Raw genomic sequence first — 144,179 nt, 5'->3', positions numbered from 1 at the left:
TATGTCAACTCCTGTTCCGTGTGTGCTCAAACCAAGTCTTCCCTGGAATGCTCCAGCAAGGAAGCTCCTGCTGCTTCCCATGCCTCAGCGATCTTGGTCCCATCTATCCATTGACTTTGTTACTGATATTCCCCCTTCTGATTGTTTCACCACCATTCTGGTGGTAGTGGATAGATTCTCCAAGTCATGTTGATTAATCTAGCTTCCCACTCGTCTCCAGGTCGCTGAGGCACTCTTCCTGCAGGTCTTCCAGAATTATGGCCTTCCGGAGGACATCGTCTCGTACCGTGGCCCCCAATTCACATCCCGAGTATGGAGGGCCTTCTTGGAGAAGCTCGGTCACCGGTCCTGGGACTCATCATTACACACACCTGTGAATCATTATGATTTCTGAAACCTTTTCTGAAACCTGAATTGGAATGTTTAACTATACCATGAGGTATAGTTAAACATTATGTTCACCAAGGGTGACAAACTCTTGACCTGTTATGATTCACACCTGGACTCCATTACCTTAATTTCCTCCCCTTTATATGTCACTCTCCCATGTTCACTCACCAGTTGGTATTGTTCTTGTGTATCAGCGTACTGCCTTATGTTAGTGTCATGTTCTTGGTTTTGTTTAATTAAAACGTTGCACCTACTTCCGACTCACCGCCCCATCATTACAATTTTAAATGTGTCCACAGTTTCAGCCCCTCAGGTTCTATGGCAGACTATTCCAGAGGCTGAGGGCATAACAACTAAAAGCTGTCTCTCCATACCTCTTGATCCAATGCTTTGGGGTAGTTAAAAGGCCAGTGCCAGAGGACCTGAGGGACCTACTGGGTACATACTGTAAATTAAAAGCATGTCTGACATGTATTGGGGTGCACACTCGTGGATTGATTAAAAACTGGAAGAACCTTAAAATGAATTCTAAAACTAAGGCAGCCAATACAGAGACCTTAAAACCGGTGTAATGTGTGCTCTCCGTCTCGTCTTGGTCAGTACCCATGCTGCAGCATTCTGTATGTTTTGAAGTTGACCAATGACTTTCTTGGGTAGACCAGACAGAGAATTACAGTAGTCAAACTGTAATCTAGAACACCTAGATTGTTTTTTAACTGTCATTGGCCGTGAATTAAAATGTGCAGCCAGATTCTCTCTCTGTGCTTTGGCTCCAAGTACCTTGGTCTTGATTTAGCTAGAAGAAGTTGTGAGCCATTCAAGTATTTACATCACTAATAGTCTTATCTGTGGAGCTAAAATCCTGACAGACATGTAAAGTTGTGTATCGTCTGCGTAGCAGTGAAAATCAATGCTGTGCTTTCTGATAATGCCTCCAAGGGGTAACAAACTGAACAATACCAAAATCAACCCTTGAACACCACATTTTCTCTGAATTATGTTCACCAAGGGTGACAAACTCTTGACCTGTTAAATAGGTCATAATCCCACCTCTCCAGTATCCAGAAGGACCTCATGGTATAGTTAAACATTCCAATTCAGGTTTCAGAATCTGCGTTGTTGAAAAGCTACAGGAGTATGTTGCAAAGAAATATAACATCACCAGTTACTATTACTTCAAATCAAACATTGTGACGAGCCGAATACAACAGGTGTAGACCTCAACGTGAAATGCAACCTTACAAGCCCTTAACCAACAGTGCAGTTCAAGAAAGAGTTAAAATATTTACCAAATAAACAAAATTAAATAAAGTAACACAATAAAATTACAATAACGAGGCTATATACGGGGGTACCGGTACCGAGTCAATGTGCAGGGGTACAGGTTAGTCGAGGTAATTTGTACATGTAGCTGGGGGTGAAGTGGCAATGCATAGATAATAAACAGCGAGTAGCGGCACTGTAAAAACAAATGGAGGGGTGGGGGTGTCAATGTAAATAGTCCAGGTGGCCATCTGATGAATTGTTCAGCAGTCTTATGGCTTGGGGGTAGAAGCTGTTAAGGAGCCTTTTGGTCCTAGACTTGGTGCTCCGGTACCGCTTGCTGTGCGGTAGCAGAGAGAACAGTATGACTTGGGTGACTGGAGTCTTTGACAATTTTTTGGGCTTTTTTCTGACACCGCCTAGTATATAGGACCTGGATGGTAGGAAGCTTGGCCCAGTGATGTACTGGGCCGTACGCACTACCCTCTGTAGCACCTTATGGTCAGATGCTAAGCACTTGCCATACCAGGTGGTGATGCAAGACGCTCTCGATGGTGCAGCCGTAGAACATTTTGAGAATCTGGGGACCTATGCCAAATCATTTCAGTCTCCTGAGGGGAAAAAGGTGTCGTCACGACTGTCTTGATGTGTTTGGACCATGACAGTCCAATTTGTAAGTCGCTCTGGATAAGAGCTAAATGACTTAAATGTAATGTAAATGTAGTTCGTTGGTGATGTGGACACCAAGGAACTTGAAACTCTCGACCCGCTCCACTACAGCCCCATTGATGTTAATGGGAGCCTGATCAGCCCACATTTTCCTGTAGTCCACGATCAGCTCCTTTGTCTTGCTCACATTGAGAGAGAGAGGTTGTTGTCCTGGCACCACACTGCCAGGTCTATGACCTCCTCCCTATAGGCTGTCTCATCGTTGTCGGTGATCAGGCCTACCACTGTTCTGTTGTCAGAAAACTTAATGATGGTGTTGGAGTTGTGTTTGGCCACGCAGTCGTGGGTTAGCAGGGAGTACAGGAGGGGAATAAACACGCACCCCTGAGGGGCCCCAGTGTTGAGGATCAGCATGGCAGACATGTTGTTGCCTACCCTTACCATCTGGGGGCGGCACGTCAGGAAGTCCAGGATCCAGTTGCAGAGGGAGGTGTTTAGTCCCAGGGTCCTTAGCTTAGGGATGAGCTTTGTGGGCACTACGGTGTTGAACGCTGAGCTGTAGTCAATGAACAGCATTCTCACGTGCTTAGCTCCTTTTTAGCTCCTTGTTGAGCCCAGCAAGACCCTAGTCTAATATTTTATTCAATGTGTGTGACATACTGTGAAAGCATAGCTTTATGACACTGAATATTTACAGCCATATACATATTTTCATTGACGTTGTACTTTCAATTGGTTGGGGTGTCTTTCCAATTTGTTTCTTGGTAATCATAGTTTTTTCTCCAGAATAACCGCTGTTGATGTAAATTAAAATTGCAATTGGAGACAATCTATTTGTGAAATCACCAGTGCTCATAATAACAGTGTTTTCTCAGTATAGTTCACAATGTTCGTCTCCAATGAGAAAACACTATTGTCACTCCGGAAATGTACTCTGAAAGGAATAAAAGATAAAAGGTGGAATGAATGGTTTCTTTCACAGGAGAAAAACGGAGACAGTAATATAATGTCACCATGATAAAAAGGCACCCAAAACCTTCAGACCTTCAAAACATCACATCCTCTAAGGCCATTGTGTGAATAAGTCAGACTGACATGACAATGCATGGCATGTTTATGTATTTACATGGACCTTATTTGCATAATACAAATGCTCAACCAAGAGCTGAATGCCAATGTCTTGTCCTATGTATAGTTGAGAGAGTAGGTGATACGATATCTTGTCCAATAAACTACGGTATTGCGTGTATTTGTCTTTTATCTCTTTAATTGGATGGAACATAGTTAGAGATTTATTATCATTCCAGTCTGGTTAGGACTCATATGCCTGATGTTTTGTTACTCATATGCTCAGCTTTCTTTCACTTTATTACAGTATATAGACTTGTTTGTATATAAGGCAAAACAGTGAAACATTTATTTGATAAGATCAAATTCGACATGTTCTGATGAAATCAGTTTAAGTGTGCCAGAGCCAGACTGAGTAATTAGTCCTTGTGAGTGCCTTTGTTGCAACTGAAGAAGAAAAAATTGTTTATTATTAATGGCATAGTATAAAATTAGTAACATTGTCCACCATCTCAGAAAAAGAGCCACCATTTTTTATTAGATAAGGATAAAGATGAAATATCCAGTTGTCATATCAAGGGTAATGGCAATGATAAGCAAAAACCATATAATTTTTCTTCTCATTAAAAAGATCTCCTCGTTTTGCAGAGGAATGTTGCTGCGAGATGGCTGACAGCCCTGGGACTACATTTCTACAGCACAAGCTGATGTGAAATATTTAATTGAACACCCCTTCCTGCTTCACTGATCACAGCTACAGCTCAAATTTAACTTGTCCTTATCAGGCCGCTCCCACCACCCACCCCACTCTGACGCTTTGTGAAGGCTTCTATTTGAAAGCTGTCCGAATCTCCTCTTTACTCTCTCGTTTGTATGTGTGGCTGGCAAGATTGAAATAAATATAGTTACTCTCTGAATGCTGGGCATTCAAATTGGAAGTCCTGTCCTGGCACGGGCCAAACGGATTCATGTTGGAAAGTGTGCTTACATGGTTTGGTTGTGCCATCGTGTTACTATTCTATGCCAATGGTAAATGTGAGGCCAAACAATTATTGGAGAATAATGGGCAAGTTAGAAAAATCTGACCACTATCATGGTGAGGGAAAACTTAGTTAAGTGTGAACAATTAATTGTGGTTCCCCGTACATTAATCAAGGGTTAATAATCAAAGCCATTTCAGTTTTATCACCATGTAGACAATACTTAGAGAGGCAGCAGGTAGCCTAGTGGTTAAAGAGTGTCGGGATGGCAAATGGGCTGGTAAACGAAAGGTCGCTGATTTGATTCCCTGAGGCAGCTAGGTGAGTAATCTGTTGATGTGTCCTTGAGCAAGGCACTTAACCCTAATTGCTCTGGATAAGAGTGTCTACTAAACCACTAAAATATAAAAAGGTACATTTTCATATAAAGAGTAGAATGGATGAGTTTCCATTGAGTGCCCTATCTACATAAGCAAGGCAGACATAGGAAGCATGACACAAACTGAGAGTGAGGACGAGACATAGAGAGATTGTTTGAAATTTGGACTGGTTATGCTTTCAAACTAATAGATGGAGGGTACGCGTCTCCTCACAGAGATTTGTCCTACATCGACAACATAATGCTTTCAGACAGGTTCAGCACCATATATCTGGTGGACAGCTCCCCTACAACCATACTATAAACCTTGACAATCTTGGGGTTTGGGTGGCTTCTGAACACAAAACAATGTTGATTGCAGTTGAGTGTGTGATGTTATATCATCTCAAATCTTCATATGCAAAACCAGATATCCATATAAAGTGGTATGGCAAAGAGTTGTGATCTGATGAATTTTACATACTGTATTTTCTGGATTGTAAAGGTTCTCAAGTCATACCCAATTACATTTATTTGAAATGACCGAATCCAAGTTAAACAATGTACAGCCATGCATTATGTTATCCCTGAGAAGATTCATAGCATCCAAGTGTGAAGTCATCCTGTAATTCCTGCTGATGCATGTAGCTAAAGATAATAAATGTGCTATAAATGGGTGTCACTTAGCCAAATTATGCTATAAATATGTCATAGCTGTTGAAATACTGAGCAGAGCGGCAAGAGATATTAAAATGATATTTCATCTATTCAACTTTCGGAGTAAAAAACAAGACATCTTATAGACACTCAGTTGAAGATCGGGTAATTCACACCTCATAATGTATCTGCTGTATACATACAGGAAATCTTCATCCAGTCATTTCCATTCCCCTTTATTATGTGACATTTCTTTCAAATCGTACCATGAAATTATACCATGAATTTATGATGTTGTATTGGACTATATTCCCTCTTCACTGTACGGTATGGTTAGGCATATTCCACTGGGGATGAACACAACCCAAGGCAGGTGTCTCCTCAATGTGGGAGGCATACAGTTGAAAAACCATGCATGCAATCTGATAGAGCCGCAATCCTTTAGTTGTCTCAACTCATACTATAAAAGAGGAAGTTTCTTGACAAAAGGCCTTGAAATCTGACATTGTCTTGCATTGGAGTAGACAGCAGTCATTTGGCATGTCACTGACTGCCAACCAACGACCCAGAGTAGGGAAAAAGGAGTGAGGAGAGTGACGCAAATAAGGCTTCATTACCATGTGGGCAAAAGGAAGTGTGTCACTGAGTAACACAATGTTAGAGTTTCATTTAAATGTAAGTCTCTAGTAAGGACTGCTGACAGTTTTGACAGGATTATTACAACAATGGCATGCATTGGTTCCTCAAATATTATCGCTAATTCATTTAAATTGCAGTTATTACAATAACAATCTGAATCAGTCACCATTTGTGCTTCAAAGAGCTGTCATTCTACAAAAATATGATATTCATAACATGTACAAGGTACCTGAAGTATGCATATATGGATACACAGTCTTACTGCAGATATACATTATTCAAGGCATATCTTTATTTTACAGTACACCTTCTTTATACAAGGGAAGTAATTAATGAATCCAAAAACCTCAGTACCTTGGCAAGTCCTAACACAATGAAGGGATATTGAAAGAAAATGGAGCTTGTACCAACACTACTATTGCCACTCAACATTTTGTAGACCAAAGATTCTCAGGAATTTCAAGATTTACCCCGGATCATGACCTTGCATCTGAAAAGGCGTTTGACAGTGCAAAAGGCAGGACCTATCAAGGCTATAATGCTCACATATGGTTTCATTTTTCCCCTTCCTTCAAATCCCCTAGGCCTCTGCCAGGGAATCTGCTGCCCTGAGGCAATTAGAGTAGCTGTCAATGCAACAAACCGAGAGGCTGATGCCATTCATTGGGAAAGGGGGTAGTAGGAGAGGGGCAAGGAGCTGTAGCAGGGAGGAAAACAGAACCTCCTCTACACCAACACTTTTAAAACATCAGCAGCAAGACCTTGCTTGCAATATACAGTTTTCCTGTGTGCAGTGGGTCCACAAATTAAGCATATAAGTGAGAAGTCCCTTTCTTCATTTGTATAGATAAGGTTGAAAGAAAACATACTCTCCCTAAAGACAGCAACATTTTTGCTACTCATTACCTCTGCGTTGAATATTAACGAGCTGTTTGGATGTGATTATACTGTATGATGTGGAGATTAGAAAATTCGGAGCAATTTTATTCTCTCTCTTTCCTCCCTTTGAGTTGTCACTGAGTTTTTAACGTTTTCAGGAAATCATTTGCAGATGACCCACGAAGAGGGTTGTGCATTGTGTTGATAGATATGGTATGTCAACAATATTTTATCCTTGCTAACTCGGGAAAACCCCCAAAACAATTATTGCACAAGCACAGGTACAAACAGAGAACCAGGAATGTAAAACAGACAATCAGTAAACATCAAAGGTTACCCGGTGAGTGTTTATTCTACCAGGCTAATTATCCTCTTCTTGAGTCTTAATCAACAAACATGTTATTTCAAGCTGTTAGAGTAACACACTAGTGACTCGGGGAGGGCATATTTGTCTGACTCCTGCTCGCAATAGCAGGTTGGCTCGTACGAGGCTAGCTCAGACACAGCTTTCTTGAGCAATTCCCATTTGTCAGCTTCAATTATGCTATTGTGGATTAACATGAAATACTAGCTAAGATTGTCTAAAATTAAGCTTGATTCTAGATTAGTGTCAGAAACTGCATTCCAGCACGGTAGCATAGCAACACTATGGATGCTTACATGTTTCCTCTGTCTGTTCAATATGACACTCTTGGCTCTCTGACTTCACCTCTGCTCAGTAATTTCCAAGAACAGTGTTAGTACACTGTATGCTGTTGATTACAAATGTCAACCAACACTTCACATCCTGGCATGCAAACTATACATATTCACACCAGTAATCTCCACTGTATCTCACTGATCATAATTTTTTTCTTGCTCCTTGCTTAGTTTCCAACTTCAATGAATTGTAAAACATGTGTGATCAAGATATATTTAATTACTGTTAAAAGGGTAATTGCCTCCATCCCAACTGACTGTTCCTCAGTTCAAAATTCATTCATTTTTCAGCCTCAGTAATTGCCTCCTGATTCTGTATACAGCTATGGAGTCCCACAACCATCTACTGTAACCATAACCCACTATAATATTATGCGCTCTGATCTTTTATTTAGTACTGAACTTTTCCCCGAGGAATAGGAAAAGTAACAATGACAGCAGATAGCACCTTGCATCAAGGGGTGGAGGTAAACAGATAGAAGAAGGAAAACAAAGGTTGTGTCGGCTGAGCAATATCAGGAGAACCTTCTCCTCTCCTCCCATGTGAGGTGTCATAGTTTGGATGAGGCTCATTTGGTTCGACCACATATTAATACCCACAACTGGATGTAAACCGGGTGTAAACATGGTTGTTGTGTCATAATGGTGGGTGTAGCTGGTGTATGCAGTCAGGCGCAGGAGAGCAGAGAATTGGGAGCAACGTAACTTTACTCAGAATAATGAATGGTGCAAGGTAAAACACTACACTTGCCCAAACACAAACCCACGAACATCAACTTTTACACACGGGCAAAAAACAGCACCCGTCGAAATAACCAGTCACCAACATTACCGAACATGACATAAAACAATCCCGCACAACACCATGGGGGAAACAGAGGGTTAAATACATGAACAATAATTAGGGGAATGAAAAACAGGTGTGTAGAAACAAAGACAAAACAAATGGAAAATGAAAAGTGGATCGGCGATGGCTAGTAGACCAGCGACGCCGACCGCCGAGGGCCGCCCGAACAAGGAGAGGAACCGACTTCGGCTGAAGTCGTGACATGTTGCAATGTTTATTATTGTTCTTCATTTGGTAGATCAGTCTTTAGGGCTGCTTTAAATGTCCCAACAGTTTGAAAAGCCCTAAAATGTACAGGAAGGGTTTTCTAAAGGCCTGGAGTGGGAAAGGAAAAGGCCTTGTCCTCGTTCACGGTCAGAATACAACCTTGTCCACCTTGGGAGGTGGTTTCATCAGATTACAATTTGTCCCAAAGTGTTCACACCTGGCCATGGTGATTGGATCTTACTAGACGTGAACACAGATCATATCATTGGATGCGTTTTAATAACAGACGTAAACAGGGTCCAACACAGCAAAGGGTACTGATTACATACAGTATATGTTTACAGCAATTTGAAAAAGTCCCAGCATTAATCCATAACAATGCAAACTTAGATTGTGGGTTATGACAGGTTAGGACAATTGTACAGTACTTGTAAATTGTGAGTGTAGGTACAATGAGTATAACGAAAAATGACCATTGAACAACAGGATATACAGATTCTGCCTGTAAAATACAGATTGTATTCACAGTGTTGATGGAAGAGAACTATAATGGGTTTCATACCATGTGATAAATTCAAGAAAATATGCTGTATCAGCATTTCTTTATGTGTTCATAAAGTCTTGCATGTCTCATTGCTGGTGAAGAAATTATCTTTGGCTAGTCTTATTTCTAGTCTAAAGATACATAGACCAATTTATCTTTGAAATAGGTAACAAATAAACAAGTCTAACAACCATAATCAAACTACATGCTACACCCCCCTGTGCGCGCACACACACACACACACACACACACACACACACACACACACACACACAGTCTCGTACGTCACTGGCCCAAAGTACGTAAAGTCCCAGGAACCTACCTGAACTCAAACCACAGTGAGAGTGAGTCCATCCTTTTCAAGGAGGTCAATATGAAGAGAATTCATCCACCTGAACATTTCTCAGCTGTCATCACCATCCAGACTCAATAACGTTGAGGGATTGTCCTGACCAAGGTCAGACCTCTCAGTCACTGTGTCCCAGTCCCTGCCAGCTTGTCTCACGGCCATCACATGAAGCTTAAATGAACTAATAATGCTGAAATGATCCAACACCTGGTCCAGCCTCTTCCCATATACCAACCCAACATTATCTTACTGTAACAAACAAACCAGTTCTCTGTGCGGAGCTCACCGACAATCCTTTATACCTGTGGAAAGGGGGAACAAATAGCCCAATCGCTTGAGCGTTTGTCTAGACTAATTGAAACCTTAATGTTTTAATTAACTCAACATTGAGAAATAGCTGTAATATCTAATCACTAAAAGGCTGAGGGGAAGGTGAAGTCACATTTAATAGGCTACATCATTATAAGTTATTAGGCCTGGCTCCATTATTGTCTTATGATGATGATAGTGGCCGCCACTTTCTATCCTTTAATAACGCAGCACAAATTGGCATGGCGTGTTATTCTTTGTTTATAATGACCTCTGTATGACAGCTCTTCATTTTCACAGGTAAAGCATAGGTGACGTTTGTTAGACTTTAGTTGGCAAATTATATTGTTGAGGATCTACTGCATGTAATGTTCACAGTAGATGAGCTTTATACAAGACAAACTCATGAAGGACAAGCCCACTCCTTATAAAGGACAGAATTTTGTTTTAAGTAGAATGAAAAGTTGCCTCTCGTATGTTCAATAGCAGAATACGAAGAAAATGATTGAGGAGGTTAGCCTAATAGTGTCTTGGTAACCTGGAAAGTGTTACCAATATATAATGACTCAATTTAAATTGTTCTGTCAATTATTGTTTTCCGTAATCAAAATGATCAAATTACATTAAGGTTCTGGGCAAAAAATTATATTTAAATCTCTATTAGCTATCAGTCAAACAATTGTTAAGGAATGGTATACAGGTATGCATGGGCCCTAAGCTAGTTTTCATGCCTTCCTCCCTTCCTGATGACCCTCACAGCAAACATATCTGCATAGAAGTGGTGCTGATGCGGTCCAAGTTTAGAACAGGCTTAACTGTTTGTAACTAAAATCCCCTTACTCAAGATATTTTAATGAAGGATGGTAGAAACGTTTAGGCTTGTTATGGTATTCTTGTTTCACATATTTGTGTATCAGTTTCTAGGAAACTAAAAGGATAGGGAATGAAAGAAACGGTAAGTAAGATACATACAGTATTTGATCCTAGAAATCATTTCTGTAGTATTATGTTCATCTGGTAACAATGTTATTACAACGTTATTTTGAAAATGAACAGTACGCGTGGGAAAGGAAGGGAATACAAGGGTTAAAAAGTCATGTAAATAAGGTTATATTGTGCTACTTTCTACATAGTTTTTCTCTTCGCTCCTTACTTGAAGCCTCCCTCTCTGGATGACGCTGTCCATGGTGCTGAACCTACAGTTTGACTAAAGTGCTGTAGCCAGTAATGGTTTCCTTTTTCCTTCTTAAAAAATGGTGTCTAAGTGTTTTTAATTTTTAATCCCAATAATGCATTTAATCTTTAACCAATTCACCTAGGTTTGTAAGACCCTTGATTCACTAATAATTGGGCAAAGTCTCAGATTTAATAAAAAAGGTTCAAAGATCTTTATTCAAGAGAGCTCTCAAGTCAAAAATGAGGACTCAGTCCTTTTATAATACACACACACACATTCCTATCTTTAGACCACTCCCTGCTCAAACAACCAGTACTTTTCCACTAACCACAAAGAAACATAAATGTTGTCACATTCTTCAAGGCTTTCACCTCCCCTCCCCCGTTGGGACCCTCTTGGTTTGAAACCCTCTAATGATTTTCTATTATCTACTCTACAACTCTGTTTACATCCCTACTAAAGGATATAACATCAAAGTATTACAATCCCAACCGATCTACCCACATCCTGGTTTTATCTTCCCATGATTCTCAAACATTTCAACCTATCCTATAATGACAGAGTGGAACAATTTAGTCATTATTCTAACAGTGACACAAAATATGTTTTTGCCAGTGAAAGTATTTCCTGTATTTTCTGTATTTTGTCACACCTGTGGAAATCCAGAGAAGACATTGGAGGTGATGGGGGATGAATGATCCTAGTTGATGGCATCATTCATCCTGCCTCGATCAATGTGTGTCTTCTCCTATCTCTCTAGTCTACATTCCTCAATGCCACATTAACTCTTCTTGTGTTAAACCCATTGGCACCAAGGCCAGTGATACATGTATTGTCAAAATCATTAACAGGCAACATTTGCAGTCATCTGAACTACTGCGAGGATTACTAGTGCATGGCAAAGAGCATCTAAACAATATTTCAATATTCCAAAAATGTTGATTCTCTACCAATATTTGCATTAATATTGACTACCAATAAGCATGTGAAGACAATGATCAGTCCAGTACTTTACAACAAAATTCACTAGGTTTACTATAAACATAATCATCTAACATAATGTTTCACAATTATGCCAGTGGTAGTGTAACACATTGAAGTGGTGTGTTTTGACAGCTAACAGTCCAGATGAATCTATAAAGACACTCCAGGCCTCTCTCTCTCTCCATTGCTGCTCTATACCGTACTGGCTTCTGTCAATGTTTTTTCGCCAAAGAGTGAGTGCACTCTTGGGATGAGCAGCAGTGATTTTCAACATACTGCCAGTTTTTTTTTGCTGACATTGTGGGCAAAACGCAGGTGCATTCATTATCCTGTAATTACCCTGCTGTTAGTCCTCTGGTCTATTATTCATTACATGCATTCTCCACACAGCCCAGTGACAGGAAGTGGAGAATGGATGAGCACCACAGATAGGGATAACCATATCAGCCCCTGTACCACCATCATTAATACAGCACAAAAGGTGAGAGCTACATCATCACAGTTCAAGGCCACTCCGAAATGACCCTTGCGTACCTAAATTGACAGAGATGAGAATGTCTGGCTGTGCTATCATTGTTTTTTGTTGAGTTAAAATGGAGAGAAACGAAGTTTAAAGTACGGTCAGGAACCTTTTCTCTGTGACGCAAATTCTTTGCAAATCTCTTATTGGTATCAGGAGCCAAAATAAAATGGAATTCACAAATAAATACAAATATTTCAAATTGTTTATAGACAAATGATACATAAGACTTGCAACTTTTTCATTATCATTTAGGAAATGGAGAATTGCTGGGAAATATAATGTGCCACCATAAATGATGCTTTAATAAACCCTTTTACAGTGAACATAGTGCTCAGAGGCTGGTCATGTTTCAGGGGTTGCAAGCAGGCCAACTCAGCAGGCCTGGGAGGATGTAAGAAAGAGTGCACTGAATCACTCCAAGGGGATCATGGCACCAGAGGAGCGCTTACTCTCATAGCAGAAACGAAAACAAGGGAAGCTAGATCTGTGCGACTAAGGGGAGAATAAATTGAGCCTGTATCGATCCTGTAGCAAGCCCGGCAGAGAACAGAGCTGGCACAGGGAAGGGGCTCATCAGCCCTGGAGATGCGACACACATGTAAGAATAAGGGCTTGCTTGAAGGTAAGGATCAAATGCTATCCTAAACAGAGCAAGATGAAAGCGGCTCAACAGGGACACCAATTGACCTTTATAACATTAAAGTGGATCAAGGTGCTCTGTGATTTATTTGCCATTTGACCTTTGGTATCAAAAATCCTTAAAAGTGGTCTTGGTTTCTGTGTTAAAGGCCAATAAGTATTTCATGATAAATTGATGGGTATCTGTTCACTTTAGATAGAGAGTGCCAAAGCGGGCATACATGCTGCAATGTTGTTTGATATATGCTTGGCATGTCAGACTACTGTCATTAAAAAGAAAGCTGGCTGTCCAATCTAGGGCTGAAGTCACTTTATACAGATCTAGTAACCCCTTCAAAACAGGTTGATATGCAATTCATCCACGCATACTGGTGCAGCAGCTGTGGGCCCATACATTAGTAACACAACCATTTGCATGATGTAGTTAGCGAGCGTTCCACTGTATTCACAGCCTTTAGAGGGAATGACAACAAGCCATTTTGGAGTTAGATTCAAGGTTTCACAGAATAGATTGATGGGAAGGCCCTGGAGCCATTTTTACTGAAGCAGAGAATAAGCTACTTATTGGGATTCAGAAATCTTACTTGTCATGTGCATCAGAGTTGAGTTAAACTGCATTTACCAGTAGAGGAAAGTGGGGTAAGTTGAGTCAAAAGGTGTAACTTGAGCCACCCTTGTTTCTAGGAAACCATACACAAAATGAATAATTTGACCAAATCTTTAGGAAGAGGTCATCATTTCATGGAGTCTGTGAAGGGAGGAAACACTTGGAAAAAGTGGTAAGCAAGCTAAGTCCCAAAAAATTATTTTCATCAAGTCAGATGAATTTATTGTGTTAGAGGTTTGATGATGCTTGTATCTACCAAAGTAGATCATTTTAAGATATTTCTATACATCAGTTGGGGTCTCTATAAGCTTCAATATGAGGTCCTAAACCTAGCATGAAAGTACATCCTTGTAGCTGTGTGAGCTAATATAGTTAAAATGTTTGCCTTGGGGTAAGTTGAACCAATGGTTGAGCCAATTTCAAGGTCCCAAAAAATATATATTGTATTTGTCACATGCGCCAAATAAAACAGGTGTAGACTTTACCATGAAAAGGCCATTCGGGCCTTCCTCTGACACCACTTGATATAGAGGTCCTGGATGGCAGGGAGCTTGGCCCCAGTGATGCACTGGGCTGTCTGCACCACACTCTGAAGCGCTTCGCTGTCGGGCAGTGCATTTACCATATCAGGTGGTGATGCAGCCAGTCAAGATACTCTTGAGGGTGCAGCTGTATAACTTTTTGAGGATCCAAGAGCTCATGACAAATCTTTTCAGCCTCCTGAGGGGGAAGAGGCGCTGTCGTACCCTCTTCACAACTGTGCAGGTGTGTGTGGACCATGTTAAGTCCTTAGTGATGTGGACGCCAAGGAACTTGAAGCTGTTGACCCGCTCATCTACAGACCTGTCGATGTGGATGGGGGCACGCTTTCCCCTTTTTCTCCTGTAGTCCACAATCAGCTCCTTGGTTCTTACTGGCGTTTAGGGAGAGGTTGTTGTCCTGTTACCACACTGCTAAGTCTCTGATCTCCTTCCTGTAGGCTGTCTCATCACCGTCGGAGATCAAGACTACCACTCGCGTCAGCAAACTTGATGATGGTGTTGGAGTCGTGCATGGCCACGCAGTTGTGGGTGAACAGGGAGTACAGAAGGGGACTAAGCACACAACCCTGCGAGACCCCTGTATTGAGGGTCAGCTTGGCAGAGGTGTTGTGACCTACCCTCACCACCTGGGACCGGCCCATCAGGAAGTCCAGGATTCAGTTGCAGAGGGAGGTGTTCAATCTCAGGGTCCCCAGGTTGGTGATGAGCTTGGAGGGGACTATGGTGTTCAACACTGAGCTGTAGTCTATGAACACCATTCTCAGATAGTTATTTCCCCTCTTGTCCAGGTTGGAGAGGGCAGTGTGAAGTACAATTGAGATTGCGTCATCTGTGGATCTGTTGGGGCAGTATGCAAATTACGGTGGGTCTAGGGTGTCTGGGATGATGGTGCTGATGTGTGTCATGATCAGCCTTAAAGAACTTCCTAATTACAGATGTGAGTTCTACAGGGTGATAGTCACTTAGACAGGTTACCGTGGAGTTATTGGGAACAGGGACAATGGTGGTCAGCTTGAAACATGTTGGGATTACAGACTAGGACAAGGAGAGATTGAAAATGTTTGCGAAGACACTTTCCAGCTGGTCTGCGCAAGCTTAGAGAAAACTCCCTCGTATTCCACCCGATGGCCTTGTGAGTGTTAACCTGTTTAAACGTTTTACTCACATCATCCACAGAGAGCGAGACCACACAGTTTTCCAGAACAACAGGGGCTTTCACTCAAGACTCAGTGTTGTATTCCTCAAAGCGAGCATAAAAGACATTTAGCTCGTTTGGGAGTTCTGCATCACTGAGCATCTCATGGCTGGGTTTCCCTTTGTAATCTGTTATCATCTGCAAGCACTGCCACATGCAGCAAGTGCCTGAGCCGATGTAATAGGATTCCACCTTCCTCCTATATTGTCCTTTTGCATGTTTGAGGCTGGAGTTGAGCAAATTGAAGTGTTTTCTTCCCAGGCAAGACATTATCGCTGGGATATGAGATAACAACAGGGACTGGCTTATGTTAAAAGTGTACAAAGAAATTACAGAGTGTAATGTTAGGTGTTAAGCATGTGCTCAAAATGATTAAAAGACAAGTGATTGTGATGAATTGTGTTTGGGAAATAAAGATATACATGGCTTTAAAAAGGTAGTGGTAATATTTAATTCAGTACAGACATTTGTAGGTGGCTTAACTTACTCTGTTCCGCGGCTCAATTAACCCCATACCCAGGGTAAGTTGTGTCGAGACCACTTTTTTTGTTTTCAAAACTGTAATGTTTACATGAATTCTGATTATTTCCAGGGATGCACTACATCCTGAAACATATGTAGATATAATTGGTAGAAAGAATGCTATATTTCCATTGATGGAGTGATGCTGAATGTAAAAAATGGATTGTTCAACTTACCCCACTCTCCCCTATAGTAATTACAGAGGTGCACTAAAGACTGGATGGAAATGATGAAAGATTCCACCATTTCCTCTGTCTCTAAGAAGGATAGAGCCCACAACCACTAGAATACACTTTTCCATCGATGAAGAGATGTCGAGTGATTGAAATAAATTAACATTTGTTGCAACTGCCCTCAGGAAATAGATCAGTATGAAAACGCCACCCTCTAGTTAAGCCACAGCAACATTAAGCCCGTCAAAGATTAATATTACGTCTGTATTTGTTCGGTCTAAGCTGTGTTATCCATATTTACCCAACCCTAGGCCGCTATTCAATTTTAATCCAGGTTCAGGTTGGTGCGGTCACCAGAGTAATTGTCATATGTGGTCAAGTAAGCAGAGAGCCCTGAATATTACCATCTACCGTGTTTGGGATTCAAACGAAGTCTCCAGAGGGCTGGTTATAATGTGAAGTAGGTCTACTTACTGGCTTGTCCAGTCACACCATCATTACATTATTCAGTTCTCTGCCTCCTTTACTCAAGCCTTTGCTTATGTTAGTTCCTGAAAATTGCCTAGTGAAAATACAAACACAGCTCATGTGGGCTGTTTCGATTCCTTTAAATTGTGGACGGAAAACACAAACAGAGCACTGATGTGAGATATGGTTTGTCGTGTTCTGCATGCTTTGCGTGCAGCAATTAGAAGAGGAAAATGTTGGCCATAACGAGCAATTGGATTGACCATCGATCTTCTCCAAGTTCAGTTGGTATGTCAGGATAACATTCAAAATGGATTCACCTCGAGGCACTCTAGACCTGTCCAAAGGGCTCCTCACTCCTGCCTTTTTCCTTGAACCTCAACTCCCACTTGAGGTTCGGTTCTGCCCCTCATCTTGTGCCGCGGTCTTTCTCCACCACAGCAACATTTATATTTCAACGGGTTGAAAATGAATTATGCACAATAACCAGTGAAAATACATTTAATGATGCCTCCTTGGTACAGTCTGGCAGGGCGAATGAACGAAGACTGATCCTCTCCCCCATCTTAGCCTGGGGGAGGGAGGTGCTGATTTGAACAAATCTTGAGCTCATCCCTCTTGTTACTCGGTGTGAGTGAAGTTGATGCACAGGTTTGGAGCGGAAGATAGGGATAGGGTGGTACTTCACCCTGTCAGCATATTGACTTGCTCTGACACCTCATGTAATGGTTCTTATTCAGTAATGAAATGACGGGGGAGGCTGAGCTGAATCTGGGGTGCGTCATGACAGACTTTTAATTAAGAGCCCAGAAGAGAACCATATCCCTTTGACCTCATCATCCACACATAAGCCACAACCCATGAGTAGCCCATTATATCCACACAATTTGGAGGTTATTCTTGTCTCTTTCTGGCTAGGCAACCTGTTAAATATATGATAAATGTGAATTCGTAGATATTCAGACCCCAGGTTGAGAACCTCTGCCAACCAATAGCAGTGTGAGAAAACATTGTAACTTTTTGTGAAACATAACTTACTAGCAACTGCTGTCACATTCAGCAAAGTTTTTACTGAAACTGCATTTTTTTATTGCGGGAAAAAAGTGCAGCGGCTCATATTTCCATACTTTTTTTTTTAACCTCAACAAATTCCTTTCTGTTGTATGGGGTGTTTGCATATCATTTAACATCAAAGACTGTTTGTGCTCAAAACAGGATAATTTTTTCCTGCATGGTGGTTCTCCTCATCCTGAATCTGATCAATGACTTCACTTGAAGCTATGTATCTAAATTATAATTGGGAGTAGCACACACACAGTGTCTTCCTGAAAACAATCTGCCTATCCCTTGGTCAGCCTAGTGATTAATGGAGTTCCAGTAGAACACAGTGGAAGCTCCACACTCCCCTTCACGCTCTTCCATCCTACCACCCATCACCAAACTTTCCCTCATCCCCATGAAGTCTAGCAGATTGCACTGTCTTACAGTTTTGAATTATACTTTTGCCTTCTTTCGAATGCAGTTTTTAAATGGTTTATTTGGGGTCTTTGTCTCTGCATGCCTCGTCCTGACTGTCTCGTGTGATTTTGAGCGCTGTCTGTTTTCTGTGCAATTAAATGATAAGCATTTTCTTTCCACCATTCAAATGATTGTATGAATCAATCGGAATTCATGAACAGAACATGATTGGCTCTCACTGGCATTGCTGCCATAATTGACCTGGACCCACTTGACTCAAGAGCCACCTCTTATTCTCAGAACGCTTTGCCCAAAAGACAATCAAAGTCATTGACTTCACATTTAGTCCAGTGTTCACATTCACATTTAGTCCAGTGTTCACATTCACTAATCAGTTAAATGGTTGTAATTTGTGACCACTTTCAGTAACTACATTTTTAGTATTCATGTAGTGTGAGGATAATTATTTAATCCATATGAACACATCTAATATTAGCATTGAATGTTTGCGTAATGGCCAAATGAAAAATATTAGAAAAATAACAGACATGCTGTCACGGTCGTGTGGCGAGACGGACCAAGGCGCAGCGTGATTAAATTCCACATCTTTATTTTAGTGAAACTTTCAAACAAAACAAGAAACAAACCGTGACATCAGTGGTGCTACATGTACTCACTCAAAACAATATCCCACAAGCACAGGTGGGGGAAAAAAGCTACTTAAATATGATCCCCAATTAGAGGCAATGATTACCAGCTGCCTCTAATTGGGAACCTAACCAAAACACCAACCTAGACATTTTAAACTAGAACACCCCCTCGTCACGCCCTGACCTACTACACCATAGAGAAACAAGGGCTCTCTATGGTCAGGGCGTGACACATGCAGACATGTATGGCATATAACATTTCAAGGCCACCCAGCCACACACATTGAACTTGCTTTCATATATTACCAAAACATTTAATTGAAAAGCACAATTAATTCAAAATATGACATTCCTGAACATAATTGGTATTACTCCATTATGATAGGGATTAGTGTACTGTAAAATTAACAATATGTTGGTAGTGTCGACAGTGTTTCAAATAACTATTCAAGGACATTCATTCATTTATGCCAAAATGTCTTATTAAGATTATCGAGAAACCGTCAAATATTTTACTGTAGGTTTTCTGGAATTAGAGATATTGTAACTGAATTTACAAGGTTATGATGTTGCCATCAAAGAGAAAAATAATGTATCTACTTTAGAATTACTGGCAGTAATGGCTTTTCAGTTTTTATGAGTTTATGGCTCTTACAAAAAGACTGAAGTTGGTTGAATGGTTTGATTGTTATTGGAGGTGATATTTCACGTGTATGACATGTACACATGGCCATTTTAATGGAAAGGGTAAATAACGCATTGGATTTCCATAATACAAATATTTGTTAAAAGTCCAATGTAGCCGTGTTTATCTGAATATCAAATAATTGATCAGTTTATGGATAACAATTAAGTATCTTACTGTGATTGTTTTCAATTAAAATTGTCAAAAGAGACAAAAATATCCTTATTAAAAATACATTTCAATAGCAAAATGTTTACTAGGACTGTCTTGGAGTGGTCTGGCTGAGGGGCATAATTGGAGTACAGAAAGTATTTACACCCTTTGACTTTTTCCAAATGTTGTTGTCTTACAGCCTGAATTTAAAATGGAGTCTGTAATACCCCATAATGTCAAAGTGGAATGATGTTTTTTATTTTTTTTGCAAATTAATAAAAAATGAAAAGCTGAAATGACTTGCGTCAGTAGGTATTCTACCCCTTTGTTATGGCAAGCCTAAATAAGTTCAGGGGTAAATGTGCTTAACAAGTCACATAACAAGTCCATAAGTGGCATGGACTGACTCTGTGTGCAATAAAAGTGTTTAACATGATTTTTGAATTATTATTCCAAAACATGCATCATGTTTGCAACAAGACATTAAAATAATACTGCAAAAAATGTGGCAAAGCAATTAACTTATGTCTGGGGCAAATCCAATATAAAATATTTCTGATTACCCCTCTCCATAGTTTTAAGCATGGTGGTGGCTGCATCATGTTATGGGTATGCTTGTAATCGTTAAGGACTTGGAGTTTTTCAGGATAAAAAATAAACGGAATGAAGCTAAGCACAGGCAAAATCCTATAGGGAAACCTGGTTATGTCTACCTTCCACGGGACACTGGGAGATGAATTCACCTTTTAGCGGGATGTTAACGTAAAACGCAAGGCCAAATCTACACTGGAGTTACTTACCAAGAAGACAGCGAATGTTACTGAGTGGCCGAGTTACAGTTTTAACTTAAATCTGAACATCTATGACAAGGCCTGAAAGGGGTTGGCTAGCAATGATCAACAACCAATTTGACAAAGCTTGAAGAATTTTGAAAATAATAATGGGCAAATGTTGCACAATCCAGGTGTGGAAAGCTCTCAGAGACTTACCTAGAAAGACTCACAGCTGTAATCGCTGCCTAAGGTGATTCTAACATGTATTGACTCAGTGGGTTGAATACATATCTAATCAAGATATATTAGTGTTTTATTTTTCACAATTGTTTTACTAATGTTAGAATTGTTCTTCCACTTTGACATAACAGATATTCTGTGTAGATCGTTGACAAAAAATGACAATTAAATATGTTTTAATCCCACTTAGTAACACAACAAAATATGGAAAAGGTCAAGGGGGTGTGAATACTTTCTGAAGGCGCTGTATGTAAACTCAAAACTAGCTTTTATTGGCATAGAGGTTTGAAACTCTATTATTATTGGTCTATTAATGCTGCAATATGTAACTTTTGGGCAACCAGACCAAATTCACATAGAAATGTGAGTTATACAGTAGATTTGTCATTTTCATAGAAAGCAAGTCTAAGAAGCGGTAGATCTGTTCTATGTGCACTCTTAAGTTTTGTTTTTGCATCTTTTAGTTTCGGTTTTGTACACCAGTTTCAAACAGTTAAATACAGTTAAACACAATAGTTTTGGTTATGGAAAATATATTTCACAGCGGTTTAGATGGTGCAATGATTCTCTACACTATACGTGCTTGTTTTGTTACGTAAACTGAAATTAGGCAAACTATTAGAATTTTAGCAACTACAAAATGGCGGAGCATACTGGATCTTTAACTTATACCGCCTGTTGATGTCAACAGGGAGTGCAAAACTCTCACCAATGCAAAACAAGCTGAAATTTCAGGCAGTCTTTCCAAACAGCTCTTACACAAAAAGGGCATTATCATGATGTTCACAATTTCCCAGTATTATTCCAACCTCATAGTGTGGAAATATATATATATAAAAAACTGGGAAATCACGTTTTGACTGTGCTGCCCCTTTAAATTAATAAACCATTCATAGTATTCCCTATGGAGAGAGTCTCTTGAAGTATGAAACCAATGTTTCTCTCTGATCTGACCTTTGCTTGATGAGAAAGTCACTCTTTGTGTTCAGGCGTCTGTTGCATAATGCACAAAATTGCGCTATGGTAGAGCGTGGTAAGTCTTGTTTGTTGAACGCATTAACATATTGGGGCTGTTTGACAGCATGGACAGGAGTCTGTGAATACCTGCAAACAGCACTATAATCCCGGAAGGTTCATTACCCACAATCTACACAAGCCTTATTCCCCAGGGGAAGCACCAACACTGCTTGCTTATTTCAATAATGGTGTCTCCAGATTTTATGGGTTTGTCGGGAAGAGTGGAGTGTGCCAGACTACACAAGCGGCAATGAGTAAACACTCAACAAAAGAGTTCATGTTTCAAATGCTTTTAATTTAGCTTTTAGTCTTACAGCTTTTAATTGCTAAGCTTTTCAGTGTCTCTGGAGTTTTAGTCCACAAAGTTGCTCAGGCAAGAGGGAGGTTAAAGATGGCAGCCACCTTTAGTCTCTTGTGTCAGTGGTGTCGTGGCTTCACTGGCAGAGTTTGTAACTCTCCTTAGGAGGAGTCTGTAGCCGGTAAGTCTTAACTGCTCCAGTTGAGTGAGGTCCAGCCTGCACTCTTGTGCTGGTCAGTTGATTAGGGAATGCCTTGCAGGTGTGCTGATTAGTAATCCAACTGAACTAGGCATACATGTCTTTGAACAGAGGGAAGTTTGAAGGTCCTTGAACGCTTTCTCAGCTTCTGAACTCCATTTAACCTTTTCACGTGTGAGCTCCAAATATCTCTAATTGTCCCCCCATCGAGAGGTTTTTTTCATGCTTGTGATGTCAGAATTCACACACTGTTCCAGAATTTGACTGTTACGCAACAGGACAGTTAACCTGGGCTGCCCTCAAGCCATTGGCATGCTGCCTGCTAATTATCTGTTGGCTATGTTTCAACTTGTCAATACATGATTGTCTAACAACAGTTAGAAATTAGGTATGTTACACCTCCTCATTAATTCACATAGAATTATCCCATTTCACTGTGGCGAACAATTTACGTTTGAGGCAGATGAGCTGAACAAACTTCTCTCTTCGATGAGAGCCCATGTACTCCACCAATTGGTGGTTCTAGCTTGTATGGCTCCCTGGGCGAACCCCTAATTCAGCCCCGCCCAAAACAAATGCACCATTCTGCACTAACAGTCATTTTTATTCAGACATTTGGAACAAGACAAATAAATAATCCTAACATTTAAAACTGTATAAATATATAAAATATATATAAAAATAAGACTCATAAATATCAAAAAGAAGCAACAAAGACAAATAGAAACAAATTTTATTTTTTTTAAATATATATATATTTCACCTTTATTTAACCAGGTAGGCAAGTTGAGAACAAGTTCTCATTTATAACTGTGACCTGGCCAAGATAAAGCAAAGCAGTTCGACACATACAACAACACAGAGTTACACATGGAGTAAAACAAACATACAGTCAATAATACAGTAGAAATATAAGTCTATTTACAATGTGAGCTAATGAGGTGAGATAAGGGAGGTAAAGGCAAAAAAGGCCATGGTGGCAAAGTAAATACAATATAGCAAGTAAAACACTGGAATGGTAGATTTGTAGTGGAAGAAAGTGCAAAGTAGAAATAGAAATAATGGGGTGCAAAGGAGCAAAATAAATAAATACAGTAGGGGAAGCGGTAGTTGTTTGGGCTAAATTATAGATGGGCTATGTACAGGTACAGTGATCTGTGAGCTGCTCTGACAGCTGGTGCTTAAAGCTTGTGAGGGAGATAAGTTTCCAGTTTCAGAGATTTTTATAGTTCATTCCAGTCATTGGCAGCAGAGAACTGGAAGGAGAGACGGCCAAAGGAGGAATTGGCTTTGGGGGTGACCAGAGAGATATACCTGCTGGAGCGCGTGCTACAGGTGGGTGCTGCTATGGTGACCAGTGAGCTGAGATAAGGGGGGACTTTACCTAGCAGGGTCTTGTAGATGACCTGGAGCCAGTGGGTTTGGCGACGAGTATGAAGCGAGGGCCAGCCAACGAGAGCGTACAGGTCGCAGTGGTGGGTAGTATATGGGGCTTTGGTGTCAAAACGGATGGCACTGTGATAGACTGCATCCAGTTTATTGAGTAGGGTATTGGAGGCTATTTTGTAAATGACATCGCCGAAGTCGAGGATCGGTAGGATGGTCAGTTTTACGAGGGTATGTTTGGCAGCATGAGTGAAGGATGCTTTGTTGCGAAATAGGAAGCCGATTCTAGATTTAACATTGGATTGGAGATGCTTAATGTGCGTCTGGAAGGAGAGCTTACAGTCTAACCAGACACCTAGGTATTTGTAGTTGTCCACATATTCTAAGTAAGAACCGTCCAGAGTAGTGATGCTGGATGGGCGGGCAGGTGCGGGCAGCGATCGGTTGAAGAGCATGCATTTAGTTTTACTTGTATTTAAAAGCAGTTGGAGGCCACGGAAGGAGAGTTGTATGGCATTGAAGCTCGTCTGGAGGGTAGTTAACACAGTGTCCAAAGAAGGGCCAGAAGTATACAGAATGGTGTCGTCTGCGTAGAGGTGGATCAGAGACTCACCAGCAGCAAGAGCGACATCATTTATGTATACAGAGAAAAGAGTTGGCCCAAGAATTGAACCCAGTGGCACCCCCATAGAGACTACCAGAGGCCCGGACAACAGGCCATCCGATTTGACACATTGAACTCTATCAGAGAAGTAGTTTGTAAACCAGGCGAGGCGATCATTTGAGAAACCAAGGCTATTGAGTCTGCTGATGAGGATGTGGTGATTGACAGGATGTGGTGATTTTTTTGAGTTGAAAGCCTTGGCCAGGTCAATGAATACGGCAGCACAGTATTGTTTCTTATCGATGGCAGTTACGATATCGTTTAGGACCTTGAGCGTGGCTGAGGTGCACCCATGACCAGCTCTGAAACCAGATTGCATAGCGGAGAAGGTGCGCTGGGATTCGAAATGGTCGGTAATCTGTTTGTTGACTTGGCTTTCGAAGACTTTAGAAAGGCAGGGTAGGATAGATATAGGTCTGTAGCAGTTTCGGTCAAGAGTGTCCCCTCCTTTGAAGAGGGGGATGACTGCAGCTGCTTTCTAATCTTTTGGAATCTCAGACAACACGAAAGAGAGGTTGAACAGGCTAGTAATAGGGTTTGCAAACAATTTCAGCAGATAATTTTAGAAAGAAAGGGTCCAGATTATCTAGCCCGGCTGATTTGTAGGGGTCCAGATTTTGCAGCTCTTTCAGAACATCAGCTGACTGGATTTGGGAGATGGAGAAATGGGGAAGGCTTGGGCAAGTAGCTGTGGGGGTGCAGTGCTGTTGACCTCAGTAGGGGTAGCCAGGTGGAAAGCATGGCCAGCTGTAGAAAAATGCTTATTGAAATTCTCAATTATAATGGATTTATCGGTGGTGACAGAGTTTCCTATCCTCAGTGCTGTGGGCAGCTGGGAGGAGGTGTTCTTACTCTCCATGGACTTTACAGTGTCCCGGAACCTTTTTGAGTTTGTGTTGCAGGAAGCACATTTCTGCTTGGCTTTTCTAACTGCCTGTGTATATTGGTTTCTAACTTCCCTGAAAAGTTGCATATCACGGGGGCTGTTCGATGCTAATGCAGAATGCCACAGGATGTTTTTGTGTTGGTTAAGGGTAGTCAGGTCTGGAGAGAACCAAGGGCTATATCCCCGGATTTATAGCTGATGACCGCCAACCGTGGCTAGCTGAACTCCAAGGTTAGCCAGTGAACTGGCCAACCTCTGGCTAACCTCTGGCTAGCTTCTGTTGTAGATTTCAGATTTGAGGTAAATAATATATATATTTTTTTTAATTGGTGAGGCAGGTTGCTGGAGAGTGTTTTGAGGTTAAGTTTTTAGAAAATAAAATATAAAAAGATATGCGAAGAAAAGATGTAAATATATATATACATGGGACACGACAAGACGAAGGACAAAGACGTCAGGCTGCTACACCATCTTGGATTCTGTCACGTCCTGACCAGTAAAGGGGTCATTTTGTTATTGCAGTTGGTCAGGACGTGGCAGGGGTGTGTTTGTTTTGTGTTGTTGGGTTTTTGGGGTACTGTTCTATATCATCTATTTCTATGTGGTTATCTAGTTGTTCTATTTCTATGTTCAGGTTTTGGTTTGGCCTTCAATTGGAGGCAGCTGATCTTCATTGCCTCTAATTGGAGGCCATATTTAAGTAGGGGTTTTCAGCTTGTGTTTTGTGGGTGTTTTTTTCCGTGTATAGTCTGAGCACCTTACAGGACTGTTTTTCGTCGTTGTTTTGTTCCAGTGTTTTGTTTCCTCTAAAATAAAATAAAATTATTCACATACCCGCTGCATTTTGGTCCACTCCATACGACGACTGTGACAGAACCACCCACCAAAAAAGGACCAAGCAGCGGAGGAAGGAGCAACAGGAGAGCTATCTCGAGTCCTGGACATGGGAGGAGACACTAGCTGGAGAAGGACGATGGAAGAAGGCTGGAGAGGACCGGAAGTGTTATGTGGGAACACGGCTGGCAAGGAAGCCTGAGAGGCAGCCCCCCAAAAATGTTTTGAGGGGGCACACGGGGAGATTGGCTAAGTCAGGCAATAGACCTGAGCCAACTCCCCGTGCTTATTATGGGGAGCGTTTGGCGTGGAGAGCACCGTGCTATGCTGAAGTGCGCATGATCTCGCCCATCCGCACGCACAGTCCGGTGCTGTCGATACCAGCCCCCCGCAAGTGCCGTGCTAGAGTATGTATCCAGCCAGGAAGGAGTATGCCTGCTCAACACATCTGGCCACCAGTGTGTCTCCTAGGCCCAGGCTACCCTGCGCCTGCTCTACGCACGGCAGCCATCATGCCTCAACACAGCCCAGTTCGCCCTGTGCCAGCACTCCACCCATGCAGGGTTACAGTTACAACCCAGCCAGGACGGGTTGTGCAGGCGGTGCACTCCAGACCTCCAGTACATCCTCAAGACCCGGTCTATCCTGTTCCTGCTCCTCACACTAGCCTTGAGGTGCGTGTCACCAGTCTGGCGCCTCCAAAGCCAGCCCCAGGCATCAGGCCTCCAGTGCGTCAGCCCAGTCCAGTACGGCCTGTTCCTGCTCCTCGCACTAGCCCTGTGGTGCGTGTCACTAGTCTGGCGCCTCCTAAGCCAGTCCCACGCATCAGGCCTCCAGTGCGCCAGCCCAGTCCAGTACGTCCTGTTCCTGCTCCTCGCACTGGCCCTGTGGTGCGTGTCACTAGTCTGGCACCTCCAAAGCCAGTCCCACGCACCAGGCCTTCAGTGCGTCTGTCCAGTCCGGCGCTGCCAGAGTCGCCCCGCCAGTCCGGCGCTGCCAGAGTCGCCCCGCTGCGAGGGTCCCCAGTCCGGGGTCGGCGGCGAGGGACCTTGCTCTAGAGGCGCCACCAAAGTGGGGTGAGCCAGTGGTGGAGCGGGGTCTGCATCCCGCTCCTGAGCCACCTCCGTAGGGGGGAGGATTGGGAAGGGGGGGGGTGTTGCACAAGAACCGTCGGTGACGGTGGCCACCCTCCCTTCCCTCCCTTTAGTTTGGGGTTATTGTTTTTGTGAGTTTTTGTCTCAGGTGCATTCGGGGTCTGCACCTTTGGGGGGGGGGGGGGGGTAATGTCACGTCCTGACCAGTAAAGGGGTCATTTTGTTATTGCAGTTGGTCAGGACGTGGCAGGGGTGTGTTTGTTTTGTGTTGTTGGGTTTTTGGGGACTGTTCTATGTCATCTATTTCTATGTGGTTATCTAGTTGTTCTATTTCTATGTTCAGGGTTTTGGTTTGGCCTTCAATTGGCACCTTACAGGACTGTTTTTCGTCGTTGTTTTGTTTCCTCTTAAATAAAATTATTCACATACCCGCTGCATTTTGGTCCACTCCATACGACGACCGTAACAGATTCAATATATAAATACAAATAAAAAAGAGAATTGAAATATTTAACTATTCCCAAATTGCTACAAAAAAACACAAATAAAACTAAATCGCACAAATCCTATAATACACAAATAGAATAACACACTTATAAAGAAGAGAACCTGATTATTACACTATTGCATTTCAAACAAGAAACACAAACTAAATTGCACAACTAATTGCATTACTAATTGCATTAGTAGTGTACAAAGTTAGGGGTGCATTATTTGATAGATTCCCCCGCTCCCCCTACCTCAGGCTTCCAGTGGGGAGACCTGAGGTCAACCTACAGCAAACCCCTCCCCATCTCGTACTTCTGAGTGGGAAACCTTCCCAGGCAGTAGCCTGCCTAGCTCACAAACTAGAATCAGGGTGCCCACTCCGACAAGTTTAATTGACCCACAGTCCCACACGGTGACAGGATATCATTGACATGATGTGCAAATGAGCGAAAGAAAAACAAATTGTGCAAATGTCACCATTCGTAATATACTGTATATATACAGTTGAAGTCGGAAGTTTACATACACCTTAGCCAAATACATTTAAACTCAGTTTTTCATTTTATTCATTGGTAGATTTGGATAGAAAACACTCTAAAGTTTCTAAAACTGTTCAAATAATGTCTGTGAGTATAACAGAACTTATTTGACAGGCGAAACCCCGAGGACAAACCATCCAGGATTTCTTTTTTTTTGAGGTGACAGTGTTTTCAATGAGTTTTCTATGTGGATCTAGATATCTAAGGCACTTGCTTGTAGTTCCTATCGCTTCCACTGGATGTCAACAGTCTTTAGAAATTGGTTGATGTTTCTCTTTTGAGTAATAAAGAAGTATTGCTTTTCAGAACGAGGGTCAAGTCTAGTGTACTGTTGTGGTTGGGGCGCGCAACCTGAAAGCTCGCTCCACTTTGTTTTCATCCGGTATTGAACACAGTTTATCCCGTCTTAAATTTTATTGATTATTTACGTAAAAAAATACCTAAAGTTGTATTAGGAAATTTGTTTGAAATGTTTGGATCAAGCTTACAGGTAACTTATTAGATATTTTGTAGTCATGTTGCGCAAGTTGGAACCGGTGTTTTTCTGAATAAAACGTGCCAAATAAATTGACATTTTGGAGATATAATGACGGAATTTATCAAACAAAAGGACCATTTATGATGTTTATGGGACATATTGGCGTGCCAACAGAAGATCTTCAAAAGGTAAGGCATGAAATATATATCGTTATTTCTGAGTTTTGTGTCGCACCTGGCGGGTTGAATTATGATTGTCATGTGTTTGTTTGATGGGGTGCTGTCCTCAGATAATAGCATGGTTTGCTTTTGCCGTAAAGCCTTTTTGAAATCTGACACGGTGGCTAGATTAACAAGAACGTAAGCTTTAACTTGGTGTATTGCACTTGTGAATGTATGAAATTCACTGGATGTTGTCGAAACGTTCCGCTAGCGGAACCCCTAGCCGTAAAAGGTTATTAAAGGCACAGTCAACTTAGTGTATGTAAACTTCTGACCCACTGGAATTGTGATACAGTGAATTATAAGTGAAATAATCTGTCTGTAAACAATTGTTGGAAAAATTACTTGTATCATGCACAAAGTAGATGTCCTAACTGACTTGCCAAAACTATAGTTTGTTAACAAGACATTTGTGGAGTGGTTGAAAAACAAGTTTTAATGATTCCAACCTAAGTGTATGTAAACTTCTGACTTCAACTGTGTATATATATATATATATATATATATATATATATATATATATATATATATACTATACATACATACATACATACATACATACATACATACATACATACATACATACATACATAGATAATTTTTTTTTTGTGCGGCTGCCCCCGGCAAGATGCCGCCCTGGGACGCTGCCCATGTTGCCTATTCCTAAATCTGCCACTGACTCCACCAGTGTTTCCTCAGGTCAAATTTGTGAATCTCCAGTCAGGACCTGCCCAAACTTTTTCCCCTGGAGCATTTTAAGGTTGGTGCCTGCATTGCCTTCACATTTTGTGCACAAATTAGTTTACATCCCTGTCAGTAAGCATTTCTCCTTTTCCAAGATAATCCATCCACCTGACAGGTGTGGCATATCTAGAAGCTGATTAAACAGCATTATCATTACACAGGTGAACCTTGTGCTGGGGACAATAAAAGGCCACTCTAAAATGTGCAGTTTTGTCACACAGTTTTGATGGAGCGTGCAATTGGCATGCTGACTGCAGGAATGTCCACCTGAGCTGTTGCCAGAGAATTTAATGTTAATTCCCATAAACCACCTCCAATGTTGTTTTAGAGAATTTGTCAGTACGTCCAGCCGACCTCACAACTGCAGACCATGTGTAACCATGCCAGCCCAGGACCTCCACATCTGTCTTCTTCACCTGCAGGATCGTCTGACACCAGCCACCCGGATTGCTGATGAAACAGCAGAACTGAGAAATGTCTGTTCAAACTGTCAGAAAACGTATCAGGGAAGCTCATCTGCGTTCTCATTGTCCACACCAGGGTCTTGACCTGACTGCAGTTTGGCATCATAACCAACTTCAGTGGGCAAATGCTCATCTTCGATGGCCACTGGCATGCTGGAGAAGTGTGCTCTTCATGGATGAATCACGGTTTCAACTGTACTGGGCAGATGGCAGACAGTGTGTATTGCGTCGTGTGGGCGAGCGGTTTGCTGATGCAAACATTATAGTCAGAGTGCCCCATGGTGGGTGTGGGGTTATGATATGGGCAGGCAACGAACACAATTGCATTTTATTGATAGAAATGTAAATGCACAGAGATAAGATGACGAGATCCTGAGGCCCACTGTTGAGCCATTCATCCACCACCATCACCTTGTGTTTCAGCTTGATAATGCACGGCCCCATGTCGCAAGGATCTTTACACAATTCCTGGAAGCTGAAAATGTCCCAGTTCTTCCATGACTTGCATACTCACCAGACATGTCAAACATTGAGCATGTTTGTGATGCTCTGGATCAACGTGTACGACAGTGTGTTCTAGTTTCCGCCAATATCCAGCAACTTTGCACAGCCATTGAAGAGGAGTGGGACAATATTTCACAGCCTGATCAACTCTATGCGAAGGAGATGTGTCACACTGCAGAGGCAAATTGTGGTCACAACAGATACTGACTGGTTTTCTGATCTATACCCTCACCTTTTTTAAGGTATCTATGACCAATAGATGCAAATCTGTATTCCCAGTCATGTGAAATCCATAGATTAGGGCCTAATGAATTTATTTCAATTGACTGATTACTTAATTAACTGTAACTTAGAAAAAACTTTATTTTCATGTTGCGTTTTTATTTTGTTCAGTGTATAATGTAACTGCGGACACGTTTATTTCATAAACTTTATGGAGTTATACTCAATTGTACTTATGTAGTTACATTTGTAATAGTTCTGTGATTCAAAATTCAAAAGGCACTTGTACATCTGAGCTAACTTTGTTGCAGGTGCATGGTAACAGTTGAATAACATGAGAAAAACAATGCTAATTCTAATAGCATCAAATAAGTATTATCTTGTGTTCTATTCTTTGAAGCTGCTCTGGTCACGGTTAGAAGGGATGCAGCTTTAGTCAAATGAACGTCGAAAGTAGATTTCTTTTTGCATTTAAGCTAACTCTAACCCTTTTCCTAAGCTTAACCTAACTCTCCTAACCTGCCACATTAATTCTCCTAACCTTCTGCATACAGTGAGGGAAAAAAGTATTTGATCACCTGCTGATTTTGTACGTTTGCCCAATGACAAAGAAATGTTCAGTCTATAATTTTAATGGTAGGTTTATTTGAACAGTGAGAGACAGAATAACAACAAAAAAATCCAGAAAAACGCATGTCAAAAATGTTATAAATTGATTTGCATTTTAATGAGGGAAATAAGTATTTGACCCCCTCTCAATCAGAAAGATTTCTGGCTCCCAGGTGTCTTTTATACAGGTAATGAGCTGAGATTAGGAGTGCTCCTAATCTCAGCTTGTTACCTGTATAAAAGACACCTGTCCACAGAAGCAATCAATCAATCAGATTCCAAACTCTCCACCATGGCCAAGACCAAAGAGCTCTCCAAGGATGTCAGGGACAAGGTTGTAGACCTACACAAGGCTGGAATGGGCTACAAGACCATCGCCAAGCAGCTTGGTGAGAAGGTGACAACAGTTGGTGCGATTATTCGCAAATGGAAGAAACACAAAAGAACTGTCAATCTCCCTCGGCCTGGGGCTCCATGCAAGATCTCACCTCGTGGAGTTGCAATGATCATGAGAACGGTGAGGAATCAGCCCAGAACTACACGGGAGGATCTTGTCAATGATCTCAAGGCAGCTGGGACCATAGTCACCAAGAAAACAATTGGTAACACACTACGCCGTGAAGGACTGAAATCCTTCCTTGAGCAAGGTCCCCCTGCTCAAGAAAGCACATATACATGCCCGTCTGAAGTTTGCCAATGAACATCTGAATGATTCAGAGGACAACTGGGTGAAAGTGTTGGGTCAGATGAGACCAAATTGGAGCTCTTTGGCATCAACTCAACTCGCCGTGTTTGGAGGAGGAGGAATGCTGCCTATGACCCCAAGAACACCATCCCCACCGTCAAACATGGAGGTGGAAACATTATGCTTTGGGGGTGTTTTTCTGCTAAGGGGACAGGACAACTTCACCGCATCAAAGGGACGATGGACAAGGCCATGTACCGTCAAATCTTGGGTGAGAACCTCCTTCCCTCAGCCAGGGCATTGAAAATGGGTCATGGATGGGTATTCCAGCATGACAATGACCCAAAACGCACGGCCAAGGCAACAAAGGAGTGGCTCAAGAAGAAGCACATTAAGGTCCTGGAGTGGCCTAGCCAGTCTCTAGACCTTAATCCCATAGAAAATCTGTGGAGGGAGCTGAAGGTTCGAGTTGCCAAACGTCAGCCTCGAAACCTTAATGACTTGGAGAAGATCTGCAAAGAGGAGTGGGACAAAATCCCTCCTGAGATGTGTGCAAACCTGGTGGCCAACTACAAGAAACATCTGACCTCTGTGATTGCCAACAAGGGTTTTGCCACCAAGTACTAAGTCATGTTTTGCAGAGGGGTCAAATACTTATTTCCCTCATTAAAATGCAAATCATTTTATAACATTTTTGACATGCGGTTTTTTTCTGGATTTTTTTGTTGTTATTCTGTCTCTCACTGTTCAAATAAACCTACCATTAATATTATAGACTGATCATTTCTTTGTCAGTGGGCAAACGTACAAAATCAGCAGGGGATCAAATACTTTTTTCCCTCATTGTAAGTTCTCCTAACCTGCTACGAAATGTCAAATCTGACATTAATTTGACAAAAGCTGGATCCCTTCTAGCCAAGGGCTTATCATGACCATTGCATTGGCCTGTGTATTCATTTGGCCTGCATAGCTCTGCCCTGCCCTGCCCTGTTGTCAAGCCCTTGTGGAGCACTTCAGTTATTATGTTACTTGTAATATTGTTTAATTGCTATCCTGACGTTTTATTATAATTACTAATAATTCCTCTTTATTATTTACTTTCAGAAATGACACACACACAGTATTTGACATAACTTGCAAACATCATAACTGGAAGTGGACATCTTTTGTGCCAAAGATTGAGGACCGCTTTTGTATTCTAGCAACATACTATTTGGAGAGGGAGTTGGGAGGATGAGGGAGTGGGGAAGTGGGTGAGATATTGTCAATGTAATTGCATAATAGAACTGTATTTAATTTGCATGTGCACTGTACGTCCAATTACCAAAAAACTTTTCTGTAATCATCTCACTTGTTAGCTGGCGGTCAACTATGTGGCTTTGAGGACAGCAGTGTCGATCAGATGTAAAAATATATTCTTATACCACTTGGTGGCTTTCCCAGCGCATGCCACAAAACTGTTTATCATGTCCGACTTATCCACTGCCCCCATTTTGCGATTATAGTCAAGCACACAGTCTCGTTTGATCTTTCTCTCCCGTCAGGTGGTCCACCTTCCCTGTGCCTCTCTTCTCCTGTAGCGCCAAGGTTGTGTCCACTATGTCTTCCAACAGCTCTTCTGTCAGAAACAGCTTGAAGCACTCTGCCTCAGAGGGAGATGGCAAGGGGCTTTGCACTCCAGACTGGGACTCATCAAAGCCAACTGTGGTTGAAATGGCTGGAAGCCTTCCTGCTACCGCAGACTTCCCGCACTTCATCCACTGTCGGTCTGCCTCCATCACCATCAGCATCTTCAGAGGGACCTGGGACTTTGTCGGTGGGCAAGGGGTCCTCAGAGTCAGGGTTCTCAATGGCCACAAGTTTGAGGGGCAGTTCCTCACTGTCACTGTCAGAATCTGATTCTTTACTGTCATACTTAGAATCATTGTCAGAATTTTACAAATATCTCCAGAATTTCCACATTTGTGAGTCGTCTCCTTTCCAAAGGCATTGCTAATGCTACAGCTTAGCTTGCTAGCTACATACAGTACATAAACAACAACACTGAATGGCTTCAAGTGAGTGTCAGGGGTGATGTGATTGCTGCAGGTGTGGTGATACTGATGATTTGTCTCCACAGATGGTTTGTTTACATAGCAGGTTAGGATAATTAATGTGGCTTGTTAGGAGAACTAACGCAGCAGGTTAAGTGAATTAACATAGGAGGTTAAGAGAATGAGGTTAAGGTTAGTAAAATGTTTAGGGTTAGCTACAGTTGTCAACAACTGTTGTCCCCAACACAACCACTAGATAGGTATGTTGTATGCTATCTACTCCATCTAGCACAACGGTAGAAATGTAAACAAACCATCTGTGGCGACAAATGATATGTATCATAACACAGGGACAGGCCACTTGTATCAATAAATTACTAGCAGAAAATGGTTTGTGTGGTAATTATTTATTCATGTACAGTTTTATTCATGTTTTCAAGTACTGGTGATAAAATCATGCATTCTGATTCTGGCATATATTGTAATGGCCACATATGATGTGTGAAAAATACTTTTTTGAAAGTTGTACTGATTATAATGACATAATGCTAACTTATTTGGAGCCATGTTTGTTGACATCATTCAATGCATTCTGGGTGTCACGTAAACGTTTGTCAGACCAAAGTTGTTATAGCAAAACAAGGCTAAGGGATGGTTCACTCGTCTTTCGAGTAAACCTTCGGAAGTGAAAGATGGGAATCCACTGGGATTCTCTGCCTCTAACCCTATTACAGGGGCTGAGTCACTGGCTTACTGGTGTTCTTCCATGCCGTCCATGGGAGGGATGCGTCACTTGAGTGGGTTGAGTCACTGACGTGGTCTTCCTGTCTGGGTTGGCCCCCCCCCCTTGGGTTGTGCCGTGGCGGAGATCTTTGTGGGCTATACTCGGCCTTGTCTTAGGACGGTAAGTTGGTGGTTGGAGACATCCCTCTAGTGGTGTGGGGGCTGTGCTTTGGCAAAGTGGGTGGGGTTATATCCTGCCTGTTTGGCCCTGTCCGGGGGTATCATCGGATGGGGCCACAGTGTCTTCTGATCCCTCCTGTCTCAGCCTCCAGTATTTATGCTGCAGTAGTTTATGTGTCGGGGGGCTAGGGTCAGTCTGTTACATCTGGAGTATTTCTCTTGTCTTATCCGGTGTCCTGTGTGAATTTAAATATGCTCTCTCTAATTCTCTCTTTCTTTCTCTCGGAGGACCTGAGCCCTAGGACCATGCCTCAGGACTACCTGGCATGATGACTCCTTGCTGTCCTCAGTCCACCTGGCCGTGCTGCTGCTCCAGTTTCAACTGTTCTGCCTGCGGCTATGGAACCCTGACCTGTTTACCGGACGTGCTTGTTGCACCCTCGACAACTACTATGATTATTATTATTTGACCATGCTGGTCATTTATGAACATTTTAACATCTTGACCATGTTCTGTTATAATATCCACCCGGCACAGCCAGAAGAGAACTGGCCACCCCTCATAGCCTGGTTCCTCTCTAGGTTTCTTCCTAGGTTTTTGGCCTTTCTAGGGAGTTTTTCCTAGGGAGTTTTTCCTAGCCACCGTGCTTCTTTCACATGCATTGCTTGCTGTTTGGGGTTTTAGGCTGGGTTTCTGTACAGCACTTTGAGATATCAGCTGATGTACGAAGGGCTACATAAATAAATTTGATTTGATTTGATTTGATGACACACTCCCTTCACCTTCAACATGCATAGTGTAAACAGACCCAACTCATCTTGTCACCTCTTCTTATCTTTGGTTGACACAGAAAAACAAACATGGCAGCGCATACAAACTCTACCCATTGTGGGATTTCTTTTGACTTTTAGAAAGTGTTTTACTTAAATTATCTCGATCACTGGTGAGCTCACCCGTGATGTGATGAATTGTAAGTAGTAATTACTATTAGCTCATTCATATTATGGTTTCTATCAGCTGAGAGTTGGATAAATATGACCGTGTGCATTAGCTCACTCTTTACTCAGTTAGTCCTAGGACTAATGTAGCCTACATTTTCCGATTTGTATGAGAATTGTGTTATGCTGCTGCTAGATCTGTGAATTTCTGAACATTGCATCCAAAAATAAACTGCTCACATTGAGGACAAAGTTGTAAAGACTGTGGTTGTGCAAAAATGTTTCTGTGAAATAACAGTGTTGCAAGCTCAAACGCTGACTGTTGCGTCAATCGTAACTAGACGTTCTAATGAAGTCTTCTAATCATACCGGTTTGAGCATACACTGCAGGGACCACTGTAGAATGATCACACCTGTGTTCGTACGTGTCAAAGGGTTAACCTTCTTTGGCTTGACCTTTCGTGTCATGTCTTTCAGGGTAGACACCCGAGCAGAAAACGACAGAATAAACCGCTGGTAGTAACTGGCCAGCCTCATGAAGGCTCTCACCTGAGTCTTGGTGGTTGGATAAGTTGTGGATTGCCTCAACATTCTTCTCCTGTGGTTTGATGAGTCCTCGACCAATGGTGTATCCAAAATATTGCAACTCACTCTGTGAAATGTAGCACTTCTGTGGGTTGCCGGTCAGGCCTGCCTGTCTGTCAGAGAGAACCCAAGACACAGCCTAACTTCTCCAAGTAATCTTCCCAGGTCTCCAAACAGATCAATGTCCCGATTTGGCCGTAGGACAATGTCCATCAGCGGTTGGAAGTTGGCTGGGGCCACGTGAAGGCCAAAGGGAATAACCTTAGAGCCCATCAGTTTTGGAGAAGGCAGTTTGGTAAGATCTAGTGTGGTGATGTAGCAAGCTCATCCAGGCCACTCTATGAGCTCATCAGCCCTTGGCATGGGATAGGAGTTAAACTCTGACACCTCATTAAGTCATCGGTAGTCATTGCAGAAGCGCAGTGTTCCATCTGGCTTTGATACCAGGATGATGGGGTTGGCCCATGGACATTTTGATTCCTATATGGCATCCAACTCCCACATCCTTTTGACCTCAGCACAGATGGCTTTGCGATGAGGTTCAGGGACCCTGTATGGCTTCACATGTACAGTCTTCCCAGGTGGAGTACGCCAATCATGCTCTACCACATCTGTCCGCCAGGGAAAGTGTCACGTCCTGACCAGTAAAAGGGGTTATTTGTCCGTTTGGTCAGGGCTTGGCAGGGGGTGTTTGTTTTGTGTTTCGGTGTTTTTGGTTTATGTTCTATATTTTCTATTTCTATGTGTATATCTAGTTTTCTATTTCTATGTTGGGTTTTTGGCAATGACCTCTAATTAGAGGCAGCTGGTTGTCATTGTCTCTAATTGGAGGCCATATTTAGTTGGGTTTGTTTTCACTTGTGTTTTGTGGGTGGTTGTTTCTAGTATAGTCTGTGCACCTTATTGGACTGTTTTCGTCGTTTGTTTATTTTGATTAAGTGTTTTCTTTAATAAAATAAGAAGATGAGCACTTTACCCGCTGCGTTTTGGTCCACTCCTTACGACGCCTATGACAGAAAGAGGAAAATACATCCGTGTACTGTTCAACAAAGTGTCTCACCTCTTGGAGTTGTTGGGGAGTAAAGTCTTGCGCCATGTTTACGATATCTAAGGGTATTTCCTGGGAAGCTCTGTGGGGACACAGTAACATCATCCTCCTCCCACTTCTTCAAAAGGTTGATGTGATACACTTTCTCCTGTTTACGGCGATCTGGTTGGTTTTACTTGTACATTGCTGGTCCATGACTTCGTAGGGACCCTGCCACCGGGTGAGGAACTTGCTTTCTGTGGTGGGGAGGAGGAGGATCACACAGTCACCAGGATTGAACTCATGTGCTTCTGCAGGGCAGCTGTAAGTCCTCTGTTGTTCTCTTTGTGACTCTTGCACATGATTGCGCACAATGGGCATCACCAATGTGATCCTGGTCTACATCTCAACCACATGTTCTACCAGGGTACGATGGGCAGACGGTGGGTCTTCCCAGGCTTCCATGGCAACATTGAGGAGTACTCTTGGGCGGTGAGCGTGGAAGAGCTTGAATGGGGGAAATGCACCAACTCCTTAGCTATGGCCTTGGTGGTAATGATTCGCAGGGGAATCATCTCAGGTTACCTGGTGGCATAGTCTACCACCACCAGGATATCTCAGTATCCTCACACAGACTTTGGGAGGGGTCCAACAAGGTCAATCCCCTATCCTATCAAATGGGGTCTCAATGAATGAGAGGAGCGTGGGTACACCCTACTGGTGCAGTCCACTGACAGGTGGGACACCTCTGACAGTAGTGTGTGACAGCCGTGTAGATTCCAGGACAGTAAAACCTCTGTACAATTTGTTGCCTTGTCTTTTCCTTGCCCAGATGAGCACCCAAGACATGACAGTGGGCCAGCTGGAGAAGAACTGCAACATACACTTTGAGCACTAGGAGCTGTGATGTAAGACTTTCACCTACTTCTGTAACCCGATAGAGTAGCCCTTGACGAAGGGCAAAGTAAGGAGTCACCAAAGGCCGGTCTCCCAGGGCTTTACCATCCACACCTTGGACCATTCTAGAGCACTTGGCAAGGTTTTGGTCTCTCAGGTGGGCAGCGCCGAAATGGCCCTGCAACAAAACAGAGAAGTCATTGATAGGTAGGGGGGCTCACCTTCAACATCGGCGAGATCTTTGTTGTGGTCAGGCTGGTCTGGTTGTGGGGCATCACCCTGCAGCACCTCCATTGACCTCTACTGGCAAGAATAGGTTTTAGTATGTTTCCCCTTCTCAACAGGCAGCAAAGGCTTGTGTTTATGTGAACACCAGCGATAGTGCGAGAGGGATTTTTGCTTAACCCAGCAGCCTTAAAAACGGTAAAATCCGGGGCAGTTTCGACCCAGGAGTAGAGGGGTCATCAATTCTGGCATCACCCCTGCAATGACAGTCCATGCCCCACAATCAGTGTTGAGCCGGATGCAGGTTGTCTGGTCGTGCCTGGTGTCCCCATGGATGCAGGTGAGGGGTAGGGTGTTGTGGTTTCGAAGAGACCATACAGGAATCTATTCTGTCCATATTCAAATCATAGCACTACCAGAGTCCAGAGTAGGTTATGGGAGCCCACCTGCACTGGATACTTGCAAGCGGGTACCTCACTTCCGTCATCGCTCAGGTCTGACAGGTGGCAATGAAGGGTTGACCAACCACCCCTGGATCTGTGGGCATTGGCTCATCTGTTAATCGACACTTGTGAGTAGGGTGTCCCTTGGCCTCACATTTTCCGCACCAAAAGACATTACGTCATTCCTCTCTGGCTTGGAAATACGCGTCTGTTTTGGCAGGCTCATATTTTCTTGAGGAAAAAGCTTGTGTGTCGGCTTGTTTCTTCAGAAGTGGAGGTTGTTCCTGTTTGTTTGACTTAAGTGCATCTTTTGTGGCCTCCAACTTTTCCACCAGCTGAATCATGTCCTGGTGTGAGGGAATTGTTGGGTGGCTGCTTTGCGCAGATTGTAGGAAAGGGGTCTCATGAACCGGTCCAGGACAACTTTGTCAATCACCTCATCCACAGAGTTGACTTGTGGCTTCGGACAATTTTTCCCAAGCCACCTTAGGCGGTATAATTGCACCCATCGTGCCTGGCCAGCGTGGTATTTCCAGGTACTGAACCATTGTGCGCTGGCAAAGGGGTTGAGCCCTGATCTGCTTAGGATCTCCTCCTTCAAAACGGTCATAGTTATTGGCCTCTACTGTCTCCAGATCCTGATAGGCTTGTTACTCTTCTCCTGTGAGATATGGGCTAGAAGAGCTGACCATGTCATCCGGTCCTCAAATGGCAAGAGATAGGCCTCTGGGACAGCATCATCAGTCATTTAAGTGAGGGTCTCTCTGGCCTTAATGGTGGGTGAGGGGAGAGGGGACAGGTTTAATAAAACACCTTAAGTACATTTTCTCCTTATCATTTTCCCATTAAGTACATTTCCTTAACTTTAAATCAGTTGCACTGACTTAAGTGCTTAATTCAGTATGGATATTGATGTAAACAGAATTTGTGGAGGTGAATATTGCTTTCCTCTGCCCTGGTTACAAAAGGAAAACATCAACCAGCTGGCTAGGTGCATAGCTAGCTAGCTACTTAGCTAAACAATGGAAGGTGCACAAGCCATGGCTGCAAAGATAGCTGCCTAGCTAGCTACCTACTCTGTAAGTTAGCTTGACGTTTTAGAAAGTAATAGAAACAAGTTGCGAAAAAGGTAACTAAAAGAAATGTGTTTTAGCATCTTTGTAATAAATTTGTTTCTCGTGTCTTAAATGTAGAAGTTTTATTTAGCATCATACTGGATGTATTTCTGTATTTTAAAAGTTTTATATTGAAAACTAATTTTGTCTCTATACTCAAAGTTTGGATTTGAAATCAAACATATTTTCATCCATATTGAGTGAACTGTTTAGAAATCACAACACTTTTTGTACATATCTCACAACCCCCCCCCCCCCCCCCCCCCCATTTTAGGGGAACAAAAGTATTGGGAGAAATTCACTTAGATGTGTATTAAAGTTTTCAAACGTATAGTGTAGTATTTTGTCCCATATTCTTAGCATGCAATGACTACATCATGCTTGTGACTCTATACACTTGTTGAATGCTTGTTTTACTTGTGTTTCAGATTAGTTTGTGCCCAAGAGAAACTAATGGTAAATAATGTATTGTGTCATTTTGGAGTCACTTTTATTGTAAATAAGAATAGAATAATGAATAACAATAGAATAATGATTCATTAATAATGATGAGTGAGAAAGTTACAGATGCACAAATATCGTACCCCCAAGAGATGGTTACCTCTCATCATTACAATAACAGGGGCACTGAGCATTTGTTGGGGTGGTATGATATTTATACCACTGTAACTTTCTCACCTTCTTCCACCATGGTATTGGAGGTCCGCTGGCTGACTCCATGAAGGTTTATGAGTTGTCCCAGCCTCTCCCAAGTTTCCTCCTCCAGTGTTAGACATGGTTTCACTATTGCACTAAAAGAAAGAGGGAAAAAAGTTATTGTTTACTCAATTGCCCAGCATTAACTGCCCCCATTAAATGTCGAGAAGAGTGGCTGGTGGCACTATACACAAGCGACAATGAGTAAACACACAAGTAAAGAGTTCAAGTTCCAGATGCTTTAACTTTAGCTTTTACTCTTACAGCTTTCAATTGTTAAGCTTTTCAGTGTCTCTGGAGACTTAGTCCGCAAAGCAAGAGTGTGGTTAAAGATGGGCAGCCATCTGTAGTCTCTTGCATCGGTGGCAGCGTGGCTTTACTGGTAACTCTCCTTTTGAGGAGTCTATAGAAGGAGAGACAGTGTAAGTGTAAAGGCGCCCGCATACTAGTAGGTTCGGTTTGCTCCTAGCAGAACTCGGCTAGGCGAAGCAAACACCTGTGCATCGCATACTCCTTTAAAACACCTTATAGTTTTTGATGTGAAAAAAGCAATATTACTGTTTGTCCCTCTTGAGACACCATAGCAACAACATATAGCCAGTGTACACTTCCTCAAAATAGCGTAAATTAATCAAAGATAAATCAAAAAGAGCTCCTCGTTTATGCAGAGGTCTTAGTCTCGCAATTTTACATTAACTAAGATGTTTGGTACAGTATTTCTCAGGTGAAAAAATGTGCATTAAAACTAGCCATCTCTTATTGAATGACAAACACTTAATTAATGAATACCGTCCATACAGTAGTTCCCCATCCTACTAGGAGTAGTTTTGTTGTCCAATCACCGATGAAGGGATGTAGACTTCGCCTCCAAAAAAATTACTGTGCAAACAGCTGGAAAAAACCCTGCCGAACACAAAAAATGTCACAACATTTCGTCCTAATATACACAAACTGTTTCAACTGGGAAGCATGCAACAGGCTTTAGCGCCCACACCAGTAGAAATCCACATTTTCGAGCTGAAAGATGATGGCCAGAGCTTACCCATGATCTTGCACAACGATTTATGTCAATAAGTAATTATTTTATCCACAGTATGATAAATTTGTGCTTGAAGTGACAAACTCAAACTGCCCACTTCATGCAAATCCATGTGAATGCAGTATCTTTTCCTGTGATATGACATGCAATTTATTTTCAGCCTACGTTTTGTTTCAGGGCTGGGTTTTAAATGAATGCTACCACCCACCAGCATGGAATTGTTTATCAATCAGAAACAGCTGCAAAGTTCTTCCTCTTCTCAATTGAGATGAGACAAACAGCCTGAGCCATGGAGCAAATTAAAATAGAGGGTTCAAACTTGTGTTTTTGCACCTCCACTTTTTACCAGAAAATTGTCATAATCCATTGAATAATTTGTCAATTTTCACTTATTGTTTTAGCTGGTCTGTAATAAAAATATACATTTTATTAATATATAATTGAGTGATATGATAGCATTTTGCAAACCTGCTTCCCCCGTCACCCCAAGATGAATGGTTTTGACCACTAAAGTTTTGCTTCACTACATGCTCCAATACTTTGATAGTTGTAACGTTAGCTAGATTTTGCGGCATGCTCTATCATGAGCAAAGTCATTGTAGCCTATCATTTCACTTCCCCATGAGCAAGGGCTGACTTGGCTTTACTGTACTGCAGCCGAATCCTGCCAGCAGCCTAAATACCAAAGGTTGCACCGTGTCCATTACAACGTAGAAAAATGCATATCAGTTATCTTTCAATAGTCCATATTACCCGAGCTTCATCTTATTCTTTCAAACTATTTCTATGGCTGATTTGCAACTGCAATTTATGGAAGATGCCCTTAAATTGGCGATAACAATAGATGGCAAAGTCAAAGATAGGCCAGTGACTTCCATCTGAGGCAAAGTTTACCCTAAATCAATGCTTATGACAAATCCAGTTCCAAAACCGGCCAATCTTCTTAATATTGTGTAGTAAATAACAAATAAAAAAAGAGCAACATCAGATAACATTAGATTACTAGCTTGCTAGCTAATGTCCGCATGCTAGCTAAGCTACACTGACAGCTGTCAGTGCCCTATTTCTTGATGTTTATCAACTCCAAGTGGAAGTTGCCACACCTAATTTGTGAATATGTATACGTAGCCTTCGTCATTCTTCTGAGGTGAAACCTAAACATGCATTTCCTCCCTAGGACGGGAAATTGCGTCAAAACAGTGGCAGCAACTTCCTCTGGGAGGCCCTTTAAGTGGGAGAGTAGGCATGCTGTGGCTGTCTTCCTAACTGTTCCAATTGAGTGAAATCCAGCCTGCAATCTTGTGCCAGTCAGTTGATTAGGGAATGCCGTGCAGGTGTGCTGATTAGTAATCCTGTGTTGGGTGAGCAGAGCTGTGGTGCTGTCTTCGGTTGGCCTGGTGCTGAAGGGAGTGCAGCTTTCCACAGTGCTAAAGTGAATGCTGCAGTGCTGAAGTGAGCGCACCTGTCTCCTGTGCTGAGGTGGGTGGCTTTGTCCATGGGGCTGAAGTGGGTATATGTCTTGGCCCATACTGTTCTATATGTTTACTAATGATCAACCACTAGCATTAAACAAAGCCTGTGTGTCTATGTACGTTGATGATTCAACATTATACACGTCAGCAACCACAGCCAGTGAAATCCCTGCAACCCTAAACAACGAGTTGCAGTCAGTTTTGGAATAGGTAGCTAGTCATAAACTAGTCCTGAACATGTCTAAAACTAAAAGTATTGTATTTGGTACAAATCATTCCCTAAGTTCTAGACCTCAGCTGAATTTGGTAATGAATGATGTGGCTGTTGAGCAAGTTCAGGAGACTAAACCTCTTGGTGTCACCTTGGATTGTAAACTGTCATGGTCAAGGCATATTGATTTAATTGTTGTAAAGATGGGGAGAGGTCTGTCTGAGATGCACAGACATTTTTACACCACAGTTGACCAAACATGTGCTGCATGCCCCAGTTTTATCTTATCTTTACTATTGCCCGGTGATATGGTCAAGTGCTGCAAAGAAGGACCGAGAAAAGCTGCAGCTGGCCCAGAACAGAGCAGCACATATTGCCCTTCAATATACACAGAAGGCTAATGCCAAAAGTATGCATGTCAGTCTCTCTTGGCTCAATTCTTGTTTTTGTGAGAAATGTTAATGTGTTGAAAATTCTAAATTATCTGTATAATCAACTTAGCTCTAACATACTTACCCCACTAGACATGCCACTGGAGTCTCTTCACAGTCCCCAGGTCCAGAACAAATTCAAGAAAATGTACAGTATTATATGGAGCCATCATTGCATGGAATTCCCTTCAATCTCATATAGCGCAAGTGAAAAGGAAAAAACGAACACATTTTTTGTGTGTATGTACTGACATGTACACTATTTATACAAAATCATGTGGATACTCCTTCAAATTAGTGGATTCTGCTATTTCAGCCACACCCGTTGCTGGCAGGTGTATAAAATCGAGCACACAGCCATACAATCACCATAGACAAACATTGACAGTAGAATGGCCTTGCTGAAGATCTCAGTGACTTTCAACGTGGCACCGTTATAGGATGCCACCTTTCCAACAACTCAGTTTGATGGAAATTTGCCCCGGTCAACTGTGAATGCCCCCATGCACAAAGCAAGGTCAATACAGAAATGGTTTGTCAAGAATGGTGTGGAAGAACTTGACTGGCATGGCACAGAGCCCTGACCTCAACCTTATCAAACATCTTTGGGATGATTTGGAATGCCGACTGCGAGCCAGGCCTAATTGCCCAACATCAGTGCCCGACCTCACTAATGTTCATGTGGCTGAATAGAAGCAAGTCCACGCAGCAATGTTAGAACTTTTATTGGAAAGCCTTCCTAGAATAGTGGTCTGTTATAGTGGGGACCAACTCCATATTAATGCCCATTATTTTGGAATGAGATGTTTGATGAGCAGGTGTCCACATACCTTTGGTCATGTAGTGTATGTGTAACTGATGGATGCACACCCACCCACCCACCCACCCACCCACACACACACACACACACACACACATGCACTCTACACACACCCACACATTATTATTTAGTTGTATTGTTTATTTTGTGTGTGTGTTTGTGTCTTTAGTTTTTTTTATATATGTCTGTAATGTTTTTGCTGATGTAATAAATGTATGTAAATTCTAAAGTATTTTTGTCTGTAATGTATTTTTAGTTATGTGTCGACCCCAGGAAGAAAAGCTTGTGGCCCTGTCCATGGTGCTGAAAGGTCCTTCAGCCACACATTTGCCCAAGCCACTCACGATTTCACTGTGTTACAAGGTTTTCCTGCTATGCCATTCATACAAATGTATGACAGCTTGCATGTAAATCTTCAAAGCTGTTGTGCTAACAAGGAAAATATAATAATGACTGGCAAAATGTGGATCAACAAACATAGATGACAGCCACCAATGTTGAGATGGTAAGACGCGGTCACTGATTTTGTTGTTCACTGACCACACTTCTTACCTTGTTTGTTTGTGCCAGGTGTGTGGGGCTTGTCAAGTATACATGCATTAGGCGCTCTTCCCTCAGAGAACTGACATTACTTTATTTTTGCATCATTTATGTAGCTTCAGGGTTAGGATGGAACAGAACAACAGTCCAATGTCGAAACATGAGAAAACCTGGTGTAACTTTGGCATCCTGCCTTCTGTCAGGTTATCTCTCTATTCAATCTGCATCGTGGAAGTTCAGCTTTACAGCGTGATTGAAATTTAAAGGCAATGTTCCCGCTTTAGTGGAGACTGCATTCACGGTAAACTCTGCATATGTTGGCTCAATCTGAAATGACCGTTGAAATTTCTATCGTGGAATCTGTAATGCTTCAGCTTTACAGATTGACTAGAGCCTTAATATGTTTAAACTTTGCCTGTGTACCTCAGCTTTTGTGTCAGCTTAACAGATTGTATAGAGCTCTAATACGTTTAAACTTTGCCTGTGTACCTCAGCTTTTGTGTCAGCTTAACAGATTGTATAGAGCCCTAATATGTTTAAACTTTGCCTGTGTACCTCAGTTTTTGTGTCAGCTTAACAGATTGTATAGAGCCCTAATACGTTTAAACTTTGCCTGTGTACCTCAGCTTTTGTGTCAGCTTAACAGATTGTATAGAGCTCTAATACGTTTAAACTTTGCCTGTGTACCTCAGCTCATGTCAGCTCTTGTATTGCCTGTAGGCTTTCGAAATGAGGTTCTTGAACATATTGTACCCTTCTCAATCAGTCACTTGCAAAACATGTGGAATACATATGCATTGAAAACGTCCAGAGTGACATGCCTTTTCTGCAAATGCTCTGAAATGCCAACCAGAGATTTCTAACCCTATGATCGTGGTAAATCCTGTGCATTGAATTGTCTTACAATGTAAGTAAGTAGCTAAATCAACACATGTTATATCACTGGTAATGGAGAATCATAACAATGTTGAGCAAATATGTACGTGTTATGATTAACAACTGCATAAAACCTCCCAGAAAGGTTTGATAAATTATTCAAGTAATACCTGGGGCAATTCTAAATAAATGTTAACCATGAGGGTAAGCGTTTCCATTACCATCGTTCATTTCAAGTAACACTTTCAGAAATAGGACAGGAGGCTGTTTAATAATGGAGGCTTTCCAAATAATTTAATGCATGATCTGCACTAAGAGGGGGAGCTTGGATGACGATCTACATAAAGCAGACCATAGTTGCATTCTGGCAGATAACTCCTCCCAATACACAAAATCCATTCTACTGTGTATACTTGACTGTGTGCTATATGTTTGCATTACAAACCACACACCAGAAACCCTGAACCCAATAAGAATTCAAATTAAAAGGCTATACAAAACAATATGCATACCTGATAAACGGAAATTGTCCAACCTTTGTCAAACGTTAATTCCTCAGACGTTTTTGTGAATGGTGTTAGCTGATTACATGTAAATGAAACTGTTGAGAGATTAGACAAATCTAATGAAAGCTGGTCTTTACATGTGACTTGAAGGAAGCTGGTACTGTACAGTTACCACCAAGGGAGACAGGTTGACTTGGCCTAGTGGGAACAGATAGGACTAATTCATCTCCTACTTAGGGTTTATTGTTCATGCAAAATTACCGTACCTACATGAAGATTATGTAGACAATTCTCCAGAGATGTCTTTTCTTTTCATTGCATGCAAGAGAAAAATAGAGAGGAAATTGCAAGGCTTTTGATAGTAATCATAACGCAAATGTATACATCATAGACTGGTGAAAAAATACATGAATAAATGTATCACTTAGGTTACAGTCAGAGGTGTATAGTGAAACAACATATACAAATAATATTTTATGTTTCATTAAAAATAGATGATTCAAGGAACAACGTGAAGTTGGCCTCTCATTAGCGACATTTTCCCATGGCACAAATGGATCATAAACTCATTGAAATAATGCTGTCGGAATTGTGAATCAGTTTTAGGACATGCATATGAAAAACAAAAGGAGAGCCGCACACTCTAGGAGCTCAGATGCAATAATTAAGTCATTCACATAACACATCTGATAAAAGATTAACAACCTTGTACAACTCACCCAACTGTGGCCTTCCATGTCATTGCATTGACGTCGGAGTGAGTGTCTTGTAGGGAGCAAGATGTCTTTCTTTAAAAATCAACAAACATTGATAATTGTTACCCTCAATACCCTCTTGAAAAACATACCTTCTAATTTGGCTGAGAATCTTTTACTTTGCTGACAAATGAGAGGGGAGACCAAACCCTCATAGGAGAATAGGAGTTATTGACGGATGGGCACTAAGCCTAATTAAGAAAAGAAAGAAGTGCTGCATCGTATGTGATATCTAGTGAGTGTATAATTGGTGAAAAGTTATTTTGAGAACTTAAGTGGTTTATAGTCCAGTTGCAGAGTTTTAACACCCCAGGCGTCCTCAAACCCTTACATTGACCAATCGCTAGCATGTCTAAACCTAACATTACCCTATCCCCTTACATGAAGCCGTTATCAGATGCATCAGGCCAGGCATTTAGATCACCTACTGTACCATGAGTTTTAGATTTTTCAGAGCATAATAATTGCCCCCGAAGGCATGCATCACTGAACAAAGCAACGTGAGAGACCACTGTTGCCACTTTCAGGGCAAACTTACATGATTGTGTACAAAGGAAAACAGAACATGAACAGGGAGAGAGTAGCGAGTCTATCGGTATGGCAACTGTAATCAACAGACAGTAAATGCAGTGAACTGTAATATTTCCATTTTAAAGTGCAACTGAAGTGTCACGATCACTGTCCATGAACTCCCTGTCATAAATAAGCCAAGGCGCAGCGTGCCGGTAATTCCACATCCTTTATTTAGAAGTGAAACCGAACAAAACAATAAACAGGATAAACAGAAAGAAACGTGACGTTCTGGGGCTGCTCAAAGGCAGCTGCACAAAAACAAGATCCCACAACTCAAGGAGGGAAAAAGGGCTGCCTAAGTATGGTTCCCAATCAGAGACAACGATAGACAGCTGCCTCTGATTGGAAACCATACCTGGCCAAAACATAGAAATAAAATACATAGAATGCCCACCCCATATCACACCCTGACCTAACTAAACAGAGAAAAACGTCTCTCTCAGGTCAGCGCGTGACATGAAGCTCAACTTATCGGATAGAAAATGGCCTATGTGGCATCGATATTAGTCAGAAACATTTATTGACTACAAAGTGTAAAGGAAAATATTGTTCATAAAGTTAGTCTCATCCAAAACAATTTTGTAAGTGAGTTCTTCATGACTTACTTGAGGGTTGGGTTTAGATTCCAACAATGCTCACTTGCCCATTAAAGGCACCCGCATACTGGATTCGGTTTGCTCCCAGGAGAACTAAGCTAGGTGAAGCGAACATCTGTGCCTCGCATACTCCTTTAAAAGACCTTCGCTTGAAAAATGAGAAAAAAAGCAGCAATATTACTGTTGAGATGCCGTAGCAATAACATAGCCAAACAACTTCCTCAAAATAGTCAGAATTAATAAATCAAGAAATCTGTAATTCAATTGGACTTTTTTGTAGAGGTCTTAGTCGTGCAATTTTACATCTGACTAAAATGTTTGGTGCAGTATTTCTCAGGTGAATTTATTTGCATGAAAACTGGTCATCTCTCATTGAATGACAACAAACACGTCATTGAAGAATGTGTCTCATTGGGGACAAACATCAGTAACAGACACATCGAACCACATCCCCAAGGCTGAAATCCCTTTTTTTCTTATTGAGCAACAGAGAAACACATGCAGAATCAGTGTGTTCAGTCACTCTTTAAGATGTTTATGTGGCTTCCAAGAATCTAATTCACAATACATACTGACTACACCTCTGACAAACATAATTAATGATTGCTGGCAAAAGGTTAATATCCACTCAGCAGAAAATGAATCAACAGTGTATTAATGAGCCCATTACCAACAATGATGGATCAAGAAATTAGTCTCCTTTAGGACGAGGAGCATATTGGATGCAGAGAGATATTGATTGGAAGAATAATGCTTCTTATATAGAAAACACTTTGTCCTGCTGGCATCAGAAGGGTGATCCCAGACAATACAGGCCTTCATGCACTGTAAATAGTGTTGTAATTGATACTCGGAGACGAGGATGAAAAACAAGCTCACCCCTTCCCCTCCTCTACAACAACAGTTTACCTATTTAGACCCCCCCCCCCCCCCCCCCACTCCTACAGTGATAGCTAGATCATAAACGTTCCATGGCTCTAGACAAGATCAGTTTAGGTCATGTAAATGATATGCTGGATCCTGTTGAGATGCATTCTATTGTACTTTACAGGAATTGTTTGTTTCCATTTGAGATTACACTACTGTACTGTGTTAAAAAAGGACCCTTTCTCCAAACATATTTGATGACAAATTCATGTTTTTAAAAGGCCCAATCTTGAATAATAAAACAAAATGATGTAACAATTTCACTAGAGAGAGAGAGTAAGGGCTAGATTCAATCCGGCGTGTGGACGATGCGCGCTATAGCACGATTGAAATTTAAAGGCAATGTTCCCACGTTGCCAGAGGGTGTTTCTCAATATGCATAGTACCGCGCTCCACACTCTCATGCTCCGAGTGCATGCTCCGATGACGTTCTCTTGAATACGTTCTTGTGAGGACGAGAGTGTGGAGAACGCATAAAACATTACATTTGAGAAGCACTCACACTCCCCCTACTGTATTACCTCAGGCTACACCTCCCCATTCACTGAACCTTCTTCCAGCCAGGACAATGGACAACAATAGGCTAAACAACATATACACAAAGCAACTGTTTTACTTCATAACTGTCAGTTAGCTATATGTGAATCGTAATAATGTAGCTAACCAGATAGTTTAAAAGGCAAAATGACCTAAAACTAATATTATGCAAGATGGATGTAAATTCTTTGTGGGTAGCTAGCTAACAATTCTGCGTGGCTAGCTATTGGAACAGTGGTAGCTAGCCAGTTAGCCCTATTGACTTATTATGGGCTTGCGATCTACGGTACGTAGGCAGGTAAACATGCAAAACTGAACACAGCATGTATTTATTAACGTATCAAGATAAAATATTGTAGTCAGGCAACATATGAGATGTGAATAGGCAACATTTCATTTCAAAGTTGGAGTGTATTTTCTCTCGCTTCAACTCAAATAATGGCCGCCATTGATTTCAATAACATTTTGGTAATTTTTGAAGTGGTTGCATCATATTTCTTTGCATACTTTCCGTTAAAGCTTGCATCGATGCCTGATTCAAAATATATACAAACAGAGTACGTCTTCGAGAAGCGCTCTGCATGCTCACCTACTTTGGATTTGGACACATACTCCGACCCTCCCGTGCTCCAATTTGCATGCTCAGAGCACGGTAGTGTGCATTTTGAGAAACACCCAGAGACTGCATTCATGGTAAAAGCTGCATACAGTATGTTGTCAGAAATTACCTTTACATTTCAATTGCACTATAACTCTCGATCTTCCACGCTCCGGATTGTATCCAGCCCTTAGTTTATCGTTTTTCCAAGGGTAGATTTGCATCATTGTTGTTTACGTTCATGACTTAATGTTCTTCTCCGTCATTCTGTGAGCTAGGCTATATGTATAAAGAGCTTTTTTTCATTGGACAGTTGGCTACTGTGAAGTACTGCGGATGCCACTTGCAAGGAAATTATACATAGTCTCTATTATCTCCTTACAGGTATTGAGTGACAGACATTCATTTGTACATTCGGGGAGCATGATGACAGCGAAACAATAGTGATTGTGATGAGTGGGCGAGGCTCCTCCCGTTGTCTAAGTAGAGCTCCTCTCTCCTCTGTCTCCTCACACCACTGCCGTGCTGAGCCAAAAACACCCCACGACCCCTATAGGGAGAAACATGTGGAGGACAGCTTTGCATGCCTTTCATACAATGGAACTCTCGCAAGGCGTATCAAAGCACTACACTACTCCACCTACTGTGGACTGTACTTTGGTGCACAAAGAGAAGATACTTACATGCTTTGTAAACATTTTTATCTGTTATCATGACATGTTAGGTATCTTTGTCCTTCCATGTGGCATCTCTGAACAATGTGTGAGGGGAATTTGAGGCATACAGATGTTGGATTTAACTTTGATCACCCTGTTGCGTGATAACTTTCTTGAAAGTCAGGACATTTAAAACGTCCCTACAAAAATGTCACTTTTGCAGCATGATTATTATCCTGCTGTAGAAACTGGCTCAAATTAAGATCCTACATCTGTATGTACTACTACATGTACCAAAGTTGTTGTGCCACTTTGTCAAATCCAGTGGTACATCTTTTTATACAATTTTGTTTTACTGAGATACCAAGGAGGTATTTCCTAAAAATATGACTGATATTATGTTTTTCCTCTCAACCCTCTTGTTTAATCTCTTAGTTGTGCAGCCCTAGTTTCTCAAGCACACTGACTCAGCAGAATTTTGTTCCCTTAATAGCATGGACCCTAATTAAAAGGAAAGAACTTCTCCAAGCAATATCTGAAAGTTTGCTACATATTTAGAATCGAAAATGTTTAAATGAGTTGCCAGAAAAAGATTTACTTTTGTGTGCAATATAGTGATTAGCTAGCTGGAATATTTTGTTTGTTTTTATTTGGCAAATGGAAAGTATTATTTTTGCAAGAAATCCCATTTCTCCACCTCTAAGCATATGCATTCAATGCAGTTTCTTCATCAGAGTAAAACAAACACACTATTAAAACAGGCAGCAAAATCCCATTCAAATTTGATGATTTGATGCAACGTACCATTTTCCCCAAAGTAGTCAAACTATAAAAAATGGTATTTATGACCCCGCATCGCTGTTCTAAACTGAACAGAGCGAGTAGTGCTAGAGTGCAGAGAGAATCATGTGAGGAATGAGAGAGTGTGCGCCGGGGACGGAGAGAGACAGAGGTTCACAGGAATACACCAAGGGGATATCTGCACAGAGAAGCCTCAGTGGAAGGTGTGACTGGGAAACTGAGGCTCTAAGGTAAGTGTTCATGCTCAGTGATAGAACGGGTAGTATAGTTCTTACCTTGATTGAATCAATTGCTCTGTGTAACTAGCTGCTGCACCCAGCCTCCCCTGGGTGACAGGGAGGCCGGCAGAGAGTGAACCAATCCAGCCTGTCATGGCCGACCAGAAAACAGGGAAGATTAACAGTGTAAAACATCATAGCTGTGGGCAACCATTGATGTGTAGAAGACGGTATTTATTGACTCATTGACTGTATTGATTGTCTCAATTGATGAGAAGTCCAGAGACAGTAGTAAGACAGCATACAGAAGCACAGCAAGCTATGCAAAAAGGATGATGGTTCTTATTTCATGGAGTGAAACATAAAGTAACATTTATAGAAAAGCAGAAAAGGACTGTAAAACTCTGTTATTATAATCCGTGCCATGTATACAAACCTGGATGAAGATGAGGAGCTAAGTGGGTTGCAATGCGATGATGTACATAATGTTTCCTCAACAGGCAGACATATTCCAGTCAGATACATGATACTGTCAAAACAATATGGGAGATTTACTGGGTAAACCTGTGCATAATAACATTTTGTCTGAAGCAAATCCTCAATTTGACATTGACAATGATGTTCCAGGCTTACTTAATTAACCCATTTATCTCTTAATGACAGAAGACTGCGTGGCACCAGATGTTTGTTAACACCCTTCTGTTGGGTCCTCCTCTGTTGTTCTTCACCTCATCGACTTAACAATAATCGACTTAACAGGAGAACCCCATTGGCTTGCAAATCTCGCTGCAAATTTTGTTTTCGTAGTGGTTCTGTCACATTTATCATATAATAGCTCTATATAAAATAGTTTTTAGAATAGTTTCCCTCCATTTATAATATACTTTGTGCACACCTCAAAATAATGTTACTTCAGATTAGTGGGCATAGGATACTTTGCATGGGTGTGACATTTACAGTAATCCCTTGATGTGTGTGAGAAATACATTTTAGTTGATACACCATATGCCAATTCCAGCCTAAAAAATGATGATATACAAAAACTATTTGATATATATGTACTGTACATTTGTTTAAAACATGTTACCTACGAGTGCAGGTCAACAAAAATATTGACTCTGTGGAAATTAAAGCTATGCTTTGGTAAACTTGGATTGACAAAAATTGATTATCTCCATTTATAATACATACACAGACAACCTCAAATACGACATGAGGGTCACGTCAAAGGATAATTGTACTGTAAGATTCATTTATTTTCTTTTATCTCTACAGAGTGTGGAAATAAATCATCCAGAATACTTCATGGCCTCAGTCATCTGAGTAGTATGACTGTTTTGTACTGTACGCTGGTGGGTGTGGGTGAAAGGGCAACAAACTGCATGAAAAGTAAAGGGAGAAGAAGCAGGCAGAATACACCCTTAGGGCTCAGGAGGTAAGGACACTTAACTTATCGCATGCATGCATCATTATTGTCGACATGATTCATGTATCAGCTCTATGTTTTTAAAACAAAAGGAATAAAATCATCTCCTCTTCACAAATATAAATATAATTTTATGTATAGTATGTACAATAATGTTTTGCCACCATCAACAACATTAGTTTTGAGGGAGAGAATAGAAGCATATCGGTAAACTCTTTTATCCTATGGATACAGACACTGTTTCAAAGACAGCCATAATTGATTGACGTACTCAAGCACTCTCTCAGAGGATGAAGTGGTAGGGACAGACAGTAGATCTGTTATTTAGAAAGGCTGGTGGTGTAGCTGTGGCTGTGACGTGGGGCAACAGTCTGTTAGTTCTGAGAGACCCGAGAGTCACTGCCCTCCTCCAGCTCCCACTCAAAGTTCTGGCCAGTCATTTGGTAGAACATCATGTTAAAGGGTTTGAAGAACTTGTGCAGTCGGCGGATAACGTCCGGGTCAATTTTAGGGTGAGTTCTCCCCTTAGATTTGCCGAGACATCTCGGGGTGCTGCTGTCCTCTGGCTTCTTGAGACAAGGAAATCCCTTCGTTTTGTTGAAGTAAAAGTGTTTATCTGTGACGATCCGCTTGAGTCCCAGAAAGTCCTGTACCTTGCCCATCTCGCCAGCTGGATCAACGATAAGCCTCTCTCCACTGACAAAGTGCATCTGGGCGAGAGGGAAGTACTGCATCCACGTCTCCAAGTGGAGCGCGTAGATCCCTATACGTAGAGCACTCCACGACGCATCTATTAGGCCCAGCGTCCGGTTCTTAAAGGCCAAAACCTCAAAGGTTGGGATCTCAGGTTTTTTGGACAGAGTCTGTGTGTAGTCTGAAATGGCCCTGGTGACAGGGTTGCGGACCACAATAATTAACTTGATGTCCCTGGCCATCGTGTGGATGCGTTTGGGGGCGTGGTTAGTCACAAAGTAGCTAGGTGTCTTCTCCATGGTGATTTGTCCCTCCAGCGTCGAAGGCATCAGGTCTCTGAAAACACAAAGCAGCAGTTACCTCAGCTCTGTTAATACTGAACTCTCTGCACCTACCGCAACACAAATGAGGTACTCAAGGACAGGGTAAAATAACATTTGGTATTTATGGAGCAATAAATTATTTGAAATTACAAGTGAAAATAACTGTTATTATCACTGGATATTATGTAGCGAGGAGAAACATACAGCTTGTTTCATTTGTGGAGTAATATGTGCAAGATAAAAGAAACAGAAGATGTAACGGCAAGTGAGGAAGTATGCTGATTGCCTAATTGGCTCCATCTGTGTTACTCCAGGAGCTGTTTTGGAACTTTAATAATGAGTTCACTGCATATCATTAATACTGCTGGTGCCTGGGGTATTGTTTTGTCATACATTTATTCTGTGTGCTCCACACTGTGTGCCTGCCTTGAGTTTCATTCCCTAGCATTCACTTCCACTTCTGCGTTGTGTGCAACACACTTATTCCTTTTCTTTCTTAAGGTTAGAGGCTGTTCATTGAAGGGAATAGTGATTAATTATACAATTCTTTGTGATCATTTGTAGTAGAACAGAAATGCCCCTGCCTTGAGAGATTTATCTCAGGGATAACGGGAAACCATTTGCCAGTGCCGCAAATATTATGTTCAACTTTGTCTCTGGGACTAAGTTGGGGGATCAATCAATGTGGAAGCAAATGCAATTCATACATACGAAAGAGAGATTAGTTCCTACAATTTCTCTTTTTTCCTCTATGGATAATAAAGCATTATGTTTACCTCAAGCAAATCGATATTAAATGCTTACATTGTTTTCATTGCAATCCTTGTTCTATTTGTTTAGACATGAATCATTACGGTCTAAATTGGCCACATTAAAAGCCGTGAATGGTATAGCCTTTATATACTTACACCAAATAGAAACATGAAATACAATACAAGTTTATGAACACTGTAATAAATGCTACTGATTTGATCATGTTTTACCATCTCCTTGCTACATAAAAGTAATTATATTCTTAGTCATACTATATTTTCTTTGAATTTGTGAAATCTACATCTCATAATTGTTCCGTTCCTTCAAAACAAATGATTCCACTTTCACAGATATAGAGAGTTCAATGTTTTCTCAATTTAGATTGTCATCAGCATAGACTGAAGATGGTACAATATAGCCACATCAATCATTTGCATCCTGGACACATTCTATATGAACTGTTCTCTTTGCAAAGAATCCAATTTACTGGGAGAAACAAATCAAGTGTTATGTACATACATATTGACCCCCCTCACACCACATGCACACACACATGGACACTGGCCCTCAAGTCTCACAAGTGGCCTGGTAATGTCATTTCTGTAACAGTATTGCACTCCTGATGGGTAATTTCCCCCTGGATTCTGTTTGGCTCAAGATACTATAGAGGCTGTGGCTATTTCTTAGGCTGTAATTGGATTTAAAACATACCTACAGATTGCATAGTGACTGGATGGAGTATTAGTTTTCATTACATTCCATCAATGTTCCACACTTCCTCAGTGGGGTAATGAATGGCTAAAGATTTTTTTCTCCCTTCAAGGTCTTCAGCTGATGGCTATTTAAAGTAAAGTCTAAAGCAGGTTAGATGGTAGCGAGGGTGTGCCATCACTGTGTATGAGAACTAAAGCACAGAGAGAGGAAACTCAATAAAACACACCACAATGAAACGCCTTGAAACAACCTATGTACTGCACATCCTATACAGAACCATAAGGTTCATTGCTCTACCATTGCTCTACAACATTCGCAGAGTACGACCCTGCCTCACACAGGAAGCGGCGCAGGTCCTAATCCAGGCACTTGTCATCTCCCGTCTGGATTACTGCAACTCGCTGTTGGCTGGGCTCCCTGCCTGTGCCATTAAACCCCTACAACTCATCCAGAACGCCGCAGCCCGTCTGGTGTTCAACCTTCCCAAGTTCTCTCACGTCACCCCGCTCCTCCGCTCTCTCCACTGGCTTCCAGTTGAAGCTCGCATCCGCTACAAGACCATGGTGATTGCCTACGGAGCTGTGAAGGGAACGGCACCTCCATACCTTCAGGCTCTGATCAGGCCCTACACCCAAACAAGGGCACTGCGTTCATCCACCACTGGCCTGCTGGCCCCCCTACCTCTGAGGAAGCACAGTTCCCGCTCAGCCCAGTCAAAACTGTTCGCTGCTCTGGCACCCCAATGGTGGAACAAGCTCCCTCACGACGCCAGGACAGCGGAGTCAATCACCACCTTCCGGAGACACCTGAAACCCCACCTCTTTAAGGAATACCTAGGATAGGATAAAGTAATCCTTCTAACCCCCCCCCCCCCCTAAAAGATTTAGATGCACTATTGTAAAGTGGTTGTTCCACTGGATATCATAAGGTGAATGCACCATTTTGTAAGTCGCTCTGGATAAGAGCGTCTGCTAAATGACTTAAATGTAAATGTAAATGTAAATAAGGACAAAATAGCATGTCTCAACAGTAATGTGTCATGCCTCTTTGACGCAAACATCCCATTGACAGGACAGATAAATGATTCTCAAGGTGACCTCTTCTATATACGTCAGCCACATAATAAGCTATTGTCCTTATCAGGCTTCATTCCAAAAAAGATGGAGGTTGAACAAGCGCGCGATACCTTCATCTCTGATTGAGGTCGAACTCATTTTGACTGAGAATGAATCAGTCATGGATCGTGTACATCGAAAATGTCAGTGGAACAGGGAGGCGGAACAAGAAATCCCAATGCTGATAAACAAGCACATTTTCCTGCATGCGCCAGGCAGATGACTCCTCTGGCCTTGCACTCTGGCGGAACTGAAGTAAACAACAGCAAAGAGTTAACTCTCATTTCTCTACGCATCAGCTGTTGAGCTCAATGTGGGTCATTCAGGTGGGTAAGTAAATAAAACACAGAACGCTAAAGAGGCCCGGCGAACCATCTGCTGTTTACTCAGTCAGACCACATAACACATCTCTTAACATTTACCTCTTGTACCATAACGGCAGACCCTCTAATTTATACACTAAGGGCTGGATTCAATCCCTATCGCTGATGTTCAGCGATATAACGCGCTTGAAATGTAAATGTAATATCTGATTGAGCCGACATATGCAGCGTTTATCGTGAATGCAGTCTCCGCTAACGCGGGAACATTGTCTTTGCATGACAAAAGGGCTACAACGCGGAACTTCGGCAATACGGATTGAATCCAGTCCTATCTAACATAAGTGTAAGGACTTCACGCTTCCTGAAAGACAGTGAGTCACTCACGTCCTGCTCCTGAAGCATATGGGGATGCAGTGGTTATATGACAGAGTACATTACATGGTGGTCATGCTTGTATCAACTTAGACAGGAGAAACAACTGTGTGACTACTATATATTATGACAAGAAAGCTACAGTTCTCAATATGAGAGGGTAGAAAAGGTCATTTCAATAAGTACTTTGAAAGTATGCTGTTCTGAAGTAGTACATTGTAAACAGGAAAAAGGTTTTTTTTTAAATGCATTTTCATTCGCTGCTTTGAAGTTAAAAGCAATTGAATTGCTTCTCTTCGTGATTTCTAATATACAGAGGAAAAAAGAGGATGACAGCACTGATCATTTCTGTCAGGTGTTTCAAACTCATGCAAATGGAATGTCCTTTGAATCCTCCAATCAATGGATAGCTACAGATGTTGGCCCAGACTCAGACAAACCCCTATTGTAATATAGTTGCTTCACCAGGTTGGGTGCCACTATCTGTGCACTGTGAACTAGGTATAGGTTCACTCCACCGACCATCACAGCTTTAAACGCTTTCACATAGGGACAAAATGAATGCTAAATTCACACGTCTGGAGGAGTTACAAAAGATTCAGGAAATGCATATTTCCTTTCAATACGCAGACTACCAACAGTGCCATTTCATGACCATCTCTTAAACGCCTACTGAGGAAGTATTCTGCTACACTCACTATGAGTGGGCTCTGGAACATGCCCATGCATTTTCCTCAATGAATATGTTTCATTACGCCCTGTCAAAACCATTAAAGAAGAAAATGTTGAGGCATGACGAGTTGGGGAAAATATTCATTTGCATCCCAGACACTAATAAGGCCAAGCTGTTTCTTGGAGCATAGAAAACATTGCTGCTGAGAGGCTTGGTCATTTCTAATAAAAGACTGGCACAGTAATAAAAGCTTTTCCAATCTCTCATTTGGCTTCATCGTGGCACTGGTACTGAATCAAACTCACAAAGCCATGTCATGTCAATGGCATTTGTACAATCCTTGAGCAATCCACACACAGTGGGTCCTATCCAGTGAGAAAACAACATTAGTTTTTTTGTCATGAGGAATACTGTAAATGGACTCATTCTTTATTTGTTAGTGGATGAAGGCATTATTTTGAGAAGAAAAGCAGTGTATGTTGCAAAACACTTGTAGCAGCTGTGTGCTGGCACACTTCCATCTCCCAGCTTTGCAATTTTACTTGGTATGTGTAATGAGCACAACATTGGTGTACAATTTGCCCGTGCGAAAAGAGGGAGAGGTGAGTTTAATTAAAACATAACACAGCCTCCCCGCTGTAAATAAGCCCATTATACTGTAGATGAACTGTGTGCTTCAATGGAACAGTTAAGGAGAGAACTGACAGCTGGTCCTGATTAAAACCTTTTCCCGCTCTCTTCTTGAGATCCCCTGAAGACCATTCCACTTCCAACAGTGGGGGAGCCAGGCACTTTCTCTACCCACAACAGCAGAATGCTGCGCTGAGATCTGAAGCAATGTTCACATTCTCTTTGGACATAGAACATCATGAAATAAAACAAAGGCGAGGAAAAAAAACTTTATGGACCCTTGGAACATCATAATAAACTGCATGATTAGGCCATTATTATTATACATTGGCCAGTAAATTAGCCTATTTTTCACAAGATTAAAGCCAGAGGGGGAGAATAGGAGCAATCGCATTTCAAGGATTCTAAAGATATTATCGTCAGCTTTCAAGTTCATTTTCTGTGTCACTCTTTTAAGTTCAGTGGCTTAGATCAGAACCGAAACTGTACTCTGCAGATCCATCCCTAATAAAAATTTTTTTCAAACATTACTGTTTTTATCAGCACTCAAATACACAGATCTACAATACTAGGAACATGCCACTCATTTGAATATATATGTTGTTACTTCTAAATGTTCCTCGCTTGTGTTTGTTTATGTGCATTTGGATGAACTGATGAGAGTGCTTCAGGCTACACACATACAATTTGCTCACAATAGCCCTCTATATTATACGATTGGTGTTGCAATTACAACAACAAGCAGATGTGATGGCCTGTATTCTGCTTCAGAGCACCACAGTGAATAGACAAGTACAAATTATCAGTCACCCTCATTGTCTCTCAATGTCATTTATTTACCTTACCCAAACACAGTCAAGAATATATTGGAATAAAATAAAAGCCCAAACAGTAATTGCTGGTCACACCTGAGTATGTCAGAAGCAAAGAGTAAAATGTGTATCCAGGGCATTTTCGCAGATCTGGTTCAGTTATGCAGAACCAATTAACAATATGACAGATTGAACTTGATAGATTTCCTATCCTGCATGGTAAAAACCGCTAGGAACACTCATCTGGCCACTTAGGAGATTCGGCTGCAGCTGATCATGGATGGAAGAAACGCCACACATCTCTCTCATACTAAGGCCTTTGCATGAGTGACGAGTGAAGGGCATCTATTAGTGCGTGGATAAGCATGTGGGCATAAAATATAGAAAACCACTTCACATCAGAGAAAGCCCCATATGGCTCACACCATTGTCCGAACAAAGTGACATAAAACCATCCATGGATAACGTTCAATATGGGTTACCCATATTGTAAGACATTGTCATCAAGCCAGAGTGCTGTTAGACAGTACAGCGCACACTGTCATTGTACTATACATGGTTCACTACAGGAAGTTTTAAGTTGAATTCTTGATCCAGGAATCATGGAATCAAAAAAACAAAGAAACTAAAATATATGTTTGACTTAATAACTCAAATGGCTTTAGATTCTGAATTTGACATTTTAGTCATTTTACAGTTCGTGCATTAATCTTAAAATGGGACTAGGGCTGTAGCGGTCATGAAATTTTGTCAGCCGGGTGATCGTCAAGGTAATAACTGCCGGTCTCACGGTAATTGACCGTAATTAACATAAACACATTTAGCATCTCCTGGCTTCCACGCATAGCCTTCAAGCCACTGATGCAGACCTTTGGAACATCTACATTTTAACAAGTCTAATAAATCCATGTAATATAGCCTACACCATCATAGTACATCCATTATTTATTTTAGACAGGTCTAAAGAATCATGATATGAAGAAAATGTAGTATATTTCAGAAGAACAGAATAGTATACTCTGCGTTGTCCTTATGTTAGGCCCTGATCTGGCTATGCCATATGGCTGTGGGCTACACTAGTTCATTTAGCAGACAAGATTTGCTTAGAATTCCGTGGCATTATTTTCTGTTATTTTATAGTATGAAGAATACAATTGAACATAGCTGAATAAAATAGAAAGGACATGTGGCTATTCTGTGTTGAGCGGTTAACAAAGAAACAGGTACTCCTATATGCTTAATTTAGAGTTATTTAGTTGTGATACAAATGTTGGGCTATATGTTTTGATTTTTAATACATTCTAAGGCTGCATGATGTGACTCTAATGATGATTTTTAAAAAGTTGCATGAAAGGCATGAGCTCCACTTTGTTTTCTTGCACAGGCTGTACACACTTCATCAGTCTCTTGTTCACAATTTAACAAGCACTTGATAATGCCTTGAATTTCCCGGCTGAATCCCCTTTGTGTGGCCATACTCCCCCTAAAAAAAATCCATGCCTTTTGGGGCCAGTGGCCGTTGTGCCCCTGGGCTGAATATAATAATTATAATTCCCTTCTCCCCGTTGCGTTCTGAACCACCTCTCACTCACATGGCACTCAGTCACGTGATCAGGTCTTTCTCAAAGGCTACAAGTGAAGACAGACACATTCGGGGACACAACTGCGCGCGTCCTCATCCAATTCCGAGACACATATTGAAGATATTGGAAGAACTGTCCACATTTACTTTTCATCAGCCAACAAGATAAGTAGGCCTAGCGAACAGCAAAATGACAATCTACTATCTCCCTTAGCACAAAAGTTGACCTATTCTATTCTGTGCGAGAAATGAATATTCAAAAACATAGTCCGGAACAGTTGTGCGATGCGATAGATCCCAAATTAATACAACCACTAGCATCAAAAAACCTGTTTTAAGCAATGAGCCTGACGCAACAGATGAGAACGTTTAGCTTAAAATGTTGATAAACTAGTAGGCTATCACATTATAAGCGCAGCAATGTGCACACGGTAGTAATAAGCGCAAACGTTCCATTAGCAGGAAAACACGATTCTTAAAAGTGACCACAAATGCGATTATTCATGTTATGCTTTTATTATAAATGTGCATTTTTATGGTGAAAATGATCTTCCCCAAATTTGAAACTCACGAGCTGCATAGGTATGCCAGTTAGGCTCTACACCCGCTGTAAAGCGAATGAATGTGTTTCATTTTAAGAAGTTATTTGGCCACTTTGTTGTGATACAAACCTTATCAAAACATATAGGCCTATGGGATAGGCTACATGAGGTGTGCGACTATGATTTGAAAAAGTTGCAAAAAAAATAATGCGTTGTTTGCCTTTAGCTGGGCATCATTCACACGTGACAATATATAATTTACAAGTGATAGGCTAATATTGTCACCCATCACACTATTCTTGATTTAATCTTGTCTTTACATATACTAAATAATATGTGTGAGAAATTTGTTTTGATTTAGAATGGACCATTATCATGCACCTGTCTCGAAACAGCGATAGTGGGGAAAAAATACATGTAATCTATGCACTTAAATAGCGAATGAGGACGCTTTTCCCTTGGTTCATTTTCCTGCCAGCCAGGTAGGCTATACTCCTGTTTTAAAGAGAAGCAATGTGCTTAATATTAGGAAGGTTGAGAAATAAATATAGTAGGCAACATGAGCTCATGTGCTCTCATGAAGTGTTTGATTCGATTTTCGATTACATTGATGTCAGAGTGATTAGAGGGACAATAGAATACGGAGTACCAGGCAGTCGGCACGTTTGGTAGGACACTAATTACCATCAGCAGCATCAGAGCTTGGAGAAGCCTAATTACCGTGACTAAATGCTCACATGGAATTTGACTGCCCATCACGACTCGTGACCGCCGGTGTGTCGGTACTGAGGTCACTGTAACAGCCCTAGATGGGACAACCACATATCTCAGTCATAGTAAATATTTTTTTCATCAATAAAGTATCCATCAGCAAAGTCAGTGCTAATAGTAAAAAGTCAAGTGTGAGTATTAGCTCCCGAAAAGCAAAGACTGAATGTCTTTAAGATTGTAGAATATAACAATATTTGATTTATAGATTTTTATTTAACCTTTATTTAACTAGGCAAGTCAGTTAAGAACAAATTCTTATTTACAATGATGCCTAACCCGGGTGACACTGAGCCAATTGTGCGCTGCCCTGTGGGACTCCTAATTACGGCTGGTTGTGATACAGCCTAGAATTGTACCAGGGTCTGTAGTGATGCCTCTAGCACTTAGATGCAGTGCCTTAAACCACTGCGCCACTCGGGAGCCCCTAATAGCTTGTGCAATTCTCTCAGCTTATGCCAAACCCATGATATCCCCCACTACTCCATGGAAACCGCTATTGGCTTGAGTCAGCAATCCTAGCCAGAACTATATTTGTCCACAGCACTGCTTTGTCCAAACTAGAATTTGGAGTTGGCCAAGACTCAACTCACGCTCTATGACTGTCAATTTGTTAGTGTAATATGATCGATGTGATATATCCTCTCGCCCACAAACTTAATATGAAACACTTGTTTACTGTTCATAGTGTATGGATTTAATATAAATAATGCTGATGATATCCCTGACAGCATCTGCTCCAAGTTGCAGATAATTCTATAGTTATACGTTTTGGAATTGTCATCATCTTCATCATCATCATCATCCTTAATCATCGGCCTTAATCATCAGCCTCCAATATAGTGTACTGTTTTTCTTCCTTCCTTTTGTATTGTGGTGGGTGTTGATGAGTGCTTACAATATAGAGCTTGCGTTGCTTTGAATAAACCCACCAATGAATCTCCATTAAATGTATTTCTGACTTGTCAATTGTTCCCCCAGTCTTCAAATGAGCTCATGATTCAATGTACTTTCTTCATCTGTGAGAAAAGAACTGGCCTGCAGGAACATTCAGACATCTACCTTGTTGCTGAGGCATTATTTTGACGTTGAAGTTGTGAAATCAGGACACGTCAAGTTAGAGAAGCTACTGTAGATTCCTTTCATTCGTGATCAATTTAATTGGGGGTCAGAATTTCACCTATTTTTTTGTCAGTTTAACCTGGTTTACCCCTAATCTGACTGAAATTGTACAATCACACTCCAATCATGATATTGAACCTCCAGTTTGCCTCTGGTCTCTTTCTGTTGTCGGTTTATTGATTAACCCCAGGATATGGAGTCATTAATGGAATCACGCACATTGGATAATTCACAATACTCTTCCCTTTTTGGTGTCTGGGTGAAATCACACAGAGGTTTGTAGACAGAAAAAGGTCACGTAGAGTTAATGCCTGTGCAAAGAATGTGGAGATAATTCACTCACCTATCAATCTGCTCCATTAAACCAGCATGATCAGTTCAATAGAGCTCTGAATGACGCTTGAAATACTGAAATCAAATCAAATGAGCATTATGAAAAGCGTTTAAGTCATAGCTCTCTCTTTACTCTATTATAGCATGTCATAAAAAAAATTGAAATCCCTGAGTTTTGTATACATCATTTCTAAGTGTGGTAGACTATAGCCTTCCCTTCAGAATGTTGAGCTCTTTTCTGCAACTATTTATAAAGTTACTCAGCAAAGGGCTGCCAGCAAGCCTTTAAACATGCAGTAGTAGGTGGTAACTTAGAATGAAAGCTATTTGCTGCAATCTGAAGATGTCAGTATGTGTCCACATTCATTACGGAATCTGAATAATATTTCGAAATCCTATGCCACTCACAGAAGCTCTTCATATGCAGGAGGCTCTTCAAAAATATATGTTTGACTAAATTAAATATATGAATGGAAGGTATTTGTTTCTTAAGCAGTCCTGAGAGGAAGAGGAGTGAACGTTGGTCAGAAGATAATGAGTTTTTATAATGCATTTCTGTTGCACTGTCAAAACGTCAGCACTGTTCAGTAGCTAAATCGCAATGTCTGCGCTTTACCTGCCCACCTATTTAAGTAGATTCTTCCTACATTATTTGTATTAAGAAAGTTACTTAGACATCTGTATGCACAGCTTAGTTTCCCTGTCACAAAAAGAGCACACCAGGTCTGGGTTTAAGGGGAAAAGCAACATGATTACACCCTGGTGTTTATTCCAGAACATCTGGCTACAAGGAAATAGGCTGCTAAGAATGTTCTAATCATGTACAGAAGGCCTAAGCCGCTCCATTAAGGACTAAGCTGACCTATCAGTGGAACCTTTGCTAATCCAAAGTGTGCTCTAGCTGGCACAGATTGCTCAATTCAACCAGTGAGCTGAAAATACTCTGAAATGGTGGACCAGGTTTGTGAACGGCTATAGCCATTTATGCAAATACTTATCCTTTCGATTATCTCTGTACACAAAGGCCAGTCTTTTTTTCTTTTGATATATAAATGTTCATTTTATGGCATATACAGTCATTTTCAGAATTATTGGCACCCTTTTAAAGATGAGCAAAAAGACTGCAATAAATAATACAAATACTAAGCTATATTGTATGCTAAAAAAAATGAAAATGATTTTATACTAATACAATTGCTCAGATAAAAAATATTTTGTTTAAAAGCAATATTTTTTTCTATATAAATTATTGGCACCCCTGTTTTCAATACCTCACCTTGCGAGGATAACGGCACTGAGCCTTTTCCTAAAATGTTTTATGAGATTGGAGAACACATTGGGAGGGATCTTAGATCATCCCTCCTTGATATCCTTCGTATGTGCTTATGGACTGCTCTCTTCAATTCAAACTCCAGGTTTTCAAATCGGTTTCAAGTCCGGAGACTGAGATGGCCATTGCAAAATAGGCTTGGGCGGTATACTGTACCATATACCGGGGTACTTGGAAAAAGCCACGGGATGTTTTTTCAATACCGTCAAAACTATTTGACATTTGAATATTTGTAGCTACTTTTTAAGTTAACACGTGCAGTCAACTTGTGCAATACATTAGGAGATAAAACAGATTGTGTAGTTCCCCAGAACAGTTGAGCTAGTCGCGTGTTTCTTTGTAAATAGAACAGCTGGAGAAAGCAGGAGCTAGTGAGTCCATAGCGTTCTATACAGTATCTATCGGTGAGTCTCTGTTGTGCTGCACATGAGTTCATGAAGTTACACTTGTATGCAATTCACTACTACATGTTTGCCATAAGCTATCTTATAAAGGCTTTCTGCCGTGAGAAGTTTAGGTGAATTATCTGTACAGCTGCCATTTTTTCCCCTGTGCTTTTTTTCTCCTCCGTTCTTCTCCCCTCTGCTCCGTGTACACATGATGCTCTTCCTTCAGAAACAGCATGTTTTGTTCATTTGCACAATCTCTCGAACACCTTCGCTTGTAAATGTCGACACTCATCGAAAATGACATCTGGTAGCGCCTAGCTATGCTTGTAAACTTTATGAACTGGATTCACCTGTCTTTGCAATTAGTTTATGTTCGCTTTCACACGTTAGCATTTAGCTAACAGCATCTATGTGGTTTCGCTATTACTTGTGCTGATTTTGTTAGCATTGTGGTTAATAGTAGACCCCCAATGGGCTTTTTTTTGTGTTTTTTTTGCGCCACCTTGTGTGGTGTCTGGCGGTAATACCGTAAATTCCAGGATGGCAGAAGAACGGTGTGATGTTCTAAAATCTGAATACTGGCCAAGCCTATTGAAAAATGTTGATTTTGTGGTCAATTAACCATTTCTTAGTGGATTTTGATGTGTGCTTGGGGTCATTGTCTTGCTGGAAGATCCACTTGTGGCCAAGTTTCACCGTCCTGGTAGAGGCAACCAGATTTTTGGCTAAAATGTTCTGGTACTGGATAAAGTAAATGGAGCCGGTGACCTTAACAAGGGCCCCAGGACCAATGGAAGCAAAATAGCCCCACAACATAAAAGATACACCACCTTATTTTACAGTAAGTATGGGATTCCTTTCTGCTTATGCATCCTTATTTTGATGCCAAACCCAACACTGGTGTGCGTGGCCAAAGAGCTCTATTTTCATGTCATCTGACCATAGCACCAGTTCTAATCCAGGTGCCAATGCGATTTAGCATACTCCAGGTGTTTACATTTGTTGGATGACATAAAAATAAAGCTCTTTGGCCACACACATCAGTAGTGGGGTTTGGCGTCAAAATAAGGATGCAATGCTCTATTATAAACTGCGTTCAAATGTTTTCAACACAGTGGCAGCTGCATTCATATAGACAATATTTCCATAGTCAATAATGGGAATGAATGTCGACTGAATGATTTGTTTTCAGCTATTTAACGAAAGACAGAACCTGTTCCTAAAGAAGAGTTCTATAGGAATAAGGAATAATTGAATTCTTAATTTCTTAACTAAGTCATCAACGTGCTTTATTGAACGATAGTGTCACATCTACTCCCGCTCCCCCTCTCTGGCACTCATTGTCGCTAGTTTACTAATTACTACCCGCACCTGCGCCCCATGAGACTTACCTGGACTCCATCACTTCTATGATTACCTCCCCTATATCTGTCACACCCTTTCATTCTTTCCCCAGGCAGTATTAGTTATGTTTCTCATGTCCAGACGCTACTCTTGGTTTGCTCCATGGTTTTTGTATTATTAAATTCACCCCCTGTACTTGCTTCCTGACTCCCAGCATCTGCAATACAGATAGCTTTTCGTCAATCCAGATTCCCAGGTGTTTACAGTATATGCGGGGACACAATCAATGAGGGTGTAACAGTGTAGGTTCCGTCCCTCTCTTCACCCCAACCTGGGCTCGAACCAGGGACCCTTGCACACATCAACAACTGACACCCCACGAAGCATCGTTACCCATCGCGCCACAAAAGCCGCGGCCCTTGCAATGCAAGGGGAAACCCTACTTCAAGTCTCAGAGCGAGTGACGTCACCGATTGAAACGCTATTAGCGCGCACCACCGCTAACTAACTAGCTATTTCACATCAGTTACACTCACCCCCCTTTTGACCTCCTCCTTTTCCGCAGCAACCAATGATCCGGGTCACGGCACCAATGTAACAGTGTAGGTTCCGTCCATCTCTTCGCCCCAACCTGGGCTCGAACCAGGGACCCTTGCACACATCAACAACTGACACCCCACGAAGCATCGTTACCCATCGCGCCATAAAATCCGCGGCCCTTGCAATGCAAGGGGAAACCCTACTTCAAGTCTCAGAGCGAGTGACGTCACCGATTGAAACGCTATTATCGCGCACCACCGCTAACTAACTAGCCATTTCACATCGGTTACAAGGGCACCATACAAAGTGATTTGGAAAAGAAGTATCAAGTATTGAAATGAAAACAAAGATTCACTAGAAGTTTACAAAACTTACATTGAGCCAGCTAGAGGCTGAGAGAAGGGCAGTCAGTCGATTGGCTGACCAGGGTAAATTAATCCACCATTTCCTTCAAATAAAAAGCATCACTTATCAACTTTTTCTCAGTAATGATGCCCAAATCTGACACAACTTGCTTAGGCAGGGAAAGAGAGGAATTTCCATGCTTCAGTACATTAACCGTTTTCCAAAATGTTGACGGATCACCAGGAGAGTCTGAGATAGAACTTAGAAAGTAGCCTGATTTAGCTTTCTTGATTGAGGAAGTGCACCTATTTCTCAATTGCCCAAAAATCGTCCAATCAGCTACAGAGTTCGTTTTTCTATCGTGCGCACAGACCTGATTTCTCATCATAACAAGATCTGAAAGTTCTATAGAGAAACAAGGAGACAAAAACAGTGAGAAAAAATTATTACTTGTTAAACAAAATGTGTTTCTCTGAACTGTATTAGTATAAGATAATAGAATTTAACAATTCTTTTTTACATACAATACAGCACAGTATTTGTATTATTTATTTTATACTGTCTTTATTGCTCATCTTTATCAAGGGTGCCAATAATTCTGGACCTGACTGTATCTATGAAATTTAGCATGCTATCATTTCATAGTTCTTCCACAGCTGTGGTATAGTTACATCACACATGGACGTCTTGAGCGACAGACCTTTCACAGGCACGATAGTAGAGTAGGTGAAGGACAGGAAATGCATGCTTATATAAGAACGACAACTATGTTTACTTACATCTGGTTAGTGCAGGGATTGTTTTTCCTGGTAATGTCTGACAAAATGGTTTGAAATGGGTTTCAAATCATTCAATATGTATGCATGTGTTGTTGTGCTGAGTTCTGGCCTGTCTTCGGGGAATAGTCTTATTACCATTACTCTATGTGGGTTGGTTTATGCAAGCCTGGCTCTTATGGATGGGTTGATGCAGTGTTCAGTTTGAGTACATTTGAGTGAACATGCCATTGGCTACTTGAATTTTCTGTGTATATAATATAATTAATTGCAATCTGATCTCACAAAAACACCAGAGAACAACTTCATCTAAAAAGATTGCTTCTAAAGGAATCCCCATAGTGTGCCCTGTTTCTGATCCAGAATCTCTAAGGGAGGGACCCTTGTTCAACAACATAAGGGCAAGAGGGTTAACAACACTGTCAAAATAAACCACTCAAGAGAAAAATATGCTATGGCCAGACCACTCGATTTAATGTCTCTCTCTACGCTGGACAGGGTTCACGTAACACGAAGGGTCTTTTTTTCATTCTAGGTTATATTTTCATGTACAGTGCCTAGGGAAGGTCTTCACATTTTGACATAATGTTATGGGTATGCTTGTCACTGGCAGAGACTGGGGAGTTTATCAGGATCAAAATAAATATGAAAGGAGCAAAGCCTAGGTAAAAAGTGAGAGGAAAATCCGCACCAGTCTTCGGAAAACATTATCCTGGGATAGAGTTTTATTTTTCAGCGGGACAACTACACACATTTTAATGCCAAAGACACACCAGAATAGCTTTCCATGAGGTGTTGAGTGTTCCTGAGTGGTCTAGTCTCAGTCCTGACTTAAATTTTCTTGAAAATCAGAGACAAGGTTTGAATATTGCTGTCTATCAATGACTCCAAACAGAATTTACTGAGCTTGAGCAATTTTTACAAAAACTATTGATATATGTTGCCCTAAGAGCTGTGCAAAGTTGGTAGAATCTTATTCAAAATGATTCACAGCTGTAATGGCATCCAAAGGTGCTTCGACCAAGTAATTATAGTGCATCGGGAAGTATTCAGACCCCTTGACTTTTTCCACATTTTGCTACGTTACAGCCTTATTATAAAATGGATTAAATTAATGTTTTTCCCCATCAATCTACATACAATAATGACAAAGCAAAAACAGGTTTTTAGAAATTGTTGCAAAATTACTAAAAATAATAAACTGTAATACCTTACTTACATAAGTATTCAGACCCTTTTATATGAGACACGAAATTGAGCTCAGGTGCATCCTGTTTCCATTGATCATCCTTGAGATGTTTCTCCAACTTGATTGGAGAAAATATGTGGTAAATTCAATTGATTAGATATGATTTAGAAAGGCACACACCTGTCTATATAAGGTCCCACAGTTAACAGTGCATGTCATAGCAAAAACCAAGCCATGAGTTTGAAGGAATTGTCCATAGAGGTCTGAGACAGGATTGTGTCGAGGCACAGATCTGGGGAAAGGTACCAAATAATGTCTGCAGCATTGAAGGTCCCCAAGAACATAGTGACCTCCATCATTCTTAAATGGAAGAAGTTTGGAACCACCAAGACTCTTCCTAGAGCTGGCCGCCTGGCCAAACTGAACAATCGGTGGAGAAGGGCCTTGGTCTGGGAGGTGACCAAGAACCCGATGGTTACTCTGACATAGCTCCAGAGTTCCTCTATGGAGATGGGAGAACCTTCCAGAAGGACAACCATCTCTGCAGCACTCCACCAATTAGTAATTTATGGTAGAGTGGCCAGACGGAAGCCACTCCTCAGTAAAATACACATGACAGCCCGCTTGGAGTTTGCCAAAAGGCGCCTAAAGGACTCTCAGACCATGAGAAACAAGATTCTCTGGTCTGATGAAACCAAGATTGAACTCTTTGGCCTGAATCCCAACCGTCACATCTGGAGTAAACCTGGCACAATCCCTACAGTGAAGAATGGTGGTGGCAGCATCATGTTGTGGAGATGTTTTTCAGTGGCAGGGACTGGGAGACTAGTCCGGATCGAGTGAAAGATGAACAGAGCAAAGTACAGCAAGATCCTTGATGGAAACCTGCTCCAGAGCGCTCAGGACCTCAGACTGGGGCGAAGGTTCACCTTCCAACAGAACAACGACCCTACGCACACAGCCAAGACAACGTAGGAGTGGCTTCAGGACAAGTCTATGAATGTCCTAGAGTGGCCCAGCCAGAGCCCGGACTTGAACCCGATCAAACATCTCTGGAGAGACCTGAAATAGCTGTGCAGCCCCATCCAACCTGACAGAGCTTGAGAGGATATGCAGAGAAGAATGGGAGAAACTCCCCAAATACAGGTGTGCCAAGCTTGTAGCATCATACCCAAGAAGACGGTCAACAAAGTACTGAGTAAACGGTCTGTTTTCAGTTTTTAATTTATTTATACATTTGCAGAAATTTCGAAAAACCTGTTTTTGCTTTGTCATTCTGGGGTATTGTGTGTAGATTGATGAGTGTAAGGGGTGTTTAACTGGCGGCAGAGAAGTCAGACGCAGGAGTGAAATAACTGTGTTTCCAACGGCGAGGTTTATTTTTTTTTAAACACCGGAAAAACATAATAATACAAATCAATGGGTAAACATAACCCGACGCACACCAGTACAGATGTACACAAACACTTACAATAAACAATCTCCGACGAGGACATGAGGGGAAACAGAGGGTTAAATACACAACATGTAATTGATGGGATTGGAACCAGGTGTGAAGGAAGACAAGACAAAACCAATGGAAAATGAAAATGGATCAGTGATGGCTAGAAGGTCGGTGACGTCGACCGCCGAACACCGCCCGAACAAGGAGAGGGACCGACTTCGGCGGAAAAAAATATTTAATCCATTTTAGAATAAGGCTGTAACGTAACAAAATGTGGAAAAAGTCAAGGGGTCTGAATACTTTCCCAATGCACTGTATTATTGGGTGTGAAGACATACACAATCAAGACATCATATTTGAAATACATAATCATAATTTATACTTTGAAAGTGTGGAGTAGGTTGTGTAGCTCTATATGAAAACCCTCAATGTAATCATTTTTAGATTACATTTTAAGGCAGTAAAATGTGAAGAATCTACAAGGGGTGTGTAGACTTTCACTATGCACTGTATATTTTATGATTCTCAGGATCAAAGCCTAGCATCTGCAATCCAATTGAACTGTGCCCAAGTACCCCACTTGCAACCATGTTATAAAGAGAATCTTAGAGAATATTCCACATTGGTAGAGCACTCAGTACAGATTGTTGTTGAAGTTCAGCATTATGTCTCCTCAACAGTATGCTGAGCCAACTCAATATAAAGTCCTCCTTTATCTTTGGGAAAAGGGACAGGGAACATGTCAGCTGTGAAATGGCCATCCCAAGTCATTGAGCAGACTCACTGGCTTGCAATGCTAAAGATGGGGGAGATAGGTTTGTTATCCTGGAATAGATCTCAGTGTATCCCTCTGAGGCCAGCTTTGAACCAATGAGCAGCACTTCCAATAAACCACTGTACACATCCTTAATCTCCCCAGCAGAGGTAGTCTGACACTGTGAGTGAATCTGCCATAAACACACATCGCAAATGCAGGATAATGTTTTACAGATATACAGATTAACTCGTGTAATCCTCGCTGCCAAAGGGAGAGCTTAAAAAGGAACGTATCAAACGTTTATGGACAAAATAAAACCCAAATATTAAACCTCATCTCAGCTCCGGGAGCTTTTTTTTTCTCTTGTTGCTCTAATCTGAAATATTTTTCTCTTCTAGGAGTATCTGCAAGATCACTGACAAATCTTCTCCTTCTCAAGAGAACTGAACATCTGAAGAAGAGGGTTAAAAATGAATAGTTGAAGAACTTTACAGACTTTACCGACAGTGTCCACGGCGACAAATGACTGTGATCCCGGGGTTAAAACACTGCTAAGTATAAGCGGTGTTTCTCTGACCACAGCTGAAATAAACTATTTAACAGTACTATTCATCAAGGTTATGGAGAAAAATGAGTGCTAGGGTAAATCTTTTCCAGAATGTCAGTGGGCTTGCTCACACTGCCGAGGCTAAACTGACTTATTCACCATCATCAGCAGCAGTTTTACAGTCTGAAATACCGGACTATTATTCTAAAGGCCTTTTGATGGATTTGAGTTCTGCCTAAATGTGCCTTTTTCACCAAATATTGGCGTTAAAAGGAAGTGAAGTGAGTAAAGCTAACCCAGCCAAGAGGATTTTGCAGGATGAAAGAGTGCTCCAGTATCAGTGAGCATTTCCTAACAGGAAATAAGATACATCTCCAGACACTGATGGAAGATCCTGTCCTTCGATTCCCAGCTGCACAGCCAACCTTGAAAAAAATATTCATTTAGCAGGCAGGGCGATATAAAACATTTTACTGCTAAACAACAGCTTACATCACCTCAAAAATGTAAACAAAATACATTTTACTGGGTGGAACACTACAGTGAAACAGAAACTTCAGGTACTTATCTTTCATCCCAAAGTAGTTGCAGAAATACACATAAATACAAATGTCTAATACTGAATGCGAACTGTTGTGATTGCATGACTTTGTGGGCGGTGATGGTCCTGATTAGTTAAAGCAGGGGCATATCTCTGGCTCTGTGCCTGTGTGATGGAGTGATTGACCTGGGACGGTATGCAGCACAGTCAGAGCCTTTGAAGCTTGCCACAAAGAAGGCCTGCTCCACTTCAGAAATGGCAAGGATGTGGACTAAAAGGTGTCTGGCCGATGAATAACCTCTTGGAGAGTTTACTGTCCCCACTTTTATCCATATACTGCTTCAGTTAGATTATATTTTCTACAGTAGCTCAGGAGAATAAAAAAATATAAATACTTTGAAGAAAAGTGAAATGGTACAATTTACAATTTTCCATGACAGTTAGCTCCTTGAAAGGCTGGATTCATCTAGGAATGGTATAATAGAGAGGCACCAGTTTCTTCTACAAACGAGTATGAATTTAGTGTTTTGTTTATTTTCCTCAGCTAGCTACAGTACATTACACAATTTCTATTTTATTGGCCTATATTCTGCCTCTGATGATTTATTTATTTTTTACCTTAAAAACTGTTCGAGTAAATGTGTTTCACTGATTTCACGAGGCAACTGAATGTCTGTACTTATCTGTAGTGTCAGTCCATGTCTTCTCCTGATATATTTGGATCTTATTTACAAAATAACAGTTTAGCAACCAAACCCTGCAAACATTTGAGAAAATAAGACATCCATTTAAATGAATGAAGACAAATTATGAGGGGAAAGTCATCTTACTTGTGTGGTAATGAAATGATGGCCTTTGGCATCATTTCCACTGAGGCTGATTTCCCTTCCTATAATACATGCAGATATATTCCATGTAATAGTACAGCCTCCCTCTTATGCACCATTGTAGTTCCATCAGCCCCATTTTAACACTCGACCCTCAAACAACTCCCTCATGACCCACTTTAGTTTTCCTCAACTGCTGTGAGAGTCTCTTTTGTTTAAGGACGATCCACTGCCTGTCAATTAACCAGAGTGTCAGAATCACTGGATATAATAACAGATCTCATATCTGACCAAAGATTGTTTAATGTGATCAAACATTACGGAGAATTTGATGACTTTACAAGTAAAAAAAAAAACCTTTCCAGGAATTGTGGACTTTTTTTCTTGTTCATTACATTGTCTACTTGTGGTACTGAATATGTATAATCACATAATACCGCCTTGGCAGGAATCATTCTGCTGATCAGATAAACCACTTCCAAAGCACTTCTGAATCATGGGGAGCAAGGAAGGTTCACTAGCAGCTTTATACCTTACACTTGATACCCGAGAACTTCCTATAACCTCAGTCACCCCAGTGCCAGAGACTGTCCCTGGGCCCCATTAAGTTGAGCGAGACAGGGTACAAAAGGATAAAACATCCCAGTAAAGCCCTGGAAAGCTCATGGGGACTGCTACCCGTGCTCCAGCTTGGTTACCGGAGAGCACTTAAGTGGAGCGTACTCCTCTCATCAGGAACATGTTCCCCATCTACACTATTGTTATATTAAGCCCCTGTTTCTGAGACCACAGCACATTGTCAAGACCTGTCATGCCGCGGAACTGTAGGTTATAAGAATAGATTTGCATTCCATGAAAGTTCAATGACAGTTCATCACCATACACCTCTGGCTGTGGAAGGGCTGTATCCCTACATAATAATGATATCAGGCCTATTCCTCTGCAACCAAAGTATCTATCTATCTATCTATCTATCTATCTATCTATCTATCTATCTATCTATCTATCTATCTATCTATCTATCTATCTATCTATCTATCTATCTATCTATCTATCTATCTATCTATCTATCTATCTATCTATCTATCTATCTATCTATCTATCTATCTATCTATCTATCTATCTATCTATCTATCTATCTATCTATCTATCTATCTATCTATCTATCTATCTATCTATCTATCTCTCTATCTCTCTATTTATCTATCTAGTGCTTATACCGAGCGGTACAGAGGGTTAAAGGGTAAAATGATCAAAATCATTTGCTATGAACTGAACTGTATATTTGAATTACTTTGAATTTAGCCGGCTGGCTATTCCTTGCTGCCTGGTTCTTGAACAACATTCAATTAAGTACTGTGATCTGATGATTTGACACAGCAAACTGCATTGCGGCTTTCTGGTGTCTCCCCTACTGCGAGGAATCCTAAACAGATGTTATTTCAGAGAGAAGACTCTTTATAATGAGGGAGGAAGGAGGGAGTGGAGTCAACCTATATTGAGGGTGCACATTTTTATTTTCCTGTCTGAGAACTTGCAGACTTTACTTCAGAATACATTTGGATTCTGGTCTAGACCGTTAGCATGACTGGGTATACACTTGTCTGGTTGCTTTTAAATCTATGTGACCTCTAGCTAAACTATAAGACACATAGATAGACCTACTCTGCCTGAAACAGAGCTACTAATCCTGAAACTCCCCATGAAAATGGCTTCAATGTCTATGTGGCTGAAAATGAAACACTCACTACAACAATGACCCATGTCTTCATCAACACTACAGTAAGTGGTCCATCTGTATACATCATTAACTGCTGGGCTTTTTACTGATTTATCATCTAGTAGAAACTATCATCTCAAAGCAACAGCCATTACATCAGCGGTAAGATGACCGGCACTTCAACTCCTACTGAAGGCTGCATCTGACACAGGTGGTGTGTTGGATGCATTCCTGTTAGGAGAGGAATGAATAGTTGCTTTGAATAATTTGGTGGGGGCCATCGATCCATAATGCCTCACAGAAGCAACTGAAAATGTGGACCAACAAGAAAGTTAAAGGACATCTGCATAGCACACAACTTTGTATATTGATTGACTAGACTGCTTTTGTTTGCTAGCAAAGTGGTGTGCGGCTAACAGCAAATAAGTGCACACACACACACACAAGTGAATTCTTTAACCCCACAGTAAGCTAAGATGGTTAGCTAGTTAGCTAACGTTGTGTACAGTTAGTTTCACAACCATTTAGCAATTGTGACACACCTGCATGCATATTCACTTTCCATGTAATCAAAGTCAAAGTGTGTACATTTTTCTTCAAAATTGGCTTAATTAATTCTGTCTTGACTCATATCTTGCACTGAAAACAGATCTCAAGCATTCACATCTACTGACGAATAATATTGGAGTTATTAATGTTTTTAATAGACCGTTTTTATATGTGAGCACAGCAGTTAAAAGCTTGTCGAAGGAATTTTCCAGGCAATTAATTCCCTGCTTGCTTATTTCACATGATCACATCTGAAATGAGCAGATTCAAAACTACAGGCAGAAATATCATCTGCTGCATACGAGTGGTAGTTGTTTGCACCGTTCAAGATGGAATCAACATACATAGAGCACTGTAAGCATGAATAATGTGTATATTGACTATCCAAGACTATGGTGAACAATTCAGTTATGAAGAGGGTAGGAGCATGACACGTCCATGCAAGGCTTGTGAGTAAATGGCTTTGCTGTCCACCAAATGAGCAGAAGGGTATTATGATGTGGTCCAAGCTCCTGATGGACTCATTATAAATGGTTTCTACATTAATTCTTGCCTCACACAGGCAGTGAGCTATTACGAGCTTATTTTATCCCTTTATCTGTTCATTATTTCCCTGAGCAAAGGACGCCGGCATCTCACAGTCCTCCCAAGTGTCCTGCCTCCTCGCATGTCCACAGCATGGTTAGGGTTGAAATTAGCATCATGCAGCTTGGAATTCTTTCACACCATTATACCCAATGACCATGTGTAACAGAGTTAAGAACGTACCGTAAGCTCACTCCACGGATAGCTTGAAATGTCACTGAAGGAGCTATCGAATTAGATATTTGATATAATTCGATAGGTCAAAAAGTTGGTACGTTCTCAAGGAGGGCAGTCATGTGTGTCTGCGAGCACAGAAACACTGGTTTGAGTGTTGAATGGGGACAGGGACAGTGCAGGAAGCTAAACTGTTATCAGCACACTGACGTCAGTTTCACATGCAGCAATACATTACTTTCCATGGAACGATTATCTCTCAGTGCATCAGTGCTGCAATCTACACCAATATAGTGTCTGAATCTGTGGTTGTATTGAGGAGGAGTTCGGATTCACAGCAATGTTTATTCAGGTGTCTTATTCAGGGCCGGCTCTAGCCTTTTGGGGGCCCTAACAGAGATTTGGTTGGTCCCCCCTGTAATTCTACACATTTTGCCATAGGCCAGAGAGGATTTTATTAGAATTTTATAAAAAATGTAGCCATGATTTATACTATGCTAATGATATGAGTGAGAATAACTAACCACATTTTTTTTTAAAAATGCTGATGCACAACCAATTATCGAACTTGCACCTTGTGTATTCGATTATTCTCTCTCAACAGTAGGTTTTTAGCTTATGCCTGGAGCCGGCCCTGGTCTTATTAGTACATTTGTACCAGAGGAGGTCTAGTAAGAGGAGCAATATAAGGACAGGCTCATTGTAATGGCGGGAAATGTATTAATGGTACGTTATCAAACATATGGAAACCATGTTTGACTCGGTTCAATTTATTCCATTCCAGCCATTACAATGAGCCTGTCCTCCTATAGTGCCTCCCACCAGCCTCCTCTCGTTTGTACGGTACATCAACAACAAATTAGAATGGTCCAGACACACCAAGACAGTCGTGAAGAGGGCACGACAAAGCCTATTCCCCCTCAGGAAACTAAAAAGATTTGGCATGGGTCCTGAGATCCTCAAAAGGTTCTACAGCTGCTACATCGAGAGCATCCTGACCGGTTGCATCATTGCCTGGAACGGCAATTGCTCGGCCTCCGACCGCAAGGCACTTCAGAGGGTAGTGCGTACGGCCCAGTACATCACTGGGGCTAAGCTGCCTGCCATCCAGGACCTCTACACCAGGCGGTGTCAGAGGAAGGCCCTAAAAATGGTCAAATACCCCAACCACCCCAGTCATAGACTGTTCTCTCTACTACCGCATGGCAAGCGGTACCGGAGTGCCAAGTCTAGGACAAAAAGGCTTCTCAAAAGTTACTCCCGCTACTCTCTGTTTATCTTATATGCATAGTTACTTTAACTATACTATTCATGTACATACTACCTCAATTGTCCCGACCAACCAGTGCTCCCGCACATTGGCTAACCGGGCTATCTGCATTGTGTCCCACCACCCGCCAACCCCTCTTTTTACGCTACTGCTACTCTCTGTTCATCATATATGCATAGTCACTTTAACCATACCTACATGTACATACTACCTCAATAAGCCTGACTAACCGGTGTCTGTATATAGCCTTGCTTCTGTTATTTTCAAATGTCTTTTTACTGTTGTTTTATTTCTTTACTTACCTACACACACACACACACACACACATACCTTTTTTTTCGCACTATTGGTTAGATCCTGTAAGTAAGCATTTCACTGAAAGGTCTACATCTGTTGTATTCGGTGCCCGTGACAAATAAACTTTGATTTGATTTGATTTTACTCAAAGCCATTCTGTGATTTTCTTTGACCATTACAACAAGAATACTGCAATGTGGGTTTAATGGCCTTAAAGACATTACTAGAGCAGCACGATACAAGCTCAACGGGAGGTCTGAATCTGCCTTTCATTATTGATGTGACAACAGCCCCAGTTGGACAGTGCTGAAATCACGTTGCCCTAATGTGCAGCTGGTGACAGTCATACACAGTCAAACCTCACACACTCACTAGTGATGCTGTTCACACACACACAGTGGTGTAAAGTACTTAAGTAAAAATACTTCAAAGTACTATTTAAGTAGTTTTTGTAGGTATCAGGGCCCCGTTGCATAAAACACTTTAAGGTGAATTTCCCCCTTAAATTAAGTGAAAAGTTAAGGGTGCCCATGAGGTCCTTTAACTGCTTCATTCAGTATTGATATCAACATAAAAAGCATCTGTGGAGGTGAATGTTGCTTTCATCTGATCTGGTTACAAAAGTAAAACCTCAACTAGCTAGCTACTTAGATAAACAATGGAAGGTGCACTATCCCTGGCTACAAAGATAGCTGGCTAGTTAGCTATACTGTAGCTACTCAGTAAGCTAGCTTGACGTACTAGAAAGTAATATAAACAAGTTGATTAAAAAAAAGTAGCAAGAAACATGGTTTATTATCTTCTGAAGCAATTTGGTTGTCCTGTCTTGATTGTAGAAGTTCTATTTTTCCAATCTCACAAAACGAAAGAGATAGTCAGTGAATCAGTCCATCTCCATAGTAGCCAGATACTCTTTCTGCCATACATTCCTTCAAACTACCGTAAAACCCCTTAAGTATGCCCTTACCTAAGGAAATATTTGAGGGGCTCTATGCAACGCCCTTAAACAATTCCCTTAGGTAAGGGAACATTATTTATTAAGGTAAACCCTTACAGGAAACACTTTAGATGTTTTATGCAACCGGGCACTGTACTTTACTTGACTATTTATATTTTTGACAACTTTTACTTTTACTCCACTACATTCCTAAAGAAAATGTTGTACTTTTTACTCCATACATTTTCTCTGACAACCAAAAGCACTCGTTATTTTGAATGCTTAGCAGGACAAGAAAATGGTCCAATTCACAGACTTATCAAGAGAACATCCCTGGTCATCCCTACTGTCTACGATTTGGTGGACTCACTAAACACAAATGCTTTGTTTGTAAATTCTGTCTGAGTGTTGGAGTGTGGCTATCGGTACATTTGAAAAACAACAAAATTGTGCCGTCTGGTTTATGTAATATAAGGAATATGAAATGATTTATACTTTTACTTTTGATACTTAAATATATTTTAGCAATTACATTTACTTTTGATTAACTATATTTAAAACCAAATATTTTTAGACTTTTACTGAAGTAGTATTTTACTGGGGGACTTTCACTTTTACTTGAGTCATTGTATTTTACCCTCTTTTTCTCCCCAATTTCGATCTTGAGTCATCGCTGCAACTCCCCAATGGGCTCGGGAGGCGAAGGTCGAGTCATGTGTCCTCCGAAACATGACCCTCCTAACCGCACTTCCTAACACCCGCCCGCTTAACCCGGAAGCCAGCTGCACCAATGTGTTGGAGGAAACACCGCTCAACTGACAACCGATGTCAGCCTGCAGGCGCCTGGCCCACCACAAGGAGTCGCTAGAGCGCAATGAGCCAAGTAAAGCCCCTCCGGCCAAACCCTCCCCTAACCCAAACAACGCCGGGCCAATTGTGTGCCGGCCTATGGGACTCCCGATCACGGCCGTTTGTGATACAGCCCGAGATCGAACCCGGGTCTGTAGTGACGCCTCTAGCTGCAGTGCCTTATACCGCTGCGCCACTCGGGAGGCCCTTGAGTCATTTTATATCAAGGTATCTTTACTTTTACTCAAGTATGATATTTGGGTACTTTTTCCACCACTGCACTCACACACACACACACACATGCACGCAGGCCACATGCATGCACACATACAAGCTGTTGTCGCCCCATCCTACCGCAGAGTGTAATTATTCATGCTGCTTAAGTGCTCTGAACCAGACATTGGAATCATTTGTTAGGTGGAACTTGCTTCAGAGAGAAAGTCAGTGACTTGGGTATTTAGTTTCTCCATATAGTGAATACAATGGACTTGAAATTTCTGCTTGAGATGAGATCCAAAGAGAGAAACTGATTGAAAGAACAATTTTGGGGAACCTTCTCCTTTCTTCAAGCACTTGTTTAGCCTAAACATTCCATTTACCAGTCAGCCCAGACTCAAGAGCAGGACTGACAAACAATATCCTATACAGATGTTGGATCTTCATTTTATCACCCTGTTGCAGGAGAATTTTCCTGCAATGCAGGACATTTTAAACTTGTAGTGTATTTTACATTGCAGTGGGAAAAATCTGAACAATACAACAACATGTTAAAAAAAATATATATATACACACATCACAAAAGTATTGCACTGGGCCTTTCTGGTATTAGCGGACTGATATAGCCATCTGTAGCGAGGACAAAACTATTTTTACAGCACCCCCACCCCCAAACGTATATACCCCTACAAAAATATCAATTAATTATAATCCACATAATAATTGACATTTCCTGTTGCTACAGGATTATTTTCCTGCTGTAGCAAACTGGCTCAAATTAAGATCCTACATCTGTAGCCTACATAGAACTGATTTCGTACTCATTCTAAATCACAAACCACATTTTCTGATAAAAAAATAATTAATGAAAAGGAGAAAAAAACAGCCCCACTTTAAAACTGCAGATGCTTTAAATTTCCCCAACATTTTATCACTTAAATAATATTCTCATTCAACAGCCTCACTCACAGTGATATTTCTGATCTGACAGCGTGCATGCATATTGCATAAACCAGCCATGGGCAGTTTGCTCATCATTGACCAAAGCCCCCCATCTCACCCTCCCTCTCCTCCCCCCTCCCTCGTCCCTGTCTTCCCACTCCCGTATGAGATAACACCGCACAGGGCCCTTTGGGTTCCTGATCCTGACACTGAAAGCTGAGTCACAGAAACCCCCAGCTCCTGTCTGCCTGCCTGGCTGTCACTGGCCCTGACGATGACAGAGAGGCATAAGGCTGCAGGCAGCTCACACATTCCCCCTGCACTGAGTCTGCTGCCTCAGACTGTGACAGTCCATCTCATGTGGGATGAGCTATGTTGGAAGGCCCTGGGAGCAACTCCTGGCTGTCTAAAATAGAGGTATGGGGAGTTTCTGAATACCTGTCAAGCTATGCCAAGCTGTGTGTCGTACACTCTAGCAATTTTAATGACCCTAGACTTAACTAGCTGTATGTACAGCAGGGATCATCAACTAGATCAGTAGCGGGCCGATTGTTTTGTTGAGAGTATGGTCAGGGGGCTGGAACATAATTACAAATAATTTGTAGACTGCAGATTGACCGCAAGAAGCCCAAACAAATATAATGTTTGACTAAAACATAATCATTTCAAACCTTATTTACATTTGTATATGATCACGTCTCTTTATTATGCGTGGGAATATTTGGGAACAGATTTCTTAAATTAAAATAATTTGGAGCTGATTTCCTGGTGTTTTTACAGTCTTTTATGTTCAACAATGAATATATTAAAACAATTATATCATTGTTTTTATATTAATTATTTTTTGTTCAGAAATCTTGGGAGGGGGAGCAAATGAAACCACACACGGGCCACCAGTTGGGGAACACTGATGGACAGTATTGTTTGGTCCCACACATCTCTATCCCATAATGCTGTTAGGTCCATTGGAGTAGTGTCACCTGTGTTATTTCACACAACTTTCCTTAGTCACGTTTTGCTGACAAACTATTGACAAAATATTTAGATTTTGTTGTGTTACAGACTGAATTTAAAATTGATTCAATTCAGATTTTTTGGTCAGTGGCCTACACACAATAGCCAATAATTTCAAAGTGGAATGATGTTTTTCAACATGTCTACAAGTTAATTAATTAAAAATGAAAAGCTGAAATGTCTCGAGTCAATAAGTATTCAACCCCTTTGTTATGGAAAGCCTAAATAAGTTTAGGAGTAAAAATGTGCTTAACAAGTCACGTAATAAGTTGCATGGACTCTGTGTGCAATAATAGTGTTTAACATGATTTTTGAATGACGACCTCATCTCTGTACACCACACATACAATTATCTGTAAGGTTATCTGTAAGATTCAACCTCAAAGATCAGGGAGGTTTTACAATGGCTCGCAAAAAAGGGCACCTATTGTTAGATAAAAACATTTTTTTTTTTAAATCAGACATTGAATATCCATTTGGGCTTGGTGAAGTTATTAATTACACTTTGGATGGAGTATCAATACAACAAATCAGTCACAACAAAGATAGAGGTGTCCTTCCTAACCCAGTTGCTGGAGAGGAAGGAAACAGCTCAGGGATTTCAACATGAGGCCAATTGTGACTTTAAAACAGTTACGGAGTTTAATGGCTTTGATAGGAGAAAACTGAGGATTTAAAGGCAATGCTACCAAATACTAATTGAGTGCATGTAAACTTCTGACCCACTGGGTATGTGATGAAAGAAACAAAAGCTGAAATAAATCATTCTCTCTACTATTAAAGCTGATTTTGCGATGTTCATGAAGAAAGGATGAGAAAAGGTGCATCTTCCCACAAATAATACTTTGGTGCAGCACATCAAAATCGATGAATACAAAAGTTATTTATGTAGCCCTTTCACAACAACGAGTGTCACAGAGTGTTTTACAACAACCTGGTCTAGATGAACAAAGAGCATGCAGCAGCAAAGGTTGGAGTGCATATGACCATCTAGGCCAGACAAATTGTCAATTTAGGCAAGAGAGTACAGGTAAAGTATGTGACCATTAATTAACCAGTTGTTCATTTACGCAATATTCACGACATGGATGACCATAGTAGATCAGAGTGTACAAGACACTTTAGCCAGAGAGTTGTCCACATAGGCTGACATACATCTCATATCCTGAATAGGCCTCAATCCGCTCAATCCACTTCATCCCCATAGGGACATAAGTCCATAATGAGTCTTTATCTGGGCATTCTGAGAATGTGGTCAAGCCATCAGAGTCATGTTGTGACATTTTGGCAACTGGTCTTCTTGTATAGCTTACTGTAGTGTATTTTATTCATCCAGAAGACGCAGCAGATTCTTGAGACAACCACTGCTAAAAGACTCCACCCTTCTCATGTCATTCTTGACAACAGGGCAACACTCCAAACCATACAACAGAACAGATTTGATAGAGCTGTTCTATTCTAGGTGGATATTTGTTTTGAGGCTGTTCTGCAAAGACATTCAAATGGGACGAGTTTGGCAAATGCACAATGAGAGATTGTTGTCTAGAGATCTTCCAGCTGGGAGAACACTCAATACCACTGGGTTTATAAGAATGGTTTTGGTCATGATCCAGTCAATGTTAATAAGAAAGAGAATAGGAGAGATGAGTGACCGCGGGCCTGTCTCACTCAGACTGTACAGGGAATCACTTAGAGAGGGTACTGCAAAGAGAATATACATGAAGAGGTCCAGAAACTGCTTCTCTAATAGAAATCCTTCATCCCGCTTGTGGGCGATGTCATCATGATGTTGGCTAGCTAAGCTCATGCACAGAAACACATAATCAGGTCAGCGTCCCGCCGGTCTACGCATGTGCAGGCCATCAAATCAAAGGCACTCCTTTGATATAAAGTTGTTTTTGACTAAAATTAAAACGTGTCAGTTTGTCACTTTTATGAGGTTGTAGTAATTACATGTTCAGCTATTTGAGACATTGGCTTGAATCTAGGTTGTGCCTTCAGAGAAAAGTAACTAGTAAGGAAGACATTTTCACTTCTCCCATAGACTCCCCGACCCATCTGGTCTGTTGAGTCTGCTTCTCGAGATGTTCCCAGTAGTATTGGCCACTTGTAACTCTGGGTTTGAAACCTCTGTGGTATTACCCTTGAGCTTCACTTTCAAGCATTATGTAAAAAAAAAAATGTAATGCAATTTTCTAATCAACAACAGAAATAATATCATATTTGGTAGGTTGTCAGAAACTGTCACAACTTCCGCCGAAGTCGGTTCCTCTCCTTGTTCGGGCGGCGTTCGGCGGTCGACGTCCAGGGGTGGAAATCCCGGGGGGGACACGACCCCCCCATCCTGGGAAAAATATGATTTGTCCCCCCCAATATATCACTGAAACATAACTATGTAATTTAAATAATATTAATAATACGCAATGAAAGCAACTGTGCTGATTATAGACACTTAATAGCGCGTTTTTAAGTTTCAAAAGATTGCGACCCCCCCACCCTTTGCCTCACAATGGTTCGATCCACTGCCAGTTCCTTAGTTGGCAAGGTAACAGAGGGGTCGTATCCACTGTCTGAAAGGCACTCAATGAACGTAACTGACGTGAGGTTAATCCAGTCAATCGCGCACACACACTAGCTGAATATGCAGAGCTAGCGCGCAAATATTAACTATTAAGCTAGCTAGTACCTATTCCATTTATGTGGCCTCGTCAAAGATGGAATCTTTGCTATCGTCAATTTATTCCAAGATCAGCATGCAGATGATGTAAGTTAGTGCTTCAAAGTCCCTGCGATAAGGTTAGCGATAAACTGGAGTCCAAACTGGACAGAACTACACTCTCTTCTACCATTGTCTTAAATATATATAATGGTCTCGTTGCAAAAGCTAAATTGTCGCAAGGGAACTTTTATTTATTTATTTATTTATTTTATTTCACCTTTATTTAACCCGGGTAGCAAAGATTATAGCAAACACCACTGAAACGGAATTGGTGCTTGCTAGCTTTGCAAATTCAGCTATTGTTGGAAGCCAGCCAATATGAAACAAACTATTAAAATTACAAAAGGTTGCAGCATATGTTGTGTAAATGGTGAACTCATACAGCTGTCAACTCTTGTCATTTTAATCCGTTTCAGATTTGCTAGCTACCTTTTAGATCGAAGCCCAAATAGAATGATAAAAGATAAGATGATAGAAGCCCATCTCCTACTGTAAATAACCTACACACTGTCTGTGTGTGTAGCCAGCCAGCCAGCCAGGTAGAAAAATGGCAGAAAAATAAAAGACGGACATCAGAGTATTTTTCAATACACCAAAAAGCATAGTAAGAACCCTAGTAGCCTAATATCTCAAAGACTAGTTGATAAAATGTTCATCAGAAAGAAATGAAATTCTAATGGAAATGTTTCACAACGATGTCATTAGGCAGAGCAGGCAACAGATGGCACACAGACAGCAGAGTTGGGGACAGATATGCAGGGACAGACTGGCAGAGACAGGGAGTCTCAGGTAAGTTTGTTGAGTCTTTGTTTGGCAACATTATGAAAGGTTCTCAATTTTTTTTACTTGTAAAATAGGAACATAATTGGAAAATGCCATGGATACCCCCACTCTCAACTTAAACTGGTGACTGAACTAAGATTTGTTAAAGGCAATGGTATTGCTGTTGTGATTAGTTGTGTAGTTTTGGGTACCGGTAGTTAGGAGTACGGCAAACACCTTATTTCTTTGGTTCCTCAATATACATTTACCATATTACAATGTAGGCTATGTGTTACAGCACTACTTTTGGTGTCCCCCTCAGGAATTGCTCTTGAGAAAATTTAATGTAATTGTCCCCTCCAAAGTTGATATCAGATTTTCGCCCCTGTCGACGTCACCGGTCTTCTAGCCATCGCCGATCCACCTTTCATTTTCCATTTGTTTCGTCTTGTTTTCCCACACACCTGTTTACATTGCCCTCATTACTTGTCATGTATTTAACCCTCTGTTCCCCCCATGTCTGTGTGTGTAATTGTTTATTGTCAGGTTGCCAGAATAACAACCTATCCTTCAACGTAACCAAGACTAAGGAGATGATTGTGGACTACAGGAAAAGGAGGACTGAGCACGCCCCCAATCTCATCGACGGGGCTCTAGTGGAGCAGGTTGAGAGCTTCAAGTTCCTTGGTGTCCACATCACCAACAAACTAGAATGGTCCAAACACACCAAGACAGTTGTGAAGAGGGCACGACAAAGCCTATTCCCCCTCAGCAAACTGAAAAGATCCTCAAAAGGTTCTACAGCTGCAACATCGAGAGCATCCTGACTGGTTGCATCACTGCCTGGTACGGCAATTGCTCGGCCTCTGACCGCATGGCACTACAGAGGGTAGTGCGTACGGCCCAGTACATCACTGGGGCTAAGCTGCCTGCCATCCAGGACCTCTACACCAGGCTGTGTCAGAGGAAGGCCCTAAAAATGGTCAAATACCCCAACCACCCCAGTCATAGACTGTTCTCTCTACTACCGCATGGCAAGCGGTACCGGAGTGCCAAGTCTAGGACAAAAAGGCTTCTCAACAGTTTTTATCATATATGCAGTCACTTGAACTATACATTCATGTACATACTACCTCAATTGGGCCGACCAACCAGTGCTCCCGCACATTGGCTAACCGGGCTATCTGCATTGTGTCCCACCCACCACCCGCCAACCCCTCTTTTACGCTACTGCTACTCTCTGTTCATCATATATGCATAGTCACTTTAACCATATCTACATGTACATACTACCTCAATCAGCCTGACTAACTGGTGTCTGTATTTAGCCTCGCTACTTTTATAGCCTCGCTACTGTATAGAGCCTGTCTTTTCACTGTTGTTTTATTTCTTTACCTACCTATTGTTCACCTAATACCTTTTTTGCACTATTGGTTAGAGCCTGTAAGTAAGCATTTCACTGTAAGGTCTACACCTGTTGTATTCGGCACACGTGACAAATAAACGTTGATTTAATTTGATCATTCTATGCTCAATACCATGTTATCTTTGCCTATTGTCCGTTGCAAATTATTGTACAGCCATTTCTAAAGCTTGCACAAAGAAGACTACTGCCAGGGGGAAAAAGCTATTACCCACATACTGTAGGCAGAAGTGTTTTGATGGGTGTCTTGGTGAACTTGTGAAAACTTGTGAACAAAAATTGTGAATAAAATGGCAGTCAAAAGCAGTTAAATGTCATCCGAAAAATGGCATAGATCAGGGCCCTAAAACTTTCTTGCGCCCAATTAAAGATAAATATGCCATGGATTGATATGAGAGCCATCAGGTTCAGGGCACTTCCATTTTACAGCAATTAGTTTGCAGAAGACTGGGAGCTTCTCCGACTGCTGAGCAGTTCAGCTTCATGTGAAGAGTTCCACAGACCTGTAACATGAAATCAGTTAGTTGGAATCAATGTCCATGACCTTTGCTACCTCCAATATTGCTGGGTTGTTCTGACAGAGTCCTTTATATAATTGTAGCGAGCACATGTCATGGGTAGGGGTTGAACCAATGTGCCAATCTGCCAGTCACGATCCCCCTTGCTCATTGCTGCCCTTCATGCCCTACAACACATGCCCTTTATGAACTGGCAAAATAAAGAAATGCCACAGATTACCTTTCTGAGGCCTTGTCATGGACATTTAAATTGACCTGCAGACAATGTTATTCCTCTCACCTCTATTCTCCTGCACACAAAACAATTCCTTTCTGATGAGTCCCTTTCATATGCCACATTGCTTAGGCACAGAGAAGCAGGCTGGTGGGGGGGATGGGGGGCAGGAATTGCTCACATGAAAAGAATCACACAGATTGCCCCATGAAAAATGCACTTGATGTTGGATGAACTGATGCCAGAACTACCCTGGCTCAGGGTGGATGGCACTCTGGAGAAAAAGGAGAGACAGAAACAAACAATATCATTAAAAATGCATGATTGTCTTTTCTTCTAACGTACAGTATTTGACCAAGTAAATGGTTCCTTTACATGGTAATCCAGAGAGACATAGAGACAGGGCTATTAAAGAGAAACAATGCACAGAGAAGGAATACACAAGCCCTGGGAGAGTTGCGACTGAAGGAGAGCTACAAATGCATTTTAAGCCTTTACTACAACACAGGCATACTTTTACAGTGTATCAGGAAGTTCAAAAAACGGAAATGGGGGATGAAAACATGAAATGAGAAGACCTTTTAGTCAGTGGGCTTCATTTCATCTGGGGAAATGTAATGTCAAAAGAATTCACCTGAAATATTAGCTATACAGTTTTATCAAGTCTACATTTCTGAGAATTAATCTGAGATTCTGTGCACAAACCACAGGCACAAAACTGGGCCTCTCCGACGCAATTCGCACAGCACACATTCAAAGTCACTTCTATAAGCCAGGTCATTTGAAATGCTACATCATTGAGGTCAGAATTCAATTTTCCTGCTTTGAAGGCAGTCGACTCTTGAATGGTTAATCAATTACAGTTGCTTTGCAATTTAATCCTCTCTGCATAATGCCGTAGCTAACTGTCATTGCCTTCCCCCTCACTGGCAGAAGAGTGGCTGTGCACTATGCACATCCTTTAATGTCAGTGGGCAGCACAGGCTTTTGTTTGAAGAGGTTAGTTATTTATTGCCACTTTAAAGCCAACAATCCATTAATGCTAGATTTGTCAGCCATGACGAATCATAACTGTCATCATCATCACCTTCATCATTATTAATGATAGCATATAGAACTAAACCTCACTACCATCCCGTAGGAGTTAGTAGCTACCATCCAGTAGTAGCTACTTTGGCCGTCTTCTGTGTTCTCCAATTTGCTGTATAATAATGAGACATGCTTGTTGTATTTTCCCATCAACTGCAGTTAAAAATATTCTTCCTCTTCATGTCATCTTTAACAAGCTTGACAGAAAACAACCTTGTCTCAATTAGTTTTGTCTCCTTATTTCTTGATCAACATTTTACAGTTGCACGCTATATGGCTTTCATATAATGTGTTTCCCAGACAAAATCAAGCATGGTTCCTTTCATCTCCGGAGGAGACAACCCTTGTGCAATCCTGCTTTCAGACACTGTCTGAAGTGTACAGAGCTCCACATAGCTGTGGGACTTATTTACTTCTCTCCTCCATCATCTACATGTCAAAACCACTTTTCAACTCTTATCACTTCATCTGGGGGAAGAGAAATGAAATGGCGCTTCATTATGACAGCAGCGGCGAGCATGATAAAAGGCTGAGGAGCACACTGACATTTCCCTTGACAAGTGTGGCCTTGGAGTCAGCTAATGTTTAAAAAAGAACAATATACAGTATACTAGTTTTTTCCCGTATTTAAAGTCTCATCTCTAATGGGAGACACAGAGCTATTGTGGGGGACATGCTTACAGCAAACTTTCATCTGCTCAGAATGGTTACCATGGTAACGATAAGGAGAGGCTCAGATCACCAAAAAAATTGACCAGGATATTGGAAGAACTTAATAAAGTGGACCTAAAAGTAATCACCAAACCATGGGGGAAAGCAAATGTAAAATGTGAGGAATCAATTAAATACGAAATGGTAGGACAATGACCACACAATAATCGTACTTTTGAATGTGTTTTTCTGAATACTGTTGATAAAGTCGGGTAACTGTGTGTCTGTGGTGTGTGGGTGAATTAGATTCAACAGAAGTATCAAATTTGTATTGAAAAGGGAAGTATAGGCTAGTTGCGCAAACATGCTGTCAGTATGTACATACTGTACCATGTATGAACTGTAGAATGTATGAACTGTAGAAGGTTGCTAGCTATTGTAATCTGTAGAAAATTAAATGTATTGGAAAAAGGTGGGCGACTACACTGTCATCCTGTGAATATTACCAACTAACAGACATATCTGCAATGATGCATAGTCATGAACATTCTAAATGGAGGGATCTGAGAGCTGTGCAAATTATATACCATTTCTGGCAGTGCACCAATGCTACTCAAGCTCATAATAATTAGAATAACATATTTTTTTTAGCAGTGTTTGAAGTACAGTATTTCAATCAATTTCACTTACATATAATCACTGTACTGGTCACATCTTGAGCTTTTATCAACAGGTCACATGGACTGGCTCTTAAAGGGCTGAATAGGAAGCATTGTTTCTGGATAATGTAATATTATTTTAGTTTCAGTTTGAAGCATGAATGACAATAGACAGGTTTATGGGTTATGCAAGTGTGCTTTCTTTGCCATGAACCCTATTGATTACAGATAGAGTACCATTCTCATAATGCCTCTTGAACTAAGTTACCAAACATATTTACTAGAATGAACAGGTTATTCCTAAAATTGAATAGAATGCATTAGGAAAAGACACCATATCGGGCTACCACTAAGTGCCTCTCTTACCTTACTTTTGATTGAATACCCAATGTCCTACTATGAATTTTAATCAGGTTTAATGTGAAAATGTTTATTTGCTAATTGTGACAGTCTCATAAATAGAACATCTGGCTGTTTATGCTTAAAGCAGAACAACAAATGTAAATTAGATTACTTATCTCTCCTGCCTCATTTGGATGATAGTGTGCTGACTTAATCTGGACCCCACAAACCAAATGACTAATGTGTCAAAAGGCAAAACGCTTAGAGGAATGGAAAAAGCTCTTTCAGGCATGAGTTCTGCTGTTTCCACGCATGGCTGATATGAGGATGAGAATGCCGACCCGCAGGCCCCCCCAGTAGGCATAGCACTGAGTGAGTGAGTTCCCGTTGGTCACAATGAGTCGTCAGCAGGGGAGTTGAGTGTCTATGCGAGGCTTTGTAAATAAATAAAAACAAGTCAGCGTCTAATTAAGCTCAGTATAGCAGGGGTTTGTTCGGCTCAACTTGTACAGCTGACGCTAATTAAAAGTTAGCTCGCTGAACACATCAGATCCATTTTAATTCATGCACTCGAGTTATTTAAATAAAACTATCTCCACAGCAGACATGTCATATGCTTTGAGTTACCGAGGACCACAACTCAAAATGAAGAGACTCTTTACTCTCAAGAAGATTAAAACTGGTCAAAACAAGTGATTCATATCTCCTGGAATACAGTAGCTATTCTTCAGCATGCATTCTGAGTATGTACAAAGAAAACTGTTTCAGTCATTAATAAAAAAAAATCATATACAGTCTGATTTGATTTGAAATACATTCCAAGTTGATTTGTCACATGCGCCGACTACAAAAGGTGTAGACCTTACAGTGAAATGCTTACTTACAAGCCCTAACCAACAGTGCAATTTTTAAGTAAAAAAATAGGTATTAGGTGAAAAATAGATACGAAATAAAAACAACAGTAAAAAGACAGTGAAAAATAAACCGTAGCAAGGCTATAACAGTTGCGAGGCTATAACAGTAGCGAGGCTATATACAGACACCGGTTAGTCGGGCTAATTGAGGTAGTAAGTACATGTAGGTATGGTTAACGTGACTATGCATATTTGATAAACAGAGAGTAGCAGCAGCGTAAAAGAGGGGTGGCGGGGGGACAATGCAAAAAGTCCGGGTAGCTATTTCATTACCTGTTCAAGAGTCTTATGGCTTGGGGGTAAAAGCTGTTGAGAAGCCTTTTGGTCCAAGACTTGGCACTCCGGTACCGCTTGCCGTGCGGTAATAGAGAGAACAGTCTATGACTGGGGTGGCTGGGGTCTTTGATAATTTTTAGGGCCTTCCTCTGACACCGCCTGGTGTAGAGGTCCTGGATGGCAGGCAGCTTAGCACCAGTGATGTACTGGGCCATACACACTACCCTCTGTAGTGCCTTGCGGTCGGAGGCCGAAGCAGTTGCCATACCAGGCAGTGATGCAACCAGTCAGGATGCTCTCGATGTTGCAGCTGTAGAACCTTTTGAGGATCTGAGGACCCATGCCAAATCTTTTTAGTTTCCTGAGGGGGAATAGGCTTTGTCGTGCCCTCTTCACAACTGTCTTGGTGTGTTTGGACCATTCTAGTTTGTTTGTGATGTGGACACCAAGGAACTTGAAGCTCTCAACCTGCTCCACTACAGCCCCGTCGATGAGAATGGGGGTGTGCTCGGTCCTCCTTTTCCTGTAGTCCACAATCATCTCCTTTGTCTTGATTACGTTGAGGGATAGGTTGTTATTCTGGCACCACCTGGCCAGGTCTCTGGCCTCCTCCCTATAGGCTGCCTCGTCGTTGTCGGTGATATGGCCTTCCACTGTTGTGTCGTCTGCAAACTTAATGATGGTGTTGGAGTCGTGCCTGGCCATGCAGTCGTGGGTGAACAGGGAGTACAGGAGGGGACTGAGCACGCACCCCTGAGGGGCCCCTGTGTTGAGGATCAGCGTGGCGGATGTGTTGCGACCTACCCTCACCACCTGGGGGCGGCCCGTCAGGAAGTTCAGGATCCAGTTGCAGAGGGAGGTGTTCAGTCCCAGGATCCTTAGCTTAGTGATGAGCTTTGAGGGTACTATGGTGTTGAACGCTGAGCTGTAGTCAATGAATAGCATTCTCACGAAGGTGTTCCTTTTGTCCAGGTGGGAAAGGGCAGTTTGGAGTGCAAAAGAGATTGCATCATCTGTGGATCTGTTTGGGCGGTATGCAAATTGGAGTGGGTCTAGGGATTCTGGGATAATGGTGGTAATGTGAGCCATTACCAGCCTTTTAAAGCACTTCATGGCTACGGAAGTGAGTGCTTCGGGTCTGTAGTCATTTAGGCAGGTTGCCTTAGTGTTCTTGGGCACAGGGACTATGGTGGTCTGCTTGAAACATGTTGGTATTACAGACACAATCAGGGACATGTTGAAAATGTCAGTGAAGACACCTGCCAGTTGGTCAGCACATGTCAGGAGCACACGTCCTGGTAATCCGTCCTGCCCTGCGGCCTTGTGAATGTTGACCTGTTTAAAGGTCTTACTCACATCGGCTACAGAGAACGTGATCACACAATTGTCCGGAACAGCTGATGCTCTCATGCATGCCTCAGTGTTTCTTGCCTCGAAGCGAGAATAGAAGTGATTTAGCTCGTCTGGTAGGCTTGTGTCACTAGGCAGCTCGCGGCTGTGCTTCCCTTTACAGTCTGTAACAGTTTGCAAGCCCTGCCACATAAGATTAATGTCGGAGCCGGTGTAGTACGATTCAATCTTATCCCTGTATTGGCGCTCGCCTGGTTGACGGTTCGTCGGAGGGCATTGAAGGATTTCTTATAAGCTTCCGGGTTAGAGTCCCGCACCTTGAAAGCCGCAGCTCTACCCTTTAGCTCAGTGCGAATGTTGCCTGTAATCCATGGCTTTTGGTTGGGGTATGTACAGTGCCTTGCAAAAGTATTCACCCCCATTGGCGTTTTTCCTATTTTGTTGCATTACAACCTGTAATTTAAATGGATTTTTATTTGGATTTCATGTAATGGACATACACAAAATAGTCCAAATTGGTGAAGTTAAATGAAAAAAATTACTTGTTTCAAAGAATAAAATAAAAATAAAAAACGGAAAAGTGGTGCGTGTATATGTATTCACCCCCTTTGTTATGAAGCCCCTAAATAAGATCTCATGCAACCAATTACCTTCAGAAGTCACATAGTTAGTTAGATTGCACAGAGGTGGACTTTATTTAAGTGTCACATGATCTGTCACATCATCTCAGTATATATACACCTGTCCTGAAAGGCCCGGGAGTATGCAACACCACTAAGCAAGGGGCACCACCAAGCAAGCGGCACCCTGAAGCCCAAGGAGCTCTCCAAACTGGTCAGAGACAAAGTTGTGGAGAAGTACAGATCAGGGTTGGGTTATAAAAAAATATCTGAAACTTTGAACATCCCACAAAGCACCATTAAATCAATTGTAAAAAAAAAAGCTGCAAAGCTCCACAGCGGAGATTGGAGTATCTGTCCATAGGCCCACTTTAAGCCGTACACTCCACAGAGCTGGGCTTTACGGAAGAGCGGCCAGAAAAAAAAGCAAACATGTTTGGTGTCGCCAAAAGGCATGTGGAAGACTACCCAAACATATGGAAGAAGGTACTCTGGTCAGATGAGACTAAAATGTTGCTTTTAGGCCATCAAGGAAAATGCTATGTCTAGCGCAAACCCAACATCTCTCACTCCGAGAACACCCTACCCACAGTGAAGCATGGTGGTGGCAACATCATGCTGTCAGGATGTTTTTCATCAGCAGGGACTGGGAAACTGGTCAGAATTGAAGGAATGACGGATGGTGCTAAATACAGGGAAATTCTTGAGGGAAACATGTTTCAGTCTTCCAGAGATTTCAGACTGGGGCGGAGGTTCACCTTCCAGCAGGACAATGGCCCTAAGCATACTGCTAAAGCAACACTCGAGTGGTTTAAGGGGAAACATTTAAATGTCTTGGAATGGCCTAGTCAAAGCCCAAACTTCAATCCAATTGAGAATCTGTGGTATGACTTAAAGATTGCTGAACACCAGCGGAACCCATCCAACTTGAAGGAGCTGGAGCAGTTTTGACTTGAAGAATGGGCAAAAATCCCAGTGGCTAGATGTGCCAAGCTTATAGAGACATACCCCAAGAGACTTGCAGCTGTAATTGCTGCAAAAGGTGGCTCAACAAAGTATTGACTTTGGGGGGGTGAAAAGTTATGCACGCTCAAGTTTTCTATTTTCTTGTCTTATTTCTTGTTTGTTTCACAATAAAAAATATTCTTCAAAGTGGTAGGCATGTTATGTAAATCAAATGATACATACCCCCCAAAAATCTATTTTAATTCCAGGTAAGGCAACAAAATAGGAAAAATGCCAAAAGGGGCGAAAACTTTTGCAAGCCACTGTACGTACAGTCACTGTGGGGGCGACGTCCTTGATGCACTTATTGATAAAGCCAGTGACTGATGTGGTGTACTCCTCAATGCCATCGGAAGAATCCCGGAACATGTTCCAGTCTGTGCTAGCAAAACAGTCCTGTAGTCTAGCATCTGCTTCATCTGACCACTTTTTTATAGACTGAATCACTGGTGCTTCCTGCTTTAATTTTTGCTTGTAAGCAGGAATCAGGAGGATAGAATTGTGGTCAGATTTACCAAATGGAGGGCGAGGGAGAGCTTTGTATGCGTCTCTGTGTGTGGAGTACAGGTGATCTAGAATTGTTTTCCTTCTGGTTGCACATGTAACATGTTGAGAGAAATTAGGTAAAACTGATTTAAGTTTCCCTGCATTAAAGTCCCCGGCTACTAGGAGCGCCACCTCTGGGTGAGTGGTTTCCTGTTTGCTTATTTCCTTATACAGCTGACTGAATGCGGTCTTAGTGCCAGCATCTCTCTGTGGTGGTAAATAAACAGCCACGAAAAGTATAGATGCTTATCATAAGATACTCTACTTCGGGCGAGCAAAATCTAGAGACTTCCTTAGATTTTGTGCACCAGCTGTTGTTTACAAATATGCACCGCCCCCCCCCCCCCCTCGTCTTACCAGAGTGTGCTGTTCCATCTTGCTGGTGCAGCGTATATCCCGCTAGCTGAATATCCATGTCATCATTCAGCCACGATTCCATGTAACATAAGATGTTACAGTTTCTGATGTCCGGTTGGTAGGATATTCGTGATCGTACCTCGTCTAATTTATTGTCCAATGATTGCACGTTGGCAAGTAATACTGACGGTAACAGCAGCTTTCCCGCTCGCCGTCTGCGGATCCTTACGAGGCACCCCGCTCTGTGTCTCTTTCTCTTGCCAATGACGAAGATGTTGGCCTCGTCAGGTGTTCGAAGTACATCCTGTCTTTTCCGAGGTGTGTGATCGCTGTCCTGATATCAAGAAGCTCTTTTTTGGCCTTAAAATACGGTGACAGAAACATTATGTACAAAAAAAAAGTTACAAATAATGTTAGGCGCCGGTAAAACTGCTGCCATTTCTTCCAGCGCCAATGGGGATTAGATTAGTGTTAATCAATTTCACCTCCAGTAGTTAATGATTTTACTGTACAGCCAATAGAATGTAAAGGATTGCATGTGGTACATCTTATCACATTCTATGTCAAAGATTATAATAAGATTTGTTATAGCTCATATTTTCTCCTAAATCCAACTGAAATGGCTGTAATCCTTTTCCACTTGCATGTTAGGGAGGTTTAAAGCAATGAACACATGTTATTCAGCTGGCACATGGAATGACGAGTTACCCTCATAGAGTATACATCATAAACTAGTATTTTTACATGCATACTAATCATTCACTATTAAACTGATTATGGCCCAATAAAGTATTAGTCATGTAAACACCTTACTCTGCTAATCTTAACGGCATAAGGTCATCATCGAAACACAGATTAAAACACCTGGTTTTCTGAGCAATCTTTCACAGTATTAGGACATGTAAAACAAGCCTCCCTCTTATGTCAAGTGAGTTTGGAAAAACTGAAAGTATGCATCTTAGAAATAGTTTTCACATACAAACTTTATATGTCCGAACTAGGCTTCCCAAAAATAACATAGTCGCTGTGGTAGAATGTTTATTTTGATTGTTTTTCTGCATTTATCAAAGTCCACTAGGTAGCCTGATTTCAGATGTGTCCATGTAAACAGGATTAATAGGGAAATTGTTCTTCTTGTAAAGCATGTAAACGTTTAAATCAAACTATTATATTAATCTGACAATTCACAATCGTGTTATTGTGTGCATGTAACCATACTCACTGACTATCTAAGATATGAGTACTGATGATCATAAACTCAGCAAAAAAAGAAACGTCCTCTCACTGTCAACTGCATTTATTTTCAGCAAACTTAACATGTGTAAATATTTGTATGAACATAACAAGATTCAACAACTGAGACATAAACTGAACAAGTTCCACAGACATGTGACTAACAGAAATGGAATATGTCCCTGAACAAAGGGGGGGTCAAAATCAAAAGTAACAGTCAGTATCTGGTGTGGCCACCAGCTGCATTAAGTAATGCAGTGCATCACCTCCTCATGGACTGCACCAGATTTGCCAGTTCTTGCTGTGAGTTGTTACCCCACTCTTCCACCAAGGCACCTGCAAGTTCCCGGACATTTCTGGGGGGAATGGCCCTAGCCCTCACCCTCTAATCCAACAGGTCCCAGACGTGCTCAATGGGATTGAGATCCGGGCTCTTCGCTGGTCATGGCAGAACACTGACATTGCTGTCTTGCAGGAAATCATGCACAGAACGAGCAGTATGGCTGGTGGCATTGTCATGCTGGAGGGTCATGTCAGGATGAGCCTGCAGGAAGGGTACCACATGAAGGAGGAGGATGTCACAGCGTTGAGATTGCCTGCAATGACAACAAGCTCAGTCTAATGATGCTGTGACACACCGCCCAAGACCATGACGGACCCTCCACCTCCAAATCGATCTCGCTCCAGAGTACAGGCCTCGGTGTAACGCTCATTCCTTCGACGATAAACGCGATTCCGACCATCAACCCTTGTGAGATAAAACCACAACTCGTCAGTGAAGAGCACTTTTTTCCAGTCCTGTCTGGTCCAGCGACGGTGGGTTTGTGCCCATAGGTGAAGTTGTTGCCGGTGATGTCTGATGAGGACCTGCCTTAGAACAGGTCTACAAGCTCTCAGTCCAGCCGCTCTCAGCCTATTGCGGACAGTCTGAGCACTGAAACAGTGTTTAAACCCTTTACAATGAAGATCTGTGAAGTTATTTGGATTTTTACGAATTATCTTTGAAAGACAGGATCCTGAAAAATGGACGTTTCTATTTTTGCTGAGTTTATATATGTGTGTATATAGTGTATGTGAAGCCTTTCAGTATGTGTATATATTTATATGTTTTGTGTATGTACAGTATATGCAATTTTTATATTCAATGTGATTTTCATGTGGGCATTATTTTTTTTAACCCTTAAAGTCACTGTAGGTTTTTCCATTAAGCGGGGTGTAAAGATAAAAGGAAACATTTACATGGCACTAACAATTAGAATAGGACTTTTCTCACTAATTGCCAGATTGTCAGCTTGGGAAATTGTTTTATCTCAAGACATGCCGTCAGAAGTCCCAAGTAAGACAGATATCCCTTTTTAGTGCATTATCAAAGCAGTTTGGCGGTGATATACCGTCATGGACATTGACGAGCTTCCAATTCAACTCCCTAGGAAAGAACATTTCCATAGATAAAGTGAAATAAAAAGTAAAAACCACCCACTGACTAGGAGGCAGTAAGCATCAATCATTACAGCTGCAACATCTGGAAATGGCTGCGCACAACAGCTCTATTCTATTAATCCTCTAAAATCCACCAATTTCAGGGAATTTAGGACAATAATCGCCAAGCACGACCACTTTCATCCACTTTGTCTGTATATTTCTGCTTTTCCAAAGCATTATGGTCCAACAGTGCTCTTAACATCTAAAGTAAATCCCAGTTCCATAGATCAATGCAGACCAGCAGGTGATGTGTGGCTAAATCTGTACTCGTTGACATTGTGCAACTACACCAGTTAATTCATTAGAGACCTCTCTCTCTCTACAGGCGTAATATTTTGTCTAAACATTAGTGTAGAGGCTAGCTCCACAGAGAGGCTAGCTCCACAGAGAGGCTAGCTCCACAGAGAGGCTAGTTCTACAGAGAGGCTAGCTCCACAGAGAGGCTAGTTCACAGAGAGGCTAGCTCCACAGAGAGGCTAGCTCCACAGAGAGGCTAGCTCCACAGAGAGGCTAGTTCACAGAGAGGCTAGTTCACAGCGAGGCTAGCTCTCTACAGAGAGCAGTCATGATTTGATTTGACCATAAAAACAGACAATAATTATTATTAAAAGGGATGACAGCAAAAGCATACACTTAACTAATTGAGCGTGATGAGTATCCTCAAACCAAATGAGCTATGACTAAACGTCTCCTTGGAAATAGAAAGCTCCATTTACTAGGGCAAGCAAAGAGAGGCATGACATTGCACACCACATCCGATAATATACAGGGACATGCTGCTCCGTGTCAGTTCCATAAACACAGCAATCAGTGCAAAACTGGGTGCCAGGGAAAAAAATCTATGATGCTTAAACATGTGGTGCTAAAATAGGAATTCTAAATTAGGTGTGAGTTGTGTATGCCCATCCTCTTTATCACTGTGGATGCAGTGCCTGGTGTTCAACTTCAAACAGCTAGAGCCACAACCAATCACAAGGAAGTTCCAGTAATGAAAATACATGTGTCGCTAATTTAGCGCCTGCTGTCAAACATCTGAGATGTGTCTTCGGGTACGAAAAATGAGACTGAATTGTTCTACATATTTTAAATGCTGCACAATGCTGCATTTGTCCTAACGATGTATTTGTTCTATCAATTTCACTCCTTGGCGACAATGAAAGGCTCTAAAAATAGACACAGAGATCAAAGGCACATCTGGGACTGGCAACCAGGAAAGAGAACTCTATCATCAGTCAGAAAAAGAGGGTCTGTACAAGTCCTTTCGGAGTGCAAAGGAGAGAAACATAGCTGTTCCTCACACATCTCCTCAGAGAGGCAGGTGTTCCGCGTCACCTGATGTCACCAACACTCTCCCTACATGGGCTCCATGTTCTCTGCAGGTATTATCAATGTTTAAAAGCTGAACAAGAGGGGGAGTGAAAAAGCAAGGTGTACATACAAAGCTAGAAGATAAAAAGAGAAATCGCAAGAAGGTAATATAGTGGGAGAAAGCGAGGAAGAGGAAAAAATTAAGCACTCGAAAAGGAAGAGATGAGGGTGGTCAAATTTTTTCAATTAATTTTTCCCACCCATCTTATTCCAGAAATATAAAGTAGGTCATACATTTTCCACATTTTGCGTTGTATAAATCTAGCAAATCAGTAGGCAACTTCCTCTCTCTCCAGTTAAAAGCTAAAATATGACGTAAGTATGAAAAATTGATGGCTAAAAGAACATAGCCATTCCCAGAATGCTTGCCCTTAGTGCACTGAACGAAAAGCACCATACAAAGTGTCTCTTCATAGCCTGGACATTGCACTAAAACTGTCAAGCAGCGCTGTGAATAACTAACTGCCTTGCCGTGTACAACTGCTGTAATTAAATACTCGGTCACTAAATATGCTCCCCAAAGCTGTGAATGAAGAATGTATTGCTAGCGTTTTAGTGAGTTAGAATTAGCAACATTTTGGAGACCACCCTGCTATTTTGATGTGCAGTCAGACACAGTGTATGACAGAAGGCTTTGGATATGTGTGCTTCACAGTGGAGAGACACTGTGGATGCGTTTTCTTCACATAGGTTTTGTGTGTGTGTGTGTGTGTGTGTGTGTGTGTGTGTGTGTGTGTGTGTGTGTGTGTGTGTGTGTGTGTGTGTGTGTGTGTGTGTGTGTGTGTGTGTGTGTGTGTGTGTGTGTGTGTGTGTGTGTGCTTCTGAGAGGAGAGTCTGTGGGTGTGTGTGCTTCACAGAGGGATGGGGCGTGAGTCATAATTGAGATCCAGAGCCCTGTGACAGCCCTCATGTCAATCACAGCCATCAGTTAAGAGCTGGCTGGGAGGCACAAACATTACTGTGCACACATATAGTGATCACAATGGGCTCTGTATTCATGTCCAGCAGCCAACAACGCACCAATGATACTACGGAGCCTGGAAAACTCATTTAAGACAATTGGAAAAATCGTTTAAGCTTAGATTTACAATGAGCAAAAGCTTATTAAAAAGGTCAACTATATTAGTTTACCGATAATGTAAAGAAATTACATGTATGATTCTGTTATAACTTGTGCAAGACAGTAAGTCGAGGTGTTAGCTTTAATGTGAAACATAATAACGTTGAATCATTGGAATCCGTTGTGGGTCAGTGACATGACATAGCCAACATAGCATGCAGCACAAAGCTCAACCCCATTTTAATGAACCGTTCCATTGCAGCGCTACAGCACAGGTAGCGACATAGCATATCTCTTTCATGACAACTTTCCGAGCCCTCAAAGCAGGCTAAGTGGTACAGAAGCACAGCATTGATTACATTACTCAAGGTAGGTGTAACCCCGTTTACATCCAGTGGACATCAACATCGGCGCAATAGCTCCTCATCAAAAGCTGCCTCATTACCGGTGGTATCATTAAACTGAATGCTCAGACAGCAGCAGTCGGCCATGAGACAACAGTGCCAGGAACGCAAGGTGACAAGCTCATCCTTAATGACACATTTGCATCTCAAAACACAGGCAGGCCACTCTGTGGCTCGCCTGGAGGTGTTTTATTTATTTATTTATTTATATAGTTTCCAGTAGTTGTCAGTATTAGCCACGTCACATTCCTTAGCTAGCATAGCGCCCTGTGAGCGGAGCGGAGCACCCACTGTGCTGTAAACGAGATTAGATGAGTCCTGTTGAGAGGTGGCTGTGCAAGCTGTCCTCTTTTGTGTGCCGCTGACCTTCTAATGATCGCGTCACCGACACGGGACAGCACCCCTTGTCTAAAAATGCAACGCAGGACAGTGTCTGAAGAAGGAGATAGACTAGACTTAACCGCCGGTAGCCTACAGACTCCTAATTTCATTTAGCTCTTTGCAAAGCTGATAGTGAAATCCGTTAGACATTGGGGAGGCGGTTGGCTTCCCCTCTTAATTACCTGAAAGAACTGCAAGCCAAACAGTACGGATATACCCTCCAGATTCATTGATGGCAATTGCCGTCAAGTAGGCTAACCCCTCTAAACTGGCGCATGGATTTCTAACTAATCCGAGTGGGAGGGAAAAGCCTGATGGATAAACAGTGGATGGAACTGAGAAAAACATTTTAGCTGGGGCTTCAGTACGTCCTAAAGCAAACACCACCCTCCACCCCAGAAGCAAGAGGGATGTTCATACACTTGTCTTTTCCATAGAAGTGAAACTACCAGTGATTTCACTGCAGGCCGGGGGTATACCAGACATATGGTTTTCACTTATTCATTGTGCTGTTTTAGTTGTTAAAGGACAGGAAACATCTTCACAGAGGGCACTTCTCATAATAGCCTGAAACACTCCTATGAATAAGCCTGGGCATTTCTTATGGAAATACTGTGTTCCGCCATGTAAGCAATATGCCCCGGGTGAAAAGGCAATAAGCTAAGGTTTGCTCAAAGCTAATGCCTGCTCCAGAATATACCTAATGGCATTGAAACAAGTAAGGCCATGGCAGTTGTTTCTTTAGGGTGTTTGTGTTGGTAATGGTGGAGAGTCTCCAGTGGTTTGGGAAGGAATTATTAACAAGGTCACAAACTCTCTTTATCCCTTTCCCGATCTCCCAGTATTCCACCCGTCCTGACCTGATCGATGCAGCTTTAAAGTCCACAGTTTCATCGCTAGCTTCTTAAATATATATGTTTTTGTTTAATGACTCTTATCTCATGAAAGAGGGTTGTTGTATTCCACTATTTTGGGCTGCAATCTGTATTGTGCACTTCTTAGTTCATGCGTTTTATTTCTACTGTATCTGACTAATATGTTTTTGAAACGTACAGGGGTTTTAGTATTAGCGAAAGCTAATGATGAACGGCTCTGTGGAGACATCCTATTTGTCTCCTTGATCAATGTCATCTTTAGTTTTTCTGAGATGTTCCCTGCACTCCAGTCCACTCGCTCCCCAGTAGTGTCGCACTTGAGATAATGTCACTGGAAGGGCATAGGCAGCACTTTCACCTCCCCTCTGTTGTTGAGACGCTCTTCTCTTTTCATCAAGCACCCAACCAGACATGGACAAGCATGTTAAAAGGTTATTAGTTGTCTTCACAGATCTCTATCAAAGATAGGACTTTGTACACAGAAAGATACAGCAGGGTGACATGGCAGTACATGTACAAGAGACGAGGCAACAAAACAAACCACCTTCTGTTTCAAATCATAAGATGTCAGAATTCTTTCCAAGGAGTGTTGCTAATGCAGTAAACAATGCCCTCAAACCCTGACTAAACTGTTTTATTTTCTGAACCCTGAAACAAAATATCTCTCAGGAGATGGGGGAGGAAAAAGAGGTCTGTGCTCATTTGATTTAGAGCACCGACTGCAGAGAAGAAACTTGAAAGATGTACATTTACAAGAGTGAAGTAAGGTTTCCCCCGGCACACAGTAAATAATCCTTCTTACTGAAAAAGATACGTAGAACTAGAACCACCAAAATCCCCTTTGGGGGGCAAGTTGGACATCTGTGACACATAGCACAGTTAAAAGAAACTGTGGTGAGAGAAGCTGAGAAGGGATACGAACATTGAGTGTTTATATGTCAATAACAGTCCATATGATGGCCTTGAAACCTGCAGTCAAGACATATTGCCATTAACATACATACATACATACATTTTAGTACTATAAATGTAAAAAAATTATAAAAGAGATTCTCAATTTGTAAATACAGTTGAAGTCGGAAGTTAATATACACCTTAGCCAAATACATTTACAAGATAAAGCGTGCAGTAGGAGTCTTTCTTGGAATATAAAGGACATTACCAGGACATTACCTCAGCATGGGGGGGGTGCAAACACTGGGTATTGTCTTCACTCTAATTCCAGGCTATCTTTTATTAAACCAGCATGACAGACCGGGAAAAGGAATCTTTCTATTGCGACATAGAAAGGAATGGTAAGGGAAAAGGAGAGGCATATTCAGAGCAGGTGCATAAAGGAATGCTAATTTCCCTCATCTCACCCTACAACAGGGATTTTAATTGGCCATTCAACTATTCAATTACAGAGGATTTGAATAGCACTAATTTCAAATATTTGACCCTTTGTTTTAACGACAGGTGTGAAACCCATTAACAGAAAACAATCTTGTTATATCAAACTACAGTTGAAGTCGGAAGTTTACATACACCATAGCCAAATATACCGTAAATTCCGGACTATAAGCCGCAACTTTTTTCCCAGGCTTTGAACCTCGTGGCTTAAACAATGACGCGGCTAATATATGGATTTTTCCCACTTTACATTTTTTTTCTTCCAAAAAAACACATTCTGTGACGTGCTCAGTTTTTTGGCAGCATGAAGCTTTCATTAGACCAATGAAATTGCCGAACGGGTTACGGTCAAACAACTTTTTTGTTTACTGTTTAAATTAAATCGAGCGCTCTCAAACTTCCCATCATTCTGATTACGATAGTCATTTTGTCACCCTCATCATGGCAAAGACACGGAGAAATGCATATGATGCAGCTTTCAAGTTGAAGGCGATTGATCTGGCTGTTGGAAAAGGGAAATAGAGCTGCTGCACGGGAGCTTGGTCTTAATGAGTCGATGATAAGACGTTGGAAACAGCAGCTAATTTTAGATTTTTTGTTACAAGCCGTGTTTCGTTAAAGCCTGTGTAAAGTTCATTTGTTTCAATGTACCGGTAGGCACCTGCGTCTTATAGACATGTGCGGCTTATTTATGTTCAAAATATATATATTTTTTTTAATTCAGGCTTATATTCAGGTGCGCTTAATAGTCCGGAAATTACGGTATTTAAACTCAGTTTTTCACAATTCCTGACATTTAATCCGAGTAAAAATTCCCTGTCTTAGATCAGTTACGATCACCACTTTATTTTAATAATGTGAAATGTTAGAATAATAGTAGAGAGAATTATTTATTTCAGCTTTCATTTCTTTCATCACATTCCTAGTGGGTCAGAAGTTTACATACACTCAATTAGTATTTGGTAGCATTGCCTTTAAATTGATTAACGTTTTGGGTAGCCTTCAACAAGCTTACCACAATAAGTTGGGTGAATTTTGGCCCATTCCTCCTGACAGAGCTGGTGTAACAGAGTCAGGTTTGTAGGCCTCCTTGCTCGCACACGCTTTTTCAGTTCTGCTCACATATTTTCTATAGGCTTGAGGTCAGGGCTTTGTGATGGCCACTCCAATACCTTGACTTTGTTGTCCTTAAGCCATTTTGCCACAACTTTGGAAGTACGCTTGGGGTCATTGTCCATTTGAAAGACCCCTTTGCGACCAAGCTTTAACTTCCTGACTGATGTCTTGAGATGTTGCTTCAATATATCCACATAATTTTCCTACCTCATGATGCCATCTATTTTGTGAAGTGCACCAGTCCCTCCTGCAGCAAAGCACCCCCACAACATGATCCTGCCACCCCCGTGCTTCCCCCTTTCTCCTCCAAACATAACGATGGTCATTATGGCCAAACAGTTCTATTTCTGTTTCATCAGACCAGAGGATATTTCTCCAAAAAGTACAATCTTTGTCCCCATGTGCAGTTGCGAACCGTAGTCTGTCTTTTTTATGACGGTTTTGGAGCAGTGGCTTCTTCCTTGCTGAGCAGCCTTTCAGGTTATGTCGATATAGGACTCGTTTTACTGTGGATATAGATACTTTTGTACCTGTTTCCTCCAGCATCTTCACAGGGTCCTTTGCTGTTGTTCTGCAATTGATTTGCACTTTTCGCACCAAAGTACATTCATCTCTAGGAGACAGAACGCGTCTCCTTCCTGAGCGGTATGACGGCTGCGTGGTCCCATGGTGTTTATTCTTGTGTGCTATTGTTTGTATAGATAAACGTGGTACCTTCAGGCATTTGGAAATTGCTCCCAAGGATGAACCAGACTTGTGGAGGTCTATAATTGTTTCTCGGAGGTCTTGGCTGATTTCTTTTGACTTTCCCATGATGTCAAGCAAAGAGGCACTGCGTTTGAAGGTAGGCCTTGAAATACATCCACAGGTACACCTCCAATTGACTCAAATGATGTCAATTAGCCTATCAGAAGCTTCTAAAGCCATGACATCATTTTCTGGAATTTTCCAACTGTTTAAAGGCACAGTCAACTTAGTGTATGTAAACTTCTGACCTACTGGAATTGTGAAACAGTGAATTATAAGTGAAATAATCTGTCTGTAAACTTCCGACTTCAACTGTTAACAACCATTATTAGGTGAGTTGCTTACATTCCTCCAGAATCTACATGTGTGAATTGGAAATGTTTTTTTTCTTCACATATCCCACTCCCACGAAGAGTGGGGTCACAGCCAGGGTCAGCCATTATCAACAGCAACCCTAGAGCAATTAGGGTTAAGTGCCTTGCTCAAGGGCACATTGACAGATTTTTCCTCTTGTCGGCTCAGGGATTCAAACGAGTGACCTTTCGGTTACTGGCCCAACACGCTCTAACCACTAGGCTACCTGCAATATTGATGATGAATTGAGTATTGGTTTTAAAAAGTTGTATAAAAAAAGGAGATACAGCACGAGACCTTCGATGACTGCTAAAATCAATATACACAATGGTTTCAAAGTCAGTATTCAGAGGTGAGAAGGCCTTTCCTGTGATAAATAAAGTTTGCCCTATCTGCTCTCTGACATGCTCCACACTCCTTGCATTTAACAGTTTATACGGACTGTGGTTTCCAATACGTTCACCGAAGTAAAAGGGGAGAGAAAGAGAAAACCAGCCAAGCATTTTATAGGCAGAGCAAATGGCTTGGCCACATCGCGTAATGCTCCCTTCCTGGAGTAGTGAGCATGTGTACGTGGAAAGTAGCAGTGCTTAGGTACACATGTGTCTCTGTTTTTATTTCAGCTGAGTCAGAGGCTGAATCGATGCAGTTTGACAGGTGATGCACTTGGACTAAACCTGCTAAGAATGGCCTCCAGACACCTCTTGAATATTTGAGGTGTAGGGAGCCTGGGTTAGAGCATACAGATACCTACAATGCTCCTTTCCACCTTGGTAAAGGTGGACTTCAGTACAATAGGCCTTCCATGGTGAAAATACAAATGAGTCAACATCTAAACAGAAAGACAAAATTAATGTTCCAGGACAATCGTTCCTATCCGTCTCGAAAGACCAGTGAGAGCTGTAGAGGGCTTTTATACAATAAACATCCACAGCGTATCCCTAGCTGATATTGCCCAATCTATTGTTCCCGCTTCACTCTTGTTGGCTCGATGCTCATGGTCTGTTGCATGCTTAATTAGATAGGCCACGTGAGTTAATACGTTTTGTGATGAAGGCAAAAGCCATAGGTTAGGGGCCACTCTATCCAATACAACTCGTCTAATCAGAGGGTCCAATGGAGAAATTAATTGTCTTAAAATCATGAAAGCCAGAGTATTGTGTGGATTACACTAATCTACCTCGTACAGCTACTTGTTTCAAATTCGATAGCGAGATGAAGGAGAGGCAGAATGAAGTAGTGTATAATGCACAAGTCATAACACATGTTCATTACTCAAAATGATGCAGTGTAATTGAGAGTATTACGGTTTGTGTTCTGTGCTGGTGTAGTTAGAGTGCAGTCTAATTTCTCCACCCATTTCAAGTGAAAATAGGCACTGTAAGAGAACCGATTCAAAGGTACACAGATTGTCTCTAAATTGTGTTTCTGTCATGCCTTGCAGTTGACATGGTTTAATAAGTAGCATGTGCATATAATTACATGAATTAGTAAAAAAAAAAAAAAACACAGGATTTGAATACATTACCATTCATTATAAATATTCAGCACATGCAAATAGCCCTCCACAGTAAATATAAGGTACTTATTTGGATATTCCAGGGAGGTACAGTATTATACAGTGCAGTGTATTATACAACAGAACAGTGAACTATAAGCAGCACATACATCTGATCATAAAAAGCATCAGTGCAACCAACCAACCAACTGCACAACCCTCTGCTTTGGTAAAGGTTGGAAAAGATTGTCTGTAAGCCTTGCAGTGACCTCACTTTGTGCAGGTTGCAGAAGTAATTTTAGAGGAATTCAAGTCTTCACAGTAGAGCAAACTTTGTTTCTCAGCTGGAGATTTAAAACACTAAATCTAAAAGGAACTAAAACACTTTTACGCTTGCTAGACACTATCTGAGACCAACCTCTACTGATGCTTAATTGATGATACAAGTCTGGCATTTTGGCCAGATGGCATCTTTCATAATCCCAAAGCTATTGTGATCGCCTGAGAGTAACACATCATGTTATTTTTCCTCTGATAACAGAGTTGCCAAAGAATGGAACGAACCTTGCAATTACCAGATTACGCAGCACACTTCATAAAAATGTATAAATAATAATTAGACCAAAATACATCATGGTGCCACATTGTTGACAAAATAATCTGCTCTCTTTAAACATCTCTGGCAGCGATTTCAACCCAAAGTGCTGCTTGTGCCATGGTGGGCGAGGGACTTAAGACTGCGCCTTGGCAACAGAGAGGAGGCTGAGGAGTCTGTTCTAGACCAACCCATGAAGACGCTGCTGAACAACACACACAGCGATGGGACGGCAACATCAGTGCAGTCATGCCAGATGACAAACACTGGAGACAGCGTGAGCAAATAACCAAACAGCAGGAAAAACATTGAGAATCAAATTCAGCTAATCTTCCTGCAGATTGCTGTGAGGCAGGCAGTGCATGAGATTGCCTATCGTCTGCGAGTTTAATTAATTGTCTTAGAAGTCCCGACTTGTATGCTTTCCACACAGGACGAGAACAAAAGACCAAAGGATAGGAGGGGAGGGTTGTCTCTCCAATATTGCAGACCAGAGTATGCACTAGGAATCACTAATGAACTTCATCCAATTTCATTCTAATGGTTATCAGCGGTGATTTGATTCCTCCGGCCTTTGTGTGTAATCATCGATTGTCCCGAGAAAGGTGGGCTGTATAGAGCCCAGTAAACAGCAGGTAATTAGTATTGCTGGACCTTTTGGCAGGATTATACTCAACACAGCTTTTATTAGCCTGCATGAATGGAGGAGGGCGGTATTTATTTACACACGTAGAGAGATAACGCTTGCTTCTGTCATAAGTTCTATCATGACTTTCCTTCCAGGATGTATTTCATGACATAATTGAAATGACTGATCTAAATAAAACATATCAGAAGTGACGCTGACACATTTAGCCATGGGGAAAGAACATGAAAGCACTTGCAGTTGCATGCCTATAATGCTGCAGGGGAAAAAAATACACATGATTTTAAGGGCATTAAACACGTTTCTTGCTATGACTCGAGAAATCATACATCATAGATGCCAATCGAGTCCATGCTTTGAAGAACAGTGGGGGAGACAGTGATACTGGTATCTCTTTTTCTGTTGTTCAAAGAATGTACTGCATCCATTCAAATGACTTTTTCCAGTCTAATTTTACCCTGTAATTACATATCCCTATATTAATAAACCTCATCAGCTGTCAGGGATGAGCACAGTGGGGTCCTGAGTAAACATTCCATCAATGTTTAAGCCTCACACACAAAAATGCAAACACTGATTACTGAACTCACAGCGGCTGGCTTTCACAATGTACAGTTTGTGCAACCCGAGCATTAATTCACCATTATGGCTCTCACACAGTAGGAGCACATTAGTCACAGGGTTAGAGTGTCACTGAAAGCTCTGTTCTTAATGAGTGTTGTTTGGTGGGGGCGATGATGATAATGGTTATTTGGCAGGGTCTGTTGTTGTTTAATGTTTATGGCGGATGGAATCGTTGCTTCGATCTTCATCATGAAAATGTGTCCTTTTTAATGATAAACAATTTTCCACATGACTTCCCACGCAGTACAAAAGGGTGGGTTGATCTGACCTATGCACTTGGGAGCACTGGGGTCATGTCCTAGGATTCACTGATGTCAGTGTACCTGCCTGTATCATGGTCATAGCAGGGGGCAGGATGTAAGGGTTAGAGGGAAGGCTGACTCATATGAAAGCTGATACTCTGTTAATGTCCCTCTACTGTGGTGCTGGATCACTTACTACAAATGTCACCTCAGTAAGCTGCCTGAGCCTGGCGCTCTGCCCCCTCCGGCCATACGACAGTCAGAGTCAGGCCAGGCAGGGGCACACTCCGTGGGGCAGCAGACACTGTGCCCCTGCCCCTACGGCTCTACTAGTGGAGAGTGGCTCACACCGTGGGGCAGCAGACACTGTGCCCCTGCCCCTACGGCTCTACTAGTGGAGAGTGGCTCACACCGTGGGGCAGCAGACACTGTGCCCCTGCCCCTACGGCTCTACTAGTGGAGAGTGGCTCACACTGTGGGAAGGTGGACAAACAAATACCATGCCCACTGCAGGAAAGTAGTTAACAAATAGATAGAATACAAATGTGGAAGCAGAAATCAATCTCACCAAACTTTGCCCGCTGTATATCGGTGTCTTACTCAGACCAAGTAAGACAGAGAGAGAACCTCCAATTGAACTTTCACCCTCACACTATAAAGTTCAGTTTGAATAGCCACAGAATTGTGCAGAACTGAAGGTCAGTGGTGAGTTCTACACAATTCTTGAGTCCTTCGTCTCCAGCAGCTAAGAGAACTGCTGTACCTGTCCTCGGAGCAACAACTCCCACGCGCACAACTCAAGCCTCTAGTGGGGGCGGCTAAGAGGCCAAATCACTCCCCTGATGTCTCAGAGAGTAACAATGTTTTTCAAATCCACGGAGTGGAGAAGGCGAAAAATCTACCTTTCACCATTCTACCTGATGCATTATTTAACCACATCTTAATGGCACTTAGGAGGCACAGAGGATTGAATAAACTTCAGCAGTGCACTACCTAATTAAAACAACCTTTTTATTTATGCACATGGCTGTTGAACTTTTACAAGTCCAGTGGAGATCCAGGTAGTCGTGGAGGCCGGCTCTGCCTGCTCTCCCTGATGGATAGCCAGCCTCTAGGCTCAGCTGTCTCCCCCTGACACAGGATGGCCCGATTGATTACGCCTGCTGCCAGTCTTCCTGAGAACTGCCAATACTCCCTATCAAGAGTCAGACGTGGAAGGCCATGCCAAAATAAAGGCATCAAGTGTGTATCTAGAATTACCAAGCCTACCTCCCCCAGACAGAGAGGCATGGCCGGCAGATGGATCCAACCGCTGACTGACAGAGGATAAGCCCTGGTTGCCTGAAATGTCATATGCTCTGAGCTCCACTGTTAAATATAGGCCTCATTTCCAATAGATTAAAGTAATCAGCAGCTCAATGGCGCTTTCAGTGAAGTTAAAAGGGAGATGGGAGATAAGCTGGCAAAGTGACCGGCTGATAAGGAGCTATCCATGCAACACAAGGAGGAGAAGGTATGGGGATAATTGTTCATCACGTTTTGTCCCCTGCTATGTTAGATGTGGGTTTAGACACAGTGTAGGAGCCTGATACTGGCGTATACTTCAAGAAATTAAACAGAGTTAATACAGCCTGTGTCTCTACCACACAAAGAACTTTTCCACAGAGAAAATAGAGCCAGGTGATTGTTATTGAAAACTGAATATGAGGGACAATGAAAAGTGAACAAAAAGGAAAGTGTATATCGAGACAACATGCACCCCTTTTCTGCAATTAATTCTGCCACACAGCATTTACCATAGCATCTAAGACTACAGTGGGCAAATTGCTGTATAATTACATGCTAAAAGTTAGACAATTACAGCCATCCTGTCTTCTTTTTCTTTCACAGAAACAGCTGCATAATCGCATGTAAATTAGCTCGGAGGATGTAATCGCGGACATATTTGAATGGCATTCTTAAAATCACAGAGGAGCCGTTTCAGTCTCACATCACTTATTCCAGCATTAAGAATAACAACAGATCAGGTAGAAATAAAAGTGTTAAGTTATTAATGTATCATGCAGCCTGGAAGACAAAATGTGGCTCTTTTGAGGTTGAGAAGGAAATATCTGACCTGTATTACAAACTCCCCCCCCCCCCCTTAAAAGATTTAGATGCACTATTGTAAAGTGGTTGTTCCACTGGATATCATAAGGTGAATGCACCATTTTGTAAGTCGCTCTGGATAAGAGCGTCTGCTAAATGACTTAAATGTAAATGTAAATGTAATGTTATAGGGGGTATTCTTTGAGTTAATCCCCCTTTGTGCTCATCCTTGTTTATATATATTGTGCTCTTAGTACTTACTAGCATTGGATTCTCACAATCTGTTCCAGGTGTCCCTGAGATTGTCTGCAGTAGGTCATGCGTATATTGTGAGGGGGAGTTGGATGATCAGTGTAGACATCCACCGTCAGCCCAGGTAATGGGAAACCACATGACCCATTGTAACGGGAGAAACCAAGCCTAGACACAGCAGAGAAGTCTCCTTTTCCTGCCCCTTACTGCCGTGTCTCCTGGTGACGGCGTATCAGTAGGCAAATCAGCTTAGTCATTGACCCGGTGCCCTCTGGCGCTCATTAGGCCTGGCTCTGACAGTGATGGAGGGGTGGGCTTGTCCAGAAGTCTGTTACTGACACTGGAAACACGGGTCAGAGCTGGTGGGTGGCTGGCGAGATTAGCGTGCAGCCAGACAGCTCTCTGGTGTATCATGCCCCGGGCGAGCTTTTTGCCTTCTGCATGAGATGCTGCTCTGGGACTTAGTCGGGAACCCAACCCCCCCCCCCCCCCCCATACTATCTCTGCTCTTGTTACCCTGGATAATGGAGGACAAACTAGAATTGGAGAGAGTGGCTACACAGAGTGATGTCATGTGGCTCAGGCAAGCACTCAAGGCATTATGTGCCCAACGTACTGAGTGCACTGAAATGAGAGAGAATCAACCGGAGCTTTCTGGCAGTTTCCACAGCATGGGCACACGTTGGAATGGTACATCAGTACCAGAGTACTGGGACACACATCAAACAGTGATCTCTGAAATGCAATTTTTTACTGACTAGTCCTAGGCTAATCCCTGTTTTTATACAGTGCATATGACACAATATTCCCCAGGATTGCATTACATGAAATTAAGCTCAACTGACTGTAGGGTAGATGTATGTGGTTGTATATGAAAGTGAGGGAAAGTTTGACATGGTGTGTTTGAACTCCTCCTCCCACTTTGAGGCTGCCATTTTATGCTCAGCAGTGCTACAGATTATGGCCCACTTTGATCTTATCATTTTAATATCATCCATTGGCGATAATTGGAAGTTGGCCAAACAGCTCTCCCAGTGTGAAAACTAGCTGAGATCTTACCAAAAGTAATTGCATCATCTGCTACATGTGTGTACTGTAAGCATTGTTCTCTTTAAATCAGCCTGAATTACTGCTGCCTTCTCATTAACAGTGTAAAAAGGGAGGTTACCCAATAAATCCAATGGCAAGTAGTGGCCAATGAATCAATCAATCATGGTAACCATGCCATTAACATCAGTTTACTTTGCCTTTCTTAATGGCTAAATGGATATTTGCTTGATCGTTAGTCACTGAGATGTCTTAGGTTGGCACATATCAAATGAATAAAGACACATTACTGTCATCACGATTCCTGCAACTTGAGTGAGACCTCAGTCAGGACTAGTGGGAGTTGAAAATCTGTTTAGTTTCACAGCAAGCAAAATTATTTTCAGATTCGCAAATTTCCCCCGTCTTTCCATGGATCCCACAAGGTGACTGGATTCACAGAGCTCCTACTAGCTGCAGAAGCAGACCCATTCAGAGGATTCTTCTCCCCCAGCTCTGTGCTGCTGTTAACTGCACTTCTATAAATAGTCCAACGTGCAGCGTTAAGACAAAAGACAAAAGACATTCGATGACTTGATTGCTTGCGATAGAAAAAAGGAAGAAAAAAACCGAAGGATAGAAAGAAAAGAGACTTCAGAATCTAAAGATAAAGCGAGGAGTCTTTCTTGGAATATGTGGGATGTGTGGCTAATTTCATTATTTTCTAGGGGCGGGTGTGAACACTATGGAATGGTGATGCTTCACCCACATATAGCAGTTTACTGGATGGAGCAGAGCGAGCTGGTTGGCTAGAGGCTCTTGTGGTATTTAATCAGGCTCCCCAGGACATTACCTCAGCATGGGGTGGGGGGGGGGGGGGGGTGCAAACACTGGGTATTGTCTTCACTCTAATTCTATCTTTTATTAAACCAGCATGACAGACCGGGAAAAGGAATCTTTCTATTGCGACATAGAAAGGAATGGTAAGGGAAAAGGAGAGGCATATTCAGAGCAGGTGCATAAAGGAATGCTAATTTCCCTCATCTCACCCTACAACAGGGATTTTAATTGGCCATTCAACTATTCAATTACGGAGGATTTGAATAGCACTAATTTCTAATATTTGACCCTTCTGTTTTAACGACAGGTGTGAAACCCATTAACAGAAAATAATCTTGTTATATCAAACTACAGTTGAAGTCTGAAGTTTACATACACCAGAGCCAAATATATTTAAACTCAGTTTTTCACAATTCCTGACATTTAATCCTAGTAAAAATTCCCTGTCTTAGGTCAGTTAGGATCACCACTTTATTTTAAGAATGTGAAATGTCAGAATAATAGTAGAGAATGATTTATTTCAGCTTTTATTTCTTTCATCACATTCCCAGTGGTTCAGAAGTTTACATACACTCAATTAGTATTTGATAGCATTGCCTTTAAATTGTTTAACTTGAGTCAAACGTTTCTGGTAGCCTTCAACAAGCTTACCACAATAAGCTGGGTGAATTTTGGCCCATTCCTCCTGACACAGCTGGTGTAACGGAGTCAGGTTTGTAGGCCTCCTTGCTTGCACACGCTTTTTCAGTTCTGCTCACAAATTGTCTATAGGATTGAGGTATGGTTTTGTGATGGCCACTCCAATACCTTGACTTTGTTGTCCTTAATAAGCCATTTTGCCACAACTTTGGAAGTATGCTTGGGGTCATTTTCCATTTGGAAGACCCATTTGCGACCAAGCTTTAACTTCCTGACTGATGTCTTGAGATGTTGCTTCAATTTATCCACATAATTTTCCTACCTCATGATGCCATCTATTTTGTGAAGTGCACCAGTCCCTCCTGCAGCAAAGCACCCCCACAACATGATCCTGCGACCCCCGTGCTTCATAGTTGGGATGGTGTTCTTCGGCTTGCAAGCCTCCCCCTTTGTCCTCCAAACATAACGATGGTCATTATGGCCAAACAGTTCTATTTTTGTTTCATCAGACCAGAGGATATTTCTCCAAAAAGTACGATCTTCGTCCCCATGTGCAGTTGCAAACCGTAGTCTGGCTGTTTTATGGCGGTTTTGGAGCAGTGGCTTCTTCCTTGCTGAGCGGCCTTTCAGGTTATGTCAATATTGGACTCATTTTACTGTGTATATAGATAATTTTGTACCTGTTTCCTCCAGCATCTTCACAAGGTCCGTCTAAGGTTAAATAGAACAGGCTATGAGTGCTTGACCGGGTGTCACTGACTGCATCTGCATGTCTCTGTGGGAATGAGCTCTTACAGTGTACTTTAATCACCATGTGCATTTAGTGTACTCTAGTCTAAAGCATACAATCAGTACATTGCCAATTGTAGTAATATTGGTATGGTGCATTAAATGGCAGGGAATTTGCGTATTTTAAATCACTAGTAATATTCTAGACCCACCATTACTTTTGGTGCATAGATGTCTAAATTGATTCTGATTTGACTCCCGAATAACCGTCTTTGGCCAGAACCAAGTCTGCTGTGCCAGTAAATCTGTCAATTTTGTGTTATTCAGAGTGCCAATTAATATTGAAAACATTGGCCAACATCCAAGACAAACACTAAATATTTGTCTTTAACCTTGACTAATGATTCTAAAGGAACAATTTGGTTTTCATCCAAACATTAATAACTCCAATGAAACCATTCAGGGAGGAAAAATCATAGCTCACATGCAATGAACAAATTCAACATCCTAAAAACATGCCAAGCAGAAAACATTTCCTTAGTCAGTTGGACCAGTTGAAAACATGTACGTTCCTAACTCCATTGTCACGCATTTCCAGACAAGACTTATAACGGAACTCACTTCTGACAGATTGTGTGGCGTTTCGGCAGGTGTGAGCTCAACTCGGGAAAATGGCATCGGGTGAGATCAGGAGGGACTGGCATGGTAGACTCTCAGTTCTTTCCCTTAGTGTTGGGTTAATGCAGCTGTGCCACTAAAGCTGTCAGGACTTGTAATAGCACTGCAGATGTACAGCTGCCAGCACTAAAAGGCTATTACTGGTGCTACTGTGAAACTCAAATATGTACAGCAACAAATATGATGGAGTGAGAGGCAGGGATACACCCAGAGTGACAGCCAAGATGTGATGGGAAAATATACAGCGACAGAAACGATGCATAATAATAAACTGCAATTCATGTCAAACAAAACTAGAATAAGATTCAATCATTTACTGTACTTACGCTCATCTTGTCTGAAAGTAGAAAACAAAAACACCCCCTTACTTATCAAGCAAAACAACCCCTTACTTATCAAGCAAAACAACCCCTTACTTATCAAGCAAAACAACCCCTTACTTATCAAGCAAAACAACTGGTTTAATCTATATCTATTGCTTATCAATTAGTCTAAAGACAGACCATAATCTGAACAGGTTCCTTGTCACAACAAATGCTTTGATACGTATTAAACTTGATTTTAGAATTATTTCATATTTTATATCCTACAATCTTCACTCTCCATCCAAATAATTTCCACATACAGCACAATGCCACTAGCACCAATTATACAAACAGAGTTGCTTGTTAGCGTATAATAGCATTTAATTATCTTGTTAAGCACAACATGATGGAATATTAATTTGCAGGCTTTGCATTCTGAACCAGCGCACCACGTTCCATGACATCTAATTAGTCAAAGTCATTGTGCAGGTTAGTCAGGTCACACAAGTTTTAGAAAGGCTTTCATCATCGTTCTGTTGCTGATGCTAACCATGATCTGCTCTCCAGACCAGACCTTCATAGTGGATAGAGGATACAGGAAGAATGTAATGACTTCAGGTCTGTTGTCATTTGAAGGGCGAAATGTCTTCTGAAAGCTAAGTATCGTACAGTCAAGCTATCTCCAATATCTTATCTGAAAGTGGAACACAATGCTTCTCCCAAGATATGCACACAGCTGAATGTTAATAGCATAACGCATAATGCTTTGTAGCTAGTTATTTACATTTCCACAGAATAAAGACATGGTAAAATTGAATCATAAAGGACAGGCAAAACCAGCCGAAGAAAAGCAAAATACCCTAGAGTGTATTTTCTTTCTCTAAACCATGTGTTTCTTTATTCCTTTATGTTCTTGAATCAGAGGCCCTCTGAGGAGAAGACAAAGAGGACTTACTATATTCAGTACAATGTAGGCCATGCGCCTTCAAGCAAGGGTCAGGCCCCACAGTGGATAGATACTCTGGTCATGCTCTGGAAGAGAATCAGAGAGTACCCACCAAACCCACAGAGAACAGCTTGCCCTTGTTATACAATGTTAAAGACACGCAGTAATAAAACAAACAAAACCATTTAAAAAGTCACAATTACATTAGGCTGTGATGTAACAACTATTTTTCAGAGTATTTCAATTGTTTGACGCTACTCGTCTGTGCAGAGATGGAAAATTATGCTTCAGTTATTGTTTCATTTTTATTTACTGAGTAGTAGAAGTGTATTTAACAATTCCAAGAGTAATGCAATTTATTGTTAAACAATAAAGCACAGCAATCTTTTTATTGTTTCAAGTTGAATTATATCACCAATACGGTAGTGAACCATATAATCAAAAGAGCTTGATTAAATTAAATGTAACATTGTCCTATAAACTCCACAGTAATACATTTAAGTATAATCATCTATTTCTAGCCAGCCCGGTTTTAAAGAGCAACGAAACTATCTCCTAGTTGACAGGGAAGCAGACTGACTGGGGGCTATCAGAAATGATGCAGCCGACTGACAGATTTCAACATACCAATGGTGAACCAGGAAGTCAGGCAGGGAATATTAACATCTCTCATTACCATACTAAGAGTGTGTGTTAGGACCTAGACTAAGCAACCTGCCACAGACCAGAGCAAGGTGGGCGCCCAAGGTCAGAGTCAAAGCCTGATCTTCCACACTGAATCTAAATCAATCTGATGAGATAATATTAGACAATGACATTTTTTAATGAGCAGAGTCATGATCACCATTAAAATGGTAGCAATCAAACAAGGATGACATGCTACTTGGCCTGCGCTCTGCAGATCCATCCCTGAGCGGAGAAGTTTCCAGTAGAGTAGGCTTTACAACTGGGACTGATAAATTAATAAGCCACACTCATATAAAGTTTATATCCATGTTTTCCACCGGTAGTCGGAGATTTTAGTGCTGGTGAGTTGTGTGTGACACGGCATCAGCTTCTCCGTCCAATACGAGTGTGAGTGAACATTCACAGTATAGAACTAAACTACAGTAAAGGACCTACTGAACCATAAATCTGTATACATGTTATGCAGTTATCATGACTCCCCAATCGATTGGCAGTGTTCTACACACAGATACCAACACAGTCTGATACTGTGACACTTGAGATGTGTAATGTCTCTAAGGAAAACATTTTTTTTTGCATGTGTGTTCTGGACGTTCAGTGCAATTCCCCTTTAGTGGACATGTTGTCATGACGGCCTGTCACTTTGAGGAATGGCTCGCCATTGTCATGCCGATGGGCAGTGGGAATTGGTTGCACAGCTGGAGTTATGTTAAGCATAAAGCGAAGTGACAGAAATGCTAATCAAGTATCAAAACTGACACTGCATTCCCATCGGTGCACATCAGACCTTCAATGATTTATTAGCAAAAGTGAAAGCATGTGTCAGTGTTGTGTGTGTCTCGTGGGTAAGCCCAGCCATCGCCAAGGTGCACCACTTAGCCACTCCCCCCATTCCCCCTCAAGCGTGGTCAGCACTCTCCACCGGGGCCGCTGATAGCACCGCTGAGGAGTAACTCTCAATATAGATGAGATGCACACAATCTATCTACCTAACTCACTCCCTGTGTACTAAAGGGGCCACTATGAGAGTACAAGGAAGTAGAGGGTGTGTGCATGCCCACCTCAAATGTGTTCCACTGCTGAGTAAGTCTTTTTGACCTCTTCTCTCCCCTGTCTCCCCTTCCATTGGCTGTCCCTGGATCTGAGAGGGGGATAGAGAGCTGCAGCAGACCCCAATTATCTCAACGTCATTCACAATCCCTCATTCACCTCTCCAATCGCCGTCTACCCCTGCATTCATTTTAGTCAGGATATTCCTTTCGGAGCCTTGGGGATCCGGAGGTGGAGAGGTTAAACACTGCACAACTCAACTGAATTTGGCATTAGAACTGAGGGGATGAAACTTAAAAGACAGCTGGCTCTGCTTTTCCCATACTGAATATGATTTGCATCGTGGACCGAGTGAGAAAGGTGTCTGTTTGCTGTGTCTCCATTTTGTTGTTGCCAATTAATACTGAGCTTCTTTGTGAGGATTCTGGAACGAGGCCTGGTTTGACGCATAAACAATGCTATGGTGCATAATTTAGATTGGGTGTTAAAAAAAAAGAAAGGAAACATGAGATCCTTTCACTCTCCTGGTTGCCTCAAAATTCCTTGCTGTTGACTATAAAGCCCAATTCTAAATAATGAGATCACTTACCATTGAGCAGCTGAGGAGAGTTTATTGGGATATTGTTATGCTAGCACAATACCGAACACTGCAAACCGTTTTTAAGGATTTGCATGAAGTGCAATTCTTAATACCGTCATATTTCATCCTTTAGCATCCATCAAACAAATGTATGCCTAAATATGTAACAGATATAATGACTTTGGCTTCCCCCATATGCATTAAAGAATATTCACACATAGTGATAAATATTGGAACAGCTGGTTTCTGCATAATTCATATGTCTTAACATCTGAGAGAATGGCCGCCCCCGCCAAGCCGTTTTATTGGTTCCCCCGCAAATCAAGACCAAGTCCCTGCTGCCAAGTTTTGCAGCCATAGCGGGCCTGTTCATTTTTAATAGCGAGGGGAGAGAAATAGAATTCATAATGATGTTGGTTATTTAGTGGGGCAGACCAACATGTTGCCTTTTTCCTTGAGCAAAGTATGAATCATCATAGACTTTCCACATTGAAAATATTCTCCTTCAGCACAAACAAAAACACACAGACAGACTGACAGGCTGACACAAAACATAATGCACACACACACACACACACACACACACACACACACACACACACACACACACACACACACACACACACACACACACACACACACACACACACACACACACACACACACACACACACACACACACACACACACACACACACAATTCTCCAAGGACTATTTTTTGTTGAGTCCGCCACTACCTTTGATGTTGATCGCCATTAAAAAGGCTGCTTTGTTTATGTGTGTAATTAATACCAAGTCTTTGATTACCGCCATTTTTAGAACAGGAGAGAACATTGATATTCCACTCCTTGTGAAGTTCTCTTTCTCCACAACATAATCAAGTGATACAGGGATGGGCAAAATCTCTACTTTTCAATCGCACACAATACCGTCCTCCCTCGCTCCTGCTCTTTTGTGACAAGAGGTCCATACTGTTGAAATAGTCATGGTCTCCCGTGAGTAAGCTGAATGCTTTTCTGTGTTATGGACAGTGTGAACCATTGTTGCATGAGAATAGCCACAGGCAGTTCATGCTTCATAAGGAAAGGAAAGGTGAGAATGCAGTGGGAGACTGGTGTATGAACAATATGGAGAATAGTAGAAGAAGAGGACTGTGCATTTCCAAGGCAAGTTTTGTAATTGTCAGAAACACTGTAAATCACAAGCTCTAACAGAGAGCTTGCTGAAAGGTTTTTACTCCCTAGAGTATCTGTTGCTCAAATATGCTACCTGTCCTGTCTAAATACAGACATCTGCCTCAGTGATGCAGCATTACTGGAGCTCTTTCTGCCTAAAAATCACTACCGTCCGGGGTTTATACACCACAACATGATTCATTTATGATCACCGGCCAGTTGGTTTCATACATTTGATAAAATTCTAAGTATATGGCTCTAACCAATAATGAAGGCCTTTAAAGATAAGCTACAGAAGGGTTAACAGTAATGTAGCTTTTCCATGTCTCTCTAAGTGATTGTTGGCAAGTGTAGGGGCCAATTCCCAATAACTATATAAAAAAAAGGGTTTCTGGGTAATTATTTTTAAAGCAGCTGTGCTCGTGTAACATCTACAGGGAAGGTTGGTTATGAAAGGCCTCTGAGAAATGCTTCAAATACAGTCACGCCTTTACAGTAAATGCACCCTAGGATCAGAGCAAGCTGGATGGAGGAGCTATAGGAGGACGGGCTCATTGTAATGACTGGAATGGAATAAATGGAACGGTATTAAACACATCAAACATATTGAAACCACATGTTTGACTTTGTTCCATTTATCCTAGGAAACATAGTTGATGATTCTCAAATGCTGTAATCATGTCAATAAAAATATTGAATAATGAAGGCTCTGATATATACACCCTTGTGCTATATTTACAGCGTGAAATATAAGTAAAACGTTTAACATTGTGTAAGGAACTCATTTCACCACTATTGTAGAACATGATGTTGTGCAGTGCTCCTTAGAAATGCAAAAGGGCTTTGACTCCAGTGGAACCTGAATGAAATGTGCTTGTTGGATCTAGTTGATTATTGAGGGCTACATCAAGATAAACACATGCTGACAAGAATAATAATTATCCTGTCTGACCAAATACGCATCATTTGATGAAAGGAAATCTTTCATCATACTGCTGCAAAGCCGAGATGTGATTGGAAGGAAAGGGCTGTCTGAGAATAGGTTATTTCCAATTTACAAGCTCCGTTTTCCTGTATGGTTGTGACGGCTTCATATCGGGTATACACTAACGGTATAAAGTTTCAGAACACCTACTCATTCGAGGGTTTTTCTTTATCTTTACTATTTTCTACATTGTAGAATAATAGTGATGACATCATGAAATAACGATGAAATAACACATATGGAATCATGTAGTAACAAAAAAAGTGTTAAACAAACCAAAATATATTTTAGATTCTTCAAAGTAGCCACCCTTTGCCTTGATGACAGCTTTGCACACTCTTGGCATTCTCTCAACCAGCTTCACCTGGAATGCTTTTACAACAGTCTTGAAGGAATTCCCACATATGCTGAGCACTTGTTGGCTGCTTTTCGTTCCCTCTGCGGTCCGACTCATTCTAAACCATCTCAATTTGGTTGAGGTCGGAGTATTGTGGAGACCAGGTCATCTGATGCAGCACTCCATCACACCCCTTCTTGGTAAAATAGCCCTTACACAGCCTGGAGGTGTGTTGGGTTATTGTCCTGTCGAAAAACAAATGATAGTCCCACTAAGGGCAAACCAGATGGGATAGCGTATTGCTGCAGAATGTTGCGGTAACCATGCTGGTTAAGTGTGCCTTGAATTCTAAATAAATCACTGACAATGTCACCAGCAAAGCACCCCAAAACCATAATACTTCCTCCATGCTTTACGGTGTGAAATACACATGCGGAGATCATCCATTCACCCACACCACATCTCACAAAGACACGGCGGTTGGAACCAAAAATGTCTCATTTGGGCATTCCACTGGTCTAATGTCCATTGCTTGTGTTTCATGGCCCAAGCAAGTCTCTTCTTCTTATTAGGCTCCTTATTAGTGGTTTCTTTGCAGCAATTTGACCATGAAGGCCTGATTCATACAGACTCCTCTGAACAGTTGATGTTGAGATGTGTCTGTTAATTGAACTCTGTGAAGCATTTATTTGGGCTGCAATTTCTGAGGCTGGCAACTCTAATGAACTTATCCTCTGCTGCAGAGGTAACTGTGGGTCTTCCATTCCTGTGGTGGTCCTCATGAGAGCCAGTTTCACCATTGCGGTTGATGGTTTTTGTGACTGCACTTGAAGAAACTTTCAAAGTTCTTGACTGACCTTCATGTCTTAAAGTAAAGATGGACTGTCGCTTATTTGAGCTAATCTTGCCATAATATGGACTTGGTCTTTTACCAAATAGGGTTATCTTCTGTATACCACACCTACCTTGTCACAACAACTGACTGGCTCAAACGCACAAATTAACTTAAGAAGGCACACCTGTTAATTTAAATGCATTCCAGGTGACTACCTCATAATGCTGGTTAAGAGAATGCCAATAGTGTGCAAAGCTGTCATCAAGGCAAAGGGTGGCTATTTGAATAATCTCAAATCTCAAATATATTTTGATTTGTTTAATACTGTTTTGGCAACTAAACTCAGCAAAAAAAGAAACGTCCTCTCACTGTCAACTGCGTTTATTTTCAGCAAACTTAACGTGTAAATATTTGTATGAACATAACAAGATTCAACAACTGAGACATAAACTGAACAAGTTCCACAGACATGTGACTAACAGAAATGGAATAATGTGTCCCTGAACAAAGGGGGGGGTCTATAATCAAAAACAACAGTCAGTATCTGGTGTGGCCACCAGCTGCATTTAGTACTGCAGTGCATCTGCTCCTCATGGACTACACCAGATTTGCCAGTTAAGGATGTTAGATGTTACCCCACTCTTCCACCAAGGCACCTGCAAGTTCCCAGACATTTCTGGGGGGAATGGCCCTAGCCCTCACCCTCCAATCCAACAGGTCCCAGACGTGCTCAATGGGATTGAGATCCGGGCTCTTCGCTGGCCATGGCAGAACATTGACATTTCTGTCTTGCAGGAAATCACGCACAGAACGAGCTGTATGGCTGGTGGCATTGTCATGCTGGAGGGTCATGTCAGGATGAGCCTGCAGGAAGGGTACCACATGAGGGAGGAGGATGTCTTCCCTGTAATGCACAGCATTGAGATTGCCTGCAATGACAACAAGCTCAGTCCGATGATGCTGTGACACACCGCCCCAGACCATGACGGACCCTCCACCTCCAAATCGATCCCGCTCCAGAGTACAGGCCTCGGTGTAACACTCGTTCCTTCGACGATAAACGCAAATCCGACCATCACCCCTGGTGAGACAAAACTGCGACTCGTCAGTAAAGAGCACTTTTTTCCAGTCCTGTCTGGTCCAGCGACGGTGGGTTTGTGCCCATAGGCAACGTTGTTGCCGGTGATGTCTGGTGAGGACCTGCCTTTACAACAGGCCTACAAGCCCTCAGTCCAGCCTCTCTCAGCCTATTGCGGACAGTCTGAGCACTGATGGAGGGATTGTGCTTTCCTGGTGTAACTCGGGCAGTTGTTGTTGCCATCCTGTACCTGTCCCGCAGGTGTGATGTTCGGATGTACCGATCCTGTGCAGGTGTTGTTACATGTGGTCTGTCACTGCGAGGACGATCAGCTATCTCCCTGTAGCGCTGTCTTAGGCGTCTCACAGTACGGACATTGCAATTTATTGCCCTGGCCACATCTGCAGTCTTCATGCCTCCTTGCAGAATGCCTAAGGCACGTTCACGCAGATGAGCAGGGACCCTGGGCATCTTTCTTTTGGTGTTTTTCAGAGTCAGTAGAAAGGCCTCTTTAGTGTCCTAAGTTTTCATAACTGTGACCTTAATTGCCTACTTAACGACAGGTGCATGTTCATTAAATGTTTATGGTTCATTGAACAAGCATGGGAAACAGTGTTAAAACCCTTTACAATGAAGATCTGTGAAGTTATTTGGATTTTTACGAATTATCTTTGAAAGACAGGGTCCTGAAAAAGGGGCTTTTCTTTTTTTGCTGAGTTTACATGATTCCATGTGTGTTATTTCATAGTTTAGATATCTTCACTTTTATTCCACAATGTAGAAAATAGTAAAAAATAAAGAAAAACCCTTGAATGAGTAGGTGTTCTAAAACTTTTGACCGGTAGTGTATATTTAGGTGATAGTCCCTGAACACAACACATGACTCTCCAAAGCCAAGATGCACAATGTCAAAGATTCTGGACTGATATGCTTCTGACTGTCACTGTACACATGTAGTCTTTTTACAAGGCACAATTATCGAACCTCACTGACGAAAGAAACCACTTGAGATTGAGCTTCTTGTTTGGAGGAAGTAGTCCTGTGAAAAGCAGGTCAGGATAAACAGGCTTTACTACAAGCCTTTATGAGGTCACTGAAGAAGTTGATGTGTGACCCTGCACATGACTCTACATACAGTACACATCTTGCACAGACACCATAAGGATCAGAGGATGTGTGACGGAACACTAGCTAAGCTATCCTACTGGGAATAATACATTTAATTAGTGTTCACACAGCCCATGTTTTGGAGAGAGAGGGGGAAAAAAACCTGGCTAGTCTTTTCTAGAGATATCCTTCTTCCCCATAATAAATCTGTCCACGTCTCCCATCCAAACAGCTCCAATATGCCAGGGAGAGAATTTACAGTGCATCTCTGATTTGTTTGCTGCTATTAATGGGGCAGTGAGGAAGGAAGTGGTCTGTGGCTGCCAGCGCAATATCTGACCTCTGAGAGTGCATTAAATCAAGCTATTAGGGACCGCTGCAATAAAGAGGACAGCCAAGGAAGGCAGAGTGCTCTCTCCAAAACAAACATGCCCCAGCCAGACACAACACGAGGCTGGGATCACAACCTCAGGCTGGGCTGATATGGTTTTATAGGGGGTGCCTTGGTGACAGTCAGTCAATCCAGTGGGTTGTCAGTTCTGGTCGGGTGCAAGCCAAATAGATGAACCAGCACAGCGGGCAGCATTGTAGAATGTTAAGAAATGCATGGTTGATGCTGGGACCAGGAGTTTTCCTAACCACATGACATTATTAGGAAATATTCCTGTCCCTATTGAAGCCCTATTGGAACATTTTTCTGTATTAAAACATTTACTTCCTTATAATAAAGAAATACATTATCATTGACAATTATTTTCATCTAGGAGTGGGTGAGGATGACTATTTGGTGTATCTTCCACTTCGCCGCATGCACAGGCCCACAGGTCCACAGGCCCACAGGTCCACAGGCCCACAGGTCCACAGGCCTGACTGCATTTTAAATAACTGGGTCTGTGCCATAGGAGGAAAGAAATTACATTCATTATCACACCAGGACTGCTCTGGTGAGTTTCACAAATTGACAGACCATGTGGTGGACTTTGCTGTGTCTTTCAGACTCAGATAATGGACAAGTCTGATAGAAAAAGGCCCTTGACTCGTGAAACAAAAGGAACTAAAATCGGGGGAATGCCAGGGCCATGTCTGGCTCTGTGGGGCACCATTTATTTGAGTTGGGGGGGGGGCATACCCTTTCAATGTCAAGGCTTGTCTGAACTCTATACTGTTTTTCACTGATATTCCTGTATTACTAGGGCTAGTCTTTGAATTTTGCCTTTCTAAAGACACTGTCGCAATATGAAAACGTTACATTACCTATCTTCTCTTTTCCTGTTCAAACTCGTGAGGATACGGGGACATATCATTTTGACTTACACTGCAATAACCTAAACTCAACCTACACTTCAGCTGCAGTCTGATGGTGGCCTGAGTGGACTGGTTTGGGAGCAAGAAGCAGCATCCAGTATTTCAACCACATCTAAGGCAATTTTGCCAAAAGGTTGAGACATTTACAAATAAACTGGTGCACTCAGTCAAGCAAAGACAACTATGATTCAATTGTGAATCACGTTTACGGTGGAATTACTATGTACAGGAACTTTGCTATATCAGAATGTGAACAACTCATCAAAAGACTATGGGCAAATCACCTGTCAGAACAATTTAGAGACATGGCGTGGCTAATCTGAGTGTGAAGGCTTCCGGTGCGAGCAGTAGTCCAATGGAGCTGTTACATTAAAACCAAAAAATACCCAATGCCATCATGCACTGATGATGAAACACTTGAATATGGATAACTAGAATGTAGTAGAATGAAGACAATTGGGGAACTAATGCTGTTTTCATTCAAGTTCAACCAAATGCCATACTGTATGGAAAAGTTCGTGGAACATTTAATGAGATCTACAAAGACCTTTTCCGCTTCACAGTATTTATAGTAAAGCGCACAAAAAAGCTACAAAACAAGAGATGATGCAAACAACTGTCTATATCTCATGAAAGGGAAAATAATCAGTTATAATTTTAAGACTAATCTTTAAAAAAATAAAAATCACACTTTTGACTGCACTAGGCCTTTAAGAGTTTTAGTCTCTTCATCTATGGGTGGTACCGTGGGATGTTTGACTTTGGACATTCACTCGTCTCGAACACACAACAACCCACACCCCTCTCACAGCTTCAGAGTTGGGTTAGCCCAACAGACAGGTGAGAGGGAGAGTGATCGTATTACACCTGGAGTAGCCTATAAGAGAAAATGCCTCAGTCCTAAAAATGTACTTCAATAACATCCGCTAGAATGCAGACCGACCCATCAAGCAGCCAATGGCTGACTGAGTGAACTAACCAAACACAGCGTCTTTGTTTTGATCGGATTCCGCCGTGAGCAACCATCAGTGGTTTGTAGGCAGTTTTCAGTGCATTACACTGTCTTGGCACCACAAACCAAAAATCTACTGAAAGGAAAAACATCAAATGGGTGTGTTTGTGCAGATCCATCTGTGTGTAGGGAAGGAGCCAGCTAAGTGAGTCCCAACTATTAAATAGCATGAAGAAACACATGCAACATTAGTAGCAAGGCAAATGAAACTATCTGTTATTAAACACAAGGTGTAAAATTCCTTCCTCTTGCATCGCACTGTTGGTTAACTAATTATCATGCAACAACATTTTGAAACCCTGAAGCGTTTGTTGAGTTTACCCAAGGTGCGGTGAGTACGTGTTTAGCCCTGTAAAAAGTGGGTTTATTACAGCACAGATCTAACAGCGAGTGATTCAGTGTGAGGCTGAGACGACGCAGAGCCAGAGGCTGCTGGGATTGCTTCATTTATATTCCACTGATTGCATCAGAAAATTGTGAGACTGTTAATTGGAGACAATGTGGCCAGAAACAGATACGGAGAGACATGTGACTACAACAATGGCATCAAAGATAATATTTAGCTAAAAGCCGGTGTTAATGATGACAGCAACAACAATACCAAGCTGTTCTCACAGAATTATATACCTTTAATCATTAGGAAAATACTAGCCCTCACAACTATCCCCCCAAATAAACTTCAGTCGGGTTAGATATGCCCAATTGACCTTCCGTTGGCACGTCAATGTTTCGAATCAAGAAGCAATTGTTATTGCAAATGCTCGCTTGCATCCATCTGAGGACATGTTGACAAAGCTTTCATTTATGACCGATTCCCCAGCCCAGCGAGCATGGCCCCAGCGTGACGTTGATTAGGTGGCTTGTACGAAATAAGCTTGAGAGGCCCATTTCACCACAAACCTGTATTCATTTAGTTCTGCAGATTTATACTGGCCTGCTATCTCGGCAAGAAAATCCAGCATGACATGAGTGAAATTTGCCCTTTTGAAAAGAGGGTTAATCTTTCTTTCTTTCCTACTGCAACCTCAAATCTCACTGTGGCCAGCATGCCTCCAATGATCTGGGGGCCACAGCCAGTAAATTAAATTAAATTAACCCATTAGTTACAGCACTGTTACCTTCTCACCTCTGCCCAGATGCGCTTTCATGGTAAGTTGTCCCATCATGAAAAAAAACAAGGGACTCGGTATAGGATTGTGATGCCAAAGTCACCTTGACTCCAAAGACAGGGTGGTCTGTCCTCAATGTTCATCACAAAGATCAATTAAAATAGCCTGTTTTGCAATACAGGACGAGCCCAATATGTTCCGCAGGTGTCTGAAGGTAAATGTATGCTTATTTAAAAATCAATTCATACTTAACATTCTCCCTCCTCGAGTCGTGCAGATGTGAAACAAACTGGAGGTCGATGGGAGTGGAAGGAGACCGTAAGCAGAGTCATCCCAGGCATACTGAAAATGAACGGGATGAATAACCAAGTGTAGCTCACATATCTACAGATAAACCTCAGACAAAAAGAGTCTAATCCTGCTATAGCCCTGGTTATGGGTTGGCATGTTTTCACTCCTATCTTTTCTTCCTGCTCTGAAACAAATCTTTTGAATATACTGTAACTACAGTTTGACATCTATCTTTTTTTGGAACGATACAAAGCGTCATAGCTAAATCCTGACATTCAACAGAAAAACAAGACCATGGGGAAACGGGACTGTACCTGTGATGTCTGACTGTGTACCCCTTTGTACTTACCCCCATACGTAGAGGATTATGGGATATGTAACTTTTCTTTTAAACACACAAGCATCTTTAACATGATTTCACTGAAACACATTTCCTCGTGTGTCGCCCTGCACACGTGTGTGGCTGAGCATGTTACAGGCATAAAGAAAAACTATCAGACACATTAGTTAAGAGTTGGCTTCACATGGTTGGGAGGAGCTAATGGCCCCATTAAAACAGGAAGAGCATGTTAACTTGCAACTAAATCTCTAATCCCAATAATCCAAATTATCCAGGAAAAACAATCACCTTCTTATACACCAATTAGTAATTAGCATAATCCCTAAAAGCAGCCTTTTGCATTTCATCGGCTTAGTCCAAGTCTCAAAGGAGCTTGGCACAATGCCACAGCCTCTATATAAAAAACACTTCCACCAGCCTACACAGAGAAGAGAGGACAGCATTCTCATGGTGGAGGTCTGATTAATAAAGTGTTCTTGATACAGATGGTTGAAACTCGAAAACCTAAATACTTATAACAGGGTTTTTATAAACATAACTCCCAATGAAGATTTCCTACTTGAAAATCCCAATCAACATGGAAAGGGAAAGGGGGATATCTAGTCAGTTGTACAACTGAATGCATTCAACTGAAATGTGTCTTCCCCATTTAACCCATCCCCTCTGAATCAGAATACCATCCCAATGTAAGGACTGTGTTGTGCGTGGTTTACACGTCTAATACTCATCTCCTTCATTGTTTCACACTGTGCTAAAATATTCTAGCGGAATACCCCATGGTGATTTCAGGCAAAGAAAGAGCATGAATAAATAAACAACATAAAGCGATGAGAAACTTCAAAGGCAATGGGGCAATCGCAGCAAACAAGCTCCTGGAAGCCAATGAATGTGTTTGTCTTTGTTTGTGACAGTGACTCAGGGGTGTAAACAGAGGAATTAACGCACACCTCCGGAGTCTCAGCACATCGCACCGCCATAATTGAATTAAGCCTGTCAAGATTGTTGTGAGCTGTGGATGGCGTCAGTGGCGCGAGGTGCATGTGGGCTCACGGGACACCTGTATATTTCTATAGCTAGAACTTCCTTTTCATTCTGCTCTGTTCTTTGGCGAGTCCTTGGAGAGAAAAAAAAGACAATTGCTTTCCATGTCATCCCAGACTATATCTCAAGGTAATTCCTACATCTTGATACGGCCAAGCTGATGCATTTCCTATGAATAAGCTCTGTGTGTAACATGTCATGGGCATGCAGGCGGAATAATGCTACTGGAGGAGCGTGGAGGGACAAGTTATGATTTCCACTCTCCCCACATCCCTCAGCTTAACACACTCATGGAGTACATGTCAGGTCACGGCCACATATTTGAAACATGCTCCCAACAGCCCTTGCGTGACGTCTTGGCTCCATGGCCAGCCCTGTCAGAGAGAACCCTGCTCTGACTGAACCAATGCATCAGCTTGCTTTTGGGTTTGTGTCATTCGACTGCATCACTCACAACCGATAAGGGGCATGTATGCACAGCACCAAGTGCTCCAGGAGAGGCGAAAGGAAAATTGGAATCTTGACAAGTATGATTGACATGCTTATTTGTCCCAAAAGGAAGTCTTATTCAGAGAGTTTTAAAGATGGCTGTAAAGCATCATTCTTGCCGAATGGAATCATTGTTCCTTCTGACTAGAAGCACATCACAGCAATTCTGCGGCAAGTAAATAATCCCTGGGAGATAGGAATCCTTTCAAGCTTAAAATGACTTGTGCTTATACTTTATTTTTGGTCCAAAATAAATCATTTAACAGGCGAGACTTGGGCTGTCATTTTCAGGCAATCCATCTATGACATGGAACTGAAATAGCGGTCTAAGAATTCCCTGTTTTCCCATTGGCGATGGAATGGAAAAGAATGCAAGGAAGAATTCCATCCAGTTCTATTTTGACAGACACAACCTAAAGGGAGGCCGAGCCTTGATGGCAAACATGCCCCAATGCCAATTTATTGTGTTGGCAAATTGAATCAGCAAATTAAATTCTAAACTCAAGTAAAGTCAACTTTACTGGAATTGGAGAACGATCACTTTAGGTGTTTGGGTGTAGCTTTGTCCATGACACGGAATAGGAAATGAATGTCAAAGAGAGAGGGTAAGGTATTGCATGTGAATAGCAAGAAGAAGCTGGGGTAGAATGAAATTGTCTGCACTAACCCACTGCCAGAGTGATTTGTCCTCTCTCTAAGCCACAAAGGATGAGGCAGTATTACTTCTTTCATAATTCTAGTGTCACAATAGAAATAGACTAAGATAGCCCCCCAAGGCTGATCCTAGAGTAGCACAAAACAAATTGAATCCACATTCTCCCAACACAAAACACTGATTCCATTGCAGAAAAAATAACATTTTCCTTGGCAGTGCAATGCTTTGTGGATGGTGTTCATGACTAGACTTATTTTGATAATACCTGCTGATATGGTGAAACTGGAAAGATAAAGTGTTGTGAATTTTTCCCACAGTTCCGCTGTAGAGACACATACACATAAGATAGCTATACACACCTAAATATCTAGCTAGTAGACATTTAGCTAGCTACCTTGTAACAGGTACAGTTGAAGTCGGAAGTTTACATACACCTTAGCCAAATACATTTAAACTCAGTTTTTCACAATTCCTGACATATAATCATAGTAAAAATGCCCTGTCTTAGGTCAGTTAGGATCACCACTTTATTTTAAGAATGTGAAATGTCAGAATAATAGTTGAGAGAATTATTTATTTCAGCTTTTATTTCTTTCATCACATTCCCAGTGGGTCAGAAGTTTACATACACTCAATTAGTATTTGGTAGCATTGCCTTTAAATAGTTTAAATTGAGTCAAATGTTTTGGCTAGCCTTCCACAAGCTTCCACAGTAAGTTGGGTGAATTTTGGCCCATTTCTCCTGACCGAGCTGGTGTAACGGAGTCAGGTTTGTAGGCCTCCTTACTCACACATGCTGTTTCAGTTCTGCCCACACATTTTCAATAGGATTGAGGTCAGGGCTTTGTGATGGCCACTCCAATACCTTGACTTTGTTGTCCTTAAGCCATTTTGCCACAACTTTGGAAGTATGCTTTGGGTCATTGTCTATTTAGAAGACCCATTTGCGACCAAGCTTTAACTTCCTGACTGATGTTGCTTCAATTTATCCACATCATTTTCCTACCTCATGATGCCATCTATTTTGTGAAGTGCACCAGTCCCTCCTGCAGCAAAGCACCACCACAACATGATGCTGCCACCTCGTGCTTCACGGTTGGGATGGTGTTCTTTGGCTTGCAAGCCTCCCCCTTTCTCCTCCAAACATAACGATGGTCATTATGGCCAAACAGTTCTATTTTTGTTTCATCAGACCAGAGGACATTTCTCCAAAAGGTACGATCTTCGTCCCCATGTGCAGTTGCAAACCGTAGTCTGTCTTTTTTTATGGCCGTTTTAAAACAGTGGCTTGTTCCTTGCTGAGCGGCCTTTCAGGTTATGTCGATATAGGACTCATTTTACTGTGGGTATAGATAATTTTGTACTTGTTTCCTCCAGCATCTTCACAAGGTCCTTTGCTATTGTTCTGGGATTGATTTGCACTTTTCGCACCAAAGTACGTTCATCTCTAGGAGACAGAACGCGTCTCCTTCCTGAGCGGTATTTTTTATTTATTTAAATATTTTATTTATTTCACCTTTATTTAACCAGATAGGCAAGTTGAAAACAAGTTCTCATTTACAATTGCGACCTGGCCAAGATAAAGCAAGCAGTTTGACACATACAACAACACAGAGTTACACATGGAGTAAAACAAACATACAGTCAATAATATAGTAGAAAAATAAGTCTATATCCAAAGTGAGCAAATGAGGTGAGATAAGGGAGGTAAAGGCAAAAAAAGGCCATGGTGGCGAAGTAAATACAATGTAGCAAGTAGAACACTGGAATGGTAGATTTGTATTGGAAGAAAGTGCAAAGTAGAAATAGAAATAATGGGGTGCAAAGGAGCAAAATAAATAAATAAATACAGTAGGGGAAGTGGTGGTTGTTTGGGCTAAATTATAGATGGGCTATGTACAGGTGCAGTAATCTGTGAGCTGCTCTGACAGCTGGTGCTTAAACTAGTGAGGGAGATAAGTGTTTCCAGGTTTAGAGATTTTTGTAGTTCGTTCCAGTCATTGGCAGCAGAGAACTGGAAGGAGAGGCGGCCAAAGGAGGAATTGGCTTTGGGGATGATCAGAGAGATATACCTGCTGGAGCGCGTGCTACAGGTGGGTGCTGCTATGGTGACCAGCGAGTTGACATAAGGGGGAACTTTACCTAGCAGGGTCTTGTAGATGACCTGGAGCCAGTGGGTTTGGCGACGAGTATGAAGCGAGGGCCAGCCAACAAGAGCGTACAGGTCGCAGTGGTGGGTAGTATATGGGGCTTTGGTGACAAAACGGATGACACTGTGATAGACTGCATCCAATTTATTGAGTAAGGTATTGGAGGCTATTTTGTAAATGACATCGCCGAAGTCGAGGATCGGTAGGATGGTCAGTTTTACGAGGGTATGTTTGGCAGGCAGCATGAGTGAAAGATGCTTTGTTGCGAAATAGGAAGCCAATTCTAGATTTAACTTTGGATTGGAGATGTTTGATGTGAGTCTGGAAGGAGAGTTTACAGTCTAACCAGACACCTAGGTATTTGTAGTTGTCCACATATTCTAAGTCAGAATCTTCCAGAGTAGTGATGCTGGACGGGCGGGCAGGTGCAGGCAGCGATCGGTTGAAGAGCATGCATTTAGTTTTACTTGTATTTAAAAGCAGTTGGAGGCCACGGGAGGAGAGTTGTATGGCATTGAAGCTCGTCTGGAGGGTAGTTAACACAGTGTCCAAAGAAGGGCCAGAAGTATACAGAATGGTGTCGTCTGCGTAGAGGTGGATCAGAGACTCACCAGCAGCAAGAGCGACATCATTGATGTATACAGAGAAAAGAGTCGGCCCAAGAATTGAACCCTGTGGCACCCCCATAGAGACTGCCAGAGGCCCGGACAACAGGCCCTCCAATTTGACACACTGAACTCTATCGGAGAAGTAGTTGGTGAACCAGGCGAGGCAATCATTTGAGAAACCAAGGCTATTGAGTCTGCCGATGAGGATGTGGTGACTGACAGAGTCGAAAGGCTTGGCCAGGTCAAGGAATACGGCAGCACAGTATTGTTTGTTATCGATGGCGGTTAAGATATCATTTAGGACCTTGAGCGTGGCTGAGGTGCACCCATGACCAGCTCTGAAACCAGATTGCATAGCGGAGAAGGTGCGGTGGGATTCGAAATGGTTGGTAATCTGTTTGTTGACTTGGCTTTCGAAGACTTTAGAAAGGCAGGGTAGGATAAATATATGTCTGTAGCAGTTTGGGTCAAGAGTGTCCCCCCTTTGAAGAGGGGGATGACCACAGCTGCTTTCCAATCTTTGGGAATCTCAGACAACACGAAAGAGACGTTGAACAGGCTAGTAATAGGGGTTGCAACAATTTCGGCAGATAATTTTAGAAAGAAAGGGTCCAGATTGTCTAGCCCAGCTGATTTGTAGGGGTCCAGATTTTGCAGCTCTTTCAGAACATCAGCTGACTGGATTTGGGAGAATGAGAAATGGGGAAGGCTTGGGCGAGTTGCTGTGGGGGGGTGCAGTGCTGTTGACCGGAGTAGGGGTAGCCAGGTGGAAAGCATGGCCAGCCGTATAAAAATGCTTATTGAAATTCACAATTATAGTGGATTTATCGGTGGTGACAGAGTTTCCTATCCTCAGTGCAGTGGGCAGCTGGGAGGAGGTGCTCTTATTCTCCAAGGACTTTACAGTGTCCCAGAACTTTTTTGAGTTTGTGTTGCAGGAAGCAAATTTCTGCTTGAAAAAGCTAGCCTTGGCTTTTCTAACTGCCTGTGTATATTGGTTTCTAACTTCCCTGAAAAGTTGCATATCACGGGGGCTGTTCGATGCTAATGCAGAACGCCACAGGATGTTTTTGTGTTGGTTAAGGGCAGTCAGGTCTGGAGAGAACCAAGGGCTATATCTGTTCCTGGTTCGAAATTTATTGAATGGGGCGTGCTTACTTAAGATGGTGAGGAAGGCATTTAAAAAAAATAACCAGGTATCCTCTACTGAAGGGATGAGGTCAATATCCTTCCAGGATACCCGGGCCAGGTCAATTAGAAAGGCCTCCTTGCTGAAGTGTTTCAGGGAGTGTTTGACAGTGATGAGTGGAGGTCGTTTCGCTGCTGACCCATTACGGATGCAGGCAATGAGGCAGTGATCGCTGAGATCTTGGTTGAAAACAGCAGAGGTGTATTTAGAGGGCAAGTTGGTTAGGATGATATCTATGAGGGTGCCCGTGTTTACGGCTTTGGGGTGGTACCTGGTAGGTTCATTGATAATTTGTGTGAGATTGAGGGCATCAAGCTTAGATTGTAGGATGGCTGGGGTGTTAAGCATGTCCCAGTTTAGGTCACCTAGCAGCACGAGCTCTGAAGATAGATGGGGGGCAATCAGTTCACATATGGTGTCCAGAGCACAGCTGGGGGCAGAGGGTGGTCTATAGTGAGAGTGAGAGACTTGTTTTTAGAGAGGTGGATTTTTAAATGTAGAAGTTCGAATTGTTTGGGTACAGACCTGGATAGTAGGACAGAACTCTGCAGGCTATCTCTGCAGTAGATTGCAACACCGCCCCCTTTGGCCGTTCTATCTTGTCTGAGGATGGTATGACGGCTGCATGGTCCCATGGTGTTTATACTTGCGTACTATTGTTTGTACAGATGTGGTACCTTCAGGCGTTTGGAAATTGCTCCCAAGGAGGAACCAGACTTGTGGAGGTCTACAATTTTTTTTCTGAGGTCTTGGCTGATTTCTTTTGATTTTCCCATGATGTCAAGCAAAGAGGCACTGAGTTTGAAGGTAGGCTTTGAAATACATCCACAGGTACACCTCCAATTGACTCAAATTATGTCAATAAGCCTATTAGAAGCTTCTAAAGCCATGACATCATTTTCCAAGCTGTTTAAAGGCACAATCTAATTAGTGTATGTAAACTTCTGACCCACTGGAATTGTGATACAGTGAATTATAAGTGAAATATTCTGTCTGTAAACAATTGTTGGAAAAATGACTTGTGTCATGCACAAAGTAGATGTCCTAACCGACTTGCCAAAACTATAGTTTAACACGACATTTGTGGAGTGGTTGAAAAAGCGAGTTTTAATGAGTGTATGTAAACTTCCGACTTCAACTGTATCGTGCATGTGATTATACACAAGAGTAAATGGCTACACAAACCTGCCATTCACAGTTGTAGGAACTTGCTACAGAGTGAGTTACATTAGGCTTTTAAGTGTGATCCAATATCCATATTTATCCAGACTGACAGTAATTGGTGGTGCAGCAATCTGAAGGTTCTGATTATTTTCCATCATAAACTCATGTTTAACAGCCAGACAGAGATGGCACAAAAGGCTTTCTGGTGGGAAGGTGCCGTCTGTGTCATAGCGCTGTGCCATGTCTGCATCCAGTCAAAGGCATTGGAACAGGAAATAAATATCTTTCTGTTGTGGACGCTGGTGGAATCTCTGGGCTCTGTGGTGCTTGGGAGTTTAATCAAGTGGAATAGGGGAGGGGGGATGTTGAGACCAACCTGACTGCAGCGGTCCACTCTCTTCACAGACACTGGGGCATGCTGCTAATTAAAAAGTTGAATTCCACGACTGCTGCGTTGGCATCCCAGTACCCAGAGGTGCGTCCTTGCGAGCCTTGGCGCCATCTTATCAGGCATAGACAGATTCCAGCTTGCCGGGGAGGAGCGGAGGACGTGGAGGCACTGCAGGAGCAGCAACACAGGCCCAGCTGGAAGATGGAGAGATGGCATCCAGCCTGCTGCTCAGGGATCAGGCCCACCTCCCTCCATCCCATCTCCCCGCTGACTGGAGTCACGGGCCCCTAGTCTGGTGGCAAGACTCAGGGAGCTGAGCCGTGGAGCGGCATGCTGAGGTGGGAGCGCAGGGGTAAACAAGGGATAAACACAGGATTTAGACTCTTTGAAGCTACTCTCAGCGGTAGATCGCTGTCTCCGACACACACTTCCTGTCAGAGGGTCCTGTCTTACTACACTGAAGGGTGCGGATAAAGCTGGGGCTGGAATTCATGCTATTCTCCACAGAGTCCCCCCGGGCCTGCAGCAGTGCAAAGACATGGTGCTCTGACATGGTCTCTACACTACTAGCATTTCATATTTACTGAGAAAGAAGAAGCAGCAAACTGGAAATTCTTTCGTTAAGCTTTTTCCACCATTCAGTGGGAAACAGAGCCTCGATGGAAAAAGTAGATAAAAGAATGAGAGCACTTCATTGCAAGGCCTTGGCAGAGCGTAGAGCCTGCACTGTGTGGGCTTCTGTGCGGTGTAGGTCCCTATTGATCAGAATGCATTACAACTCACACAAAGAGAGAAAGTCCTTGGTGATGGCAAGGCTGATTCTTTGGCATCTTTTTTAAAGGCCACCTCATATAAAAGCCAGCAGGCAGCAACCAAGACCTCCGCCTGAGGTGAAATAGCTTGGGGAAGGAGAGCACATTCAGAACACCGTGCTGCACATTATAAGCACGAATGTAATTTAACATTATTGTTTGTCACATTGTGCAACACAGGGCCTGGCAACGGTACAAAACAGCTCAAAAGATTTACAGTCACATTGCCTCAGCTTTTATCGCTTACAAGGTAGAAGTGTCATTCTCCCAACACAATGATAAGGGGCTCGGAGACCTCAGAGCCGCTTCAGAGCTATGCATCTCATTGGACAACTCACACAATATGATCAGCATTGTAGTACAACCCAAATAATCTTCCTGGAAAATCAATTGTATCACAAGCAATAGAGTTGTTCCTGAATACCAGCTCAATGAATCGCCTGCTGTTTTGCAGCACCTATTTAAACCCGAGATAGGCTTCCAGGCAACGGCGTGATTCTTCTAATGATGGTATAGCTATTATGATCTGACACACAGAAAGAATGACCTGCTGGTTAAAGACTATAGCTTCCCTTCAAAAGCGGTAAGGAGTTTAACAAGGCATAAGGTCCTCCCCGACAAGTCTTTTAAACATTGTGTTACCCGGGTAAAACAGATGTCACCAAGGTGCTGCATCATATTTCATGAACAAGAAGATTAACTTACTCCCTGTGAAATATATGCCCAGCGCATGGGGTATAAAAATATGTTTTCACTTGATATTTCTACCAGATGAATTCTGTATGCGTACCAGGATTCTGGAGCACCGTATAACTGTGGCAAGCACAGAATAACTCTCTCAGTGCACACCTCTTCAGGCTGTGCATTTGTACTGGCTTCTTTTAAATCTTTTACAACGGTACCGCATTCATCCTCTGCCAGTGTCTAACTCTCCAAGCCATCAAAAAGTACGAAATGGGCCACCGCTGCACAACCAAATTGATTCAGTGTATGTGGTGACATTATCAGACTCAACCTCAGAAGCCAACGTTAAATGGTCGTGATCATGATTTCAGTCATAGGATTAGGCACACAGCCTACACAGCAGGCCTGCACACAGTCTACACAGTAGGCCTGCACACAGCTTACACAGTAGGCCTGCACACAGTCTACACAGTAGGCCTGCACACAGTCTACACAGTAGGCCTGCACACAGCCTACACAGTAGGCCTGCACACAGCCTACACAGTAGGCCCTGCACACAGCTTACACAGTAGGCCTGCACACAGCCTACACAGTAGGACTGCACACAGTCTACACAGTAGGCCTGCACACAGACGTGGTGTAGTATATATTTTGAAACAGAAAAAATCCACAAAATTGACATGCTTTGTCTGTAGCATCAGGACGTGGGCAGATCACATAGTTCTGAGTGTAACCATTTTTTTCCCTTGTCACACTACAACACTGTTAAAATTTGGCAGACAGAACAGCCACATTGCTATATCGTCCCCATGGGTGTAAAAAACACAGCTACCCGATACTTACATTTCTGCATACGTCATCCTGAGGTTAACATTAGGACGAAACGTGGAAATAAATGTTAAGAGTGCTTAAGGGATTTGGTTGGCTCAGGGGCACTAAAACACACAAGCACACTTTGGTGTTATTTATGTAAGCCTGTCATCTTGTCGTCTAATGAGCCTGACACCGAAAGCGTAATGAAACGTCTCACATTAACACGGGCTAAATGAACAGCCAACAGCTGAGGACAGAGGAGAGCATAGCTCCCATTCACACTGCAATGAGTTGAGGCAGATGGTCTCCTGTATACCCAAAGCCCCGAGCCACTGTACTAGACTGGGTTCACAGGCACAGCACCTCATCCCTCTGGGCACAAGCATGGAGTCAGGGACTCTGTGTACTACTGGCTGGCTTCATTTTCATTCTCTGCTCACTGAGTCCAATTGAAATCCAGCATTCCCTTGTTTGGTCAGACCATCATCTTGCTAGATGCTGGCACTTTATTGAGCGCCACTGTCAAACGGAGGGACGGACGAACCATCAAACAGACTGTGGTTTAATGCCATGATCGTTTATCTTTTAATAAACAGGGAGAAAAAAATCACAAAGGAGGCAGTGAGATGTGCAGTGTTGTAAAACATAGAAAAACCATGACTGGGTGATGAACCTGACTGGGGGAATCTTTACCTTGAATGTATTGCATGTGAGAAGACATGGATGGCACAACACTCAGGATCAGTAGAGAAACATCTGGATTAGCTGATCAAAATGATGATCTCTCTACCCCCATGCAGTCATACAGCAAAAGCCTGGCAATATGGCTTTTAGATAGATGGGCTTAAATAGGCCTTTAGCTACATGCATTTGGTTTCAGCTCTGTGTCAGATTAAATAGCTTTAAAATGACCACTTTTTCACAATTCCTCCAATATACACTGAATCAGATATGGATCTTGGTGAGAGCAGAATGTTTTCATTTTGTTATCAAGCTACGGGACGTTTTTCTGCAATGGTGGACATTACAAAGCATTTGCTAAATAAACGCAATATTCCATAGTTGGGAACTAGCTATTATCAGATGGAAATACACTTGGAAATACATTTTGTCAAAATGAGGCAAGATTGTCTATATTTGTGACACTATCAGAACATGTGGTACAGTATGAACACTAACTTGACATCACATCCCAAACCCAGAGTACACTGCTAAGGTACCAGGCCTGTTGCACAGGGGCAGTTCTGAACACTGTAGAAAGGTAATACCACAACTGTAGGTGGGATCTGAATATTGTTCCAATGAATGCACTCGCATGAACACCTGATGACTGAATAGTTTGGCTATTGCTGCATGCTATGTTCATATACATGCATACTATGATAAAACATGGTATATTATTGTAAAACTAGGTTAGCTGTAGTTCAGAAGAAAGATATAAAGGTGTACTGCATAGAGGCTACTTTGTTCCCTAGGTGTGGTTTCTAAGTGATATGAATATTTTAGTTTATCATCCAAATCAGTCTAGCTCTCATTTTGATGCAGCGGGAATAGATATTAATGATTAGGCTAACTGATCAACTGTTTTGTATTGTTGGATGTAAAACAAGTGCTAGACTAGAAACATTTTTAAGCGGAATTACTTGGCAGATATCCAATCTAATAGGTAGACAATTTTTAAGCAGAGTTGTTATTTTTATTATGATTATGATTATTATGATTATAATGAATAATGCCATTGATAGTGGTATAGGCCTACTTATTATTAGTAGTATTATTAGGGATAATCTAATGCATTTTAAATATGACCCAATCGAGACTATCTACCAACACATGGTTTATGTTATGTGGGGTAATGAGACCTCTGAACCAGATATGGGTAATTAAGTGAGTGGATGCGCGCACCTGTACCAATCCAGCCCTTTCTCGTAGTTCCTGTCGAAGAAATGTGGCTCATTCCCAACGGCTCTGATATCGGGATGGACCCTCAAAGCTTCGAGCAGAGCCCTGGTACCTCCTTTCTTCACCCCAATTATAATGGCTTGGGGTAATTTTTTCACCCCATAATCCGAGGTGCAGTTCACCCTGAGTTCGTTGTCCGTGGTGCTGAATTCCTGGCGCTCCCTCTCCAGAGCGGGAGATTGATACACCGCGGCAGTTTTAGTCGGAGCAGCCTGATTCCGAACCCAATCCAATGTTCTTTGTTCGGTCTCCACATTATCTTTGACAGTGGAAATTGCAACCGTTTGCTCGGCGGTGGCGGCAGTCACCTCTATCAGCTCCTCGTCCAAATAGCCCTGGGGTGAAGTGGAATAAAGTTTCTCCCTTAATGTTACGAAAGTTGTCTCCTCCGTCACCAGCCTCCCTTGGTACACGTAGTTCTCTTGCAAGGGGAACTGTAACGAGTTGTAACAGCTCATCAAGCTATAGAACAAGTAGGTGACAGAAAGGGAGAGGGTGAACATGAATAAAATTTTCCTGGGCACTTTAGAGGTAAAAACCGAAGTGCTGGACCAAAATGCCATCTCTGATAGCAGTGATCCTCTCAAAGAAGTGGCCAGACATGTTTCCACCCCAATACTTGCATGGACACTCAACAACAATAATCTGTCACTATCAGCATTGCTCCACTTGAAAATGTGAGTTGCTGAACCACTCCAGCATACCCCCAATTCGCATGGTTATAAGGATACAGGAAATAGATCGTTAAAATTCCGAAAGAATATCGCATCCCTTTTTTGAGTAGCCTATCGATTTCTTATTCCAACGCTGACAGCCAATGTCACCGTTTATTGGACTGAATTTGCAGATTAGAATGCCTGCGGTCTGGTGTCCTTCCAAATGAGCAGCCTGGTTTGAAATGGGCAGAGTGTGATGGACGAAGTCTTGGCATTTTACGGAAAAAGAAAAAAGGGAACGCCAAAATGTTTGAAGTAGTGTGCAAAGCACGTCTTCATCCCGACACACTGACGGCCAATTACAAATCCGGTGGATCTTCCCAACAAGGGTGAAAAAACTGCCACACATTGGTCCTCTCACTGCTAACTTTGTGCAGTAGAAAGTGAACAACCTTTGCATAAATATTAATTGACTCCGCTCTCTCAGTAGCCAGGAATGTTGCTTGCTGTCCTAATGCCTTTTGTTGATTGGTAGATACGATGTGCGCATCAACTGTATGAGCTCGCCCGCACCGAAGCACTATTATATTAGTAGGAGCACCTCAAACTCAGTAAGCGAACACCCACTTTTCGCAATCGGTGCCAGAGTGTAGGAAACCCAATGAGACGTCAGATACGACAGCCAGATAGCACTGAGATGACATTGGGAAGGCGGGATGACTATTCCTCCTCCTCTCCTTTTTCTATGCCTTATGATCAGCAAAGATATTGCTGGATGAATGTAAGGGTGAGTAGGGAAAAGTAGAAAGCGGTGTATTGCCCTGTATGCACTTAAGAAGAAATCTTAAAGATAATTTGCCCAACTAATGCAGGCTACATCCGAATTGCCTCAAATGATTTACTAAATAAAATCTGTCATAATAATAATTATAATTATTCTACGACTACTACTACTACATAAGTATTCTACAAGCAGCTCATGGCTGCTCCCTACTGGTGTTCTCTGGAACATTGCAATAGTTGTAACCGTGATCTTGGGAGATTTTACACAAGAAGGTAGGATGGATGGTTGGAGAATAGATCAATATTTTTTTCGATGGAAATGATGTGTGATAAAAATCGTCGTTTCACTCCACCAATTCATATCAAAGAGGTTGTTGCTTCTCATGCATGCTGGTCTGATACAAAGGAGGGGCACATGACAGTGCTAGAGAGTGCATTGTAAGTGAGCTGGAACGGACACTAGGCTGATGTATTTTGCATTGAAGATACTTATGTAGGGAGAACATATCTATACCACATTTATTACACAAGGTGACAGTCAGTATTGTTCTCTGAATTGAAAGATGTTGACAAATGTGACTTATGCCCTTTTGGGAGGTAGAGTAAGAGATTCTAGATTGTGAGCCACTGAGATATGTCTCCTTTTATTAGAGAGTCTCATTCATCATACTCCTCAAACACACCAGGAATATCTGCACCACAGCAATGCCTGGACAACAATAAATGGAGGGGTCATTTTACAGTAATAGCATATGAAAGTATGA

The 144,179-nt window shown here is 41.8% G+C and overlaps 1 protein-coding gene across 1 annotated transcript; it reads right to left on the bottom strand.

Annotated features, from left to right (window-relative positions):
• Window positions 1–52,496: 52,496 nt before the first annotated feature.
• LOC106607349 (heparan sulfate glucosamine 3-O-sulfotransferase 4) lies at window positions 52,497–143,365 on the bottom strand. The gene is made up of 2 exons (XM_014204238.3): window positions 141,920–143,365; window positions 52,497–54,854 (listed from the first exon to the last, which is right to left on the bottom strand). The coding sequence occupies exons 1-2, from the start codon at window positions 142,537–142,539 to the stop codon at window positions 54,200–54,202; spliced, it is 1,275 nt and encodes a 424-aa protein (XP_014059713.1). The 5' UTR covers window positions 142,540–143,365; the 3' UTR covers window positions 52,497–54,199.
• Window positions 143,366–144,179: the final 814 nt, after the last annotated feature.

This window comes from Salmo salar, chromosome 06 (genome assembly GCF_965601325.2).
Source record: "Salmo salar chromosome 06, fSalSal1, whole genome shotgun sequence".
In the NCBI taxonomy this organism is placed as follows: domain Eukaryota; kingdom Metazoa; phylum Chordata; class Actinopteri; order Salmoniformes; family Salmonidae; genus Salmo; species Salmo salar.
The sequence above is the reverse complement of the archived record's forward strand: the minus strand, read 5'-3'. Positions and strand labels throughout refer to the sequence as shown.

Bases quoted from the DNA above. Each gene is read 5' to 3' on its own strand.
- LOC106607349 (XM_014204238.3), bottom strand. From the start codon at position 142,539: ATGGCATTTTGGTCCAGCACTTCGGTTTTTACCTCTAAAGTGCCCAGG. The intron at 54,855-141,919 runs GTGCGCGCATCC...TTGTGTTTTCAG, and splicing joins AAAGGGCTGGATTGGTACAG to AGACCTGATGCCTTCGACGC.